Source organism: Haemorhous mexicanus, chromosome 19, assembly GCF_027477595.1.
Source record: "Haemorhous mexicanus isolate bHaeMex1 chromosome 19, bHaeMex1.pri, whole genome shotgun sequence".
Classification (NCBI taxonomy): domain Eukaryota; kingdom Metazoa; phylum Chordata; class Aves; order Passeriformes; family Fringillidae; genus Haemorhous; species Haemorhous mexicanus.
Window position 1 is genome coordinate 12,407,154 of NC_082359.1, and position 138,698 is coordinate 12,545,851.

Genomic DNA, 138,698 nt, shown 5'->3' on the forward strand with positions numbered 1-138,698 from the left:
CACCCCTCTGCAGGAGCAGGCTGCCACCTCTGTGACAGCAATGCAGAAAATCCTCTGTTCCTGGGGACACAGCATCCCGGAACCAGCCCCCTCACACCATCCAGGAGCGTCCTTCATTCACCCCCAAATCCTTTTTCCATAGAGAGGAATAAGGTCTGGGGAAATATTTATTTTCCCCAGCTGCCTGATGAGAGATGCCAACAGCGCAGTCCTGAAAGAGTCCCTAATGCAAAATCTGTGCTCTCACAGCCAGGCAGCCTCAGCCAGGTGTTAATCCAGGCTTTTTGGGGAAGGAGACATCACATCATCACATCAAGGGCAGTTTTTCTCCCCAGCACCAGGGCAGAGCAGCAAACAGACACCAGGAGGTTTCTGCAGGTGAAAGGAAGAGCTCCCAAACATGATCTGGGCAATCATTTCTGGGATGTTTGCAGAAGAAACCCTTCTGGTAATATTAAATGATAAATTACGTGCCAATAAGTGGCTCAGCAGCGATCAGAAGGCATTTCAGAGAGATGGGGCCAGCCCTGACAGTGACAAATCGGAGCACGGGCAGACAGAGCGCCCTTCCCGAGGAAATGCCGAGTGTCAGCATTTACAAATGAAACCTGCACTCCAAACAAAACCTGCCAGGGGGGCAGCAGCACATTCCTCTGAGTCACTCGGAGGGATCACTCTCCGAAATTAGGCTGACTCGGGGCTCATTTGCAGGGGGAAATGCAAAAGGCACATTTGTCATGCACCACTGTCCCCAGCTGGCAGCAGGGCTCTGCTTTTAACCCTCTGATTTCCCCTTCCCAAGGGGGATGCTTTGGGCAGTGCTTTTTGACTGAGACCCTGACACTGAGGATTTTGGATGCTAAATGATATTAATCGATTTAGCAGTAAAAAAAGACATTTCAAGCCCAAAGCTCAGAACACTGCTCCCACTGAAAGCCAGCCAGGGATCAGCCCCAGGTCCCATCCCTGACAAAGAACAGGGCACATCTCACTGTGGGAAATTTCAGGATTGTGATTAGACAGGGAAAGATAAGAAAGGAGACTCCAAGGCTGTGCTGCTGTCAGGGACAAAGGCTGCTCCAGAGGCACCTGCACTTGCCAGCAGAGCAGAAGGAGCCTTGGCAGAGCCCACAGAGTGCTCCAGAGGCAGAGCCACCTCGCCAGAGCACGGATTCCCCAGCAAACAATGGCTCTTTGTAGGGCTAAAACACACCAGATGGCCCGGGCTGGGAGCATCCAAGTTCGAGGATGCACTAAGAGCTGCAGAGGAGGAGCAGGATGAGGAGCAGGGCAGCCCCAGCTCGAGGTGTGGAGCCACAAGGAGCCAGGGCTGCAGAGATAACGGGGGGTGACATCCCCCCTGCCTCACCCTGCAGGGAACTCTGCTCTGCCAGCACCCACAAACACATCCACAGCCCCAAAAGTGCCCTCCAAAGAAGGGAGGAAGCAGAGCCTGGAGGAGAGCTGGCTCACCAGGCTCCACAGGGAAACACACCTCTCACATCCCACAAAAAGGAGATGCAGGAGGAGTAAATAGGAAAAAAACCAGGCAAGGCTGATCCCTGGTGTTCTGTGAAGAAAACCCTCTCCCAGAGAAGTGCCCCTGCAGTGGGTGCAGCAAGGGGGAATTGTGCCCAAGCCAGCAGCCCAGAGGGAGGAGAGCACCGAGCAGTGAGTCAGAGTAAGGGACTTTGCCTATAGATGGTAGAAGAGCTGTGGAGGGGGCAGAGGGGAGTGGAAAAGGCCAGCAGCAGCAGCAGAGGAGGCGATGGAAGGAGCCAGGAAAGCTGAGCTGTACTGCAGGACAGCCTGGAGAGCTCTGCATTGTGCAAGGCAGTAACAGCAGAGAGCCCAGCCAAGGGCTGCATTCTGCAGAGCTGCTGTCACCACCCCAGAAACCACAGAGCAGCAGAGGGGGGCACAGCAGGGTGCTGAGAGCACTGCAAAACCAACAATAAGTTACAACCAGCTGAACTCATGAATCAAGCGAGCCCAAAGCCAAAGCCAGTGGTTCCTGCAAGGGAAAAACTAAAATTTGTGCTCACAGCTGTTAAAACCCAGGGGGATCTGCCCTCAGGTTAGCAGGGCAAGGCTGGAAGGGATGGAAGATCATCTGAGCACAAACTGGGGCTGGAAAATGTGAAACTGCAGCATCAGCTCTGAGGATGTGCAGGTTGGACCCTCTGGGGACACCTGGCACTGAAAGGGAGGGGAGAGGAGCAGGAGGAGGGAGCCTGCCTCTCTGAGCACTGCAGCAGGACACAAACACGCTGTTTTCAACCCAAAACCACCCCCAGAGCTGCAGACAGGCAGATGGCCAGGCCAGGGGAAGGTGCTGGCCAGGGTGGGGGCACAGGAGGGTCCCCAGCAGTGGGGTCTGGGGCTGTGTTTCCATTCCCTCACACCTGGCACCAGCTGAGCTCACCCAAAGCAGCCTCCAAGGAGTTCCACACTTCCCTCAGCTGCCAAAAACCACACACCAGCCTGCACCCTCCCAGCCCCAGCTGTTCCAGACCTCCAAGGACAGCAGCACCCTTTTAAATCCACCCCAACTTGTTCTAAGCAACAAAACCTTGGTTTCCAGTGAATTTGCACAATTTATCCTGGCAGCCCATCCTGCCCACAGCCAAGGGTCCCACACTGCCAGAGCTGCTGGGATGGTCACAGGGCAGCACAATAAATCTGCAAATAAATCTGCAAACCCCTGCTTTCCTCCTGTGCCTCACTTCCCACCCCCCACGTCACACATGCTGTGGCTTTTGCCAAGCTGGACTGTTAGGACAGAAGGGAAAAAACATCTGGGGATTTATTTCTTGACCCAAAGCTATCCCTTTTGGAGGAGACCTTCCATGCCAAGTCCTAAGTAAAATAAATAAAATTTAAAAAAGAAAATAATAAAATCACATTCATTAGTCAGCTCACTTGGCTGGATCTGCAATAAGAATGTAATAAACTTTCCATATGTCTCTGATAAACTAGACAGCTGAAGTTATGAGCAGAAAAAGGCATCAATTTTGAAAATGTCAAAATTTGCCATGAGACTTGGGCCAAGCACTTGTTCCTAACGAGATGGTGGAAAGAGTCAGCTCCAAGTTTAGAGACAAAAGAGCTGGGGGAGGCCAGGCCAGCTCAGCACTCCTGGCTCCTTTTAAAGCCCTTTTTTCCCCAGGAACCAGCTCCTTCCCCTGGAAAAGGCTCTTGGGAAGCTCTGATGCTCCTGCTGTGACCCCAACTCACTCTGCTGGTTTGATACTCATTATTTAACCTGGTCCACTATTACTTATATGAATTATATTTGATTGAATATATACTTTTTTAAATTTGGAACACAGTTTTGATCCAGGATGAGATGAGGGGGTACATCCAGTTTTGCTCTGTGATTCTTATACTCCCCTGGGAGCAATCATGCAGAAAAACATGTCACAGAAATTTTAAAACAGAAAAGCAGAATAGACAAAGCTCCAAAAGAGATGTTAAATAGGAGTTGTAACATATTAAACACAGGCTTGAAAAAGTGTGAGAGCACTGCTTTTCTGTATCTTGTCCCACCCCAGTGGTCCTGAACTTGGAGCAGGCTGTCTCTAAATATTTCAGAATGTTTACATTCCAAATTCCCTGCTTTGTGGTCTCCTAATAAGATTGATGTGTTGATTCACACACAGACATGCCCTGCCACATCACCCTGCGAGGGATGGGGGCAAACCCTCATGTTGTGCCCTGAGGGTCTGACCCCACCGAGGATGGCAGCACAAGGGGGCCAGAGTGGCACTGGGGGGTTTTCCTGGCACAGCAGGACGGCAGCAGGCTGGCACTGAGCTATAAATATTTTCCAAGCTGTCCTGCTCGCAGGTAGGCACCGAGCTGGCCCCACCCGGGGTGAACCTGAGCAAAGCCCGGAGAGTGATGGGCTTTCAGCACTTTAATTACAGAGCAGTAGGTGAGAACAGCCTGCCTGATGTTCCGCAGGAAATGGAACTGCACCAGCACAGCTCCCCTAGCAACTCCGGGAAAGTTTCCAAATTCCTGCACCATTAACATTTAAGGAATCGTCTCTGAACCCTGGCAGTTAAACAGGGAGGAGAAACAAGACACTGTAAATGGATTTGTTCGGTGGAGGTCAGGCACTGAGGGGCTGCTCCACTCTGACAGCAAAGCTCTGCCTCAGAGCACTCCAGCATTTCAGCTTGGCCACCTGCACCCCAGCATTTCAGCTTGGCCACCATTCTCTTGCTCTTTGACCACTCTCAGGCCCTGGCAGCACCTTATGGCCGTGCCCTCCCACTGCAGAGTGCAGGTGAGGGGGACACAGAGCCTCAGGTGGGAGCAGCTGCTGCCTGTGCCCACCCTGAGGGATGGGCAACCCACCAGGGCAAACCGGGGGGCACAGCCCCAAATCCCCCTGGGGGATACAGCCCCCAAACATCCCCCTGGGGGTGGGGGGCGTGGGACACAGCCCCCAAATATCCCCCTGGGGGTGGGGGGGGACACAGCCCCCCAAACATCCCCCTGGGGGTGGGGGACACAGCCCCCAAATATCCCCCTGGGGGTGGGGTGGGGGGGACACAGCCCCCAAACATCCCCCCAGGGGTGGGGTGGGGGGACAGAGCCCCCAAACATCCCCCTGGGGGTGGGACACAGCGCCCAAACATCCCCCCGGGGGTGAGGGGGGACAGAGCCCCCAAACATCCCCCTGGGGGTGGGGTGGGGGGGACACAGCCCCCAAATATCCCCCCGGGGGTGGGGGGACACAGCCCACCAGGGCTGGTGGAAGGGGCTGCAAGCAGCAGTGCCTGGTGTGGGTGGCACCAGCAGTCCCCACCTCAGCACAGATCCAAAATCCCTGCCTGGCTCCCCCTCACGCTGCTCCAGCAGACACCTCGGTGCTGTGGGCAGGAAAATAATGCTGTGATTTATTTCCCCACACACAGCAGCCTGACATCTTTATTGGTGCCTGCAGCAGGCACAGCTCTGCACACCCAGACCTGACAGGCAATTGTGCTCCTGCAGTGCCCAGCACGAGGGGCTGGGGCTGCCCTGAGCATCCCTCCCTGGGCAGGAATCATCTCCTGAGTCACCTCCTGGCCGTGCTGCAAGAGCTCCCGTGCCCCAGGCTGGGTACAGGGCAAGGCTTTCCCCTGGTTTTGTTCTCCAGTGCCCACATTTGAGCTTAGCTTGAGTGCCCCCACCCTGGGGTGAGTGGAAGGAGACAGAAATTGTTCCTTTCCAAACAAAATCCCTGAACTCAGAGCTGAACACCAGCCCAGAAGATGCAGAGTTCTTCCCTCCCCTCTTTTAGTTAACCTGCCCCATGCTACACAAGTGTAATTATAGCTATAAACTCCTGATTCATTGTCCTCAGTCCCAGAGAGAGAACCAGTTCTGCCTCCACTACCCTCTTGCAAACACACGGATTTGGGGTTCTCAATTGAAAAATTAATTTTAAAATGGTTTTTTCCTAAGCCTAAGTCTGTCCTGCACAACGCAGTCATGCTGCAAACCATTCCACCCCTTAAAAGAGAGTTTTCCATGGCCCCTGCCCCTTCCTACAGGCAGCAAATGAGAGAAAACAGGAAAAACTTGACCAAAGAGTGCCCCAGTCCTGGCTGAGCTGCCCAGCAGGATGCCCAGGTCCTGCCCAGCCCCTCTGGGGGGGTCAGACACATCTGGGAGTCATTGGAGGGGAGCAGGACCACCCAGAGCTTCAAAAGGCAGGATCTGCACCCAAAAGTCCACGTGCATCCCAGTCCTCCTCCTGACCCAAGCTCTGGTGGCCTCTCAGGGCAGGATGCTGCACAAAACGCTGCACTGGAGCACTCACAGCAGCAATAAATTGCAAATTGCTGTCCTGGACACAGCCTGCTGCCACAGGGCTCGGAGCCCTGCAGTACTGCAAGGAGCCCATGAGTTCAGAGTATGTCATTTTCAAGTTTACAGTAAGTTTAAGAGCATATAATGAGTCAAAATCACCTCCAATTAACTCTTCTGGGACCACCCTGTGTGTGGAAGAGTTTTGCTCCAGCCTAATGACTCTGCCTCTGCTGCAAAAGGCATGGAATTGTGGAGAGCACACTGGCAGAGGGGACTGTCCCCTCTCAGGTGTCACAGACCTGGCCCTGCTCCTGCCAGCAGCAGCAGGAGGTGCCAGGGCTGCCTCAGAAAAACAGACTTGGCATTTGGAGGCAGCACAAAGCACTTGTGTTCCCCTGCAGCCCAAATGTTTGCTGGATGTGCAATTCTCTCCACTAACAAACCCAGGAGGGAAAAACAAAATAAATCCTGGAAGAGTTTATGTGCACCCTCCTGGGACTTGGTTTCAATTCTGATTGCCACTTACACATATTCAATTCCAAGTGTGGACCTCACAATTCCTCCTGGTGCAAACTGAGCATGGAAGGCAGAGGCTGCTCCTCTCCCCAGTCAGGAATGGCTTTCCCAGCCCTTTTTGGTGCTGGCTCACTCAGGAATGGCTTTCCCAGCCCTTTTTGGTGCTGGCTCACTCAGGAATGGCTTTCCCAGCCTTTTGTGGTGCTGGCTCACTCAGGAATGGCTTTCCCAGCCCTTTTTGGGTGCCAGGGATGGGGCTGAGGCTGCCCCAGCCCCTGCTGAAGGACCTGGACCCACTCCCCACATCTGTGGGGAGGATGTGAGTATTCATACTCAGCACTATTTCAATAAATGCATAAAGCCAGCGAGGTGCTCAGCCCCACTGCTCAGAGGGGACCCCCAAACCCTAAAAGCAGTGTGAAGCAGGGATGGGAGCAGGCTCTGAGGTTAGCCCTGCACAGTAAATGAACAAGCAGCTCTCCCACAGCTGCAGCAGTCAGGCAAGCACAGCCCCAAAACACCCCCAGACCAGGCAGGGCCAGCCCACACAGAGCCCTGCTCACCTCTGGAGGGAAAAAATCCCATTTCTGATGCACATCCAGCACTCCTGGATTTCCTGTGATCTGCTCCAACAAGGCAAACCCCCCAGGGCAGTGCAGCTGGCAGCAGAGCCCCCGGCTCAGCCCCCCTGGCTCCCAGGCACCACGATGCCCTGGTATCAATCACCAGGCACAGGAGAAATAACAGCTCTGGAATATTGTTGTTCCAGGATTGATGCCTCTTGCTGTGAAAACAAACGTCCCAGACTCGCCTCAACGTTCATTTCTGATAAATGATTTGACTTCACCTTGACGTTCCTGCAGCAGCAGGAGACCATTATCCTGAGACAATGTTTTATCCCATTGACATTATCTCTTAATTATAATGGGAGGGATATCAGGGAGAGCAGGAGCCCACCAATCCCTCAGGCTGAGCTTCTGTAGTTTCTCCTGTCAGGATAACTGGGAGAGGTTTGTTACAGCAGTTCAGCGATCTGCTCCAGCCCAGCCTGCAAAGGGGACCCTGCCCCACCTCTGCTAAGAAAATCTGCTTTTATCCAGCAGCAAGAGATTGCCGGTCTGATTCCTTCCTTTTTTCCTAACTTCCAGCAGCAAAGAGCTTTTCAGAAAGACAGAAAGGTCGCTTGCATATTTTAAACTGAGATTTTAAGCAAGATTCAAAAGGGATTTGGCATTTACTGTACGTCACTTAACATTCAGATGCAATTTTTGGAAGGGATCACAAACCTTATGCTTCAGGCATTCTGCCAGTTGCTAACTACTGGCAGGAGGCTGACGAGGTGAGTTCTGTGCTCACCTGTGCTATTTTGGGGTTATTTTCCCCCCCAGAGCCCTGCGGAGCTCAGCCCGTGCCCGGGGGCTGGGCTGTCAGCGAGTCTGATTGGCGTTAATTGTTTGAGAGGCTTTGTTTTGCAAAAAAAAAAAACCAAAAAAACAAAAAAACAAAACAAAAAAAAAAACCCCAAAAAAAAAACCAACCTTTCCCAACGCAGTGAATAAACAAGAAGGAGGGGAACCAAAGCGCTGCCCTGAATCCCTGAAGCACAGCAAGCATCCCTGCTCCTGTCCCAGAACCCCGCAGAGCGCGGCTCTGCAAGGAAATAAAACAACAACAAGAAAGCCAAAAAAAACCAACCCCCCCCCCCAAAAAAAACCAAAAAACAAAACAAAACAAAAAAAGAAACAAACAAAAAACCCCACAAACAAAAAACAAACAAAAAAAACCCCCAACAGAACCCCCCCAAAAAACAAACAAACAACAATAACAAAAAAAAAAAACCCGACCCAGCAAAGGGCGCTTTTAATATTTAAACGCAGCCAAATGAATTAAGTTGCAGGAGAAAATGGCCCGGCCTTTTTTCGGGAGGAGGTTTCTCCCCAGCAGGGAAGGTGCAGGTGCCAGCTCCGGCTGCCACCGCACCTGCAGGGCTGGGAGGTGCCAGGAGGGCTGGGCCACCAAAATCCTCCAAAATCCTCCAAAATCCTCCCAAACCCGCCGTGCCACGTTCAGCCGAGCAGCACCAGAGGATGGAGCTCACCCCAACATCTCCACTGGCACCCACCGCAGGCGCCGGGCAGAGCAATTAGCGGTGCCAATTAGCGGTGCCCTAATGACGGGGCAGGGAGGGGACACACCCGGGCTGGCAGGTGGGGACATCTCAGGTAACCGGGGGGTCTGTCGGGTCCACAGTGACGGGACAGAGCCCTGTCGCAGCCCACAGCAGCTCTCACAATCCAGCTGTGCCCACCAGCAGCTGGAAAGCAGAGCGTGAGGCTCTCCGCAGGGAGCACGCGTTGATTTGTTTCACGATTTCCATTAATTACCAGGTAAATGAGATCCCTGCGCACTCCTTGGGCACCTTGCCTCATCTGTTTGGGCTCTGACAGCTGCTGGAGCAGTGAGTGTGTTTTCCTCACACGATGCCTGGCAGCGCGTCCTCTCCTGGCTCTGACCTCCAGAGCCAGCCCATCTGCTTTATTTCACCATCCTCCCCTGGAATTTGTCCTCAGCAGCTAAAAATCCATCCCGGGGCAGGCAGGGGGGCTCTGAGCCCCCGAGGCTTCAATTAGCAGGGGGAAAAGTCCTTGGAGGCTGGAGGTTGGGTGGAGTTTTTGGGCAAATGACAGCCAGAGGGCTGAATTTGGGAGCTGGCACAGGGCTGAGCTGCTGCATGCAGGGAACCAAGCAGAGCAGTCACTGATGCTTCAACTTTCCCCTGAAACCTCTCCTGGAAAGCCAATTAACAGCACCCAGTGCCCACTCAGCTGCTCTTAATTTGTAATTAAAGTCAGGCCACAGCTGAGCAATAGCAACCTTTGAGGGGAGGTGATGGGAAAAGGGGAATCATCTTGGATTTATTACAAGGGAGAGAGCCCAGCCTGGCTGCAGGAGGGGCTGGTGGAATCACACAGGTTCCATGGCTTACAGCCCGAGTGACCAGCAGGGCTGGGGGGAGGCAGAGCTCCTGCTCTGTCCCAGGAAATTTCAGGGATGGAAAGCAAGCTGAGCAGGGCAGGAGGTGCAGAGGATGCCAGAGGGCAGCCCCAGTTAAAGGGGGGCTCAGGGAGGTTCTGGGGACACAAGCAGGGGTGAGCTGGGAGCTCTCAGACCAAGGCATGCACAGGCACCTGGAAAACACCAAAGCCATGCCCAAACTGCATCAAAGCATCTCTTTCTTTATGTACCTACTCAGCATCAGAGCTTAAGTGAAATTATTGCACACTGTTCTCTAGGACAAGGCACACGTGACACAGGACCCTCATCTCCAGGAGAAAACAAAATGCCTTAGAGACCCAAAAACTGTTTTCACAAGCCCTGCTTCCCTCCTTTTGCAAGATTACAGCTGCTTTTAGTGCCTAGGGTTAGGGTTACCATCCACATGGTTTTTCATGGCTGCAGAATTCTTGCTTTAATTTTTGCAGTTGTGTTTATAGCTCTCCTCCCAGTCTTTCCTCCAAAGAAACTGAGACTTTTCCATGAATAAGAATTCCCCTTCCCCCCTGACCCTGCAGCTCCTGCATGTGAGATGGCAGGAGTGAAGACTCAGATCTCAGCTCCCACTGCCCCTCGAGGAGAGCATCCTGCTCCAGCCCCACATGGGGCCAGGCACACTCCCACCCCACTGCCTGGGGGACCCCCAGGAGCAAGCTGCAGCTCTGGTTCAGCCAGGGTGATTTTCTGGGAGCAGGGGGAGGTTTTGGGTCACCTGGAGGGGTGGGACATGCTCTCACCCCTCTCATTTACAGCCTGTGACATGGCCCAGTGATTTACAGGCACCAAGAGGGCCTGCAGCCCACCGGGCTCTCAAGGATTACTGAGCACAGGATGGAGGAGATCAAATGCAAATGGGTGCATGGTATGTGAGCCACTCCAACAGCCAGGGCTGCTAAACCCTCTGCTTTCTTTCACAAGGCTTTGAAATGGGGAAATGTAGCTTCAGATAATTTATTTGCCAGGGGCACTGAGGAGGGCAGGGGAGTATTTATGAGCTGAAGAAAATCCACAAGGTATGTCTGCGGGGGTGCTGCTCAGGTGGGGAGGGGGAATGTGATCCCTGCCCTCAGCCCTCACTGCCAGGGAGAGGGGTCACCTCCCCCAGAGCCCCCAAAGCATTCCCTATTCCCATCAGGGCATGGAAATTAACCTTTTAAGCACAGCATCACCAGGGGAGGGGGGAAGCACCACCCGGAGCTGTCTGGCAGGCAGGGACTGTCCCTGGTCTCTGCTTGGTCACCCACAGGGGATCCCCCCTGCACCCCTCCAGGATGCTCAGCACATCAGGACCTGGAGCAGCCCTGCCATCAGGGGGGGACTGAGTTACCAACACCAGCAATTGCTGTTTGCTAAAGCAGAGCTCAAAAATCCCCAATCATTCATTATTTTTGTCAGCACTGAAGGTGGTTTCCCTGCTCCTTGTGGCATCCAGAGCTCTGGAAGCAAGGTGCTCCCAAGAGAGACAGCTGAGAGAGAGAGAGAGGCTCAGTGCTGGAGCTGGGGACATTAATGCAGATGAGAGCCATGGGCTGGGACCCTGGGAAACACCAACTCCAGCCCCGGATGTTCCCAGGGCTCTGCCCTGCTCGGGTTACTGCAGCCGTGGCCCCCAGCCAGAGCTTACTTGGAAAAGCAGAGGAAGTCTGCAGCAGGGGGAGAGGGTAATTCCTTGAAATGCTGTCTTTGGGGATGGAGCTGCAGTTGCTGGAAATTCCTTCCCTGGAAGCTCAGCTGCACAGCTCAGCTCTCTCCCCCTGATGGCCCCAGGCTGGCAGTGCCCCGTGCTCAGCTCTGGCATGGGTGGCACACTGTGACACACCCTGTGACCCACCATCCCCAGCTCCGGGGCACCAGGGGAAGCCTCTGCCTGTGGCACTGGCTGCTCAGGAGGGAATTTCCTGCAGGAACTGGTCTGGGAGCCAGAACAGATGGAGGACACAGCAGGCAGCTGGGTCACCTCGGGAGATGGGGATTTTAACAGTGCTGCAAACAGTGTCAGTCAGCCCAGAAATGCAGCTGGACACCCCCAGGAACACTCAGCAGCCACAGGGGCAAACAGGGGGATGGGGGGGATCACCAGGCTGGGAACCAGGCAGGCAGCCCTTGGTGGGGGGCTGGTGAGGATTGTCTCCTCCTGAGGAGAACCCTGTGGGGCAAAGCCCCTGATCTGGTATCAGCTGCTGGGGATGGTCCCTGGCCCTGCAGAACCCATAAAGCAGCTGGAGAAGGGCTGGGCACAGCTCTCAGACCTGGGCACAGCTCTCAGACCCTCCTCATCCTGCAGACACCACCCATACCCACAGCAGCAGCTCAGACCATCAGCACCAAATCTGAAGGCAGTTTATATCTGGGAAAATCAGGAACTTGCAAAAGGAGGAAAATATTAAACTTTATAAAAAGAAATTGCTCTAAAATAGCATTGTGTGCCTCTGTCCCAGCCCCAAGGAACCACAGGCTGAGGGATCAAACCTTGCTCCTCAAGGGACTGAGAGCACCATTTGGTATCAATTTTCCATCTGACTGCTCCTTTTTAGGAATTGTTTCTGGTGCTCCCAGGGAGCCCCCAAGCACAGGGAGCTCAGATCTGAGCTGGCTGCACATCAGCACCCTGAGCCCCACGGGCCTGGGCTCAGTGGGACCCCCCTGCTGCAGCGGGGGCATTTCCCCACCTGGGAGGGGAAGGGAAGCAGGGGCTCCCTGTGGGGCTGCACTCCGGTGTGCCCCAAGAGAGCCGAGGTTTGGGACACGAGCAGCCACGAGGAGGTGGCACTAGGGTGGCTTGGGAAGCCCTGTGCCCACAGCAGCAAGGAGGGGGCACCCCAAAGGGATGGGCTGAGCCCCTGGCTCTCACTGCCAGGGCACTGGGACACCTCAGTAAAAACAACAGCCCAAAGCAACAAGTCCAGGGGGGCTTGTTTCCCTTTTTGAAGGGCAGGAGAATTTCTGGTGGAGGAGCTTGTGCACAGACACAGGCTGATTGCCAGAAATGGTCCAGCCCTGACTCTGGTGACTGGCAAGGCAATCAAAGGAAGCTCCTGTGTCCTCAAGAGCAGGCATGGAAGGACATTTAGTCACAGCACCGTAAAGTTTAACACCCAGCACACCCTGAGAGCCTCTGTTTGCTCTCTGCCACAAAAACACAGCCAGCACAGGACTCCACACATTCCCAGGAGGGGAGGGGATGCCCAGGGCAGAGCTCACCCCGAGGGTGATGCTGGGGTCACCCAGTGCTGTCCCCGGGCTGTGCTGGCAGGGGAGGGACAGGGATCCCTGTCACCTCCTGGGTGACAGCCAAGGCAGCAGAGCTGGGCTGGCCAAGCAGAGAGGGCACTGCCAGCACTGCAGCACCTCCAGCTCTGTGCCACACTGAGAAGGAGCTTTGAGATCAGCACAGGAGCTGATGGGTTTGAGCTGAATCCTGCAGCACAGAGCCCTGCCCAAGGGTCCAACCCAGCCAGCACAGGAGCCCAGGCAAACCCTGCAGCACCCAGGCACAGCCCAGGCTCTCCTTCAAAACCACAGGAGCTGCTTGTCCTCCCTCCAGCAATTCTCTTCCAGACAGAGAGGTTCATGTGGCCAAACACCAGAGAAACCAGGTACCACGAGTCACTCCAACTCCTCCAGGCATCTCCTGCCTGGGTTTTGGGTCCTGCAGTCCCACAGAGCTGGGTACTCCACAGCATCCAGAAGGGAAAACACTTCCCCACCAAACACCACCACCCACATTGCTCTGTTTGGTTATTCCTTGGGGGTTTTTAAGCAAGAAGAGCCTGAGCTCTGCCCCACGAGACACATCTGCCCACAACCCCCCAGTGCCAGCCCCACTCATCACCCTGCAGCGCTGGAGGACTTGGTCACTGCTGGAGGAGCCTGTGTGCAGGAGGGCAGAGCCACAGCTCAGGGACAGACCTGGCTGCCATGAGGAGCAGCAGAGCAACCACACACCAGAGCAGGGACTCACGGAGCCCAAAACTGAGCCCTCTGTGCCCAGCAGGGTTTAACCCAGCCCAGGTAACGATGAACACCTGGCAGTGATGGGCACAGGTGAAGGGGATGGCACAGGTGAAGGGGATAACACACATTGCTTCTGCTGCAGGAGGCTCTGCCCTGTCCCCTCACCCCTGCATCCCAGAGGATGGCCAGGCTGGGGGGCTGCAGGAAAGGGGGGGTAGAGATGGATGCAGGGAATGGGAAATCCTCTGGGCTGCATTTATAAAAGCACCCTACCCCCAGTGTGGATGGAGGGGGCTGTGGTATCTCTGTCCTCTCTTCCAGAGGAGACAGCAGAGCCTTTGTCACACGGGGGGAAGTGACACCAAGCCCTGACAGCTCCCCCTCGGTGATGAAGTGCCTCGAGGATGGAGATGACTCGTTCATTTCCCATGGCTGTGCCAGGCCGGGTGAAAGGCGGCTCCCACAGTAATGGGGGATGATAACTGAGCCTGTGGGGGCCAATTAAAATCCTCGGGAGAGGGCGAATGACTTCAAGCTGGCCTGGCACAGGGGAGGGAGAGTGCTGCACCAGGGGCAGCCCTGAATGCCCTGCACAGAGGGAATTGGCAAGAGACAGTGACTCAGGGCCAGGGATGGACTCGGCGTGTGAGAAGCATTTTAAAACGACTTGGAAAATTCACAAGCAGCCAACAAGGTGTCTGAAGTACAGGGGGAAAACAACCTGAGTGCTGCGTGTCCATGGACAGACACACGGCGGGGTTTGGGACAGGGGATCAGTGCTGAGCATCTCTGACCGTGCCCGGGACCCTCTGACCCCCAGGATCAGAGCCCCTGGTGCCCAGGATCAGGCCCTGAGTCCCTCTGTGCCCCAGGATCAGAGCCCCTGGTGCCCAGGATCAGAGCCCCTGGTCCACAGGATCAGACCCTGAGTCCCTCTGTCCCCCAGGATCAGAGCCCCTGGCCCCCAGGATCAGACCCTGTATCCCCCAGGATCGAACCCTCTGTCCCCCAGGATCAGAATCCCTATCCCCCCCCCCCCCCCCAGGGTCAGACACCCTATCCCCCAGGATCAGACTCCCTGTCTCCCCCTGCCCCCTCTGTCCCCCAGGATCAGACTCTCTGTCCCCCCTGTCCCCTCTGTCCCCAATGATCATACTCCCTGTCTCCCCCTGTCCCTCTCTGTCTCCCCCTGCCCCTCTCTGTCCCCCCCTGTCCCCTCTGTCCCCCAGGATCAGACTCTCTGTCCCCCTGTCCCCTCTGTCCCCCCTGTCCCCTCTGTCCCCCAGGATCAGACTCTCTGTCCCCCTGCCCCTCTCTGTCCCCCCTGTCCCCCAGGATCAGACTCTCTGTCCCCCCCTGTCCCCCAGGATCAAACTCTCTGTCCCCCCCTGTCCCCTCTGTCCCCCATCCCCCGTCCCCCCCGGCCCCGCAGTGTCCGCGGCCCCACAGCGCCCTCGGGCGGTTCCCGGCAGCGCTGCAGCGACCCCCGAGCCGCGGCCGCAGCGCGCTCGGCGCCAGGAGCTCCCGCCCCGCTCCCGCATCGCCTTCCTCTGCAAAACCCCCAAAAACACCCGCCAAGACGGCTGCTCGGAGCGGTGTCCCCGTGCTTTATTCGTGTCCGGCTGCAGTTAGCACCGCAATGCCGTCAAAGCCTCTCAGAGGAGCCCACGCGTGGTTACTGCTGCTGTGCCCCTGCTGTCCCCACTCCCGGCTCCACTGGGAGCAGCTCTTTGCCCATGGATACATCCGGAGTCAAGGCCAGAGCGAGCAGTTTAAGGATCATTCTCAGTGGGGATTTGTGCCATGGAGATAACCCAGCAGCAGTGGCAACCAGAAGGGACTTGGCCAGTGCTGTCACACCTGCAGGACACACTTCAGGCATGGACCAAAGTGCCACCTTTCCCATGCTAGAAAGGGTCAGGGAGAAAGGGTCAGCTGGGCTCCATCACTCCATTTCCATGGTCAGGCAGCCCAGGCCCACTGCAGGGCTGGGACATGGCCCAGGGAATGCACTGGCCCAGAGCTGGGTTTAGGTCCTGTGCTCTTCCTGCCCAGTGAGGAATGGAGGTGTAAGAGAAAAGTATTGCTTGCCCCACTAGAAAGTCACAGGGACAAAGGTTTCCAGACCCCATGAGCATCCACGTCACACACAGAGCAACAAGTCCTCTGCTCCAAGCCAGAGCAGAGATTCCCCAGCTCTGTCTCATCCTTGTCAGATGCTCCAGCACTGGCCCCTTTGGTTTCCCCAAGCTCCTGGCTGGAAGTGGGCAAGGCAGGTGTGGTGGAGAACTACAGGCTAGTCACCTTCCAAAAATATTCCTGGGCTTTGGAGTTCCTTCCCACCAAAGTGTGGCCCAAGACTGCCCACCCCCAGGTAAGATCCAGCCCCAGGTCACCCAACACACCATTTCAGAAATCTGCAATACTTTAATCAAACCCTACTTAAGGCCATTGTTACTTCCATGATTGCAAATATTCCTGCTTCTCAAAAGCACAAATATCTTCATTACCACGCCAAGGACAGGGCCAAGCCTCCCCCTCCCTGTGACCAGTGCCTCCCAGTGCCTCCCAGTGCCTCCCAGTGCCCATGGCCACGGCCAGAGGAGCTGATCCCAGATGGCTGAGCAGGCAGCAGGGACAAGTGCCAGGAGCTGAGTGACAGCTCAGATGTACCCCCGAGCTCCTGCCAAGGCTCATCTCACACAGCCACCCAGAGCCAGGAGAGATGAGCAGGGCTGAGCTGGGATGGCTGTGGAGCACAAGGCCATGGCACAGAACTGGGGCTCTCAAAGGCACCACTGCTCTCCAACACATGCAAAAGCTGCAGCAACCCCAGGCAGGCTCCAGGTACTGTGGGAAGAGCCATCACTGAGGTGACAGCACCCAGAAATGATTTGCAGCACTTCAAGTCACATCAAGGGGCAATAAAACTGTGAGTGGTTCCAGGACAGCGTGCCCCATTTGGTGAGATGAACAGTGGCTTTTAAAAAGATCACTAAATCCCATCAGTGCTACCTATACAAACCTCATTTATTTTAAAGGCTGCCATTAAAGTGCCTTTTATCCCTAGCAATAGGCAGTTTTAAATTGCAAATAACTTCTCAGATCAGTCTGCAACCATCTTCATTCCACCGGAGAGAAGGGCAGTGGCTCAGGCTGGCCCTTGGGGACAAAAGGGTTCTTGAACACTGTGTTGAGGTGTCTGGATGAGCAGCAATGCTGAGCAGCAGGACCATGGCTTTGCTGTGCTGTGCAGGATCTCTGCTGAGCTGTCCAGGACTTCACCTTCCAGAGAGCTCTGGGCATCCCAAGCAGTGTCACCTGCAGCGTGGCTGTGTCCCAGTGGGGAGCTGTCCCAGTGGGATCAGTGTCCCAGTGGGAGGGTGTCCCACAAGGAAGGTGTCCCAGGGGTGGCTGAGTCCTGGGCTCCGTGCTGCCTGGGGCTGTCCTGGCTCAGTCCTGGGCTCCGTGCTGCCTGGGGCTGTCCCTTCCTGCAGGAGCTGTCCCAGGCTGGCTCATGCCTCAGCTCCGAGCTGCCCGGGGCTGTCGCTGTCCTGCAGGAGCGGGGTGGTCTCAGAGGAGGGGTTGGCTCTGCTCGGCCTGGCGGGGGCTCGGGGGCTCTTCTCGGCAGCTCCTCTCTGCAGGGGAGGGACAGAAGTCACAGCCTGGCCACACCCAGCAGTGCCACCACGTCCCCACCCAGGCCATGCACACCCCAAGCCTCTTGCAGTGGCCAAGGACCCACTTCTTCAATTGAACATTTTTGTGCCTCCTTTGTGTACCTCTCACCTTACCAAAACGAGACTATTTCCATCCCTGCCCACCTGTAACACCACCCGAGCACCCAGCCTGAAGAGCTGTGTGGAGGAGCTGTGGGACAGCCATCTGAGATGGAAGGGACAGGGACAGTGTGCTGAGGGACACAAGAGCCTGGAGAGCCCCAGCAGGAGCTGCAGCACACACAGGCAGTCTCCTTCCCAGGACAATGTAGGTGCAGCCTCCGGGGCAGCGTGGAAGGTGATGGTGCTTCTGGCACCAAGATGGCTCCTCCTCACCCAAACACACCTACAGAACAGGTTCACCACCTCAAAGCTGAGCCAGCTACGCCTTCCAACAGACCACGTGGGCCCTGACCCTAAATCACATGGGCCTTGCCCCTAATTAATGCAAGAACCTCAGGAGGAAGCACCAGGTGACAGCAGTGGGTCACTTCCTGCTGCAGGGGACAGGGACACCAACCTGGCCCTCACCCAGAGCCTTTTGCTGGCTGGGGACGTGGACTGGGGTGTTGTGGAGGGACTGTGAGGTTTGTGTAACCCTTTGACTATTGCCCATTGCTGCTCCAGGGCGGGCACCAGTGATACCACCAGAACACCTGCAGACTCTTTGGGCATGGTGGCATTTGGCTGAAGTTTGGATTTGAGGATCTTGGAGGAATTTTCAACCTCAATGAGTCTAAATGTGTCTACAGACCTCTGGTGAGGGGATGCAGTCAGAGCAAAAAGGATGGTTAATGTTCAAGAGTCACCTCCTCCAAGAATACTCCACCCTAACAAGCATCCAGAGCCAGGAAAAAATGCCAGCAGGGCAACATGGATGAACCAGGAGCTCCAAACACAAATGCAGGAAGGAGACATGTGGAAGGTGGGAGCAGGGACAGGTAACCTGGCAGGAACACAGGGAAACTCTCCCAGCATGCAGGGATGAAGAGAGGAAAGCCAAAACCCAACTGGAACTGAATCCAGCCAAGGATGTCAGGGACAAGAAAGGCTTCTCTGAGTACCCAGGGGACAAAGGAAAGAGGAGGGAACCATGAGGGCCTGGGGCTGAATGAGGCAGGGGACCCCAGAAACCAGGGGAAAGTCCAGAGCAAGGAATTTGCACCCTTGGTGGAAGAGGATGAGGTCAGAGAACATTAAGGAACTTAGACATGCACGAATCCATGGGCCAAGATGGGATGAGTGGGCTCACCTCACAGCAAGGCCACTCCCGTTGTCTTTGACCAGTCCTGGCTCAAAGACTGAAGGAAAGCAGATCTTGAAAAGGACCAAGAAGGAAGATCTCAGGAGCTACAGACCAGTCAGCCTCCCCTCATCCTCCAGAAAGTGATGCAGCAGATAATTCTAGGAACCACTCCCAAGCCCATGAAGGACAATTAAATCATCAAGAGGAGTCCCTGGGCTTCACCAAGGGGCACCTGTGCTTGATCACCTGTGATGAAATGAGTGGCTTGGCAGAGCAGGGGAGAACAGTGGGCATTGTCTACCTGCACTCCAGGCTTTGGGCACCATCTGCCATGAAAACCTTCCAGGGAAGCTGGTGAAGTTGGGATTGTTTGAGCAGGCAGTGAGGTGGACTGAGAACTGGCTGAGCAGAGAGCTGAGTGGGAGGCCAGTAACCATCAGTGTACACCAGGGGTCAGTTCTGGCTCCAGGCCTGTTTAACATCTTTATTAATGATCTGTAAAACCTGGGGGAGTGGCTGGTACACCAGAGGGACCTCAGCAGGCTGAGAAAGTGCCTGGAAGGACCCTCATGAGGTCCAACAAGAGGATGTACAAGGTCTTTCACTCGGGATGAACAGCCCCACACAGCAGCACACCCTAAAGGTCACCAGCTCTGCAGCAGTCTGGCAGAAAAGGACCTGAGGGTCTTGGGGACAGCGAGCTGAGGGTGAGCTGGGAAGCAAAGGCAGCCAGCTGATTCCTGGGCTGCACTGGGAGTGTTGCCAGCAGCTCCTGGAGTGATCCCTGCCCTCTGCTCATCACTGCAGAGGCCACACACGGAGCACTGTGTTCAGCTCTGGGCTTCCCAGCACAAGAGAGAGATGGAGCTGCTGGGAGGAGTCCAGCAAAGGAGCATGGAAGTGATTTTGGGACTGGAGCCTCTCATGGGAGCAGAGGCTGAGAGAACTGGGCCTGTTCAGCCTCCAGAAGAGAAGGCTCAGGGGATCTTAGCATAGGAAACAAGGTTTGAAGGCAGGGTGTAAGTACAGAGCCAGGCTCTTCTTGGTGGTGTCCAGGGACAGGACAAGAGCAAAGGGACACTTAAACACCTAAAGGGGATTCCATCTGCACCTTAAGAAATACTTTTTTTTTCTTTTTTCTTTCTTTTTCTTTTCTGTCAAAAGTGTAAAAACGGGACCAGGCTGCCCTGGGGAATCTCCACTCCTGAAGACATTAAGAGACATCTGGAGATGGTGCTGAGCTAGGTGACTCTGCCTGAGCAGAGGGATTGGGGTAGATGACCTCCAGAGGCCCCTTCAACCTCAACGACTCAGTGACTTTGTGTTCCTGTAATACAAACCCAGATATTTTATACATCAGAAATTCCCTCCTGGAAGCCTCTCTGGAGAGGGGAGGGGTGACACCCACCAGTGGACTGACCTCTGTTACCCCATTCAACAAAACTTACCTCTGGAACTCAAACACTCAGAAATTAGGGGAAAAATGGGCAAGAAAAGCATTTCCTCACACCAATCCTACTTTTCCCCTGCTCCCTGCTGACATTATTAGGGCTGCAGATCAGGGACACCAGGAGAAACAACAGGAGCACGTGCTTGCACCCTGGTTAAATGCCATATTAAGACATCTGAATTGCCCCAAATAAAGCCATGAGACAACACTGCTCCACCAAAGCTCGCCAGGAGGGCAGGGCTGGGAGATGTGGAATTCATTGGATTGGTTTGAAGTGAAGTTTAATCAAATGAGGAGGAGAGAAAAGCGTGTTACCTTGACTGGGTACCCACCTACAGTCTGGCTTCCTGCAACACCGTCCCCTTAACTGGAGGCAGCTTTGTGGCAGAGGTGGCCTGGTTTGCCTTATTACTGTCTGAGCTCTTTTTATTGCTACTCCAAAATAAAGAGCATTTTTCCTAGAAGACAATCAGTCTGGTTTATGGTGCACTCAGACACGGGTTTCATGAGGGTTCCAATTTTCAGAGGAGATTTGAGAAATCACTGTTTAACTAGAATCTAGTTATTAATGAAGATTTTGAAATCTGGATTAAGCTGAGTCCTATTTAAGATTTTGTTCAGTGTCAAGCCAGTTTTAAAATGGTCTGTTTGCCTTTTAAAGTGTCAGCACACATTATGCCACAATGGCAGAGAGCTGCAACGTCTGGGGGTATTTTACACCCGTACAGATGATGCATTTTTAGAGCTGTGAGTCCAACAGATGCATTTCAAACTGGCTCCACCATAAACTAGACTAAGATTCAAGTGTTTGACAGCCCCTCATCTGCACTGGCCTCAGAGCACACTGCTCCCTCCAGAAGCCAGAGGGAGACAAGCCAGCCCAGGGAGGAGCTGGGTCCAGGAGCCCTTCATGCTGGCAGACACGTGAAGGTGTGGGGACAATGTCCCTGCTCAGTGTCCCCTCTGACATGGCCCGTGGCTTCGGGAGGCAGGACTGTGCACGATTAAGCAATCAGAGCTAGATCAGCAACACTTCAATCAAATGAGGAACACACCTTGGCTGCAAATCGCTTCCAGTTTACAACCTCTGGTCTACTCCTTTGGTGGGGACCTTCATGTGCTGTTGTGCAGCTTTCTTAGGGATTTGTGAACTCATTGAGGCTTTTTAATCACTTTCCAGGTAGCCAGGCACTTCTTGCTGTTGATTTTTAGTTCTAACACTTCGTGACTCTTTTGGCTGAGCACAGAAATACAGCTGGCTTATGTGCCTGGGATATTTGGGATATTTCACAAGCAGATATTCAGTTGGCTTCCATGAGTAAAAATCCAGCTTTTCTCCCTGACCCCTTCTAGCATGGCTAAACCTCTTTGATACCAGGAATTAAGACTTGCACAAAGCAGGGTGAGGAAATGCCAGCTCAGGGCTGCATAAGGTGCTAGAAAGAGCTGCCCAGCCCTTTTTCAGAGCCCCTGGGCTCATGCAGCAGAGTGCAGCCTGTCTGCCAGCCAGCCACCACTCCCGTGTGCTGAAGGGGAGCACTTCACCCCAGGACCATGCTGGCAGCACAGTAAGGGCTTGGTGGTGGGCTCTGGGCCCTAGCATCACTCCCACCCTGCAGGGAAGTACGTGGAAGAACAAGGGGATTTGGGATCATGTGTTTAAGTCACTTAAGTAATTGCAGACTTGATTAAAATCCAATTAGGTGGCACTCCGAGAACCCTGGCACTGTTTAAGGTGGGTTTGCATCCGTGTTCCAGGAAGGGCAGGGAGCAGCTGAGCAGAGGCAGCCCCTCACACAGGCTGCCCCTCAGCCTGCTCCCATCCCAGGAGCTGCCTCTTCACCTCTGCAGCTCTAGAGCCAGCCTCAGCCACCTGGCTGCAGTACAAAGCTAAATCAGCTTCCTTTGATATAGGGTTAGGGGAGGAAGTTAGATCCCTGCTTCCAGAGCTAAAGCTGGCAGAGAGCTCAGAGTCACCAGATCACTGTGGAGCCAGAGCCACAGACCTGCACTGTTCTGGCTGTTCCAGATTCAGTCCTGACAGCTCAGCCCAGCTCAGCCTCACCCCACAGCCCAGCTGCCAGCAGGCTACAAAGGTCTTCACTTCTCAGCAAGCCCAGATCCACAAAGGCTCTGAGGGTTTCACTTCCAGAGCTCTTTAGAGCAGTTTGCACAGCAAGGGCGTTTCAAGGAAATACAGAACCTGTGCTGGGCTGAGAAACAGCCACAGTGGCTGTGTGCCCTCTGCAAGAACACAGCAACTGCACTTCATTAACAGGCTGTGTTCAGACAGCTCCATCCTCTGGAGGAGGCTCTGTTCTGACTGGAAAAACGCTGGGACCCTGCAGAGATGCAGATCTGTGCAACAGCACAGACCTGCTGCTGCCTTCTAGGGAGGCTGCGTTGATAAACTAGGATTGTTCCTTCATTAGCTGGGTGAGCTGAGAAATACCTCCTCCTCCTCCTCTAGGAAGCCACTTCCATCACTGCTGTGCACCAGAAATGCCAGGAATGCTTCATGTTACCTATGTGCAGCCCAGTTTCCAGATGACTAAGAAGTCCTGCTGCTACCTGCTGGCACCTGGCACCAGCAGGAGATTGCTGGTGGCATCAGCCAGTGTTTCCTCAGCCAGGTTAGATTGTCAGCCCAAACTACATCCTCTGATTGAGTCTGATTTGACTGACAGCACTTCCCAGCAGGCACCTGCAGGGTCTTACCTTCCTCCTTGCCATGAGGAGAGCTGCTGAGACAATGAGTGGGACACTGAGGCCAAGGAGGATGTACTGCAGGTACTCCAGCACCGAGGGCAGCAGCACCAGGTTGGTGTAAAACTGCTTCAGCACTGAGCCTTCAATGGATCCACTCTGCTCAAAAAAGCAACCTGTCAGTGGCATCTCCCTCCAGGGTGAGACAGACCAGCTGAATGATTCCTTTCCCACCACCTCCCAGCATAAATTAGGGAATTTATGCAAGATTCAGTCGGGCTAAAAGCTTTTAGTGAATAGCAGGAGTCAGCTGGACGTGCACCCACAGCTGGAGGCTGCACTGCCAGGCCCACAGGAGGACAGGGACCCTGGCAGCTCTGCCCAGGGCCCCACTTAACCCCACATCTAGGGCAGAGCCAGAGATTTACCAAGTATAGTGCAGGGTTTGTTCAGCTCAGAGGGATTAATGGCATAGCCAAGTATTGAAAAGCCTTCTGTTGGTGCTTAATTAGTCTGGCTGGCTTAAAGCTTTATGCAAAGTGGAGTTTCCCCAGCACTGGGTGAGGGGGAAGCAGGAGAGGCTCTGCAGAATCAGGCTGAGGAAGGCAGCTCACCTCTGCAAACCACAGCAGCGGCAGGACCACTGGCTTAATCTGCCCTGTTTGACTGGGGGGGAAGAAAATTAAAAAAAGAAACACAAGCTCAGGTTTATGGTCGACCAGGTCACAATTAGCAGCACAATTCTTCCTGAGGGGACACGTCTGACAGACTGACAGTGGCCAGGAAACCATAAGGAGGTGGCAATCCCTGCTGCTCCAGTGAGCTGCTCCCACCCTGGGGGACCAGGTGCTTTCCATGCAGGAGCAGAGCTTATCCTTCCACGGGGGTTTAGCTGCCTGAGGACAGCAGGAAGTGCCATCCCAAAGCTGGGCTCCAGGGAGATGAAACTCACTGAAGCAGAATGCTCAGATCCCTGTCTCAGTCACCTGAGGGGCACCATGGGGGCTGTCTGCAGGGCTTTGCCCCTCAGCCCAAGAGCACACTCCCACCCTTGCTGGTATTTAACATCTGGCACCAGAGCTGGGTTACAGAGACCTCCTGTCTGCTTTCACAGAGCTGGCAGTGTTCCACTCTCTACCCCACAGGCAGAGTGGGTTTTGCCTCTCAGGTTGCAGGTAACTCCTGAGAGGCAGCACAGTGGAGGTGAACAGCTCCTGCCCCACCAGGAGGAACAGTCCCTCCCTCAGCTGTCTGTGAGGGACAGGGACACTGCCTGAGCTGAGCAAGCAGGCAGCCACTCTCTGCACTGCTAAAGGATGGAACTTGTGGTCACTGGAATGGCTGACTTTTCAACAGGAGCCAGCTGGCTCCAGCACTGGGACAACAGCTTTGGAGAGAGTAAACTCTGCAGCAAGCTCAGCACCAGCAGAACTCCCTGCTCAGGGAAGGCAGGTGGACATTCCTGGGAGGTGACCACTTACATGATACCAGACACGTGCTTTATGTACAGGTTCAGCTGCAGCTTGATGGAGCAGTTCATGGGGATGCCAGTCATCTGCAGAGGAAGAGAGCAACCAGTTCATCAGTGACTTCTTGGCACCAACAGGCCCTGTCCAACATTCCAAGCCCATGAAAAACATCACACTTCAAAGCAGGTCTGGTTGACACCCATTAAGACATTGGTTTCTCATGACTCTGCAGTTTTGCAACACATTTTTACAAGCAGAGAATTTCTGTTGGACTGTCCCTGTTTGTAGTCAGCAGCCTGCAGCTAGATAAAAATGTAGTTAACTGTACTGTTATCAGGAGATGTTTGATACTGTAATAAACTTAATTAGATTTCCATAACTGAGATAAGAAAAGCAGCCAGAACCCAATGTCTAGATAACACACACAGTTTACCTCACCTCAAGAGGGAAACAGGTTTTTTTTTTTTGCTTGAGCAAATATCCCTGAACATTTAGAAAAACTGACCTCTCACAACACAGGCTGTGGGTGGAAAATCTCCAAGTCCCTTTCCCATCAGCAGCTGGGACAGGGATACCTCAGGACACCCCAGATCACCTCTCTGGAGTGGTGACCACCCTCACACTGTGGGTGCAGGAGGGCTGTAACACAGCAGCCCAGTGCAAAAGCACTCAGCTCCAGATGGGCAGGCTGAGAGAGTGGAAGAAGCCAGCCCAAAAATGGAGGTGCCAGCTTGAGGCACAGCGTGGTCTTCAGGCTTTGCCAGCCAGCTCTCATGGCAATGTGCACTGGCAGATTTGGGGCAGAGCTGGGCTGCTGCCAGATACACCTCCTGGTGTTATAGGCCTGAGTCAGTGGAAAGAGTTTCACTGTGCTTATCGAAACAATTATGCTTATAATTAGTTCTGCAATTCTCTAGAAGCCAGGCTAATTATTCAATTAGTTTATGGCTTTGACATTTTTATCTGCACGCCCTGGCCAGTCTTTGCACTCTGGAACCTGCTCGGATCAGCACCACGAGAGCAGAGTGGTGCCAGCACTGCTGATGGCAGGGTCCCCCCAGGCTGGGCTGGTCCCTGGGGTGAGGGGGGAGCCTGGTGGGCTCACTCACGGGGTGCACATCCAGGAAAAGCCCGTGCTGCTCCTTGCTGGGGTGCAGGCCTTCCACTGCATTCACCAGGGACGGGTCGGCGTTGTAGAAGTGAGGGTGGGAAATGAACATCGGCGCATCTGGGTGAGATTAAAGGCATCTTAAGCTGCTCCACACCCACTTAAAAGCTTTTTTTTTAGGTCTTTAAGCCCTTGCAGTACTTGTTCTGAACAGGCTTTTATATTTTCTCCTCCCCCTCCCTCCCTGCAGGTTGTTCCACTGATCTGGGAGGGTTCAGGACCACCCACTCTGTCCCACCACCATGCCAGTGCACCCCCTGTGCCCAGACACGGGTCAGGGACACCCAGTCTGGCCTGTCACACACACACTCAGTGTCCAAAGCTAACATTTAGTTTGGGGGCTGAGTGCCTTTTCCTTGCTCCCCCCAGCAGCCCAGGGGATGTGATGCTCCCACTGAACCCCTGGGCATTCCCACAAATGCCAGGCTCCAAAGGGCTGGGCACTGAAGATCAGGCACAAGGGATTTCCCTCACTGCTGAGAGGCCTGTGGGAGTGCAGAGAGCCCACCAGTACTTCTCAGCATCCCAGCAGGCACTAGAGCTGTTTTTCCAGGCCATCAAGCTTCTGTTACATCTCAGATTTAACACTGGTCACTAAGGAGAGCCAGGGGAGGAGGAAAGGACTTACTGAACCTGCAGGTGCTGACGTTCTGGATGCCAGACTGCATGCAGGGGCAGAAGCCCTCGTTGGGAGGATAGTCTGTGCCGTTGGCAAAGAGGGTTTTGGGTGCCACGAAGCGATAGGTGGGCACGCCCTGGAAGTGCCCAGCCTGCTCGTACACCAGCGTCATGGATCTGCAGGGGGGTCAGTGGAGAAGGATCAGGATTAGCCAACAGGCTCCCAGCACAGAAGTGGGTTCTTATCTTGGCTGGATAAGATGCAGTTGCAATGTAACTTAGACTTTGAGATCAAGATAAACTCTCAGCAGTGCTTCGGGGAATGAGTATTTAAAGCTTTTGCTTTCCATGATTTAAGCATATCTAAAGGGTTGGTCAGGACTAGTCAGGGAGAGAAACCACAGGCTTAGAAGTCTGTTTGCTATATCCAGGTGAGATTTGTTTAAAGGCATGTAGTAATCCCCAGGGCTGCTCTCCAAGAGATAATACCCACTTTATGCAAGCCCTGGCTCTGAGGTGCTCCGTTACAGGGCAGGGACACTGGATAAATCTCTTCTGCAGGCCAGCTCCAGCAGTAGACTTCCAGGGGAATGGAAAATTTCCCTACGTGACATAGCAAGATTTTTTTTCTTCCTACTAGAGGCTGTTGATACTGTGCTGCAATATTGCTGGCCAGGTGTGATGCAAGTCTCCAGGACAAAAATCTGCTCCCTTCACACCTGAGTGAGGCTTGCAGGGGTCAGAGAATCACAGAATGGGTCACAGGGGGCAGCCAGGACAGCCAGGGCAGGCCAAGGGGATGCTCATTCCCACAGAGGAATGGTCCCTCCTGATGCTGGGAGCAAGGATGGGGGATTCAGGGCATGTTCAGCAGTTCCATGTGGGCCTCTTGGCTCTGCTCACCTCCCAGTGAGGAGGCAGAGCTTGCTGTAGCCCATCAGCTGGACAAAACCTTGGTGGCTGCCTCTCAGCTCCAGCTGCACTTCATGTGCACAGAGCACAGAGATGCCCTGCAGAGGCAGGAGTGCTCTGAGCCCACCAGCTGGTGTGGGTGACTGTGTGAGCAGAGGCTGAGGCAGAGGTCTGGGGAGGAGACACAGCACTGTCTGAGAAGCTGAGCCACTTCCCCACAGTTCTGTGTGACAGGGAACTCCTGTGCCAACAAGAAACCAAGCTGGGTTTCCTCCACTTCACTGGAAGCCTTGCCTGGAGGCATGCTCTGTTCCAGAGGTTCCTGGAGCTTGACAGGAACAGGTATGTGTTTAAAATTCAGTTACAGGTAAACTTCCCTATAAACTCCTGGCTCCAGGTCACTCTGGTGTTTGCTGATGTCCCTGGTGCAGAGGAATCCCTGTGCTATTGCTCAGCTCTGTTTGTTCACTGCTCATTGTTCTCTGGTCAACATGAGCACTTGCTTGTTTTGCAGCACTGCCTACAAAGCTGGAATTAGCCTTATCTTCAGGGGTTTTGTGCCTGCTTCCCCTCCTTCCAGCCTCAGGCACAGGCACACAGGCTGGCTCTGCAGGTACTTTAACCCCTGGGTGATCAGCTAAGGTCAGGGTGTCTTACACAAGCAAAAGGGAAAAAATAAAAAAATAAAAAAAAAGAAGAAAAGAAGACAGAGCCTAGAAATGGTGGTGCAAATTTCCTCCCAGACATAATTTCTCCAAGGGTTTGGTCAGCTGAAAGAGTTCTGCAGTCACAGTTGCATTTCCCTCTGACAACCCTTACTTCTCCTTTTAACTGCCCACATCTTACCTACATCAGATAACCACATCTGGTTCTTTTGTGCTGATTAAACCTGGGCAAGCTGGACATCTCCAGTGCTCTGGAAGGTATTTATGGACAGCACAAGATGCTGACAATGAGACAACTACTCTGTTTGCAAAGCTCAGAGATAAGGCAGACCCAAACTGCAGCTGAACTTTAACTAGAGGAACAATTCCTGAGCCCTGGGCAGGATGGGTGCAGCCTGTCCTGCCACCTGCACGGGGACAGGCTGGCAGCTGTGGCCTCACCTGCAGGCATCAGGGCTGTAGAACTGCAGGGAGGTTGGGGACATGAAGGGTGGCCACATCTCCCCTGCTGTCCCGTTGATCATGTTGCACTGGCTGCTCCTCCAGTAGTTCAGCTGTGGGACAGGTGGAGAGAGAAGAACTCAGAAGCTCCCACCCCTGCATGGAATGTCCACCACCCCACACTGCTTCCACAGCAGCACCAAAGATCTTTCCCATCTTAAGCATGTTTTCCATCCTCCATGATTCTGTGAGATAAAGAATTAATGGACAAGATCCCCCTGCTCCCAGAGGCTGAGCTCTACATTCAGCTGATTTTAGTTAGGAGCAGAATTCCACAAGGGAAGAGTAAAGCATCCTTTAACAGGAGCATTTAACACCTTCAACACAGGCCACAGGAGCCTGAGACTTCAGCCATGAGAGGCAACCAGCCCCAACAGCACTGCAAGGGAGTGCAAGTGGGGAGATGAATTTATTGCTTCCTGAAAAGCCCCTTGCCACCTGGCAACTTACTGGAATGGAAATTGCAGCACTTGAAGTCCTGTGGAAACTTTTCTTCACATCAGAGCTTTCAGCTAACCCTGCTTTAAATCAGGCACTCCCCATTTTCCAAGGCTGGCTGGCTGGCACTCACCTTCTTGAGCCCATTCCATGAATCCACCAAGTGAACCTGGCTGATGTTCTTCATGCCTCTGTGTACAGTGAACAGCCCCGAGTTGGAGTTGTTGAACTGCAGGGAGAAGGAATGATTGTTTCATCTCCTGCACACAGCACATCCCCGACTCCGGGTGCCCCACTCTGCTTCTACTCAGCTCAGTGTCTGAGCTATCCCCAAGACCAATATTGCTGTGATTTTTAGCATTCCCTACCACCACTTTACTTACATCCATGAACAATCCAAACTTCCCCTTGAAAGGGAGCAGGCCAGGAATGATCATATTTATTGCATCTATCAGGGGGTCGTCGTACCCCCACATGATCTCCCCCACCGTGCGGTTCATGAACGCCTCCTGCTTCAGGCTAGCCAGGGCTCCACTCAGCAAAAGCTTGACAAAATTTGGCAGTTTTTCCACCATCACAGCTGCTCCCTGAGAAAGAAAAAGGTCTGGGATGAGAGGCTCGTCTTTAGCAGAGATGAAGCATTTTTGGTGTTAACCAGAATCGTTCTGCTGCTCCCATCTATAGCCCCAGAGGAATCCTTAGGGCAGAGTGAGGTTCTTCCTTTATTCCCACTTGGGGAAGAAAGCAGTTGAGGGCTCACAGGCTTGATTTCCCCACAGGATGCTCAGATGAGGTTGCAGACTCAAGACCAGCTGCTCTGCACACTCTGGTTTTTGGAACAGCAGCAGCCTAACAGAACAATTAACACCCACAAAGCAGAAAATTGCATTATACAAACTTAACCACCTCATTGCTTGATCAGCCTCAAGGCCTACAAGAAAGCAATTCAGTAATTCAATGCTGGGTATCACCACCCTCCCTGCAAGCTCAGAAAGTGGAACCCATCCAGGCAAGAAGCACTTACCATTAACATGATGTTTGGCACAACAATGTACTCGTCCTCAGTGCCGTTGGACAAGTGAGGCTGGAAGAAAAGGTGCCGGTACTCCAGGAAGGAAACAGTGTCGTTGTCATGGAATGTGATGTTTGTTTTAACCCTGTACTCCCTGCAAAGAGATGGCAGATCAAGGGAACCATCCCCAGGCAGAGCCCCTCGAGCCAGAATGGGCTGCACAGGCCTGGGCTTGCTGCTGGGGGAGACCAGAGCCCAGTGAGGAGCCACGGGGCAGCTGGGGAGGCAGTGTGGGAACAGATATAAACCCCCCAGCCCAAGCAGGGTTAGGGTCTGCAGTGTGGGAACAGATATAAACCCCCCACCCCAACCAGGGTTAGGGTCTGCAGTGTGGGAACAGATATAAACCCCCCAGCCCAAGCAGGGTTAGGGTCTGCAGTGTGGGAACAGATATAAACCCCCCACCCCAAGCAGGGTTAGGGTCTGGCAGGAGGAGAGGGCAGCCCAAGAGCCAGGCATCCCTGCCAGGCTGGATTCTTGCAGGCACAAAGTGTTCCTTCCCGACTCATTACCCAATAAATTTAAGACAAAAGAGTGAATCTCCTCTGTTGCTTCACCCAGAGCCACTGTGAAGCCCAGGTACAGCAGAGAGGTGCCCAGACATGCAGAGCCACAGCAACCCACACACCAAAACAAGCTGCACACAGGAGAGGACCAGCCAAGATGCCCCATGTTCCACCAGGGATATGCTCCCAAGCAGATGGGATGGCTCCTGGGTTCAGGGCAGCCTGAGCCTCCACACAGCACCCTGGTGCTTCTGCTCCTCAGGGCTTCAGCCACCCACATCCTGCACCAGGCCTGATGCCTCTCAGCTTTCCTATTTTCCAGATTCTGTACTGTGATGGTATGTAGCTCTGAACTCCATAAAAAGTGTCAGCAAGTTCTCCTCACAGCTCAGTCCCACAGAACAATCCTTTCCCTCTCCCCAGTCCCACAGAACAAACCTTTCCCTCTCCCCAGTCCCACAGAACAATCCTTTCCCTCTCCCCAGTCCCACAGAACAATCCTTTCCCTCTCCTCAGTCCCACAGAACAATCCTTTCCCAGCCCCAGAACCAAGGACACTGCTGCAGCTTCAGCCCAAAAAGTGCAAACAGCAGGGAATGGAGGAGAGCAGCCTGGGAGGGTGGGACTGCAGAGCCTGAGCTGGAATTGGACACTGAACCCAATATGGAAATGGACCAAAAGTTATCAAAATGTGAGAACTCATGACATGCCATCCATCTTGGGTGGAGCCCTGGCTGGGCTCTTGCACTGCCCAAGGTGCCTCCTTTGAAGGCCTTTTCATAAATCCCTGCTTTATTCATTTAATATTGTCTGGCCTCAGTTCTAGGGAGCCTCTCCAGGGACCAGCCCAGTGCTGCTGGACTTCAGCCCACGCCACAGGGGCAGCCCCAGCCTCAGGGGGGCTGCAGGGCTCTGTCCCCAGCATCACAACCCTGCTACTGCTCCTGGAGGAACTGAAGCTCAGCTCACCAGCAAAAGCAAAGTCCTCCACTGTGGAGCCTCTGTTTTACAGCCCACATTAGGGAAGGGCACTAATCTTGCTCAGCAGGAGCACAAGGACACTAATAAGCTTTGCCCCTTTGTTTATTCTTATTTACAGTCAGTGAAGCTTTTCCCCAAGCCAAGAGAGCGATGGCAACGCACAGAACCCACGGGGGGGAGCTGGCAAGGCCAGGGCAAACAAGGGCACATAGATACTGCAGGTGCCCCCTCACACGCTCAAACAGCTTTGGATTAACCTGGAATCTTCCCACATGAGCTTGCTTAAGCTGCTGTTCAACCTCACCCATTACTGTAGGTACTAATATATTGAAGATCACTGCTCATGGGAGAGTTCACACGCTCAACTCAACATCAATCACTGCTTCTTCTTCTTCTAGGAGCTGAGAAGCACCTGGGGCTTCAGCCAGCATCCTCAGCCATGGCAAACAGGCCCAGCCCTGCTGTGTGTGGGTCTGACCCAGTGGCAGTGCTCCAAACTGGCTCTCATGACCAGAGCACTCATGTTGGGCACGTTCTGGGTACCATGCCACATAAGGACTTGGGCTGACCCATCAAGTTTGATATTGAGGCAACTCCAGCTCAAGAGCTGGGCTCTTAAATGCACAGTGAAGATAAAAGAAGAGCACTCTGAAGACAGGGTCACCCACCACCACACCAACACCCCTCATACCCATGTTTGGACTGTATCAGCCCAGGTCTACCTGCCCAACAAGCCCCAGAAAAAGACTGAGCTCCACAACTCAGTGGAGCACCCACCAACCTCCCTGTCTCAGTGACCAGAGGTCCTGCCTGTGTCTTTAGCAAGATCAGAGCAACTAGAGCCCATCTGGGTCCCTTTTTAAAATCCAGAGCACATCTGGGTCCCTTTAAAATCCAGTGCCCCGGGCTCTCCCTGAGCCTGCTGATGCCACATCCTCCTGCCAGAGGAGCCAGCCAGCAGCCTGGCAGGCAGCACAGTGGCCAGGCTCGTGCCAAGCTGGGGCACAGGTGGCACCTGACCTGTACACGTAGGGCCCACGCTGGCTCAGCACTGGCTTCTCTCCCCGCAGGACCTGCTTGGGGTTCAGCACTTCGAAGAAATGCACTGACATGTAGAAAGGAACAGGGATGTCTTTCCACATCTGGAAGGAGATGCTGCTGGGGTCGATCCTGACGTTCTGTAAGGCAAAACAAAATTAAGGGGACACAACACTTGGGCTCTGTGGCTGCAGGTGAACACATCCACCCTCAGCTCAGTGTAAGGCACAGCTGAAGGTGGCAGGTACAGATGCTCTCCAGAGGATCCAGGTGTTTTTGGCAGACTGAAACCCAATTAGATACACAGCGAGAAATCCCGTGTGTGCAGAAGCATCAGGTTTATGTTTAGAAGCCAGGATGTCTGCTGGCTTATTTATTCAGGCTTAACTTTCCTAATCCTACCCACAGGGTTTCCGAGTGTTTTGAAGTGCTGAAGACTTGGCTCTGAATTATTCACTACTCTGCACGTTTTACTTGCCTGTCCCAAAGGCCTTTCTTTGCTTGTGGGTTTGCCAGCTCCACACGGCAAAGAGCAAGCAAGGAGAAGTGGCACAGCTGCTTGGGTACCAGCAGGGAGAGCCCACCAGATTCCCAAAAAGAAGATGGAGAACTGGGATGGCAAGGCAGCTGTGGCCCAGCAGCACAGCCCAGGACACCCCTGCCTCCTCTCAGCTGCCAGGCTGCATTGACTCCCAGCTGATCATGAGGCAGGTCAAAGGCAAGGCACAATCAGGTTCCCATATCACTGTCCTGTGTGCTGGGAAGTGCCTGCAGGAGCTCCAAGACAACTTAAGCCCTCCTCAGCTCAGAGCTGGTACATGGGTACATCTGCCTCCACTCCCTCCCTGCCTCCAGGGTGCTGCAGGAGGGCAAAAGCTTGTTCCTTCTTGAATACCCACTTTGGACATGTTCCACCATAATCTTTTCTCCTGGAAGCACAGATCCTTGCCCCTGCTTAGGTAACCCAGCTTATGGAAGTGGGGCTGATCCATGAACAGGAAGAGGGATGTGGGCTTTGTGCTGGTGCAGCTCAGCAGCCCCAAAGCTCCTGCTCTGGAGCAGCTCCATCTGACTGGGCACATATTTGCTGACACAGGGAGTTGAGGTGCCAGAGGTTTCCCCATAACACCTCCTCTTTCTTGAGGATTTGATGGCAAGGCTGAGCTCCCTGTGAGCAGCAGGTCTCTGCAAGCCCCTCATCCAAGCCCTGTCCCTGGGAACAGATCTCCACAGTGCTGTGTGACCCACCCAACCTAGCAAACCCTGCCCACCACCCCATGCTGCTCTCATTTCACCAGCCTCGAGGACTTCATGGCAGAGAAGCAGCAATAGGAGAGATTTTTGTTTAATCTGCTTTACAGCCCTGATTCCCAAGCGTCAAATGGATTATGATCAAGAGCATCTCCTTTCCTTTAATTGCTTGTTCTGTCTTGCACTCCCTTGACCACTTGTTGCATATACATTTATTTTTATAAGAAGTAGCCAGTCAGATGGAGCTACATCCCAGCTCCCTGCTGCCTTTCCCAGCTCCCTCCCCACCTGGGCTCAAGGTACTCCTCAGGTGCTGCTAAGATCCCCACAACCAGGAAGCCTTAAAATTAAGCTATTTTTAGGTCAAAACAAAGACAGTCATATGTCTGAAATAAAACCAGAGTATTTGTCAACTAGATGGCTTGCAAAGGGTCATTGAGTTGTTTGACCCCTCCTGACCAGGCTGATCTTTGTTCCTGAGGAACTGAAAGGAACTGGCTCCTGCCCACCAGCTCCAGATGGGGCCAGGAGAGCAGCAGCTCCACCACAGCATCCAAATCCTGCTTCCCCAGGAGGGAGGGAGGCACCCTGCTCAGTAAAACTGAGATGAGGTTTCCCCTGCAGACTGGGAGGAGCAGTTAAGCTGGGTATCAGTCAGATCTCACCCTGCACATCCTCTCAGCATCCCCCTAACTCAGCAAGGACCCTGCTGCTCCTGCACCAGGACAGCACCCGAGCTCCCAAGGGGAGCAGAGGGATGAGCTGATGCATCCTGGCTGTGTGCAGGTCTGTGGCATTCCAGATGCTTCCAAAAAAGCAATATCCCCCAGGTTTTACAGGGCCAACCCCACAGGCAGCCCAGTGCAGATGGGGCAGGCTCCAAGCTCCCTGCTCTCCCTGCAGACATCACCCAAAGATATTTTTGTAACAACCACCATCCATAAGTTCTTTTCCATCAGGATACACCATCCTGACAGGGCTCAGGAAGCCAGGATGGGCAAACCAGCCTTCACCTGCCCACCCCCAGCCCTTCCAGCCCCTCTTACCCACACTACTCTGAAGACCAACCCAGGAGTTTCAGCAAGGACCTGAATGTTTCTCATCACCCATCATCACTCAGTTATTAGGCTTAATGTGAAATGGAAAAAAAATGAGCTCAGGGCAATTTTGTGTAATGTTGAAGATGGGGAGACCAAGGGCTTGAGGTGAAGGGAGGAGAAACAAGGGTTGATCTTTTCTTCATCTTCTGGTCTTATTGCAAATTACTAGGACTTAGCTAATTAGGTTGAAAAAATCAGGATTAGCTAAAAAGAGGGCAGAGAGGTTTTTGCACAAAAAAATGTCATTTCTATCCTGCAGGGGCCATTCAGCCTTTTATTCACAGGTACCAGTTCCTGATGTCCTAAAACTGAACAAAGACTTTCTCCTGTTTAATCCACAGGGCTGTGTGGCTCTGCCCAGCCAGCAGCACTTCCAAGGAGTGAGTTTAAGTAGGTCATTTTCGGCAGAGACTTTGCGCCACACGCAGCGCCAGCCATTGGCTATGAGGTGTTTGTTCATCTCTTTCATCAGGAGCAAATTTTCAGGGGCTGACCTGGGTAGGTGGAAGCTTGGAGAAAGGCCAAGGAAGGGAGCACATCTGCCCTGGACAGGGAGAAAAAGGTTTGGCTAAATGTGGGGATGAGCTCTACATTACAGCAGGTGTCCCAGCAGCAGGGACAGGAGTGCTGGTTCATAAAACTGGGCAGAGTTACTGAACGGAGCAACAACCCCATCCACAGCCCCACGTTTTGGGGACAAACCCTCTTCTCTCAGGACCTGTGGATAAACGAGGTCCTGAGAGAAGCAATCCTTCAGGCTTTCAGTCTGAAGGACTTCTTTCTGAAGGAGAGAGGATAGCTTGGAGGCTGCTCCATGCACAAGGCTCCTCAGGAGAGCTCCTGAGCATCATCCTGTTTCCAGCTGGGAAAGCATCTCACGCGTAGCCCGGCAGTGTGCTCATCTACTTATGAAAGGAGTAACTGGCGCTGCAGGTAGAGGCAGGAGGGAAGGGAAGAAGTGTCGGTGCTGAGGGTGATGCTCTGCCAAGCACTGCATCCCCAGCTAATCCCAGTGATGCAAAGAGCCCTCGTTAGTAACCCAGGGATGGTTCACCTGCTCACTCCGGGCACATTCCTTCTCACCAAGAGTGGAACACCCCAAACCCGCATTTGCCCAGAGTAAGAGCCTGAGGCTGCTCGGAGCTGCAGCAGCGACGCTGCCCTCTCCAGCGCTCGGCTCTCGGGACCGCACCGCACAAGGAAAGGCGCACCAGCCCCAGCCCGCAGCGCACCGGCTCCGACCACCGACCGCACCGCACCGAGCCCAGCACCGAGCCCGCACCGAGCCCAGCACCGAGCCCAGCACCGAGCCCAGCACCGAGCCCAGCACCGAGCCCAGCACCGAGCCCCGCAGCGCATCCCGCACCGCACCCGGCACCGAGCGCAGCCCCGCCGCGCCCCCCGCGCCCCGCTGACCTTGATGACCTGCTGCTTGACAATGAGCGGCCCCAGGAGCAGCATGCAGCCCCCCAGGAGCGCGCAGGCCAGCCCGGCCAGCCCCAGCCCCACGGACAGCCTGCGCTGCGCCACGGCCATGGCTGGGCGGAGCCGGGAGCGGAGCGGCACCGGGAGCGGGGCCCGCCGCCGCCGCCGCCGCTTTATGGATGGCCCCGCGGCCCGGCCCGGCCCGGCCCGGCCGAGGGGGCGGGGCCGCGCTGGACGGGGCGGGGCTGGTGGCGGAAGGCCACGCCCACGGCCACGCCCTCCGCGGGAGGCGCGACGGGAAAGGGAAAGGAGCGTGGCGGCGGTGTAAACACGTGTGAGCGCACGAAAAACGGGCAAAACGGTACAAGAGAGAGAGGAAATAAATATATAGATAGATAAAATATCGGCCAGTCATGCAATTGTAGAATAGAACATCTAGATCATCTCGTTCCACCTGCTGCCATGGGCAGGGACACCTTCCACTGTCCCAGGTGCTCCAAGCCCTGTCCAACCTGGCCTTGGGCACTGCCAGGGATCCAGGGGCAGCCACAGCTGCTCTGGGAAATATGTTCCTATGCCTCACCATCGCCCCAGTAAAGATTTTTTTCCTAATATCTAATCTAAACCTATTTTTTCAGTTTGAAGCCATTCATTCTTGTTCTTTCACTAGACCAAAAAAAAAAATACATAAAAGTGTTTGTATTCATGGGTATATGTGTATATATATATGTATGTCTTGCCTAGGAGTAAACATCCATCACCCATTCACCTGCCTCTGTTTTTCCATTTAACCCAACTCTGCTCTTCCAAAAAAACTGTGTCTTTTGTCCATCTCATGTATCTGAACATGGCCCTGAATAAAAGCCTCGCTGAGACTCATCCCCAGAAACATCTAGAAGGCAGCAGAAAATAAAGAGTGTGGTTTGTGACAGCCTGTTTTAAATCAATCATGTGCAACATCCCCTTGTCCCAGCTGAGGAAGCACATCTGGCAGCTGGAGTGTTTCCACCTGCCACACACTGTCCTGCAGGAAGAGAGGGGACAATCTCATGGCTGCCACCAGGCAGGGCCCAGCACAGCACAGCACCTGCCTCTTGCCATGGCCCCCACCTCGGTGGAACATTTGCATTTGTGTCTTTACACTTAACTGTGTCTTTTTTTCCTTTCTAAACCTTTTACCCTGATAGTTGTCTTTAATTACCAGATCAATTAACCAATGTCTCTGTTCAATCTTGGCCAGTCTGCTGTGGGATGGGCCCCCTCTCCCAGCAGCAATGCCTTCAGAACAGCACAAAGTAGGGGCTGTATTTACTTTTACCTTTTTAAGACTTTTTTTTTTACAAAGAAACGGCGTCAAAGGAATTTTTCTTCAAATCCCAAAATTCCCCAGTAAAACCCAGGAGATTCCCTGAGGCGGTGCAGAACAACACAATCGTGAGAAGATCTCTGGGAACAGCGTGTTCAGCCGCGCTTAGAACAAAACAGCCTCAAAGCTGACAACAAGCTTTGCTGTCCTCATCAAATTTTGCTGTTGCGTGGCTCATCCCACCCCAGCTGTGGTCTCTGCTCACGGGTGCTGCCTCTGCAGCGCTGGCACTGCCACACTGAGCCCTGAGGTTCCTCAAACCCTGCAGAGGTCACAGAACTGTAAAATGTCCTGGGCTGGAAGGGACCCACGAGGATTGAATCAAAAGCCTGCACAGACCAGCTCCAAAATCCCACCCTGTGCCCAAGAGTGTTGTCCAAACTCATCTTGGACTGTGGCAGGCTTGGTGCTGTGGCAGCCCCAGGATGTCTGTCCAGCCAGCCCACCCCCTGAGGGAGAACTTTTCCCTAACACCCATTCCAACCCTCCTGGCACAACTTCACACTGTTCCTGCGTGGTCAGCAGAGGCTGACCCAGCTCACGAGGCCACAGCACGGGTTTCCCCTCCAGGCTTCCTGCTCTGCCTGGCTGCAGCTTGCTCCAGGCCATTACAGCATCGTGGTTTTTAAAGAGGACATTGTAAAGGGCTTTTATTGAGACATTGAAAATAAAAGGACTTCTTAAAGCACGGCTATGTAGTCATTTGTGGAGGCTTCTGACATTGATCAAACACCCCGTGTCCTCCTGCAGCTCTCCCCGATGGCAGTCAGGCTGCCTTCAGATCAGAACCACAGTCAGTACAGTTGTGCTCCCTGCATTCCAGTGACAGCCTCCCCTGCACCGGTGTTTAAGATGCTCAGTCTGGGAATTCTGCTGTCCCCGGAGGACAGAAAGCCCACACAATGGCCAGCTGTTCACTGCAGTTGTTGGGGCTCAGCTCAGGAGCCAGGGCAGCGTGGGCAGAACCTGGGGCACTCCTGTGGGGGAGGACAGGATGTCCAGGATGGCACAGCACCAGCTCCCACCCACACAGGATTCAGCTCTTTAGCATTCAAATGCTTCCTCCAACACAGCACAGACCTTGGTGAACTTGCTCTGTACAGGCCACACCAGTGAAAGGAACTGGTGTTACTGGGGCCACGCCCTGCTATCCCACCGAGGCAGTGGAAGATCCCTTCTGGTCCCCTGAACCAGTCACCAGCTCCCACCATATCCCCTTCCACAGGTGAGTCCATGTCACCACTCCTGGAAAGAGCATTTCCGTGTCACTCCCTCTCTTCCTTCTCCACACCCAGCACAGCCATGGTTAACTCCTCATCAGCCCCTCCTGCAACCCCCCCCAAAAATACTTCAAAGGCAACTTCCCTCTTGCCAGGGCTTCTGCAGCACACAGGAACTGCTCCGGGACAGCTCAGCTCAGAAGCATTTCCATTTGGGGCACAGCTGGAATGAAGCACATTCAGATTTCCACTAAGTACATCTGAAATTACTGCTTGCTTAATGCCATTAACCTTGACAAAAAAACAAGTCCACCCCGTAACTGATGAGATCTACACTTCCCACCCCATGGGCTGCAGGACCATCCTGTTCCCCATCCCGGCACAGAGCTGCAGGCTCACCCCTCTTCTGTTTCTCCACTAATCCCAAAATAAGGGCAGTTGCTGGGCAACCAGGCGCTATCTCAAAGCCTTCTGACTGGGGAGCATCCACAGCTCCCCGTTGCACATCCCTGCTTACACAACACCACAGCTGCACAACATCTGCAGGCGGGCACTGAGCCGCAGCCAGGTATCAGAACACTTATACAACCCCAGGAAAAGCACGGCTGAGGGATTAGCTACAATCACCAGGAATGTGGAAGCCTTGCATAAGGCAGTTTTGCAACTCCTTTGTCTGTGGAAAGCCACGTAATTATTGTTTATTAGTGACCTGGAGTTGGGCAATGTCACGAATGACTGTTCGTGTAACACGGGACACAAACTTTTACAGATGCAACAGCTTTATTGGAATGAACAAGTGCAGGGAACCTTTTATTTGAAGCAACAACCTGCTGGTTCAGTTACCACCCCGCAGGCGCAGGACAAGGTGCAGAGTTGACTCCTTCTGGATGTTGTAGTCAGAGAGGGTACGGCCATCTTCCAGCTGCTTCCCTGCGAAGATCAGCCTCTGCTGGTCAGGAGGGATGCCTTCCTTGTCCTGGATCTTGGCTTTGACATTCTCAATGGTGTCACTGGGCTCGACTTCCAGAGTGATGGTCTTGCCAGTCAGGGTCTTGACAAAGATCTGCATGCCACCCCTGAGGCGCAGCACGAGATGCAGGGTGGATTCCTTCTGGATGTTGTAGTCAGAGAGGGTGCGGCCATCTTCCAGCTGCTTGCCAGCAAAGATCAGCCTCTGCTGGTCAGGAGGGATGCCTTCCTTGTCCTGGATCTTGGCCTTGACATTTTCAATGGTGTCACTGGGCTCAACCTCAAGGGTGATGGTCTTGCCAGTCAGGGTCTTGACAAAGATCTGCATTCCACCCCGCAGGCGCAGCACCAAGTGCAGAGTGGATTCCTTCTGGATGTTGTAGTCAGAGAGGGTACGGCCATCCTCCAGCTGCTTGCCAGCAAAGATCAGCCTCTGCTGGTCAGGAGGGATGCCTTCCTTGTCCTGGATCTTGGCCTTGACATTCTCAATGGTGTCACTGGGCTCGACCTCAAGGGTGATGGTCTTGCCAGTCAGGGTCTTGACGAAGATCTGCATTTTTCCCTGGAAGGGGGAAAACCCGCCGTGCATTAGCGCCTGCCCCTGTCCGCGACATCACAGCACAAGCCCCGCCCACACCCACAGAAGGGCGGGGTCTCCACCCGCTTCCCCTTCCCACCCGAGGCGCGCGCCCGCCACCATGTTGAAGCACCGCTGCGCCTGCGCGGCCGCCATTTTGCCAGTGGCCGTTCCGCCCGGCCCTTGCCCGCCACCGCCTCGCGGTGTGGCCGTTAAAGGGGAAGGCAACGTCCCAGCCCTCCCCCCGCCATCACTGTCCGCCATCGCCCCCAGCCGCAGCTCCTCAGCGCACACACTCCTTTCCGCCCGGACGCCAAACCCGTATCTAGGCCCTCCCCCGCCGAGTTCTCACCACGGCGCCGCTCGGCCAAGCCGACACCACAAACCTCACCCAGCGCCAACTGCGCCACGCATCCCTCCGCTAGGTGCTTATATGGCCCCCGGCGCCCCGCCCCCGCGTTCGGATCACTCCGCTGCGCACTATTTTCCTCGCGCCGCGCGCCTCCGCTCTCCTGCGTGGGTGAGGGGGGAGCGCGGCCGGGCGGCGCGGAGGGATCGGCGCCTCGCGGGGCTGCGCTGAGGCCGCCGCGCGCGGGACGGCGAGCTGTGGGAAAACCCGGCCTGGAGCCGCCGGAGCGGGGTCGCGGCTGGGCCATCTCAGTGAGCCCGACTGGGAGATACAGCTGCGCGTTAAAGTAGAAAACATAAAAAGTTTCATTATGTTCAGGGATTTAAACCCTGCAGTTGCGCCCCTGCTTGATAAACACCTCCTTGGCTTCTACCCCTAGGGCAAAGTGAGGGTCGGCTCTGCTTGCGGCCACATCGTGAGGGGGTTCCTGAGGGAAGGAGATCGTGGCTTTATCCTGAGGGACGCCCCGAGTGTTATTTCTCTGTGAGAGAACCCAAACTGCACAGCAACTCCAGGCAACAGCTGGGAACAGAATGGAGCTCTGTCTGCAAGACTCAGGCAGTGCCATTTGCTTCGATTCACCCACAAAATCCTTCATTTGGCAGCTCCCAAGGAAAATGGAAGAGACGCTGATAACACCCAAGGCTGCTCACCAGCAGGAAAGGAGCAGGGGTCCAGCAAAAGCTTTGTGGTTTGAGGAAAAGTGCCTGTGTCTGCCTGACACATGGAGGGGAATGCTCTGGGGAGCTCTTTGGCCTCTGCTGCTTTGTGTTTGTATTAACACTCACCACAGTTGTAGTGATAATAATAGTCTCAAACACTCGGGGAAAAAAAAGCCCACAGAGGTATTTTGGTTACTTCTCAGAGGTCAGTGGCTGATGCTGTGCATTGGGAGTGTATAAACATCAAAAACTGGAGAATCCTTGCAGGTTTAGGTCTTTCCTCAGCAGAAAGTGAATAATAATGTTAAGCCTAATTATGTTAAGCTTTTTCTTCTAGTTACAAGGTGAGCACTTAGGACTGGTCAGAAAATCATTAAAAAGGCACATGGGAAAGCGTTTTGTGACAAAAAGTCTATTACTGCATGCCTGTTACTGCAAACTGTCTCTTACATTCAGATGCAGGGCACATTCCATAATAGCTGCCAGGGAGTGATTTACAACAGGGATCTTCACACTTAGCAGCACTGTAGCCAAACGCTGGCTCAAAATAACAAGTGGAAGTAAGATGAGTAAATAAGCAGCACAAGGAGCTTTCCAGCCACCGTGGCAGGAAATGTCACTTTGCATTTGTCAGTGGGCAGCTCCTGCTGCTGTTGGTAACCAGGCAGTGAGAGGGAGCAGCTGCCACGGAGCTGTGTAGATCAAAGCTGTCTCATGCAGGCTCTCCTCGGGCTCTGGTCTCTCTGGACCAAACCTCTCAGCTGTGCCGTAGTTCCCAGCCTTCTCAGCCCCACAGAGTTTCTCCATGAGCCCGAGGAGATCGAAGCAGGGTGGTTGTTTCCTTGAGAGCTCTTCCCAAGCTGCTCCAACTGGACAGTGGAGGGAGCGGGCCCTGCAGAGCCAGGAGAAGCTCCTGAGCATTCAGGAGTGCAGGCAGCTGTGGTTTCCTGGCTTTTCTGTCCTTCCCCTCTGGCTCTGGGAATGAGGAGCAGAGCCCCTGTGCTCTGTGTGGCTGCAGGGCTGCACCTCTGCCAGGCTCTGGGGTGTGGCAGTGTCAGCCTGGCATGAGTGGCCACTGGCCCCCTGCATTTTGGGGTTTAATGATTTGCCCTTCTTTTTATCCTCCTGTGTCCATTAGTGCACAAAATGGGACACCAGTGGGACACAAAGCCATGTGTGTTCACACAGACCTGAGGAGAACCAAATGGAAAAAAAAAAGCCACCACTTTATGCCATTGGGAAGTGCCACTGTAAGGCCATTTCGGCCGCACTGTCAGTTCGCTGCTGCTCAGCACGACGCGGTGACTTTGACTGGATAAAACATCACCAAAAAGCGGGAAAAAGAGCAGTAACCAGATGGAGATGCCGGGGATTGAACCCGGGGCCTCATACATGCAAAGCATGCGCTCTACCGCTGAGCTACATCCCCCTGCCCGCATCACGGCGTCTGCCCGCCGGCCAGGTCGGTGCTGACCCGGCCCTGGAGTGGGGCTGGGCGGCGAACGGGACCGCACCGAGGCCCCGCCAGCCCCGGCAGCGCGGCGGGCGCTGCAGTGTACAGAGCCCGGTACGATCCTCAGGCAGCTCTCAAAAAGACAGGAACGTGCTGGTTCGCACACAGAAAACGGAATGGTTTTGCTCCGTTGGAAATCAGAGAATTCCGTGCGGAAAGAAAAAAAGAATTGAAGGGAAGAAAAGGACAGCCAACCTCCCCGTCGGGGAATCGAACCCCGGTCTCCCGCGTGACAGGCGGGGATACTCACCACTATACTAACGAGGACGGTGTACAAATTGGTCTTTGCGAGCCAGGTCATGACCGAGAAGCGGCCGCAGGACCAGCTCCATCTCCACCGCTCTTCGGGAAGCGGATCCTGACACAAAATTCCCACACGCGGGAGGACCTGCGATGGCACCGGCTGAGCCGTCCTATGCAGGGACAGCAGCCCCTGTTCCCTCCGCTCGGTAGCAAAAGGAACCGCCTTTACAGTAAGGAGAGAAAAAAAGAAAAAATTTAAAAATAACCCCAAAATCTCTGCCGAAACCCGGGATCGAACCAGGGACCTTTAGATCTTCAGTCTAACGCTCTCCCAACTGAGCTATTTCGGCGGGCGAGTGGGCTATCGCTGGCCATGAATACGACCCCGCCCCGCGCCCCCCGGGCGCCGCTGCCCGGCCGGTGCCCGCCCTCCCGCGCGGGTTCCGCCGCCCGGTCCCGGGGCCGTCCGGGGATTCGCACCTTCCCGCAGGCTTTTCCACGCCGAGGATCTCATTTCCACTCCGATGATCCCGAGGAGCCCCCAGGTACCGGCAGCGGCGGGTGTTCCGCACGCAGCCCGGGGCACTCCGCTCGCCTTCCCTGGCACAAAACGCGGCTCTGCCCCGCCTCTCCGGCGGGTGTTCCACGGCAGCGTGACAGACAAACCCCGCGCGGGGCCACCGGCAAAAAATGGCATTCGGGGACAAAATTACTTATGCCTCCCCGTCGGGGAATCGAACCCCGGTCTCCCGCGTGACAGGCGGGGATACTCACCACTATACTAACGAGGACGGGCACATTTCACTCTCCTTTGCCTCTGTCTATAAGGATACAATCCCCCGCAGACGGAACTGCCGCCGTTCCGTTCCCGCGGTTCGGGCGCAGCGCGGGGCTCGGGAGACGCGGGGTGACAGCGCTGCCACCACGGTGTCACCGCTGGGCCCGGGCTGCAGCACCGACTATCACTGTATATACTGAGAGTGTCACCTTGCCCAGCAAGGGGATGTAGCTCAGTGGTAGAGCGCATGCTTTGCATGTATGAGGCCCCGGGTTCAATCCCCGGCATCTCCACTTTTTGCTTTCACGCTGCAGGCCGGCGAGTTTTGTTTTTTCCTGCCCCGTTTTCGAGAGGAGCCGAAATTTCCCAATACACTCGGTAATTGGCCGTTGATTTTCTTCCCACCCCGCAGCAGAGTGTGCAGACTTGTGCTGCAATTCCTGCTAAAGAAAGGAGCCCTGCCAAGAGCCCCCAGCACTGTCCTGCCTGGGGACATCCCAAACCCAGTGGAGCTGATAAAAACCCCCAAAACCCCAGTGTTTGACTGGAAACACACCAAAGGGCTGCTTTCCTTCTGACTTCAAATCTAAAACTGCTGTTTTTTCACCTTTGGATGTTTTTAATACTTGCTTGTGTTCTGGCCTTGCCCCTGAAGCATGTGGGAATTGTGGACACATCCAGCCAGGTGGGCTGCACCAGTTCCCTTCAGAACACGAGGACAGGAGGGTCCCTGTCCAGACTTTCTCCCACAAGCAGCAGCCCATCAGCACAGTGAGAGCACTGGGTTTATCAAGACCCAAAAGGATCAGGTAGAGGGGAGGGTAAACTCAAGCTTCTTCCTTTCACTAATTAAACCATTCCCATCCCAACCCACAAGTTTGCTCATTTTTGTGCTTCCTGTCCTGAGCTGCTGCCCAGGTTCTGTCTGACACCCATGAGGATGTTCCTGCACAGCTCTGATATTCTGCTCACTGCAGCATCCCTCACAGCAAACATTTCTCCCATCCAGACCAAGAACTTTACAGATTTATTACAGTTCATATGACTAATATAGTCCAAAGAGAAACTTCAGGTTAAAAAATAATATATCTGTAAAATACAATGGACAAAATTATCCAAACATTGATATTATGAAATAGCAGCCAAACAGCTGGCAAGACTTCTGGGAAAGCAGAACAACAAAAGATATTCCTACAGTTGTTGAGTCCATCTGTTTCAGATTTCCAAGGAAAGCCTTGGAAAGCTCTCAAAACACCTTGGAGCAAAGGAGTCCATCAACACCGAGGGTCACAGGGCCACTTCAGGTGGCCACTTGAGGGCGAGCTCCTGGTGCAGGGCCTCGGGCACCCACTGGCAATAGGCTGCCAGCAGATCTGCAGGGGGAGAGGAGCAGGTTCAGAGTTAGGCTGGAAAAATCTCCTGAGGGATCACCCCACTGGGAGCCAGGGCCAGCAGCCACAGGAATCTGTGAGCCATCACTGCAGCACCTTGCTGCTGCTGTGAAGGAATTCTTATCATCTGGCACCCCATGTTGAAGAAAATCCATTTAACCAGGAAAAAACCCTTCAATATATCCATGGACAGTACTACCAGAGTCTGTACATTTTAACTGTGGGTACAACTACAGAAAAAAAAATCTTAGAGTGCAAATAAATGTTGCTTTCTGAAGTGCCTTCTGTCATTTTTACACAAAAACCAAGCACAGGGCACTACTGCTTCTGGTAAGAAAACAGGAAATATTTGGAGATTAATAAATGAAATAGTCAATTTTTTGAAATTATAATTCAGTAGTGCTCGAGGTGCCCACTGACATGACTGATAATTAGGCAAGCAGAACACTCACATTTAGGATTTTTCTTCCATGCAGCCAGCAAAGCATCACGATTATCACAGTTTTCTTGAACTAGAGCCTGCAGGAGGGCTTCTGTCCTGGGCTGAAGTCTGAACCAGAGAAATGGAGCAATAAAACAAGGTTCATTAGCCCAGCAGAGCCCAGCAGGCTGCGGGTCCTGCCCTCCCTCACCACCACCAACTCTCCTGGGACACAACTTTTCCTGGTGGGAAAACTCCTTTTCCCAAGATCACAATCTCCACCACCCTTCTCAGCATTGAATTTTTTAAAATTTAGAAAGGAGTGAAAAGTGTTTGGTGGAGACAAGGACCTGAGGTTTGTTTTTAACCACTTACTTGGACCATGTCTTCAGCATGATGAGGGGACTGGACAGCAGGCACTGGCTGTAAGAACTCAGTTTTTCAATGACCTGGAAGATTTGTTACAACAATTACACAGAGAATAAGGTAAATTAATTGTGATGTGATAACAACCATCAATGAACTTGTGCTACTACAGATTTCCATGTCTCATTCTCCATCACCATGCCCTCCTATCCCTGTGTCCATAATCTTGTCCTGACTTCCTGGACAATTCTTCTGTCTCAGGGTGGACAAAGACATGGGCTACTGGGTTTTTTTACTTTGCAAAAACAGCACTTAAATTTGGGGGTATCTTTCACTGAAATACTGATTTTTCATGCCTTTTTTTGTGTTTTAAAGATCCCTTCCCCACCTCATCAAACACAACAAACTCTTCCATCCACCAGCAAGTGATGAGGAACGGGGAGGCACAAAAAAATTAAGCCAAAAGGTTCATCTCCTCCACAAACTGGGCTAAAAACTCAATGATAACCTGAGGGAAATGGTGCAGGGGAGCACACTCACCTTTCCTTCCAGCAGGAACCTGGCAAAGTGTTTGTAGCGATCGATTCCAGGGGGATAATCAACTTCCACAGCAGGGAGCTGCCAGCCCACCCGGTCTGGAAACAAAACCAAACACCCCAGGTCCCCTCCCTGCTTCCCCAGGAGGGCACCTTGCCAGGCAGGGGGGACAGCACGGGGGCCAGGAGAGGTGGGGAGGGCACTGCCAGCCCCACCCAGCCCTCGGTGGGAAATCCAATATTTGAATGCTACAAACCACATGGAGGTGCCTGTCTCAGTGGGCAATCTAATATTTGAATGCTACAAACCACATGGAGGTGCCTGTCTCGGTGGGAAATCCAACATTTGAATGCTACAAACCACAAGGAGGGCCCATCTCGGTGTGAAATCCAATATTTGAATGCTACAAACCACATGGAGGTGCCTGTCTCAGTGGGAAATCCAATATTTGAATGCTACAAACCCAGTGGAGGTGCCCATCTCGGTGGGAAATCCAATATTTGAATGCTACAAACCCCCTGGAGGTGCTCAAAGCCCCTCTTTGGACCTTCCTGGGAGAGGCAAGAGCTCCAGGGCAGCTCCTGGGGGGCACTTACAGAAGACACTGGGTCTGTGGCAGCGAACCCGGCCTGTCCCCGGGCAGTAGGAGGGAGGGGGGCTCTCCAGAGGCTTCCCAAAGTGGCAGTAGGGTGGCAGCAGGGCAGGGATCCACTCAGGCTCCACTGCAGACACACCTGAGGAGGGAAAACACACCTGCATGAAGGTTTGCTGCCAAGGGTCACAGCTCACTGGCAGCCCCAGGGGTACAGGGCATGGTCAGAGTCTCATCTCCACAGGTTTACTTGTATTTCATTTTTTTTCAAACTTTTTATGTTGTAAAAAATCTGTTCAGAGATCAGCAGAAGGCAGCTGTGGTTGGCAGGGCTAGGGCAAAGCAGATATGTCAGAAGCTGAGCTTTGCTCCAGCCAATTCTGCCAGATAAATAATAATTTTAAAAAAGGCAATTTATCTCCTGATCCAGACCTAGGAAGCCTTAAGGATCCAAATCCCAGGAGTAAGCACAGCACAGGGGGAAACCACTGTGCCAAGGCATTTGTGAGCTGCTCACTAGGGCTGCAGCAACACCCACAGCTCTCACCTTTCATGTAGAGCTTTGTAGTCTCAACAATCTCCTGGTACACCACAAACTCTGGCAGCTCTTTGAAGAGGACAGAGCTGGGGTGGATGAACACTGGGTCCTCCAGGAGTGCAGTCTGAAAGGAGGCACAAAGATTGAAGCAGAGCAAGAGCAGTTGCTGACAATCCAATTTCCTCACTGCACCTCATTTCAACCTCTCTCAGGTGAACATTTCTGTTTTCCTGAAGTGATGGAGGTTTTTAATAACCCCATCATTTTCTGCTTCACCTTCTCTGGGGACACCAAGCACTCCACAAGATGAACTCATGGTACTTCTCAGCCCTTTTATAACATTTCCTAACTGAACACCAGGAAATGGCAACACTGCAAACTTCAGTTCCCCAGAGAGAAGCTGCAGGAAGGCAGCACAGGCATCCTCAGTGCTGCACCCAGCCAGACACCTGGGCTTGCACAGGAGCACCTCTCTGCCCCAGGAGAGGAGGAACTGAGCCCAGGCAAGCTGCTCACCTTGTAGGCATTTTTCCACTTGTCATCCAGCAGCTCCTCTGCCTGAACCCTTCTGGCCAGGTGATCCCCCAGCCCTGCCAGCACGATCTGCCTCAGGTAGGTGACCTGAGCTTCTGTTGGGGGCTTCATCTTCGGGTCAACGTAGAGCCCAGCATCCCTGCAGACCGAGTTCACTGCGGGCAAAACCAGGTGAGAGGAGGTGCAGCAGCACAAGAATCAGCTCTGTGTGGCTGTGCCAGCCCCCAGGAGAGAGCCAGCACAGCAGTTCCCCCCAGCCCCTCACCTGCCGTGGTGAGCTGCCCTCGCAGGCGCCGGATCTCCAGCATGGCTTTGTGCCTCAGCCCGTTCTGCTCACAGAACTCCTGGGTGCACCCAGAGTATTCACAGGCCCCCACTGCTCCTGGAGTGACACAGGGGGTCAGTGCTCCTCTGAAACCCACAGGGGACAGCACTGTCCCAGGCAATGTGGCATTTCAGGGTTCCCATTGTATTGCAGGGTGTCCCAATGAAGGGAGGAATGAGCAATCTGACTCCATGTTCTTAGAAGGCTGATTTATTCTTTTAAGATAATATATCTTAAAGAAATGTTATGGTTATGTTATAGTTATGTGTTATGTTATATATGTTATACTAAAGAATACAGAAAGGATACTTACAGAAGGCTAAAAAGATAATAATAAAAACTTGTGACTCTTTCCAGAGCCTTGACCTTGACTGGCCAATGAGTCAAAACAATTCACAACAAACCAATGAAACAATCTCCAAACACATTCCACATGTGAGCACAGCACAGGAGAAGCAAATGAGATAAAATTGCACATGTGGAATGTGTTATGGAGATTGTTTACCTGAAGTGAGTTGTTAACTGGACACAGGTGAAAGTTGTTTTGAGTGTTTGGCCAATCACTCAAAGCTGTGTCCTGGCTGTCTCACACAGTCATGGGTTTTTCTTTAGTGTTCTTTAGCATAGTAACTTTTTAGTATGTAATATAATAGAGTATTAGTGTAATACAGTACAGCTTAATAAAGCATTTGTTCAACCTTTCTGCATCATGGAGTCAGAGCACCTTATTCCTACAAGGGGTAGGGTGACAGCAGGAGAACAGAACAGGGGGGATGGCACAGGGAATCTGTACCTAACATCAGAGAACAAGGGGAATGGCACAGGGAATCTGTACTTAACATAATAGAACAGGGGGAATGGCACAGGGAATCTCTGTACCAGGGAATGGCACAGGGAATCTGTACCTAACATCAGAGAACAAGGGAATGGCACAGGGAATCTGTACCTAACATCACCATGAGGTCCCCCAGCTTCTGCATGGGCCCCTGCCCAGCCCAGACCTTCTGCATCTGTAAAAACCTGGCTCTCCTCCCCTTCAGCTGGGCTGCCTCCTCCTCACTGCCTGCAGGCCTGCCAGGAACACAGAGCAGCAGCTGTGAGAGCTGTGCCTGTGGGCAGAGGGCACAGGGTGACAGGGCCACAGGCAGGCTCAGCCACTCACCTGTCCAGCTCCTCAAAGAGCTCCCTGACAGTCATGGCAGACACGATGGTGATGGTGTAGGGCAGGCACTGGTGCTGCCTGCTCAGGGCCAGCATCTTGGCATAGCGGGGGGCCACGGGGAAAGTGGCCATCACTCTGCCCAGGGGACTGATGGGGCAGCTCAGCTTTGCTGCCAGCTGCTGGTTCAGCCTGGGCCAGGGAGAAGAGAGCTCATGTCATGAGGTGACTTTGAATCAGAACAAGTTTGTGCTCCCCGTTCTGGCAGCCCAATTAATTTGAGGTGTTCTCTCAGGTTTTGCTGTGTGCTGGTCCCCAAGGTCAGGGGGAAAGGTTCCTCTTCCTCCCACAGCTCCCACCAGCCCTGCTGGGGCTCCCAGCTCAGTGTTTCCCTGCCCACACACACCAGGGCCAAGGAACAAGCAAAGACTGAGCTGGTGGCAGTTTGTGAGCCAAAGGACATCCCTGGGAGGGCAGCAGGAGCACAGCAGAGCCCAGAGAGCAGGACAGCACTGGGGGAGCACAGGCATTACCTTCCTGTCGTGGGGGGCTCCTTTAGGGCACCCAGGGCTATCAGCAGCTCCTCAGCTGCTGCCAGAGCTTCCGTGGGAGGAGGGGTTGGGAATGGGAAGTTGATGACCTAGGGAAACAAGAGCAAAGCCCCTCAGTCCACACTGACACAGCACCCACTGGGAAACACTGTGAGCACAGCACGGAGCTCTGCAAGGGAGTGAAATCCTCCCCTCTGGTTACGTGGGACAAAAAAAAACCCACTCAGGATGTTTGCCAGGAGTGAAAGGAAAGGACACATAATGGCAGGAAATGCCTGGAACAAAAGCAGGAGGAAACAGGAACAGCAGAATCACCCTCAGCTGCCACTGACTGCAGGCACCGCCCAGGGCAGGCTGCTGGGAGGTCTGAATTTAAATGCTGTGCTTCCTGAAAGTGCTCCAGTATCTCCAAAACACAGACCCTGTTTAGACAGGGTTTTTTTTTAACCTCTAAGAATATAAGAAAGCATTTGCAGCTTGAACAAACCAGTCTGTTAAGGCCTAGTGGAATTCAGAGCAGCTTCTGCAATGTGCAGAACCAAAATGGACTCCCAGGATCTGCACTTCTGCCACAAGGCACAGCTTCAAGCAATGACAATAAAATACATTTCTGTTTGTTTCTGCCTCCTAAGGGCAGCCACTTTAATGGGTGCTGTGGTACAAAGCCCTTCCCAACTCACCTTTTCTATATTTAATGCCTTCATTTGCAGAATCAGGTCTTCTACTGGTCTCTTTGTTATTTCTGGAGCAGAAAATTTCTCAAAGTCCATGAAAACTGCTGAAGAGTATAACCTAGTGGACCAGAAGGGTTATTAGATACTTAAAAGAAATTTTAACTCAAAGGATATGCAAGAAAAATTAGCAAGGGAAAAAAAAAGAAAAAGGCAGCTGTGGATAGTATGTACACCATCAGATCATTATTTACAGGTTGGGGCATTGCCTTATTCACAAATTAACTTGGCTCAGAGCTCAATCCACCTGGCCATAGTGCAATCTAACCTGACCATGAAAATAAAGAGTTTTCAGCAAGAGAAATGCAGGAGGACTGCAGCCACATCTGCAACTGGACTGCTACCAACACCCTGACCCACAGGGTGTCAGGCTGTGTTCTGACTCTGCCAGTGTTGTTTTAGTTTACTGCATTGTTTATCTTTTTATTTGCTTCCCTAGTAAAGAACTGTTATTCCCTGCTCCCATATTTTTTGCCTGAGAGTGTCACAGACATATTTTTATGAAAAATCCTTTTGTTAGGATCTTTTCTCCTGAGAAGCTGAGAGGCCTCAGGAACGAAATGTAAACAATAATTATCTGTAGCTGCTGAATGCAACAGGTGAATCTTTGATTGGTCCATGTGGTTGTTTTTAATTAATGGCCAATCACAGTCCAGCTGTCTGGGACTCTCTGGTCAGTCACAAGATTTTATTATCATTCCTTTCTTTTCCTTGCAAGCCTTCTGACGAAACCTTTTCTTCTATTCTTTTAGTATAGTTTTAATATAGCATTTTCTTTTAATATCATATATGAGATTAGTTTTAATATAGCATTTTCTTTTAATATAATATATATCATAAAACAATAAATCAGCCTTCTGAAACATGGAGTCAAGATTCTCCTCTCCTCCCTTGTCCTGGCAGCCCTGTGAACACCCCCACACAAGAGCCCCTTAATTTAAAACTCACAGCAATTTGGAAAGGGGGGGGGGGGGGGTTTAGTGGTTTACATTTTCCATTTCAGGGGAGGCTCCTGCCTTCCTCAGCACTCTCCTGGCTTTGGAAGGAGGGCACTGTGCAGTGAGCAGGGCTGACCTGTAGCAGTGGCCGGGCTCGGTGCGGCCGGCGCGGCCGGCGCGCTGGTCGGCCGAGGCCTGGGACACCCAGGTGACCCTGAAGGACGAGACCCCCGTGATCCTGTCGTAGCAACGCCGCTTCTCCCGGCCACTGTCCACCACGTACTTGATGCCAGGGATGGTCAGGGACGTCTCAGCCACGTTGGTGGCCACCACGCACAGCCTGGTGCCAGGAGGAGGAGGGCGGAACACCTGCGAGAGATAGGTGGGCATGGGAGGGCAGTGCCAGCAGGCAGGGGCTGGAAAGGACAAGAAAAGGACAAGACAAGGGGCAGGGAAAGGGGCAGGGAAGGGACAGGGAAAGGGGCAAGCAGTGGTCTTGGATGGGCTGCAAAGGGATGGCAGCACACATGGCACTGCAAGGGGAACGCAGGAGCCAGAGCAGAGATCTAACCCCCTGTCTCCAGCTCTGAAGCTCTTTGTCCAGCTGGGTTAAGCCTCAGAAGTGACCCCAGGGGCTGCAGGTGGGGCACACAGCAGCACTGAGGTGTGTTCACACATGCTGGTGCCTCCAGAGACAGCAGGGAACACAGCAATCCCTGCTGGCAGCAGCATCTCCACGTGCCCAGGGCCAGGATGGATTCAGAGATCCTGCAGGGCTGATCACCTCTCCCACCCTGCTCAGGTGGCACATCAGGGACACCCCAGCCCAAGCCAGGCCTGCCCCAAGCCCATCCCAACCTGCCCACTGGGCCATTCAAGCTGACAGAATAGTCCAGGAGGGGAATTTTGTTTCACTTGTGACTTCAGCCAATGACCACTGCTATCTGTAGGATCTCCTGCTCACTGGGACAGTAAATCCTTTACCTTTGCCTGCTTCTCTGGTGCCAGCAAGGAATAGAGTGGGAGCACATACAGGGGCAGGGATGAGTCAGATTTCTCATCTGTGGGGAAACAAACCAGCACTGCTCAGTCCAACTTCCAGGCTTAGTCCCAGCAACATCTGCACAAACACCACTTCACTAAAACCAGGAAAGCAACTGGAACAAACTGGTGCCAGTAACTGGGACTGGAAAACCTGAACAGCTTTGCCATGACATGGGGCTGCTCTGGTGCCACAGCTCAGCACAGGACAAACAATTCATGTCCCTCCTTTCACAGGTGACAGGGGACAGGGATTTCTTCTTTCACATGTGCCAAACCTCCTTCTGAGTCTCCATCTCCTAAGTCCAGGTCAAGATCAGAGCCTGCAGCATCATCATCACTGTCAATGTCTCTGTCCTCATCTCCTTCATCCGGTGGTAACACAGAGTAATTGTTCAGATCAATTTTGGGGAGTGTCTGAGAGAGACAGGGAAGATGGAAACAGCACATTAAGAGGGGGACACAAGCAGCACTTTGCATTGCTTTGGAAGCAAAGCTGAGCCAAGGACTCACATTTCTTAGGCCTTCTCAGAGGCAAAATAAAGTATTTCCAAATTAGATGTTTTTAAATTGGAGGCATTGCAAAAGCATGAAATGCCAAATCCCATTCCACCTCTATATATTGTCATTTATTTTAACACTCTTAGAAAGAAGAGAACTGGCCTCATAATCCAGATAAGTCTAACAAATGTTCAAAAGGTTCTGCCAAGATGGGTTAGTCTTAGAATTTCATCTCTCTGTCAAACCCAGTCCAAATTTTGGGTAACAAATGGTGAGATGAGGAGCAGCCCTGGTGCCAGCAAGTCTGGAGCTCCTTCCATTCAAGTTTTAGTGGTCAGAACTAAATCTAAACCAATCTCCTGCCCGTGACATCCAGAGTTTCAGCAGCACTCTGCAGCAGTGAGAGCAGCACTGAGGGGACACCTGTGAGCTTCAGGCAGGTGTGGAAGAGCTGGTGAGAGGCACAGCCACAGAGCAGTGCTGCCTGCTCCCCTGTCTCTTGGAGGAGCTCTACCCCTCACACATTACCAGAACTCTCCTCCGCTTCCTCGAGTTCTTGAATTTCCTCATTTCTTCCACTGAGTCTTCTCTGTCATCCTCTCCTCCTGAAAAACAGCAGGGGAACAGCTGTCAGCTGAGCATGATTTCCTCTTGGGAAAGGCAGAGGAGGCTGGTCCCACTCCCACCCTTCTGGGATGCACAGTGTGGAAGAAGCCAGCTGAAGGCAGAGGGGAACTGGAAGGGATCTTTTCCCAAACTCAAACCAGCACAAAATTTAACATCAGTCCTGGCAATCACCCACAACTTTCCCCAAACCTTGTCTTTGGCGGTTTTAAAATAAAAGTTCATATTTTTAGATGCAAAGCAAGCTCACTTCTCAGTGGGATAATTTAACAGTTTCTACAGCATTACCTGCAGTGTTGTTTTTTTGGTATGGGAATGCTTTCCTTAATCTTCTACACAGAGAGTGAACTTCTGCCTGGCCTGTTAAAAACACCAAAATGCCACCTGCAAGAGGAAAAAAAAAATTTAAAAAAAAAAGGAAAAAACCAAAAACAACAACAACAAACTTTGGACCTGTTCAGTATGAGCAATGTGAGAGGCTCTCAGCAGTGAAGCTCTCTTACCTGCAGGCAGCATCCGATGGATTTTACACACCTTCCTGAAGCACTCCCCACTGTAATCATCCAGGGGGGTTTTCTTGTTAAAATGAACAGTTACAGGGAACTGCCTTGCATCTACCTGGAGAGCAAACACCAAATAAAGGTTTTTATATAAATAAAGGGTTTGTTTGCTGTCATAATCCCACACAATCATTACAGCCAGAAAAGCTCACACTGTATTTCTGTTCACCTCTAGGGTTTGGTACCCTACAAACCACCAAACCCACAGAAATTACTGGTGGTGTCTGCTCCACCATAAAACCATGCTAGAAACCAAATCTTTCCCCCCTTTCACATCATCAACTCAGATTGAGGCTTTCTAGTTCCCCTGAACCATAACTTAGGAGTTTCTCAGGATAATCAGATTCTGCCAGGGTGGTTTTCTGATAAAGGTGGGAAGAAAAACACCAAGTCCCAAAAGAAACAATAGCCTAAACAAAAATGACTGTTTTTAAATCGGTTATCTGAAAGATTTCAGCACCAGCTGGAAAGACTGGAGTGCTCCTGGCTGTGTTTCAGCTGCCAGGGAGGGGACAGTACCTGGATGACAGGAGGCTGAGCAGAGAACAGCCTGGTGTTGGCAGTGAAATCCTCCACCCGCAGAGTCGCAGACATGATGATCAGCTTCAGGGGCAGCCCCTTCTGCAGGGACACAGATCTGTCACCCTGTGCCCAAGCAGCTCCTCCCCAGCACTGCTGCTGGCCAGCACAGCAGTAAACACCCTGCTTTCCCCCAGGCTGCTGGAATTCAATTATCTGCACTGAAATCTCAGGTGAACTGGATTCTGCCTGAGAAGTCACCTCTTGCTACTGAGCTGTACTGTTTCCCCCTTGGTGCAGGCTCTGTGCCTCTTCAACCACACAGAAAGAGAAATGTGTTAACTGAGTGTTATTTCTGACAGATTTCCTTGGAATTCCACATCACAGAGCCTCTGTGTGTGGAACATCCCCTCCCTGGCACATCCATGTCCAGAGCAGGAGCCCTGCCCCTCCTGATGCCCTGTGGAGGCTGCCCTAGAGCAGAGGCTAGAAGGAGTTACAGAATAAAGCAGGGATTTATTCCAAGGATCTCCTCCATGATCCACCTTGGGCAGCACAAGAGCCCAGCCAGGGCTGCACCCAAGATGACCCAAAATGGTCCCAAAATGCCCCACTGGTCACAGGGTCTCTCACTGTGATCAGTTCTGCTCCATTTGCACCTTGCAGTTCATTGTCCCAGCCCAGCTTTAGCCCAGGCAGTCCCACCCTGCTTGTTTTTCTCTCTCCAGCCCACGGGGTTTGTGCTCCTGGGCTGAGATTTGGGTAATTTGTCCTTGGTGCCCAGCTGGAGCAGGAATTGTTTTGTCTCCCTGCTCTGTGCAGAGAGCTCACCATGCCCTGATGTGAAGCCCAGACCCAGACAGTAAAGCAGCACAGAACACAAAACCAGGAAAGCCAAACCTGAGGGATCACATCACCTGGTGACGGAGGGGCACGATGCGAGACAAGAGGCCTATCAGGATGTCTGTGTACATACTCCTCTCGTGGGCTTCATCAATGATGATGACTTTGTACTTGGAAAGCAGAAAGTCCTGAGGGGAGAGATGGATTTCAGCACAGGAGGCCCCAGCAAGGATATCTGGGTCAGGACACCCCACAGGCACACAAGCACTGAGCCCATCCCCAGCTCTATTTCTCACTCAGTTTAATGCACTCACCCTACACAGGGCAGCCTGGTTCCCAAGCCTCTTCTTGCTCCCATTTTCCCCAGGAAGATATTAAATGTAACTTAATGTTTAGGGGCTTGGGCAGGAATATCAAGGGTAGAGATGAAACAAATCTCTGGTGCTGAAAGGGATTCTGATTTGAAAGACTGGCAACAAGTCCACATTGGCCTCTCTTCCCAGCTATACCAAAAAATCCCTTTTTTAACCATGAGGACAGCAAGTTACCTTCTGAATCTCTTTGAGCAGCACACCATCTGTCATGAACTTGATCTGTGTTTCATCCGTAACGTTCCCCTCGTAGCGGATTTGATAGGAAACCACTCTGTGGGGAGACACCCAGGAGCAAGCACAAAGTCCTTGTCACCCACAGAGCACCTCAGTGCCACCCCCCAGCAAGGTGCCAAGGCTTCCTGAGGCTCACCTGTGTGACAGGTTCATCTCCTTGGCCACCCTCTGGGACATGGACACGGCGGCCACGCGCCGAGGCTCCGTGATCCCGATGATGCTGCCAGAACTAAAGGGGTGAGGGGAGGAAAAGGAGGAATTGTTTTAATTACACAGAGGAGCAGCTCCAAAAATGACAAGAGGATTTCTCACTGCTGGCTCTAGATTAATGGCTTCAGTGACACAGCCTCAGTCTCAGTTATAGGTGGAATAAAAACACAGACAGGGAGCTTTGGGATTCCCATCTCTTTTATCTGTACAGGTCTGAAGATGCGTGGATTACAGCCAAGTTTTTCCCAAAATGCTGTCCCTGCAATTCCATTTGCTGCACATAAAATCCAACTCCTACCTGGCATATCCAGCTTCATAGAGGAACTGAGGCACTTGGGTGGTTTTGCCACTTCCTGTCTCTCCACATATGATCACAATGGGATTGTCATTAATGGCTTCCATGACCACTTGTTCTTCAGCAAGGATGGGAAGCTTTAGTCTTGCCTCCTAAACAGTGTAAAACACACATTTTAGTTGCATTGCTTCTCCATCCTTTTTTGTTTTCCTCAGGATTGAAACCTGTCACCTTCCTCAGACCATAAAACCCACAAAAGGAATTCTGCAAGCCTGTGACTCAGAAATCTCTAAACCAGTCCATACCACAGGAGCATGGCTGAGAACCAGAGTCATCAGAGCAGCTTCCCAGCAAGCAGAGGGCAAGGCCTGCACTTTAATTTGTGGAGCTTCAGAGTCCCTCGAGTTTCTTAATACAGCACTTCAAGGGAAAACTCATTTCACAACTGCCTCGTCTGCTGAGGCTCGTGCAGAGCTTCTCCTGTTCCTGCACAATGCCCTGCCTACAACAAATGGGACAAAACCACCCAGCAGAAGGGACAAAAGAGCAGAGAGCTGAAAGGGACTTCAGAAGACTTTCCAGCAAAGGAGAATAAAGGACTGTTAATAGAGTCTGGATGTAAAACTAAAGATAAATGCTAATGCCCTAAAACAAGCTGAGTTTTCCTGCTGCTGGGGCAGAGCTGAGTGCACCCAGCTGCTGGAACACACCACCCTCCCCAGCCCCTCTGACAAGCACTGTGCTGTTCACAGAGCCTCACCTGAATCTCAGGACTCCTGTCCACAGGGATGAACACTGCAGGCTTGCAGGGAGCCTTGCTGGGAGCTGCCAGGAGCACTGGGGCTCTGGGACCAGCTGCAGGCTGCTCAGCCCCTGCCTTCTCCACTCCTCCCTCTGCCTCTTCAGCAGCATTCACAGCACTGGCTGAGGACTCCTCAGTGTCTTCTTTCTGCTCTTCCTCCTCCTCCTCCTCCTCAGAGCTGCTGGGCTCTTCCTCAGGCTCTGGTTCTGAACCTGAGCTGTGCCTTCTCTTGTTGGCACCACTGATGCTCCTGATCCTTCCAGGGACATCAGTCCTTGGCTCCTGTGTCACCCTGGAAACAAAACATCCACCTGTGAACTGTGTTCTGGCACCTCAAACCAGACATGCCTTCCCCAAAAACCAGGATCTCCACTCCTGGAGGTTTTCATAACTCTGCCAGGTAAAGCCCTGGCTTTGATGGATGGATTTGTATGTAAGCATGTCCTGTCCTGTCCATTTATCCACTTCTTCTGAAGGAATCTTTGTAGTTTAATCTACAAATGCAGCTCTTGATAAATCTAGCAGCTATGGTCAACATCAGTAGATGTCTTCCAGCACAAGAAAGTAAGTGTTTATCCACCAATTGTGTGGTTTAGCACAATTGCTAAAAGCCTGCAGATTGTGTCATCCTCCTCATCCTCATCCCATAGGAAAGACCAAGTTCTTTTAACTAACATCCTCTCATACAAGAAAATGTCCCATTATCAGATAAAAATAGCAAATTATTCAACTCCTTCCATTCTGAAGAACCTGTTGGCACCAAGAAGAAGAAGAAAAAAAATCAAGGGAAAGCTCAGGATGTTGCTGTTCAAACACAGTGATCAATTGCAAGGGTTCCACCCCAAAATCCCTTTACCTTTTAGCCTGAAACATGCGCCCCCCAGTCCCCAGTTTGGAAGTTGTGTACAGGAGCTTCATTTCTGCCTCAGAAGCCTGGACCTCGTTCAGCTTGCTCAGCAATTCAGCTCTCTGTTTGGGGAAAACAACCAAAATCAGTGCTTGCTCTGACCAGGAAAGGATTTCATTGCAAGATTTACACTTGAGCATTCCAAGGTGTGCTCTGGCAAATCTTGCTGTGCAGCTGGAACAGCTTCCTGCTGCTCCAGGGCCAGGCCTCCCTGGTGAAGATTTCAGCCCTGTACCAGTGCAAAAATAGAAATGGGGACTTGACATGACAGCAGTGAGCAGCTCAGCTCAGCTAGAAACAGCAGCAAAGAAAAAATTGGAACTGAACCACTGGAATGAGGCCTGGAGCAATGGGAGCCTCAAATCCCTGTCCTGGGACACAGCATGGCAGGAGGTCAGGCAGCCAGTGTGGAACTGCCTCCAAACCAGAGCTCCTCTGGGAGAGCCACTGCTCAGGCACTGACAGGAGCAGCAATTCTGCCTGGAAAGGTTTTACAGAGACAGAAAAGCTCTTACTTCCCACGCTGAAAATACAAAACAAGCATTTCAGAAGCACTGGCAGGCCAGGGTTGGGGTGCAGGGAGGTCTGCAGGTGCTCACAGCACCCGTTCCACAGAGTGCTTTAAAAATGCAAAACCATCACTGCCTGCCAGTGAGGAACTCCACAGCACTGGGACAGGAACCTGGGCCCACAAAGGATGGGTTCCTACACAAAGGATGGGTTCCTGCACAGAGGATGGATGGGTTCCTGCACAAAGGATGGGTTCCTGCACAAAGGATGGATGGGTTCCTGCACAGAGGATGGATGGGTTCCTGCACAAAGGATGGATGGGTTCCTGCACAAAGGATGGATGGGTTCCTGCACAAAGGATGGATGGATGGGTTCCTGCACAAAGGATGGGTTCCTGCACAAAGGATGGATGGGTTCCTGCACAGAGGATGGATGGATGGGTTCCTGCACAAAGGATGGATGGGTTCCTGCAGCCCTGAGCCCCTGAGAGGGCAGGGAGTGCCTTCCCCCTGGAGCTGCCCTCAGCAGCCCCTGGGTGCTGCATCTCTGCCCAAATGCCCAGCAAAGGGGGAGCTGAGGCATCACCCTCAGCATCTGCACACCCCTGAGAGTTCACACCTCAGACACCCCCTGACAGCTCACACCCCTCACCATCCTCATCATCACCCACCCTCCCCACACACCAATACCAAACCCTCTTTTTAAGAGAAGAGCACACAGCTGCTGGTGCCAGAAACAGCAACATACCTGTTTTTTCTTCTCCTTCTGCTCCAAAACCTTCTGCAGGTGTTTCTTCTGTTTCTTGCTCAGGGGTTTCTTCTGCTGCTGCACAACACACGAGACTTTTTTCTTCTTGGCTTTTTTTGCTGGCAGGACCAGGGCATTGCTTTGGTCAATTCCCTTCAGCGTTGCTGCATCTGAAGGAAGGGTTGGATTATTTTCAGCACTCTGCTTAGCAGGCTTATCAAGCACCAGAGCAGATTGAGCTGCTTCAAACAAACACAACCCTCATGCCCAGCCAAAAAAAAAATCCTGCAACATCAGCAAGGGCAAAAGACCTCGAAACTGAGCTTTCTATAGCCCTGAGGGCCATCCTCCAAGATTCATGTAACAATATTATGCAATTTTTGCCTTTTTACTCAATCCCCCAGGGTCAGGACATGGTGTGCCCTGGGGTGACTCCCCAGCATCCTGCTTCACCCGGGCACCGGTGGATTTTAATATTAAAAAACTGCATTACTAGATTCTGAATAATAAAATAGAATAATAAACGTAATTTTTTTAAAGTAATGCCTTCTTTTTTTTAAAGTTTGAGAAAGCAAATGTTTAACATAAGAGATATGTTTAGTAGCTGCTTTAATAAATAATGGAACCACTGAGTGATTCGGAAGGAACCCAAGCCCAACTCCTGAGCTCCCTGGGCAGTCGCTGCTCAAACAGAGCTGATCCGAGATCACGGAACGAGGGAAAGAATTCGGCTGGAAAAGACCTCGGAGATCACCGAGCCCAGCCCGGGACCGGACACCAGGGTCGGGTGAGAGCCACACGCAGGGACGGAGCACCCACCGCCTCCCCGGGGGATTTAAAACCAACAACAATGCTTCCGATAACAATGTAACAAAAACACAGCAGAGGCCGGGCAGCAGCTGCGATCCCAGCAGCGCTGCGGTCCCTTCCAGCCCGGGTATGAACCGCAGCGAGCGCAGCCCGGCCCGGCCGCACCTCCCAGCTCCAGCGGCAGCTCCAGCGGCAGCTCCGGCGGCGCCGCGGGGCCCTGCGCCAGCCGCGCCTTCCAGTTGTGCCGGCGGCGCGCTCGGCCCATGGCGGCGGCGGGGACGGGGATGGGGACAGGGACACGGCACGGCCCAAGCGGGCACGGCACGGCACGGCACGGCACGGCCCCACGTGCGGCCCGCACTGCCGCCACTTCCGGGTCAGCGGGGATCTCGCGAGAATGGACGGGAAAAGGGCGGGAAAGGGGCGGGAGCGGACGGGAGCATGCGCGGGGCGGCCTTACGGGATCGGGACCCCCCATCCCATGAATCCCATCCCATGAATCCCATCAATCCCATCCCACCCCTACCCTCCCCTCCCATTCCATCCCATCCCACGGATTCCACCCCACCCCTACCCTCCCATTCCAACCCATCCCACCCATCCCATGGATCCCATCCCATCCCACCCCTTCCCTCCCCTCCCATTCCATCCCATCCCACGGATTCCACCCCACCCCTTCCCTCCCATTCCAACCCATCCCACCCATCCCATGGATCCCATCCCATCCCACCCCTTCCCTCCCATTCCAACCCATCCCACCCATCCCATGGATCCCATCCCATCCCACCCCTTCCCTCCCATCCCACCCCTTCCCTCCCATTCCAACCCATCCCACCCATCCCATGGATCCCATCCCATCCCACCCCTTCCCTCCCATTCCAACCCATCCCACCCCTTCCCTCCCATTCCAACCCATCCCACCCATCCCATGGATCCCATCCCATCCCACCCCTTCCCTCCCATTCCAACCCATCCCACCCATCCCATGGATCCCATTCCACCCCACCCCATCCCATGGATCCCATCCCATCCCACCCCTTCCCTCCCATTCCACCCCATCCCATGGATCCCACCCCTTCCCTCCCCTTCCCTCCCATTCCATCCATCCCACCCCACCCCTCAGAGCCTCAGCAGGCACTCGCAGCTCAGTGCAAAGTCTCAGTAAACATTTATTCGAAGCTTTGCCACAATACCTTAAGTTGATTTGTGAAACTGGTCTACAAATACTGAACTACGGAGTACATGGTTTGGATGGTCCAATAAAGGAATAAATAAAGGCATGTAAAGCTCTGTAAAAAATAAGTCTGGTACAGTTGTAACTACTTAACAGTGTTACCAGCAGGATCTCGTATGTGTCTAGGATCAGAAGTGAACACACGGCATCTCTTCAGACCAAATCATTTTTACATAAACAATTGTACAAACTTAAACACTGTAATCATGAAACCTGATGTACAAAACAGGATGTGAAATCACTACCATCAGTGCCAACAACAAGTGCTACCACAGCAAATAGAACTTCTGAATAAAAGGAAAAGATCGGTTTTTACATGTGCTGTCATCACAGGTCGATGGAATTATCCAAAAAGTTTAAAATACATGCGGATACAATAAAACCTTTTATTTTCCAACCCAGACAAAGAGAACTCATGGTCACTTAACGCCATTAGCTGCCAAATACGGATCAGTAGGTGAGGCAAACCACACTTAAACACTTCTACACCACCGAAGAGCTAAGGTTGATACTGGTCTATTTCCACACCGACGATGCAACGAGCCTTGAGAAGCAAACCACGAAGTGAAGGAGGCGCTAGAAGCACAGCACTGAGCCACACCAGGTTTGTACACTGCACTCTGACACCCAAAAACCACTGGGAAAGCATCACATTCCACAGGACACATCGGGTATCTACAGCTGTGTGCGTCCAGAGGAGCCGCCCTGCCTGAGAGGGAAGAGCCCTGCAGGATTGCAAAGGCTGGGTCCCAGAGCAGGCAGCTGAAAACCTTCAGGAATGGGAAAAGCACTGCAGGATTGCAAAGGCTGGGTCCCAGAGCAGGCAGGTGAAATTCCTCAAGAACAGGTAGAACCCTGCAGGATTGCAAAGGCTGGGTCCCAGAGCAGGCAGCTGAAAACCTTCAGGAATGGGAAGAGCACTGCAGGATTGCAAAGGCTGGGTCCCAGAGCAGGCAGGTGAAAACCTTCAGGAATGGGAAGAGCACTGCAGGATTGCAAAGGCTGGGTCCCAGAGCAGGCAGCTGAAAACCTTTGGGAATGGCAAGAACCCTGCAGGATTGCAAAGGCTGGGTCCCAGAGCAGGCAGGTGAAAACCTTCAGGGATGGGAAAAGCACTGCAGGATTGCAAAGGCTGGGTCCCAGAGCAGGCAGCTGAAAACCTTCAGGAATGGGAAGAGCACTGCAGGATTGCAAAGGCTGGGTCCCAGAGCAGGCAGGTGAAATTCCTCAAGAACAGGCAGAACCCTGCAGGATGGCAAAGGCTGGGTCCCAGAGCAGGCAGCTGAAAACCTTCAGGAATGGGAAGAGCACTGCAGGATTGCAAAGGCTGGGTCCCAGAGCAGGCAGGTGAAATTCCTCAAGAACAGGCAGAACCCTGCAGGATGGCAAAGGCTGGGTCCCAGAGCAGGCAGGTGAGTTCCCAATCCCAGCAGCCAGAGCCCATCCTCAGCACTTGTGCCAGCTGCTCACACAGGGATGGGTTCTCCAGCAGCCACAGGAAGGTGCAGGAGCAGGATGTGTCCTGCAGGAGCAGCCAGGTGGGGCTGTCCCTGTGTCACCTGAGCCCTGGCAGCAGCTCCCAGCAGGGCACCATGGGCGTGGCTGTGGCAGAGCAAAAAGCTGAAGCCACCAGCGCTGTCCCGTGCCATCCCTGCCCTGGGCAGGTGTCACTGCTGAGGGCTGCCCCAGTGCCACCCCTGCAGGTGTCACCTGCCAGGGTTTGCCCACAGGTGACACAGAGCCCTGGCTGTCTCTGAGATGCTCTGTGGGATACAAAAGCAGCCCAGCCACTGGCACGGGTTTCTAGAAAACAGCAAAAACCTCCATGGATAAACTAGATGGCCCAGTATGGAAAATACTTGTAAAAGGTATTTACAAAAGTTGAAAGAGATTAAATACAATAATACCACATTCATGTCCCCAAAAGCGCTTTCACCACAGTGCATGTTTAAAAATACAGAGCATTTTTAAAGTATATATTTATATATGTATATATATATTTATATTGAAGATTAGATTGTGCTTTAAAAAAATCATTACTTCTGAATTTGACTAACGTGAAAACTGAGTGCTGGGAAAAATACTGATTAAAAATACCCAATTTTATATATACTGCTTTTCACATAACATTTTGCTATACATGGGATGCAAGTAAATATAAAAATACCATTTTTCAAGCAGCAGGGTGATCGAAATAAAGAGTACTAATATAGGAGGGCTGATTTTACAAAAGTAAGATAAATGATTAAAGTGAGACAGGGAGAAACTATAATCCAAATTAACTTTTATATAATACTTTCAAAGAAATCTTTATCATAGACAACTCTTAATATATAAATGTTCAGTATTTTTAACTTTAACGTTAAATATGGATTACACAAAATACAATCTATGCAAACTGACCCATGCACATTGTCCTAAGAAGGCGATGGAGCCGCTGACACGAGCAAGGTTTGCAAACTTTGGTCCTCAGGTCTCACATTTGGCAAAACACATCAAGACCTGACAAGCTTTACTAGTCAATTCCTAATTTCTAGGTTGGTGTTTTAGCCCAGTCCTCTGTGCACAACAGCAGGGAGAACTGAGTCTACAGGGAAGACTCTGTAATACTATGGAAAATGAGCTGAAAAAAGGAATTTACTGTCATTCACATTTTCAGCTTGACAAAATGGACTATTTGCTGCCATAGTCCCTATGTGATCACAGGAACGATTTTAAGTTGTGACAATCAGTTAGTTAGCAACTTTAAACCATCTACTTGTTAATGAATGGGGTGCAGGGGGATTTACAGGTGACATAAAAAATTAAAATGCATTCCAACCGTGCCAAGTGCATATGAACTTCAACCGTGTTGAACCAAAGTGATCACCAGGAGTCAAGGCCTTTAACATGGATTTAAAAATAACCCCCATGGAAATGCCACACACAGACCCAAAGAGGTTTAGGCAAGTAACACACACATTCCAAGAAGAACATTAAACTTCAGCATAAGGAGAAAAATAAATTCGCCCCACAGTTACATTCAGTTAAGCATCACATCCAGAAGCTTTGCCCAGTGGAAGAACAAGCTGTGCTCAGCTGCCCCAGCCTGTCCCACTGGAGCTGGCACTGGCAGGCACACCTGGGGAACCTCCTCCTCCTGGTTCCCCTGCTTTGTAGCCAGGCCCCATCCCAGACCAATTTTTGTTGCGCTTTTTGATGCAGCTGTTCGTTTGGACCCTGTGGAACATGGAATGCTCCAGCTGTGCTCCATCCTACCCCTGGTGGTCTCAGAACTGTGCTCATCACTAGGGGTAGGTGCTTCCCCTCCCTCCTCACATCTGTGTCCTTGGATGCTGCTGTTTCCAGGTGAAACCACCTTCCAGGCTTCCTTCCCTGAGGTTCCCTTTGTTTCAGTAAACCAGCACAGCCAGTGATGCCCTACCAAGTAAGAAACACAGAAATCCTGCAAAATAAAATTGCTCCAAAGCTCCACTGCTTTGAAAGAGAACCGTTTCCTACACCCTCCTCCTAAAGGTGACTGCTTTTCCCAAAACCTAATGAGGACATAGACTTCAAGCAAAAAGCTCCTATAAAACTATTGTAATTTTAGAAAAAAATCCAGATCTTCCTGAAGATAATTTATTGCCGCTGATTGGTCCTGAGAAAGCTTTAAGCAACAAGACATTTGCACGTGTTTTAACTGCTGCCTTTTCTGAGAAGGTACGTGGGTCCTGAGATTAAAAACCATGTTTTACTCTATGCACTTAAGCTTGGAAAACGCTTCACTGTGCTGATCAAATATGAATTACAATTTGTCACGCTACATCTTCCTTCTGTGCCAATTTATTAAAGCAGATTTCTTTCCAGACACTAACAAATTAAAGTTCTCGGGATGAAATGCAATGGTAAAATGCCACACGTGTGCTTCCTCACATTGGACTGGCATTTAAGGACCTCAGATCTTCCTTCTCCCTCATTTCCCACCTCTTGTTAAAAGCTATGGTGTGAATTTTTTGGCCTGGATACCAGAAAATTCCTCATCTGATACTCTATGAAAGGCAACTTCAAGGCAATGAAATAAGCCAACCAAAACACAAAAACATTCACAACTCTGAAGAAAAAATATGGACCCACAGCAGTTACTTCTCAATGGAAGTGCTTGGTAGCTTGAGATTTTTTTTTTTCTTTTTAACTGTTAAAGTGTCAAATTTGCATATGTTTAACTCAATTTCAATATCTGAAAGACTACTCAATTTGCTTTTATAAAAACTTTACAAAAGATGTTTTTAAATGCTTGTAAAAGTAAGCGTTTATCTACTGAGAAAATTCTAGTACTGGATAAAACTCTGAATATACAGCTGAATTTTGTAAATGTTTTTTCTTTCTCCTAGAAGTCTAACAGCTGAGTGTTTAACCTAGATAAATTAGTCTTAGACATGATGAAAAGTTAGAACTTTGCACACTTTTTACCATGTGATGTTTTGTTGCTTTGTAACTTCGGATGAGACAGTGCTTAGGATTTTTCCAGAGCTGGTGTACAGTGGTCAGCGGGGGCCGGCTCATTGCTCACTGCCCCTATCCAGGTTCTCAATCACCCTGGAAAGGCGGATATTCAGCAGTCTGATCTGACTATCCAGGTGGTCCATCTTCTCCTCCAGGCTGCTGTTGCTGTTCCTCCTCCAGTAAAACCCAACTGGCCCCGTCATGAAGTAGACGGCCACGACGAAGCAGAGGGGCAGCACGGCGTGCTCCGGGTCACCCTCATACTTCTGCAGGATGTACACACAGGACAGGGTGAACAGGGCCACCCTGGCGATCCAGAAGAAGCGGCCAAACAGCATGTGCAGGAGATAGAAGAAGAATCCAAGGAAGAGAGATAAAAACCAATAGGCCAGTAAAATGGCACCGATCAGCAGGAGGGCGCGGGTCGGGTTGTTGGCAATGGCTGCTGGGCTGAAATAATGAGTCAGGTTGGAGGCTGAAAAACAAAGGGAAATGTACAGGATGTTAATGAGAGTGGGCTGAAGGTGCACGGGGCAAAAACACAGGCACAGCTTCAAAGGGCCAAACCCCCACAGCAGTGGGGCAAAAACATGAGCCCAGCTCCACCCCCACAGCAATGGGGCAAAAACACAAGCACAGCTTCAAAGGGCCAAACCCCCACAGCACTGGGGCAAAAACATGAGCACAGCTCCACCCCACAGCAATGGGGCAAAAACACAGAGCACAGCTCCAAAGGGTCAAACCCCCACAGCAATGGGGCAAAAACATGAGCACAGCTCCACCCCACAGCAGTGGGGCAAAAGCATGAGCCCAGCTCCACCCCCACAGCAATGGGGCAAAAACATGAGCACAGCTCCAAAGGGTCAAACCCCCACACCAATGGGGCAAAAACATGAGCACAGCTCCACCCCACAGCAGTGGGGCAAAAACATGAGAACAGTTCCACCCCACAGCAGTGGGGCAAAAACATGAGCACAGCTCCACCCCACAGCAGTAGGGCAAAAACATGAGCCCAGCTCCACCCCACAGCAATGGAGTAAAAACATGAGAACAGCTCCACCCCACAGCAATGGGGCAAAAACACAGAGCACAGCTCCAAAGAGCCAAACCCCCACAGCAACAGGGCAAAAACACGAGCACAGCTCCAAAAAGGTCAAATCCCCACAGCACTGGGGTCACAGCACTGCTTTCTAAAGTAAAGGGTAAAACTGGTTCACCTATTTCTGGATGAACCTTCTTCACATCACTGGCTCGGCTCCAAGGATTCAACTGAATTCATTCCAGGAAAGGTACTAAAGGCTCTTTAAAGACAAACCACTCTAGAGCCTGAGGTCAAAACTCATACTGGGGCTACAGATCCTGCTTTGTAGAAGCGACATTCTAAAGGCTCTCAAGTGCATCTTTCCTTTCTGTAGTCCTCATTGATTTCCCTGCACTGTTCCTGGCTGTGTGAAGCCATTTAATGATGACACCAAGGAACCAACCGTGCCTGGTAATTCATTCTACACATCCTGTAGACACACATACAGAAATGGAATGGCGGGGTTCAGTCTTCTTGTTTGAAAATACTAAGAGGGAAATCAGAGCCATGTGAAGCAGAGAAACACACCATTGATGGATGTTTAAGCAGCATGATAAAATGTAACTGTTTTCCCATTTGCTTGTAAACACTGATACAGGCTGAGACAGTTCAAGGGTGAGCAGGCATCACACTTACCATCAATTCCAAGAACATCTAACAAATCAGTCCATATTCTCCAGAATGTGTCCATTAATACATCCACCCCATTCACAAACCTCTCTGTCAACCTCGAGAAAAACTGAGAAATAAAATTGAAAATTAAAAAAATCCTCAATTCCTAAAGTAACACTTTGAGACTTATTCGTCATGAGTAGAATTTTAATTCATTAAGCAAGAATTGCAGATTATTTTGTAGTCCCCATGGGAAAAATTGTAAATCTGAATTTTTTTTTTTTTAACTCTGCGAATCATGAATTTATGCGTTGCAATTATCTTTATTGTAGGTATTTTGGCATGTAAATGTATACATTGGCAGGATTTTAAAATGCACTTTATTGGCTTTACTATCGTTTTGAAGATTAGAGAAAACACTATTACCAACAACTGGCAAAGCAAACCAAAGAATTCCTTTCATCAAGCAACTGAGAGATGTCCCCAGCATCACACGCGAATGTCTCAGGTGTACTGAGAGGTCAATCCAACAGAATTTCTTGCAGCCTGAGGACAGCAGGCACAGAGGAATGCACGCCTGCTTCCCTGCCAGTTCCGCTGGCCCCACGAGCACAGGATGCTCTGCTGCTGCAGCCAGAGCGGATTTCAGCCCAGGGCTCCTCACCCAGCGGCTCGGCCGCCTCCCCACCTTCACACCACCTTTATTTAAGCCTTTAGCTGCTGTTTCCCCCGGTTTCCTGCAAGCCCGGCCTCCGTTCTTCCCCCCACAGCAGCGCTCCGGCCGTTCCGCCGCCTCGCACCGGGACGAGGCCACGGCCGGTCCCGCACCGAGCCGGGCGATGGGGACGCGGGGCTGCGGCCGCAGAGCCGCCCGGTGACCGCCGGAGCAGCGAGGCGAACGGGAGGGAGAAGAAGCGAAGGAGACGGAGGGGAGAGGGGGGGCGGCGAGCAGCACCTCACCTTCTGCAGGGCCCGCACGTTGTCCTCGCCGAAGAGGCCGCTGACGCCCTGGTAGAGGCCGCTGGCGGCGCGGCGCAGGCTGTTCTGGCGGTCGGCCCCGCGGCTCCGCGCAGCCCGAGCGCCGGGCCCCGCCGCGCCGAGCAGCAGCAGCAGCAGCAGCAGCAGCAGCGGCCCCCGGAGCTGCACCCGCCGCGCCGCCGCCATGGCCGCCCCGCCGCGCCGCGCCCGCCGCCGCAGCGCCGCCCGCCGGCCCCGCGCCGCAAGTGCGGCCGCACGGGCGGGGCTCCCGCGGCGGGAGGAGATCACGGGGAAAGCGGCGGGGATGGGCACGGAACGGCCGGGGAGCGGCACGGCGGGGCTGTGGGAAATGCGTGTTTCATGATTGGCTTTTGGCAAATGTTAAAGTGAATGTTATACGTGTTGTGTTAGAAAGCGATGCTGTGTTGATTCTCTTCAGTAGTGTGGTAGATATAGTTTTAGGTTATAACAAAATGTTAAAATAGAAACTGTGCTATGTGGGATACTTTTTTTTTCTAAAGGAAGGACTCGCACTGAGATAGCAGCGAGAGGACACCTAAATCTTTCAGAGAAAGAGAATTTATTGCTCCATTTTCAGGAGAAACGAACTTCTTCCTGCATCCTCAGCCCTGGAGATGCTGCTAGGATTCAGAGGAAGAAGCTGACACTGCCCAGACAGAATCCTGTGTTTGAATGGAATTTATGCATCATGGATGAGATCTGTGAATATGCAACAGGCTGTTGTTGTTAAGGGTTGATCCTCTGTTAACGTGGGTCCTTTTTGGGGTTATTTTGCCCAGAAAAAGGTATCCAGACTGTCTGTAACTCTTTGTTTCTATTGTCTCATATTGTCCTAATTCAAATTGTCCAAATTATTATTTCCTCTAATTATATTACTATTTTTATAACCATTTTATTACTAATAAACTTTTAAAATTTTAAAAACAAGTGATTGGTGTTTTTCACAGGGCCCGACCCCGCTGCTCTGCCACAGACAGGAGTCTGGAGTGCTGTGTCTGGTGCCACAGGGTTGGCTTTTATAGTTTGCAGGTTCTGTGCTGCTTCAGGGTGTAGGTGTGAGCTTCATATTACTAAGATAAAGCAATTCCATCTCTAGCTGAGGACCAAGGACAAATGATCCAAATCTCAGTCCCAAGAGCACAAAGAATGTGAGCTCAAGAGAGAAGAACAAGCAGCATGGGACTTCATCCTCTAGAGCTGTAATTAGGCAACTCCAAGGTGCAAATGGAGCAGAACTTACAAAACTGTGAGACCCCCTGACCAGCTGTCTTTTTTGTGACCATTTTTGGGTGTAGACCTGGCTGGGCTCTTGTGCTGCTCAAGGTGGATCCATGGAGACCTTCTAATAAATCCCTGCTTTATTCTGTAACTCTGTCTGGCCTCTGTTCTAGGTCAGCCTCCACAGGGCATGGTGCCCAGCTCGGGGCTGCTGAGTGCAGGAGAGATAAGGAGCTGCTGGACAGGGTCCAGCAGAGGCCACAAAGATGATTTGGGGTTTGGACCATCTCTTATGAGGAGAGACTGCAGGACCTGATTTTATACTCCATGTTCTTGGTGTTTAAACCATGTGGCTGGAAGCTGAGTAGACATTTAGACATTTAGAATATAGACATCTCTGCCATGGCCTTTTTCCCAGTTTTAGTCTGGCCAAAGCACTTATTTTCACATTTAGCAGAACAGCCTAGACGTTTCAGCATTGTTTTCTGTTTGGCCCTGGAAGGCTTGGGCCCACATCCAGGAAGGTACTTAGGATTCGATTTTAGCAGGTTATAGATGCTTGACATAGTTATAAATTTTGCTTTCATTTAAGATTTGCTGATCTGTTGATACCTGTGTACTGAAGCCTCATGCTCTTCCAGAACAGGCTGGTAACTGATGATATTTTGGAGGTTCTTAGGAGGTTTCTGTCAATTTCCACGTTGTGCTTATCCTCTGAGCCCACAACAAATGTCAGCTTCTGGGGCATTTCTTGCAAGTTACACGATACAAAAAAGCCTTGATGATAACTAGCTGTCATGAGTGTTGCTTTCTGTGCCTGGTATGTTTCTTTGCTTTGCTTCCAGTTGCCATGGCCTTCCCTTGTGCTGTTTATGGTTCAATGGGTCTTGTTTGTGCAAATTTTGGAATGTTCCTATGTCTTTGTGTGAATTTCCATGGAGGAATCCCCTCAAAAATCCCTTCTGTTGTGTCTTCCCATCTGTTCTTCAAGGAGTTCCAGAGGCCTGTGGTAGTGGCTGACCTTTGCACGAGGTCAGGACAATTTGGGAAACTTTCCTGGTATTTCATTGATGTCCTGGCCTGTCTCAACGAGCCTATTTCAGGTGAGTTGATCTCTCCAAATGCCCAGCTCTTATGAAAGTACTTGGTATTCCACCCTGCTCGTTTAAATAAATGAAACTGCTCAAAGAATACATTGCATCATGGCATGAAACAGATCTCAGCCCCTCTCAGCTTCTCAGTGAGGAGAGCTGGGAGCTTTCTGGAAAGGTCCTCTGGTGAGAGTCTCACTGTACACAGAAAGCATGAGTGTGCTTCTCTATTTCCTCATCTGCACCAAAAACTCTGTAAGGTGTCGTACTCACAGACAGGGGTTTATCAACAATTTGAGCGGTGTTTAGAAAAAAATGGGGGCTTCTAGGGGGTCTGAGTTTTAGCAGATTGCAGGGTTCTGCCTTTTAAAATCATCATGATGCTCAAAAAAGTGGCATGGCCTTAAAGAAAGCCAGCTGATGTTACAGTTCTTAACTTCCCTGACCCTTATGTTTCTGTCTTTGCTTCATCTCACAGCCTCAAGCTGTCATAGCTGATCTCTCTGTGACCATTTGTCATTTTAGGCCTTTTTTTCCTTAATGAGGTTCTCCCCATGAGGTTTTTCTTGCAATGTGTCAATATTTTTTTTCTTCTTTTTCCTTTTCCTTTTATTTCTTTTTCCCTTTCTCCAAACACCTTTGATTTTGATTCTGGTTACTTGTACTCCTGACACCATACAGAGGTTCCAGAGATGATGGACATCAAATGAGCCAGGAATTTCTTATTCTTATCCAGACTCATTAACCAGCTGGCTGATGCTCTTAATATAGGATTAAAAAAAAAAAAATCCAAAATCTTTAGATATCATAATCCAGTTGGTTCAAGGGATCATGGTCAGGCCTTGGTGTATTGCAGAGATTGCCCTGAGGTATTATTACAAAACTTTTATCTCATAGATCCTGGCATTTCATCAATTTAGTCTTGTAGGTGACTCCAGGTTACCTCAGAGCCCTCAATGGGGCAGTGCCATCAGCAGCATTATTCTTTAGAATGGCCCCTAATCTAATCTAAGGCAGAAAACACGATTTCATTTCTACCCTATTGTTACTCTTAGCAGGCATAAGGCAAGGCTTAAAAAGATTTGGGAATGGGCAATTCCAGCTAATCTTATTCAGGCTATTTTCCTCCTCCTAATCTAGTCTCCAAACTAATTGCTGTAGTCACTGCAGTCCTGTTAATGCCCATTTTATCATTAAAGGTTTGTTTAATTTTCCTTCTTTTACTTCTGATTTTTCCAAAGTCACTTTTGAAAGAGGGAAAAACTGGTTTGGATAAGGGAAAACTGGAATGAAGGCAGGGAACATGGATGCATAACCCCCTCTTAAGGAAGGATACAATGGTAAAACTTTTGCTAATAAGGGAGGAAGTGCTCTCAGGCTTTCCCAAAATCCCAGTTTTATCAGCAAATCCATCATTGCCCTTCCTCGCTGAGCTGTAACCGGGTCAGTCCTTTCTAAATTACACCTTTTGCAGCTCAGCGAGAGGATTTTTGGGTCCCTTCTCAGGTGATTTAGCTGTTCATTTTCTTTTTAGGAGTTCAGGTGGGAGAAAGCGGCAGTTTTGCTGCTGCTTTTAGGAGGAAACATTTGGCAGAAAGGGTATTTTAGATTAGAGTGGCTGCTCGGGAAGGTGGGGGAATGACCGGCCCTGGAGGAGTTTCAGCAAAGGTTGCATGAGGAGCTCACTGCCGTGGTCTGGTTGACAGGGTGGTGTTGAGTCATAGGCTGGAATCGATGACCTCAGGCGTCTTTGCCAGCCGAATCGATTCTTTTTTATGCTAAAATGGGCAATTTCGGCACCGCCTCGGCGCTGAGGGGACCCGAGGGACCCCCGCCCCTCCCGCCGAGCGGCATGAGAGCGCTCCTCTGATTGGGCACACCTCCCCCTGATCCGGCCGCTCATTGGTCGGCAGGGAGAGGGGCTTGAGAAAGCTCTGCGCTGATTGGTCTCTGCTGGCGTCGGCTCTTCCCCCGTCGGGCCAGCCGCGAGGAGAGCGCGCTCTGGGCTGATGTGGGGCCAGGCGCGCCGCAGCCAATCAGGTGCGGCGGCGTGCGGGCCGCCGTGCGCCGCGCGGGATCCGTCCGCAGCGCGGGCCCGCCCGGCCCTGAGGGGCGCGGCGGCGGCGGCGGCGGGCGGGGCGCGGAGTCACGGCATGGCTGGATGGGAAACGCTGCTGCCAGCATCGGGGCCCGTCTGCCACCCAAACACCGCCTTGTCATCCAAACCGGAGCCCTCAGTGCCGTGTCAGACGTGTCCTTAAGCACCGTGATTCCACCACGTCCCTGGGAAGTACAGTCCAGTATCTAAGTATTCTTGGTGGGAAGAAATTCTTAATGTCCAACTTAAACCACCCTCCTGGCGTAGCTTAAGGCTCTGTGCTATCATTTGTTCCCTGGGAGCAGAGCCCAATCCCCCGGCTGTCCCCTCCTGGCAGGAGCTGTACAGAGCCAAAGGGCTCCCTGAGCCTCCTTTTCTCCAGGCTGAGCCCTTTCCCAGCTCCCTCAGCCCCTCCTGGGGCTCCAGACCCTTCCCCGGCTCTGTTCCCTTCCTTGGACTCCCTCCAGCCCCTCCATGTCCTCCCTGACCGGAGAGGCCCAGCCTGGGCACAGGACTTGTGTGTGGCCTCACCAGAGCACAGGGGTCAGAAGCGACCCCACGCTCCTGAGGTGGGACTCCCTCAGTAAAAATGACAAATTACAGCTCTGCTTCCAGTCCCGGCAAGGAGCACCACAGCCATAGAGGGCATCCAGCAGCTGTTTGCTGAGGTGTCACTCTCCACCTGTCCCACACCCGGCCCTAAGCTCACCCCAGAGCAGGGCAGGCTGTTTGTTCGCTGCTACAACATTCATCACCGGGGTTAATGGTGCAGAGGGACTCCCCGGGGGTCTGAGGCAAAACCCCCCTGCCCCTTTTGGGTTGTGAAGTGTTTATGACACTAACAGAGCGTTAACCTGTGTGGGTGCATCCACTGCTACACGGCATGCAGGTGAAAAGTTAATATAAGTTATCTCTTCCATGGATTGCAGGAAGATGGATTCTCCGGGCAGTTTTCCCTGCCACGGGCTGCAGATCCCCAGGCCATTGAACCCTCTGGGACCTGGACACTGCAGCTCCCGTCCTGCCTTCTCCCTTATCTCTGTGCTTGGCAGGTGTCCGGCCATGGATTTCACACTTCCACTGACCTCCGGGCGCTGCCAAGGCGAGGGAGGCACGTCGGGCAGATAACGTGTTCCCATTCCACCTCCCTGAGCCCCTTAGGCTCTGGGGAGAGTTATTTAAAAATACACCAGATTTAAGGTCTGTCTCGAGGCAAATAAAAATTGTGGATTGTTTAAGTCACATTTCCATGGCCTTCAGATTTAATAAAGGAGTTGTATTCTGGCAGCACAAAATTCTAAATGATACATAGAGGAAGTATACAATCTGTTACACTCATTTTACTCTCATATACAGTATGCCCGCATAATTTCCCATCAAATTCCCATTTTTGTGGTTTCCATGAATGAGAAGCAAAACCATGACCTTGAAAATAAGTTACATAAGCAGCAAGAGTACACCGTGAATCATGGAGCCCTGTAGGTTCTAAAAGACCCTTAAAGATCACGGACTAGCTGTGAATTGCACATTAAGTGCATTATTACCACCAATTCCCGGCTGAAATTGGTTGCTGCAAAATCTCGATGGTCACTCGCAAAGTGCACATTCAGAAAGCAGAGCAGCAACATTAAGTTTTAATCCGAGGCGCAAGCTGTGTAGGCTGGGAGCGTTACACAAGCTCAGCCGGGATGGCGAGGCCACGGAGAAACGCGTTTCTTGTCTCAATTTTGGCTCAAAGACACTTGTTGGTACTTCTTCAGGCCTCCTTGGGGAAAAAATAAATAATTAGAGCGGCGGTGGTTTTGCGGCGATGCGGGGAAGAGCGCGGAGCGATGGCTCCTCCTGGGGCCGACGCGGCGTCTGGTGACCTTTAGAGGTGACAGGGACCGCGCGGCGGCTCCCGGCTGTCCGGGCGGCCGCTCCCCATTCATCCCGCACCGCCTGCGCCTCCCGGCTGACCCCGCGCTGCCCGGACCGTCCCCGCCGCCCCTCCATGCCCATCCCGCTGTCGCCCTGTCCCCGCTGTCCCCACCGCCCCCTCGGCGGGCGGGGCGGAGCGCACCGCCCCGCACTTTTCTCCGCGGCGGAAGGTTACGGAGTGATGCGATCGGAGACGCCTTTAAAGCGTGCGCACGGAGGAGGGGCCGCAGTCAGCGCCGGGGCGCGGTGGGAGCGGTGCGTTTCGGGCCGTGAAGGTGCCTGCGGGACGGACGCTGCTCGCCTCGCTCAGCTGCCGCCGCCGCCATGTCCCGTGAGCCCGAGATCATGGAGTCGCAGGTGATGTGGGAGCCTGACACGAAGCGCAACACCCACATGGACCGGTTCCGCGCCGCCGTGGCTAGCAGCTGTGGGCTCCGCCTGGGTGAGCGCTGGGCGGGGGCAGGCGGGCGCTTCCCGGGGCCGTGCTCGGGCTGTGGGGGCCGGCAGGCGCTGCCTCCCCGGTGTGGCCTCACCGTGAGGCCCATCCGTGTGCCGCTCCGGTCTCGGTCCCCGAGGGTGGCCGGGCACCCCCCAGGCAGGTGGGCGCGGAGCTGCGAGAGGGATGCTCTGCTTGAGCCGCAGCCAGAGGCCTCCGGGCAGCATCCGCTGGAGTGTAGGTATGTACAGACGGGAAAGGCAAACAGTCTTATCTGCGCCTGCTGCTGCGGCTGGATGGCGGCCCGGGCAGCGCTACCTGCCGAGCCTCCCGCTGTGCGGGCAGGTCTGGGGCCAGCAGCGGCACCGGAGTCACTTCGTGTTTTAAAGGGAAGGCGGGATCTCTGTCGCCGTGGCTGAGGTGAGTGTGAGCCTCAGCGTGATCCTTCAGCAGCAGAGGCGTGTGAGAGTGGAGTTATGGTCATTTCAATGTGAAGAGTATGTATCTTAAAGTAGTCAGGTATGCTGGGAGGTGAATGGTGATGCTTAAGCTTGTTCAGTGGTGGAAGTTGCTTTGCATCTTCCATGGCTCTTGAACTGCCATCCCTGCTTTGTGCTTGTTCAGAAATACCTGTGTGGCTGTGAAGCCGTGTGTGGTTCTTCAACTTATAAACAACCTGTTGCCTCTGAAATGAGGCCTGCTTTGAGCAGGGGTTTGATGTCCAGAGGTGTTTCCCATTAAGTGTTTTTTTTTTTCCATAGCTGCTGGCTGTAGGTTTCCATGTCTCTGGGCTCTCAGGAGTCAGTGGTGCTGGCTTTGGGGGCTCAGCTACATCATGGGCTGGGTCCTCCAGTTCTGACTAGTTAGTTTTATATCATTCTCTCTCGCATCAGTTTTTTTTGTAGCTTTCCTATAATCATTTATCTGATGGAGGGTGAAGTAGTTTTGGCAAGTGGCTTGGAAGTTTGTCAGTCTAGTATAGTGTCAGTGGTGTGAGCAGGCACGTTCTGGAGTGGTAGCAGTGTCAATAGTGCTTCAGTTCATGCCTAGGAGACATTTCCTTACCTTCATTGTTGTATGGGTAAGCCAGGTCATTATTTTGATTGCTGGTGCTTTCCCATTGGAATCCAGGTGTGTAGTGTTTTAACCCTCCTGCTGGATGGGAAGCAAGTTAATCCAGGGTTGTAGGCAACTCCTGAGTGGAATGATGTAACTGGTGCATGGACAACCAAGAACAAATGCAGTTTCAGATGGGCTGCTGTGTTTATGGCTGGAATAACCAGAGTTCTTTTCATCCCACTTGGAAGTGGCTTTCTCTATTGGAAGGTGGATTCTTGTGTATATTTAGAAACCTTTGTCAGCTTCCATTAGCTTGCACTGGTGCTCATTGGCATGAGTGCTATTCACAACAAAGAATGGATGCTCTCTAGCATTAAGATGTGGACTCTCTGAGGGGAGCTGAGGGCAATATAGTCCCTTAAACAGTGCCTCTGCCAGGCCCTGGAAATACAGTAACAAAAATCAGTTTGCTGAGTAACAGGCCTGTGCCCTGAAGGACTTGCATGCTGAAGCTTATTTGGAGCAAACTGTATACACAGACCAGAACAAACTGTTTGTTGTGTAAGAAACCAAATTAGTAGTGACCTGTAGCTTCTTGCACATATCATATAATTTGGAACAGGTGGTACAATTGAGTTTTGAAGGAGGAGATGGAAACTCGAATTCTTCTTGTGTCAAGTCTTACCTCTGTGCAGCTCAAGTGTGGAGTAGAGGATAGTGATGAGTAACTTTGGAGTGTAAAAAGGGTGTGGAGAGGCTGGGATTTGGGCAATGTGTGAATAAAATCTGCATTACATAGAAGAGCCTTTGCTTTGCCTATCAAAAATACCATGAGGATAATCTCACTTTGATGGAAAGGATTGATTGGTGTGGGAATAAGATGTGGAAAGGATAGGCTGTGGGGAAACAGCTAAGCAGATAAGTGTGAGGAACAGTGCAGAGATGGTTTTGAATGTTTTTCTTTTAAAAAGCTGGAAGATTACTCCTTCTAGAAGAGGGATTGCAAAGATGACTTTTGCAGCAATTGGCTGGTTAACAGGCTGAAAAAACAGAGATAATTGGTGAAAATGCCTTTGAGTGGTTTAGCTGAGAGCATCAAACAGGGAACAGTTGGCAGAGCAGGAAATGTACTGTCACTGGTGGCAGAATGATTTAATTGGCTGCTGGCATAGCTTCAGATATTGTGGACATGATGAGGAAATGCCACTTCCAAGCTTGCAGGGAGAACTGGATTCAGTTATTCATACCTAGAGCTGCTTTATACTAAATGTCAGCATTTAGTTTGAATTGGGGGGTTTGCTATGTGTGCTTCAGGTGACTTCATGTGCCTCACAATCAGGTAAGACTTCAGCTGCTTATTTGCATGTTTTTAATGACAGGCCATGGTGTTAATATCTAGCTAGTAAACATCTTGTTTGACTTCATTCATGCTGTTTCAGCATGAAAAGGTGAAAGCTGCAGTCTGTCAGACCTCAAATTCACTGAAAATCAGCCGTGCTTCCTGTGACAGTGAGGTTGATGCCACAGTTGGATAAAGAGTGCCTCTAATCTGTGTCCCTGAGCTACCAGAGGCCTTTGGCCCCAGACTGGGACCTTACAGCAAATGTCCCTTGTCAGGAAGCCTTGTTTATCTCTTGCTGTGTGAAAGTGACCTGTTGATAGATAGGAAGTGTCAACAAGCAGGACTTGTTTAATCTTCAGTAGCACTGATGGGAGGGGGGGGGGTGTGTAGGTATTGCAGGGAGTCATTAGAAAAGGTCACTGTCTCTGTGGTGGCAAATGGCTCATAGCAGTCAGGTGAGGTGCTGCCATCTGTTCAGGTGTCCAGGCAGATTCTCTTGGTTCTGTAGTCACTTGCTTTGAGCAGAAGTGATCCACTCTGAGGTCAGATTTATCTTCCTCATTGTTTTAGCCACAAATTTTCTTTATCTGGGGTATCCCTAATTGTAGTTTGTGTAGATCCCTGTGATTCTCTCATAATGCTGACACATATCTATTGCTTCCAGCCAACTATGATGATTTATACCAGTGGTCAGTGGAGTCCTACTCAGACTTCTGGGCAGAATTCTGGAAGTACAGTAACATCGTCTGCTCCCGCCTCTACGACGAGGTGAGTTCAGTGCTTATCTCACAGCAGGTGCAACACAAAGCGGAAATAAACTGATGTTACAATCAACCTTTTGACTTCTTCTTAGAACTCTGGGAAGTGATACAAGGAGTTGGCCTAGTCCTGGATTTCCTGGTGTGCTGGATGGTGCTGTTCTGTTGCTGGCACACTTTAGGACAGTGAAACCCTGGAGTTTTGTTGTCCTAAGCAGTTCTGCTGTGGTGTCCTTGTGCTCTTGCACACCTTGTCATTCCTGGCTGCTCGTGGGGAGTCTGCCAATGCACTGCCTTCTGCCTTAGGGGTGTGCTGATGGAATATCATCCTGGTTTTGTAAATGCTGGCATTCTGTCAAGTCCATGTTTGCCTTCCCTGAGTCAGCTTACCTGATAAGCACAAGTGTTGCACTCTGGCTTTGTAGAACTGGTTGTGGAAGCTCTGCAGTCAGGTGCAGGCTTGAAATATCTCTGAGGGAGTGGTGGTGGTTGCACACAGGCACGGGTGGAACACCAGACAGTGCCACAGAGTTCCTGTGGAAGAAAGGTGACTCTGCAGATCTTGCCAGTGGAGCCCTTGCATAGTCCTGGTGTAGGATATCAGCATCACCCTGTGCTTTTCCATCTGAGGGAGATGTTGGGCTAATTACTTGAACAGCTTGATGCAGTGGAACCTTCCTGGGATTTAGTAGGGAGGCCTGGAGTCCATCTGTTCCAGAACCCTCAGAGTACTGACAGTCCTGCAGAGGGGACTGGTAGGTTTCTTTTGACTTTTCCTGTTTTACTGATTTCTGTACTGAGAGGCTAGATCAAGTGGTTCTTCCTGCCATGGGACTGTGTGCTCAGGTGTCTCATTTCATGTGACCCACCCTTCAGAGGAGTGAATGCAGTGAGAGTGTAAGAGCGACCCTGCTTTGAGGTGTGTGGGCTGAGCCCCATCAACACTGAAACTTTACATTTTCTGTAGATGCTAACTCAAACTCTGGGAACTGGCAGAGTAACTGAGCTGGGCTGTGGTAGCTAGGGAGCTGAAAAGTTTGATTTGAAGTCTTACAGCTTGATCCTGGCTCTCTGCTGGAAGTAAACATTCTGTTTCGAGGTAAATAAAATTTTTAATGAAACAGAGTTGACTCTTTTGTTCCCAAGCAGTGAAACAGCTTCTACTTCCACAGGTCATTCTAAGAAAAGCAATAAAACCTTGTGTACACAGAATAAAAGCAGCCAGGGTTTTATTTAATCCTAGTAAAGGTTGTAAGTGACATCTGTGTCACCTGTGACATGAACAGAGGAATTCAGTGTGCAGAGCTGTGCTGGCAGGGCAGCTTACAGGCAGCTGCTTTTGAATGAAGGATGTGTCTGAATAAGGAGCCCCTGACACGTGTTGGTGCTCTGGAGGGGTCTCTGAGGGAGGGATCAGGTTGTTCATCTAACAAAGCACCACTGCCAAAGACTGAGCATGACTGGGAGTCCCAGGTGTTACCTGGGGAGGAAATACTGGGGTGTGACTCCAGCTCCTTGTGCTAGTGGAGCTCTTAGAAACTCTGTGAAGGATTGTTTCCACTTCAGAAAAAACAGTTATTTTGGATCTTGTCCTGGAAAATGTTGAAAACATTCTGCTCACTTTTCTTCAAGCTGAGGAAGTCAGAAATGAGTCAGTTTTAAGAGCAGCTTCTAATTGCTGCAGTAGTTAGTATAAAAATCATTTGTGCAGCCTGAGTTGATATAGATGTTATAACTCAGTTCTTGCCAATTGTTAGGAGCAAAGAAATCTGAGCTGCCTTTTTTAGAAAATACATTTGAAATAAAATAATGCAGTAGTGCACTTTAACATGAGTTTTAACTTAAAAGTTAATTTTAAGATTGCCTCCAGTAATACATACACTGCTCTCAAAGCAAAAAACCTTTGGGTTTTCTGGAATGGGATGTATTTTGGGGCTTGCTTGGCTTTCAGAAGAGCCTTTCACTTGGGCTGGAGGAATGTTCCTGTAATGTATGTGCAATCCATGACAGAGAACCTGAGGGTATAAACTGAAGCTTTCAAAAACACAGCTGTAAAATAAAGTTTCTATTTAAAGATTTCCAAAGAAATGTGCTGCAGAGCAGCTGAATCACTAAGCAGAGGGACATTTTGGAAAGAATTTAGACCTTGGGCTAATGCTAAGGGGCTCTTTACCTATCAGTGTTATTGAAGTTAGTCTTACCTGTGACTTATGAAGGGGTAGTTTAATACTTTGAGGTTTAATAATTTGAGTTCAGGATGGGGGAAGTTGTTTCAGCTGACTGTATTTTTGATTATTTTTCACTGCATCTTTCAATTACTTGCATGCCTTAGTCCTAAGTGGTGAGTTACTTAATGCAGGTTTATTAGGTTGTTGGATCCTGTTAATCCTCAAAAATTGAGAACTTGAATAAAAAGCTGAAACTCTTCAGTTACATTTGACTATTCAGTTAATTATTTTGAGTTACCATTGTGTGAGCTCCTGCTGTTGGTTGTGGTGGGGAAGGGTGGATGCTCACACCTCCCAAAGAGGGAGCTGGGCTGGCTGGCACAGAGTTCAAATGTGCTGGAGCTCAGTCCCTGTTTGAGCTGTTCCCAGGGGCAAACCTCCAGTGTCCCTGAGGTCTGTGTGCATCTCCTGCTCTGGGTGTAGTCACCATGGTTTGTTTCACTTGTGTGTTAAAGGCTGGTCCAAAGGTAGAACTGTCAGCAGGGAACTTTCCCTGGTTTTGTTGTAATGACGTGTTTGCATGTGACAGTTGACAAATAATTAAACTTTCCAGGCCTCTAATTACAGGATCAGTGTCTGTTTGCCATCTGTGAGCTGGGGGAAGAGATTCTTGCCTAACAGGGTCTGCAAAGAGCTTGGAACTGCTGAGCTGACTTCTGCACAGTGCTGTGAAAAAGCAGTTCTGTTTGAGCTCCCCAGGAACGATGGTGTGCTTCTTTCAGGTGGTGGATACCTCCAAAAGCATCGCAGATATCCCCGAGTGGTTCAAGGGCAGCCGCCTCAACTATGCAGAGAATCTCCTGAAGCACAAGGACAATGACAAGATTGCACTCTATGCAGCAAGTAAGGAACATCAATGCCTTGTGTTTCTTTGCTGCTCACAGGGCTAGGCCCAATTAACAGCTCTGATGAAACATGGAAATAAACTGGTTTGGATGAGGAGAGAAAAAAGGGTGATAAAGTCAGTGACCCTGCACAGTCTGTGATCCAGCTCTGCAAAAAAACCCAGCAAAGCATGCTCTGGGAATATAGATCTGGAAAATCCTTTGCAAGCTAAATGAAGTTTTATTAGAATGTGCTCAGCTGCATTAAGGTAGTGGAGGTCATGCTGTGTTTAACATCACTCAGTATTTGAGGGATTATTTCACATTTGTCATAATTGCTTGGTTTGACATGTGATTATTGTCCTGTAGGTCTTTTTGTTAGGAAGTCATGAGGTACACAGAAACTGCTTTGTCCCATAATCACAGGTGGTGATAGCAAAAGAGCAAAACTATTTCCTAGTTGATCATTATATGAATGCTGGAATGAGCAGTTGGCTCCTCTGTGGTGAGCAGACTTCAACCTGCATCCCTTTTGTGACCTTCTGCTGTGTTTAATCTTCTTAAGACCTCTTAAGTCAGAGTATTTCTTGGTAACTCCCTGCTGCTGGGTCAGAGTGGTGTTTGGGGGGCCTGGCTCAGGGTTGTGTTCACTGGGGATGGTTCTGTGGGAGCTGTGTGGATGCAACAGGGCATAGGAGTGTAAATGTAACTTTGCTAAACAATTTCACTTGTCCCTGGCTCCCATGGTGAGTCTTTTTTGTGATTCCCTTCTCCTGGGGCTTTAATCATGGAGCAAGATCAGTGTCTCATTTCCTGTTGCTCTGTGGGAACCCAGGCTCTGTTGGCAGTCCCTGCTCAGTTTATGAAGCACATGGAACAGGGACTTGGGCTGTTTTGCATCATGACCTGCTCCCTTGCTCTGTGTAAGTCCAGATTTACTGCTGTGAAGGTCTGAGAAGGCAAGAGAGTAAAAAATGCCATTCCCTGCTGAGGGCAGCCCTTCTGAAAGGAGCAAGGTGTGCAGCTCACCTTTCCCATGGCATCCTTGGTGTGTGTGTGTGTCTTCATGGGAAGTGCTGGCTGGTGGAAGTAGGACAGCACTCACACTGAGGAGGTGCAGGAAGGGACTTCAAGGTGACAGATTTTTGCTTTCATAACATTTGGGTTTGTTTGTTTTGTTTCACGAGTGATTTATTAAGGGCTTATGTAACACCTGACATTCAGTACAATAGGGAAAACACCCTGCAGATCCTTTCAGAGGGGAGCTCAGTCCAGTTTAGTTTGTTTGCTTTGTGCTATGCTGGCAAGGGCAGATGTTCCAAAAGCACATCAAGAGCCAGGCCTGGATTTGCATGATTTTCTAATCACTGACTTGCTGTAATAAAACCAGAACTTGGGCTTGTGCTGCTTCTTAGACCTGATGAGAAAACTGAGCAAAAAGGGAAAATGAGGTTCTTACCATGTTGGAAAGTAGCCTTGGTGGGTGCAATCTATTTACCATGAATCCTCCTTGAGAGCACAAGAGCACACCTTTCTCCATGAGCAGTTTGTGTTTCTGCAGAGGTGTTTATCTTTAGCAATGCCCTCATTCCTACTGAACAAATACCACTGATTAATACTTGCTTCCCATTAAAAAGAAGAGGTTTTGGTGCAGCATAAGAGCAACTTCATAAGCAAAAATATAAATATTAGTGGAAGCTGTTATCTTAGAATTGCTTTCTACTGGGATTAGTTGTTTGTACTAGACTCATGTTGCAATGCTTGATTTCTGACTGATTGCTTTAATTTTCTTTCCTCAGGGGAAGGCAAAGAAGAAATCCTCAAAGTTACTTTTGAAGAACTGAGACAAGCTGTAGCTTTGTATGCTGCAGCCATGAGGAAGATGGGAGTAAAAGTAGGAGACAGAGTTGTGGGTGAGTAATTTTTTTTAAGGGACAGGAGGTGGAATTTTTTTTTTGAAATGTGCAAGTGAGTAGTAAGAGTTACAGAAACATGCCTGTGAAATAGTGTTTCACAGAAAATTTCAGTAAACATTGTAAAGAAAGGGCTCTTGTGCTGCTGTGTTTACATTTGTAGGAAATGCATTTCTAGAGGGAAGGAACCTGGATTAGCCTGTGGGTTCTCTAGCACTGAAGGGGGAAGGGAAGTGCTTCATTCACCAAGGTCTGCCTCAGAAACACTCTGTGGAGGCAGAGGAGGTGGAAGCTGTGCCTCTAGCTGAGCCTTGAATCACAAGGTCTGGCAGATTCATGTGGGGGCAGTCAGGGAAATGCTGGTCCAAGGTTGGTTGTCCTGATGCCACTGGCAGTTCCTGACCCTGTGGCCCCAGGTGACCCAGTGCTCTGGGAGCTGCAGGTCTGGTGACCTTGTCCTGCCACCAGAGTGGTGACAGGGAGCCCCTGCTGGGCAATAACTCCCCAAGTCACCAGTGCAGGGATGAGTTAAACCCAGTGATCCTTTCAGCAGCTCTCCACATCTTCTGCAGCAATGTTTCCTGTCAAGAGATTGTCATGTGTGTTTTTCTGTATAAACAGGCTTTTGTCCTGAGAACAGCTTGTCCAGTGTGCAGTCCAGGCTTGGAAAGGAGTTAGATTGATTTCTAAATTGCTGGGTTTGATCTCCCAGCTGAGCTGCTTCACCTCTATTTTGTGTGCTTGTTAATTTGTCAGCGTAGTGCAAGTCACAACTGCCATATCCTTGAAGCTCCTTGGCTCCTACCTGGCAGTTCTGGTGTTTGTGTCACTGTACTGCTGGAATCTCACGTTCTTTCAGCAACACTTGGCCATTATCCTAAAGAAGTGTGTGTAAATTCTTACATGATGCAAACCCACAGTGATGAAACTCTTGATTTGTTTTCTGCGTGCTGCAAACTTGAACATATGTCTTGAAAACTAGATTTTAAACCCACAATTATGACCTGGAAATGTAAATCTACTCAGTAGAGCTCATTTCTTAGATATGGTATGAGTATGCTCTGGAACTGGAAACATGAAATTATCACAGCTGGTGGCTCGGTTTTTAACATGGAATTAAAATTAAATCCTTAATTAGGTATGAACCATACAGTGAAGTTGAGAAGGTTTGTCTGAATGGAAATGGAGATGCTTGAATTTTATGTCAATTTTCAATTTTAATGCTGTCATATCTGTTCATTTCTGGCCATTTCTTCAGCAGGGAAAGTGTACTCTGCAGCTGGAGAAAACATGGTCTTGAAATGTAGCTGTATCTTGTGCTGCTAATAATGCTATTGTAATTTTACTAACAGCTCCTTTTAGTTACTGACTTTTTGTTTAGCACTGCAGACTGGCTGATTTTTGAATTTTTGTTTTTGTAGCTGGCTTACCTCTCATTTAATTGAAAAAGCATAGTTGATACTTTTTTAAAGTATAAATAAAGTCCCTTTAGATACTTCTGTGGGGGTTTTAATTTTTTTGCTATGCCAGAGGATACTGGCAGTCACTGGAAGAGCTCATGTGTAACATTTCAGTCAGAGGCTGAACCTTCCCAAACTGAGTTGGGCAAGAGACATTAGGTGTTGGGTGGGGAAGCTGGAGTCCTGCACCCACTCGTGCTATCAAAAATCAGGCTCTCCAGAACTTGCTAGAATCCATGGGGATGTAATTGGTCCCAAAATTTAGAGCAGATGGCAGAGGGAAAGGCAGCTCTTGCTGTTTCATCGTAGTAACACAGGGCATGCTTCTGAAAAATCAGGTTTTAAATGGAAAGGAGATACTCTATGAACTTCATTACAGCTGCCTAACATGTCGTCAGCCTGTCAGGTTCTGACACCCTTTGTTGACACTTTCTCTTAAAATCTGAGCTGTTAGCATTACACATGACTCTTACTGTTGTTTTCCTGTGAGTTTCATCTCCACGCTTTGCTGCCTCTGAGACAAGGCTGCTTTAACTTCTCATTACACTTAACATCCCCCTGGTTTGTTCAGTTCAATTTATGGTTGCATCATGACAGTAATAGTGTGTTGGAGCTGGAGGTGGGTGAGTGTGGGTGGACAGGCACTGGTGTCAGCACTTTTTTCAGCTTGATTTCATTCCAGTCTTCCCTTTCCTTCACTGGGAGCACTTAACAGTGAACATAATTGAAGCAGATGTGTTGTGAAACATATTTCTTCCTCTGAAGATGTCTTGCAGTGCTGTCAGTGATGCTTGAACAGTTGGAAGAGGCATGCAATACCTACTGCAAGCTGCCTGGATCCACACAGTGAGGTTCTCCTGGTCTCCCAGTGGCCATCTGGCAAATAACAATGACTAAAATAAGAACAAAACACAACTGGGAGGGTGTTTCTCTCTCTGGATTGCTTCTACTCTATCCCTGTAGCCAGCTTTGCACTGTTACAAGTCAGCAGTTAGAAACAATCTGATCTTCCCCATGCCTTCACCCAAAAACATCCTCAACAAATATCAATGAATTGCATTGTCTAAAGCTGCTATTTTATCTATAGCAACTGCATTAGCCCTGCTGCTTACGTGGGTTTTAAAGCTAGCTTTGTAAGGAGATTAGAGGGGTGCTGATAGTTTCAGGCCACAGTCATGTTGGGCAGGGTGGCCACTTGCAAGTCCTGCAGGAGCAGGGAATGCTGAAAAGGGAAAATAGCAGTCTGTCTCTGAATTCTGCTCAGTTTGAGAGCTGGTGTAGTTCAGTAGTAGAAGACATTGAGAAAATATTGTAGTTGTTGCTTCCTATTTTCCTTCTTCCTGATGTATTTTTTCAAGGCTCAGACGAAACCTTTGATGCAGGGTCCCAGTTCAATTGTTGATTTTTTTTTCCTGAATATTTGGGTGCCTCTTTTTTCCAAGAGGAAACCTTTATTAAACTTCATGAAGGCTTTAGGTGCTTGCATGGAATGTGTTCTCAGCACTATGAGAAATCAAACTTTTGCCATAGTTTTCAGCATAATTATATCCAATTTTTGGACTACAGTTTTTACCTATTCTGTTGGTAAGGTGCTGCAGTGTAAATGACCACAGGTAAGTGTAATCTTGGTGTGTGCTAGATTAAGCAAATAGCAACTGACAGAAAATGCTGAGGCACTTAGTCCTGAGCAGATCAGGCTGTAAGTGCCTCTTAAAAAAATCCAGACAGTGTTTTTAAAATGCTGCTTGTCCTGCTTAGAGATTTCACTGGTTTTATGTCAGGCCAAGCTTTCATTTCTGTTTTTCTGGAGACTGTGTACTTTTTTCTAAGTCAGGAGGAGTGCTGCTGGGACCCTTGTGAGTGATACTCTGATATTCCTGCTAGATGAGTTCCCAGCTCCTGAGTTTTGAGCCCTTTATTCAGTTGCTTTCTAGTTCACCCAAAGGAGGAAGATAATTTTCTTTCTGGTAACAGAAGGTAGTTTCCACCTTTCTTACCACCTTCAAGAATGGGGAAAGGGAAGATTCAGAGACAAATACCTTCTGTAGCCTTCTCCATGCTGACAAATCCTAGTTTTGATCCTTAGCTGAAATATGAGCAAACATGATAAATATTTAAATCAGCAGCACCATTATTCCTCTGTAATGCAGAGCTTTTGCACAGTGGTCACTGCTCTGATGCTAATCCAGCTGAGGAAGTTGCCTTTTTCATCCTCTTTGTCTGCAGCATTCCTGTTTCTTCAGTTTTAGACCCTGGGGAGCTGTGTCAGCCCACTGAGTGCCCTGAGGGGTGTGCTGGTATCTCCAGGGGCACAGTGAAATGCTGGGAGCTTTCCATGCATGGAGTTGTTGTGATCAGCTGGAGAATCTCAGATGTGGCAGGAAGAAAAATTAACTTTACTTCTAAATGAGAATCCAGTATTAATCTGAAGGACTGGCAGGAGGAGTAGTTTGTGTCATTTAGCTGTTAAAAGAAAATGAGTTCTCCTCTGCTGTGTTTGGAGCATCTCCAGCCAGAACAGACCCGTATTTTTATCTGAGGTGAAGTTGGGACAAATCTGAGAGCCCAGAGAGCAGCAAAGCTCCTGGGATCAGGTGAAGGCACAGAAATGCAGAGTCAGTTGCTGAGCATGGTTTGTGCCTTTGGGCACTTCTGGCTGGTATCCTCCAAAACTCAACCACCACCTGAAAGATGAAAGCAATGATTTAATTGTCTGGCTCACAATAATCAGCAGAGACCTGTGATCTGGCCTTGAGGGCTTCTGTGTGGAGAGGTGAAAAGAATTGCTTAGAACAGAACTGAAGCTTGTGGCAAAATAACTTTTCCAAAGCACAGGGAGAGATCTGTTTTCCTTGCACTCTGGCCCTCTGATGATACCATCCAGGAAATGCTCAGTGGAAATATTTGGCATCAATTAAAGAACTGCTTTCATCACACAAAATGACATTTTGGTCTGTTCTGGTTCATATATTGCAAATTATTTAGGGAGGAATATTTGTCTTACAAGAAAAATCACTGAGATTTTGGGATACTGTGCCTTGTACAAACCTTGACTCCAAGGGGAAAATAGCAAAATAAATAATGCTTTTATGGGCTTGAGCTTTTGCTGCACTTGATGTGCTTAAGAACTTCACTGAACAAACCACTATAAGCTGTAGGCAGTTCTAGGGAGCAATTTATATCTTGGCATGGTGTGAAGCTTTTGTTCACACTTGTGTGTTTTCCAGAAATTGTTGTGCTTAAGTCATAATGCTGTTTTAAGAGTTACTACTCCCAAAAGCACAGCAGCTTTCAGTAACTGCAGTGGCACTGCTGGTTTAAGAAACTGATTTCACTGATTTTTCAGTGAGGAAGAATCTCAGTTTAAGACTTCAGGTTCACTTTTTACAAAGTTGAAAAAGGATAGATTTTTCTTCAAGCAATGTAGAAAAACCTCACAAAAATCCAGCTTGGTACCCTCCTAACTGTAATATTGACATAGCAGAAATTGCTGCTAAGATCTGAGTTCCTGTCCTGAAATGTGCATCCATAAATAATCATTCTTTGAGAAGCTTGCACTGCTGAGTGTTTGCTGTCTGTAGATCCTTGTGGTGCACCTGCAGTCCAAGATCTCAGTGCCCACCCCTGCTGTTGAACAGGTTGGAAAAGCATTTTTATTGCCATTTAACTTTTGCTTTCAAATGTGAAATTCTAATTAGATGTCAGAGTACTGCAGTTAGGCCCATCCTCTGCTTTTTTAAAGTACTTGGATATCTTTTTGGTTGCTTAAGAAAGGTGATCTGAAACTCCAGGTCTTTTGATCCATCTCAGTGTAGTTTGTGAATTCCACTTGCACTTTTCCATTTGTGAGTTGGATTCTGAGCAGTGCAGAGTCAGACTCAGGCACCCAGTCCCTTCTGGAGAGTGCTCAAATTGAGCTCACTGAAACTAAAATCTGACTTTCTTGACATTAATTTATTCTGTATGCCATGATAAATTGAATTTAAATCTTGAAGTCTTGCTGCAAGCTAATGAGAGAAACCTGAAGAGCCACATTTGTGAGGGAATGTTCCAGGGCTTGTCCCACTCTGTTACTCCCTTATCAGCTGAGACACTGGTTTTGCTTGTTGGTGTTTAAGATTCTGGCAGTGTCTACCAGCCAGCATGTAGCTTTGTGAAGCTAAATCTCTGCTTTTGAGCTATTTGTAATCTTTCCTTAAAGGTACTGGTTCTTTCTCTGATGGCTGTTCCTGCAGTCTGGTTCTATGCCCTGCATGCTGCTGTACTTAGTCTCTGTGTACCCTAATCAATGCACTAATTTTCTCTCCCAGTTACTCTTTTCCCTGTGCTGCCCTCTTATCCTGAAAGGCTTATTAATTAAGCAGGATCACTTGTAAATTGGGAGTGATATTGAGCTAAAAACCCAGACATAGATATTTTTATAAATTAATTTATTACTAATTCCTTGTGTAACTGATTTGGCTTCAAGGTACGACATTGATTGTGTGGGAAACTTCAAAGGGTGCTTCAATCTAGGATATTGCATTTTTAAAACCTGTTCACTGTATATATGATATCTTTTTTTAGTCTTGTTCCATCTCTAACCATTCCACTCTGCCCTAGGTTACTTGCCCAACAGCCTCCACGCAGTGGAAGCAATGCTGGCAGCTGCAAGCATTGGTGCCATCTGGAGTTCCACCTCCCCAGACTTTGGCATTAACGTGAGTAGCCCAGTGCCTGTGCAGAGCAGCCCTCCCTGAGTGCCAGACCAAGTGAGGGTGGTGAGTTCAGGTGGCAGATGGCTTCTGTCCCTTCAGCCTTGCTGCCACCTCCTGGCACAGCCCAGCACTCCGGAGCTTTTCCTGCTCGCTGTCAGTGTCTCTGCTGATCTGCTGGGTGATTTGAGTGGCTTTAGCTGCTCCCTGTTGGGATGTCTTCACATGCACCCCGTGGTCTTGGTGAGCTTTTAACATATTAAATGTGCAAATAAGCAGCAGTGCAGTCTGAGCTTGGCTCTTCTCAAATGCTGCCCCAGGCTTAGCCACACTCCAATTTCCACACTCCAGTTTCTTTGCCCAGGTTGTCCCATCCTTTGCCTCCTGTTGGGGTGAACTCAGCACCACCCTGGTTGGTCTGTTCCACAAGACTTTATTTGCCAACAGTGAGGACTTTCCTACTAATGTCACTAACCTGATTAACTCTTTTTAGTGTAGAAATAAATGCTGTGTGTGAAATTATGACATCCAAATGGATGTGCCCTGGAAACTTTGGGGATGTATTCTGCTTGGTTTGGGAAGTTTTTAGCACACATCAACAGAGGATCTAAACTTCTAAGGGGGGGTATTAAACTTGTCTTCTATCTAAAAATTTCCATATGAAAAATGTAGTTGTTTTGAATTGCACAGTTCAGAGAACAATGTTTTTAGATAAACCCCTTAATTTCAGTGTTCAACCCCAGTGTCTGGGAAATGTCTGGATTAATCATTCCTGGATTAGCACTAGAGGGCAGCAGCATTCCATGCTCTTACACTTGGGAGTGTATCATTGGGGAAAAAAATGATTAAAAAAATCATTACCGCATGTAATGATCAATCTGTTCTACAAATATTTTCTGCTTGCTCAGAAAATGATGGTATGGAGTATTCTGTGCAATGTGATTCGATCTCTTATCTGGGGGAAGATTGCTCACTTTACTTGCATTACAAAGGACTGGTATGTTTTCTGTCCATGTGGGTGTGCTGTTGTTTTCAGTGCCCAGCTTTTAGTTTTTTGTGATAGCTTTTTAATGGAACTTGGCCTTGGAGCTGCAGTGCCATCAATATAATTTGTTTTCCTTTGGCAGCGTGTGTTGGCATGAATTCAAATCCTAAAATCGTGGGGGGGGATCAGCAGAGGCCCTCAGAGACATTGGCTTCCACCCTGAGCAAAAGCTGTTCCTCCTTTTGTGAAGCTGCATTAGTCCTGTTAATATGCACAAAGATTTTTTGTGCTTGGAGGTAGTGTAGCATTTTCAACATCTGAAGTCCAATTGTGTGTATGTGTTTTGTGAAGCTCAGAAATGTCACTCCTCAGAGCTGCCTACACACTGCAGGCTCTGAATGCCATCCCTCCAAAGGCTTCAAGGCTTGAGGAAGTCTGCTGTCAGAGCACCACTGAGCTGCCTCCCACGCACCACGCCACTCTTGGCAGCTTCTGCTTCATCTCTACTCCCTGTTACCCATTCCCATAAATTATTGGCCAAGTGCTGGACTGGGCATGAGAAATGGTTGGATTTGTAAGTTCATGAAGAAGCTCTGCTCCCAGAACTGGCTGAGGAGCCTTTGGTGAGCTCAGTGCAGCTCCATCTGGAGGCCCTGCACAATTTTTTGGACTGAACTGGAATAGAGTGAGCCATATCTGCTACACCTGAGCTTTTTGTGGAAGGAATTCCTTGCTGAGCCATCTGGCTGGATTGAAGTTGCAGTGTAGCAATTACGTGTTCCATCTGTTTGTATTGCCTTTGTGTCATTGCAGGCTGCCCTGTGGGATTTGGTGCTGCCAGTGCTAATGAATCTGACTGGGTGTGTTAGCAGGTCTGGTAGGACCCTGAGAGCTGGAGCCATCTCTGCTTCTGATTCACACTTCTCTTCAGATTTGATTCTTCTCTTTAGAGGCCCCTTAGTGCTCATTGGTGTTAATTTTTAAACATCAGGCATGATGGAAATGGGATGTGTGTGCCCTGCACTCAGCATGAGGGTATGCACACAACTGCACACAGCACAAGTGGGGCTGCTTGCTCTGTTCCTGGGAATGGAGCAAAGGAGGAGGTAGAGAATTTACCAAAGAAGCAAGAAATCTGCCTTCAAACTCCCTTAGAGAGTAACTGTAATGTATTAATTATAAATCTCCATTTCTGAGTTTGTTAGGTAACACACCAGGGGCTTCTTGAAAACTTCTTCCATCACCAGAACAGATTCTGGGGATTTGTTTTAAAGTAATTGGGGAATTTGCATGTCAGTGCATTGTCACTGTATCTTCTTACAATGTAAACAAGAAAAAGGAAATACATGTTTGATAGGAGGGCAGGCTGTGAAGTGACATTCTCAGCTAATGCATTTATTTTTAGCCATATCCCTTACCTGTAGCATGGAGGAATTGTCAGGATAGAACTCCTGTCCTTTTGCAGCAGATTTTTTTGCAATGCTGAGCAGCCCAGCTTGGAAAGGAGTTTAACAGAGATGAGTTGATCGTGATGTTTTTGCTTTCATCTTCAGATTTGGTAATAATTTGTTTCTCATTTTGGCTGCAATGTAGAGGGCAAAATAGAAAACAGAAAAATAAAGAATGCTGGGAAGAATAAGCAGATGACTCAAGTCTGATTTCTGCAACATGATTTAGGAGATTGTTCTTGAACACTTGGCTGACAATTTTACAGTATTGTGTAATCTTGTACTTCTTAATGCTTCAAGTAATGGAGCTAGAGAGGTTTGAACATCAGTGTGCTGAGAGCTTTTATTGAAAGGATTTGCTTCTTGCTGTTGAATACAAAAAGATCCATTTCTGGTAGGCTGCTGCGTGCAGTGTACATGGAAAACAGTAAATGCCAGAAGGGTTTTAATCTCAAATAGGATGATAGCTGTGGTAAATTACTGAACACTGTGTAAGCTGGAGGAGACACCTGAAAATTTAGCATTTGAATGTGTTGTGCTGCAGAGATACTAAAAGAGCTGTGGTATCTTTTGCTGGTAGTCTGTGTGTTCAACATCAATTTATTTTGCTAAAAAACCAGTGGTGAGGTTTCTTTTGTTAAAGGTGGCAGAACAAAGCTGCTCCCCATCAGTGCATCTCCCCCAGGATGGTGTTTGGCCCCCAGCCCTGGTGCTCTGTCAGAGCAGCTGGGCCACGTGGAGCTCCTCCTGCAGGTGCAGCAGGAGTCCTGTGCACCTTCATGGGCATCAGGTGCCCAATTCTGCTCACATCACAGCTCCTTCTGCTCTTTACAGGAGTCTAATCTGACCTTCAGGGTGATTTTTTTAACTGTTTAGGGCTTTGTGAACTTGGCCCTTCCCTAAGTGATCCGTTTTTATCTTTGGGGGTTTTATCTTTGGTTGGTCTGGTTGGGGTCATGAAATAGATTGTTCCAAACCTGTTGTGCTTCAGAGATCTTGTGTGAGTGAAAGACTAGCAGGCAGTCTTTTAACAGCTCTCCTGTTAATTCTTGTCCTTGTTCCTTGCTTGTTTTGAAATCTGCATTTAGGTCCCACTGAAGTTTCCCACTGCAGCAGTTAATTTCATTTTTTTAACACGTTTTTCTCTTTATCCCTAGGGTGTACTGGACAGATTTTCCCAAATTCAGCCTAAGCTCATCTTCTCTGTTGAAGCTGTTATATACAATGGCAAAGAGCACAACCACTTGGAAAAGCTGCTGAGGGTGGTAAAAGGTATTTCACTGCATCCCACCTGCTCTGTGGTCCTGTGAGCACTCAGAGCCTGCCTTGCCACTGCTTGTTGCTGTCCTTCCTTCTTTGCAGTGTCACAGTGGCCACTGAGGCTTTCAGAACAGATTTGGGTAAAAGCTGGATGGTCTCTTCTGTAATTCTGACAGTCTTCTGCTTGCTTGACTTTAATAGATCATCAGAAATTAGCCACCAGTGGGAGCAGGGGCTGATGATGGTGTTTTTAAGCTCAAGCAAAGTGCTGCTGAAGACAAATGGGGAGGTATTACAGCACTAAGGCTTGCAGAGTTTCACATAAAAGGCTGGCAGCCTTGAAGAAATTACATCTTGGGGAACAACTCAGTCCTCTGGGGTTTCAATACTCAGTGCATCAGAATTATTTCTGTTACTTGGTGCATTACACTGTTTGATTCAATCAGGCAGAACAGACCCTTGCTTATGTAACTGAATGTGGGAAATCATTTTCTTCCTTCTTCCAGGGCTTCCAGACCTAAAGAAAGTGGTGGTGATTCCATATGTGTCCTCAAGAGAAACCATAGATATTTCCAAGATTCCAAACAGGTAACAGGAACACTGCTGGCTACAGAGGTGATCTTACACATGGGCTGGGGTAATGCTTTCAGAAAGTTTTGAAATATTCCTTTTTTTTTTTTTTTTCCCTCCTTCTTATGCAGTGTCTTTTTAGAAGACTTCCTTGCCACTGGAAAAGGAGACCAGGCTCCCCAGCTGGAGTTTGAGCAGCTGCCTTTCAGCCATCCTCTCTTTATCATGTATTCCTCAGGCACCACAGGGGCACCAAAATGCATGGTTCACTCAGCAGGGGTATGTCCTCCCTCCTGGGGCTGCACTGGCTGTGCTTTGCTGCTTGGCTTACATTTTTTCTTTAACAGCATCACTCTGTGATGTATTTTAAGGAAGGATTGATTGCTGATGGTTTTCCAGTAACTCGACAGTGAACCTTTTTATTTGTTAGTGGTTATTTGAAAGCAAGTGTGGGTTGGTAAGGATAGTAAATGCTTTGGTTTAGAAATCAGTGTGGAGACCTTTCAGATTCCAGGTGTTTCCTGGGAGCCAGTGTCATTCACAGAAGCACAAGTAGAAGTGGCCTGACTGATATTTGAAGAAGAAAAGTCAAAGAACTTGGGTGTTTGCAACTGATTTTTGGACATGGTTAGCTTGAGGCCATAGGGAGCTTGCTGTTTTTATTATCTAATTTTTTACCTTGAACATTACTTCATGTTTATCAGTTTAGGGTATGTCATGTTTATCAGTTTAGAGTATGTCATGTTTATCAGTTTAGAGTATGTCATCCTCATCAGCCCTTTAAGGAGGGAAGGCAGAGAGTTGGAATCTCCTTGAGTGGAGGTTTTGCATTGCATGGAAACTGCTTGAGGCGGTGTCTTGTTGTGGTTAAAGATAATATCTGATATTGGTGCCAGAATGACCCTTGCTCACGTGCTTTCCACTTGCTGGTGATGTTCCAAAGCTCTTAAAATAGAGGAAGTGACTGCAGCAGTGCTGAGACTTTAATTCTGCTATAATCCTTAATAAAGGCAGGTTTTTTCTCTATTTCAGGCAGGCAGGATGTGTTGTTTAGAGCATTTGTAGCAATGTGTGTAAGTGGAACTGCACAGCTTTTAGCCAGCCCCCCATTTCTGCTGTTTGCTCTGCAAGTCAGAGTGAGCATCCTGCAGGGCTGGGTGGCCTGAGGGCAGGATCCTTTGATGCTGTGCCCCCAGTGTGTGTGTTCTTGCCTCTCTTTGATGGCAGGAAATGGAGGATTTGCCCCAGACAAATCCCCTGCTGCCTGTAAACACTCTGCTTTGTGTTATCAGTCAGTAGGAGATCATAGCAGGCAGTACCACATGGTCCCTTTGGGACACAAATCCAGTGGTTGGGAAGAAGAAAGGAGGTGGGTTTTGAAGTTTGACAGCTGGTTTGAAGCTGTGCTGGCTTTAGACTGGGTAAATACTTGCAGAGGTGGATTAGCAAAAACAGGACAGGTGTTTTGTTCAGTGATGGGTGATAAACAGAGATGAAAAATAGCTGTAGATCAGAAAATAGGAGTTTTCTCTTGCAAAGTTCTTCTCTTTTCCCATGTTGCCTGTTAGCTTGCCCTGAATCATGACTCTGCTCTCCAGCTGAATCCTGTGCAGAGCTACCTTAGAGTTTAGGTCCAGACTACTCATCCTTGCTGGGTGGATGGATGAGTAAGATCTATTGTTTGTGATGATTCTGTTTCCACTGAGCAGCTCTGTAGTTGTGGTCCAGAATGATTTTTTTTTTTTTCTTCTGGAGCTAGCACCTCTGGCTGAAAAGCAAATTGTTGAATTAGGGACCTCAGTGTTTGAATAGGGCCTACACAAAGTCCATGCAAATAAATTCTCTAGATATCTTTTACACACTTGATTGGGTTTGTCTGTTTGTTCTAGGCTTAATCTTGTTTCCACTGGAATTAATAGGATGATTTGCATTGATTTGATTTAAAAAAAAAATGGAGAATTAGCCTACTGTCTTTGTTTTATTTTCCAGCTTTAGTTTAAACCAAATGTGTTTCTGGTAGGGAAAACAGCAAGAAGAGATGACATTTTGGTGAAGACATTTCAATTATTGCTTATTTATAGTGTGCTCCTATGCTGGTTTGTTACTGTACTGATTTTAGATGCCAACAGGCAGCTTACTTTAAATTCACAAGCCAGTTTATCTAATTCTGCAGTAAGTTTCTGGTCTGGTTTTTTTTGCTACACAGTGAAATGAAAAATGACATTTTTTATATCATCTCCCATGCCCTGGCTTCATTTTCTTCTTTACACAAGAAAATGAAGCCAGGGCATGGGAGATGATATAAAAAATGGTGGCTCAGAGGAGCAGGCTTTCTTTTTGATCCTGGAAGAAAAGCTGTGTGGTTTTGACCAGTTGGTTGTGCTGCAGATCAACATTAATAATTGTTATTCTTCAGTCCTAAAAACATTGGTGGTTCTTCTTGCCTCATTCATACCAGGCCCCCTTGCAGTTATTCTCTGCTCCCAGCTACCTAAGGAGAGAATTTTGAGCTAAAATCCTCTTCAGTTCCCATCTATCCATCTCAAGGACTTGGGTTTAAGCCTCTGCAGTGCTGCAGATCCCTGGTGCAGCTGCAGGCAGCTCCCCCAGGGGCTGTTTGCTGCTCAGAGCCCAGCCCCTGGCCCTGCCCTGGCCCTTGGAGTGTGGCAGTGCCCAGCCCTGCTCCTCCTGCCCTGCTGGGGCTGTGCCCAGCTGTGCTCACACTCCAGATGTTCAGCACTTCACCAGCCTGGCCTGGTCCCCAGGAGGAGCAGCAGACCAGGGGGTTTTATCAGCTGCCAGATCTGGTGTGAAGTGATAAATGCTTGGGTTGTAAAAGTCCTGTAAATAAATGAATCCTATAAATTAACTCAAGAGCGTTTTGGGCTGTGAGTTTAGGGCAGCTCTGCCTTCTCCCAGGTCCTTTTGTTTCCAGCCTGAGAGGTACCAGGTTTTGCAGGGAAATTGTTCATAGCCTATACCTAAAACCATTCTCAAAAATCTCATTTTGGTTCCAAAACTGAAGTAGCAAAAATGAAACGAAGGAAGAAGAAAAGAAAACCAGTATTTATCTGAATTGAATCTAACTTTTAGTTTTGCTATTTTGTGTGGCTCTTTCAGAATCTCCTGCAGGAACAATGGGCTTTCCTTTATAAATGCAGTAATTATGTAAACACCTGCAATTCTTTTGGCAGCCTTAGCAGTTCAGTTTGCCACAGTGTTTCTAATTCCCGATTTTTGGGTGGTTTTCAGCTGTAGGAGATGGCAGCTGTAGCTAGATGGCAGCGTTGTGACAGCTGAGCCTGTTCCAACAGCAGTAGGTGAATTCAGACCTGGTTCCTTTGAGCAGTGAAGTGAAAATAAGATTTACTCCTTTATTTTTATTTAATGTTTTCTGCTTTTTCTCCCGAAGCATGTGCCAGTTTTATGACTCTCCTTTTTCATTTTGAATGTTTATCTGTAATCTGTTTTCTTTCAGTGTAAATCTTGTTTCATGCTTATGAGGCTCTTAATAGTTTCACTGTGACTCCTTGCATAAATGCAAAATCCATTTTTTATTTTAACATTGGCTACATTAATTTGTCACTGCAGTGAAGTGACTTAATGAAGTAGTCTGTAAATTTATTTGTCCTAGCAAGTGGTGCTTTAATGATGATCAGGACGGTGGTTTAGCAGCATTTCCAACAAAAGGAAATAATACATTTCAGGAGATTATTAATATTGATGCTCTGAGCAGTGAGACATTTCACATTTCTAGTCACTCCAGTGTTTACAAGAGATCTGTGCTGTCAGGTCTTTTGTCTCCTAGATGTTAATAGATAAGATAATTTGGACACATGGTACTAATGTTCAGCAGCTGCTGCAGTTTATGGCAGCTCTCAGTCCTTCACTCCTCCCATTGCCCAAATTCACTGAAAATGAAACTGTCACAGGGCTTCTCTTGGAAAGCCTGGCTGCTGAAAGCCTGCTGTTAAAATTAGGGTCTGCATGGAGCACTCTGCAACTGATGGCTGCGTGGAGTTGGAAGGGAAGGGAGTTGTTTATTCCATGGATTAAAAGTGATGTGCAGTGGGAATTGCTGAGGTCTAATGAGAGAGGCTGAAAAGTTATGTGAGAAAATGGAGAATGCAATTGCTGCTGCTGTTAGATAGGCCCTGGGATTTGCTTCAGTTGGAGTTGAAGGAAATACTTGCTTTAATCCTGCAGTACATCCTGCAAGCTGTTGACTGTTAGTGTTTTTTAAGTCTTAATGTGCTGTCAGAGTTTTGCTTTTTCATTGATTCTTGTGTTTTCCTTTCTTTTTGCAGGGTACCCTCATCCAGCACCTGAAGGAGCACATTCTTCATGGCAACATGAGCAGCAGTGATGTGATTATGTACTACACAACGGCAAGTGGGGCTTAAGGCATTTTTAGAAACACTGTAACATCTTTTTCCTGTAAAGATGGGACAACTTGTCATACAAATCCCCAAGTACACTTCTTTGTGGGTTAAATTCTTTTACTGCAAGGGATTGTCCTGTCTGAGTTTATAAAAAAATAAAAATCAGGTGAAATAATAAAATGCAGCAGGGACCTTTCTGATGAAAGGTCAAACCCATGTTAAATGTTTCTGACCTAACTGCTGAGGAAAATGGATTGATTTTTAGTCTCTTAGGTTTATTGATCAAGCTGGCTCATCAATATCACCTACAAATCAGATTCCACCTTCCTGCAGGGCTAGGTCATACTCAAGATGAGAATTTATGTCTGTGTTTTGTTTGTGAGGAAAGAAGCTGCCCAGCTCCAAGCTTGATAAAGCAAAGGGGGTGAACCTCATCTGTGTGGAGTTCAGTTATGTGGTGGGAGGTGTTTTCTCTAATGCTGTGATCAAGAAAAATGATTGCTGAGCCTTCTGTGACTGTAGCACTTTGAGAAGGCTGCTGTCTTTCCTCATGAGTTCCCTTGTGAACTTTAACATGACTAGTCAGCTTGCAGTGTCTCCATGGAGGGATCATGGTAATTGCCTTGTCTCTGCCTTGTCCTGGCTCCTGCTGTAAAGCTGTGTGTGCAGGGAGCCATGGGATCCCCAGCTCATTAGGTGTTGGGAGGCATCACTTAGACCAACATCCATCAGGAACAGGCAGCTGAGCAGCCTGGGACAGGTGAGAGGATGAGCAGAGCTGCAGCCTGAGTGTTGATGTGATTTAAAATCACTGCTGTGGGTTTAACAGCAGGAGAAATTCAGGCAGGGGGAGTGGAGGGGAAGGTGGCACCTCTTGCATGAGGGCAGGGATGGAGCTTGGGTCCAGCTTGTGCCAAGATCTGCATCCTTGTAGGGCTGGCTGCAGCTCCTGGGCCAGCTGACAGCACTGCTGGGGCTGCAGGCAGGGACCAACTCATGGAGGTTTCTTCTCTCCCCCAGACTGGCTGGATGATGTGGAATTGGCTGGTGTCTGCACTTGCTACAGGAGCTTCAGTGGTCCTGTATGATGGATCTCCTCTAATTCCTTCCCCAAATGTGCTCTGGGACCTGACTGACAGACTAGGGTAGGTATCCAGGGCTAAATGCAGGCTGGTGGCATTGTCACACTGTCACCCTGCCCCGAGCAGCCTCACTGGAGGTGCTGTTCCCTTGGGCAGGAGCTCGTGCACAGCATGACACAGTTTATCTTCTGCCTCAGCCCTGGGTGGAACTGCTTTTAAAAATTTGTACTAAAACATTTTCTGAGTGAGGAGGAGAGACAAAGAGCTGATTGTTTCAAATTGGAGTCAGGTATTAGAATTCCAGGCAAACAAAGACTTTTGGTTCAGTAGTTTTCAAGAGCAGCCTTTTCAAAAGGCAGTAATTGGGAGCAATCTGAAGAGTAATTTCTCAGCACACTCAGAACTTAGTAAATAAGAACTCTTTTTTTCAAGCAGCTCAACCTAAGATTTTAATAGAGAACTTTGACTTAAAGACATAAATTGACTGGAAGGGCTCAGCAGGACTGCTTATATTTTCATATTTTGCTTTTTGACCTATAATGCCTAATTCATACTGATAAGCTGTTCAGTAATTGTTTTATGCCATTTTTTTTGTGCCTGAAAATGCTCACAGCACCCTTTCTTGAAGCTTAGAGAAATGGCAGGTAGCAGATAAACACTTCTAAAACCCTGTGATTGCATTTAGCTTTGTATACTTTGTTAAACTTTAATTTTTTAAAATTTATTTTGTTACTTTCCTATTTTGCCAGCTGCATGTTAGGAGTAAATTTGAATTTTATAACCAGTAAAATGAGTGTCATTTTAAATTGATAATTAAAATTGTTTGTGGTGGAAAGTGGATGACAAAAGATTCACTTTCTGACTCTGCATCATTAATAATTTAAACTTCACTGTCTTTTGTGACATGTAATATTTAAAGACTGACATTTTGTCTCTGGCTATTATAACTGAAGTTTAACGCCAAGTCAAAATGCTTCCAGTAAAAAGTACAAAAGAAACCCATGCTTCACCCCCAAGAAACCCTGGTGGAACAACAGGCAAAAAAATGAGAATTGAGAAACAACCCAGCTTATTTTTAAGCATTGTCTCCACATGCCAAAAGCAAGTGAAGATAAATGTGTCTGCATGTCTCACTTTTGTAATCTGGCGCTAAAAGCGGTGGCCATCTGGGTGCTACTTCATCATGCAGTCTGTTCCCAGCTCACTCATATGTTAAATATGTTAAAAAAAAAGGCTCCAACATGTGAAGATTACCTTCTTCTCTGAAGATGCACCACACTTTCCTTCAGAGAGCATATTCTCAGGGGATCATCAGGATATCTCATCCTGCGTGGCAGGCATGACTCAAGTGGACAGCCATTAGTGATCTGTGAGCTGGGGGATGGTGGCTAAATGCAGTTATGGAGCATTTGGAAGGAAATAAAGGGAGATTTGGCTCTACATGTGCTGTAGAGGAAGTGTCAAAGAGCTTAAAATAGAGAAGCATTTTGTATTCTAATGTAAAATAAGCACTGGTTTGAGGCATGGAGGGAAAGTGAGATGTTACACAAGAGTAAAAATAGTTCATAGGATTGGCACAGAGGGTAGCTGAGGAGCACTGGGCTGGGGGTCTCATGCTGGAAGGTTCCCTGCCCTTGGCAGGGATTGGAACTAGATGATCTCTAAGGTTCCTTCCTGTCTAAATCACTCTCTGTGCCTGGTAAATTGCTCTGTGCACTGATGTTTGTGCAAGGAGCCTATTCCTACCTGAGGGGAGTCTTCCACCAGCATGGCAAGGGAGGAGATCCCCTTTTGGCAGTGCTGAAATATCCCCTTCTCCTTGCCTGGAACAGTGTCCTACCTCCCATCCTGCCTTTGGAGGAGAACCCAACCTAGCAGGATTTTATTTAAGCTCTGCTGGTGTTGGTATGGCCCATGCTCTGTGCTGTGTCCCTTATCTTCATCTAGCTCTGCATTCTCTTGAGTGAGTTTATTGCTGTCATGTAAAAGGAATCAGCAGAAACCAGGTTTTAATTCTATTGCATTGAGGAGCTCTAAATACCCTTGGCAAGGGCAGGATGGAATTGTTCAGCTGGGCTGAGTTTCCTGTTCATTTAGGCACGGGCAGCTCAGGCTTTCACCCCTGGAAACTGAACAGGTATCACCAGAAAATCCCTGATTGCTGTCCCAGAGGAATTTTTTGTCAGTCTGTGCCCTGAAATGGCAAAGTTTCCCTGTACCTAGGCACTCTTGGATAATTATGGCCCATCATTAAAGTAAACATGATAACATTTTGTGATGTCTTTGGAGTGTTCTGCAGTTACAAATTCCTGTAAATGTAAGTAAATGTCTCTGGGAGATGGGAAAGCTTTGCTTAATATTTAAAGATAGAGTTAAAAGTTTCAGAGCTGCAGAGATGACATTTGATCTGACTGATTTTGATAGTTCAAAAGGATGTGCCTTGCACTTGGAAAGCTCTGAGAGGCTGCATTGTTTGTCTAATCCACATACAGAGTGTGTAACAGCCTCTCCTCACTACAGTGGGAATTGCAGGTCTTTAGAATCTTAGCATATTTAAATATGCAAAACATGTAAACTTCTTTTCCCTCTAGGATCACCATCCTTGGAACGGGTGCAAAGTGGCTGGCTGTGCTAGAACAGAAAAATTTAAAACCATGTAAGCTTCAAAAAGCTGGTGAATCCCTTCTGTCCTCCCTCCTACCTTTCCTCTCCTGGTTCTGGCTCTTTGTCTTGTCACAGCCCTTTGTGTAATTATTCTGGAGTGTAGTGACAAACAGTTTCAAACACTTGGAGAAATTCTGCCTTAACCTGTGTTTTGCTTTTCTCCTTTTTAAGGTGAAACACACAATCTCCAAACACTCCACACTATCCTGTCTACAGGATCACCTCTCAAATCTCAAAGCTATGAGTATGTCTACAAACACATAAAAAGCAGTGTCCTCCTGGGATCCATTTCAGGTGAGGCTTTTATGCTGCAGCATCTCAGGAATTCTCTGATTGCCTGTGCAGATCCCTCCTGCTTGTTTGGGAAGCTTTGGATCATTTGGGATTGCTTATAGTTAAAGTGGAATGAGCTGTCTCTTTAGTGCTGAGGTTTTCTGCATAATTCACTGTGCCATAATGAACCTCAGGCACTCCAAAGTGGTTTTGGTGGATGTTTTGGATTTTAAGTATGATCATTTATTTTGACTGGCTGTCCTTAGGGGTGGCAGGGTGAGATCAAGCAAAGAGTCTATTAACCTACAGAACATACTGTTCTGCATTTAGCTGACTTTAGCAGAAAATACCTCTTGGAGAGTTCCCATTTCAGTTCCTTTGTGCCAAGTAATTGGCACTGCAGATGGATTTTTTTGTGGATTACATAATTAGAGAAATATCAAGCCCCCATGCTGTGCAGTTTGTTGTGAGCAGTGCTGGCTGAGGCAACTTCTGCTCACGTAAGGTCCAGCAGAGCACTCCTTATTCTGCTTTGTAACAAGGCCTGACTTTTTCAAAGAGCTTTTTAACTCAGTTTGATTTTTAAAATGTGACTATTCTGCTACTGAAGCTATCTCAGACTCTGGGCTCAGTAAGAGTAGTGCTGAATCTAGAACTTGCTACTACAGACATTAATAGACTGAAATGCAGAAGCCTGTTTTTGAGGAAAGATAACATGATTGATTTGTGTCTTAATTCTCTTCCACAAAGTCCTAGAAAGACTATAAATATTCCAGTTAAGTAAGCACTTTGACAGTATCTATTTTTCTTAAGATAACTGTTCATCCTGAAGGCCTGGCTCCCCTCCTCCCATGCTGATAAGGTATAAAAGCTAAGTCAATGTAGCTTGACTGGTTACTTGAAACTAATGAAGACAAACAAGAAAACATTTCTAAGTAATTCTGTAAATATCTGAAGTCCATAAAGCAGGCCCTGTTTGTTTTCTCTCTCCTATGAATGGAAATTTCCTTGAATGAGATTAAAGAGACTGTTGGAAGGAGGAGAGTTATGCCTTAAGGGATAGCTCTGCATGAAAGGCATGCACATATAACAAGATATATAAAGTAAGGAAGAAAACGTTTTAATAAAAGTCACAACATGCTAGATAATGCTGTTTGTTCTGTGCTGCTTAGTGTGGATCAGAAGCCTTTGGCAAAGGTTGGCAGTTCCAGTGTTCCTGTGTGATTTTTCAGGTTGGCTTTTCCCAAAAAAATATTGTATATTCCAAGTGGATTTCTTTTATTGTAGGTGGAACAGATATAATTTCATGTTTCATGGGTCACAACGTTACAGTTCCTGTTTACAAAGGAGAAATTCAGGCCAGAAATCTTGGAATGGCTGTGGAAGCATGGAATGATGAAGGTAACTGTGATCCCAGAATACTGTGCACACTTTGAAAACACAGTAGCAAGGTGATCTTAACTTTAACAACAAGTAGTAAGTGTAGATGCTCTTTGCTTTGTTAATCTGTCATTTACAGAAAGGAAATGTGGAAAACAGCTTTTTTTTGTCAACAGGAAAGCCAGTTTGGGGTGAAAGTGGAGAGCTGGTTTGCACCAAGCCCATTCCCTGCCAGCCCACACACTTCTGGAACGATGAGAATGGCAGCAAATACAGAAAAGCTTATTTTTCCAAATTCCCAGGTATGTCATCACAAGGCCTTTGGAGGGTGCAGACTGTAAGGGAAGGCACAGGTTTATTTGCTGCTGCCCAGTGACAGCCACAGGTGCAGCTTTGAGGCCCAATTTCCAGGGTGAGCTGTCACATTTCACAACACCTCACTCCGTTTTCGTGCTTTGTTGTGACTAGAGATCCCAATAAAAGCAGCAAGGATCTCTGCAAAGCTCCAGTCCAGTTTGGCTGCTGCTCTCCTTAGGCAGCTCTGCCTGTCCCAGGCACACACTGCTTGGCACAGGTGAGAGCTGGAAGGGTTGGACAGGGCAGGGAGCAATCAGGATTAGTCAGTGCTGCTGCACCTCTGCCAGGCTGCTCCTGCCTGCCTGGAGGAGTCAATCCCAAGGGAAAAGTGCTGACCTGCTGCCTCATTAGCATGAGGATTAAATATATATTTAATATCTGCTGCCTCAGACATGCAGCCTGCTACAGGATAAAGTGGATCAGAGGCTTTTCTTAGTAATTGTGGAGAACTCTGCTCATCCAGGGCTCTTGCTGCTGTGGCACAGCAATGCCAAAACCCCTGGTGCCTCTGGGGCAGGGATTTTTTTAGGAGCAGGATCTCCAGCTGCTGTTTTTTTGGATGTGGAAACTTTTTCTTTAATAAATAGCAACGGTCCAGTGTGGGACTTTTCACAAGCAAAGTCAGGCTGTGCAGCAGGAGATAATCACCTAGAAAAACTGAGGAATGTGGAAGTAGCAGTCTGCATGTAAGCCTGACAGCAGTAAACAGAAAAGAAAATCATCTGTGTGACAGTTTTAAGACTGAAATCACTGAGGTTCTGTCTGGACCCCTTTTCTGTTTTTTCTTGTAAATGGGCTTGAGATGATAACAATTAAGTTGGAAAATGCTCTTATGTGCAAATAATTGAGGTTGGTGTTTTTCCTCAGAAAAACTTGAATTGGGTTTTACTTCTGCTTTTGGCAGGCTGCTGTGGCAGTATCAATCTTAAATAATACTGAGAAGTCAAACCTGGTTTTGCATTAAGACAAAGAACAATAAGCACAAAAGCTCTCTAGGGAGTTGTTGATACCTATTACACAAGCCCAGAAAGCTTCTTACAGAATTATTAAAGAATTGTGCATAATAAAAAATGGATCAAGAAAGACAATGAATGGAGGTGGGAATGTTGTTACTTCTGTGGAAGATGCTTCCAGTAATTCAAACTGAGGTATTGAGAGCAGCTGGTTTTGTCAGGAATGCTGTGTAGTCCTGCACACAAGCCATCAGATGATAACCTGGGGTCTGATCCTGATTTCTGAGCTGCCCCTGGGTGGTTCTTACATAACTCTGGTGTGGATTGTTGGTGCAGCTCAGTGCTGTTACCCTGGCTGGGGGGAGAATATCAGCTGTATTTCTGTGTATTTCACTCTGTTCATGCCAGCTGAGTGACTGGATGAGGAAATCCTGCTTCACCTTTGCCATTCCCCACCAGGTGTCTGGGCCCATGGTGATTACTGCAAAATTAACCCCAAGACTGGAGGAATTGTCATGCTGGGTCGCAGGTACAGTGTTCTGGTGGGAGTGCTGGGAGGAAACAGGTGTTGCAATTTGCACTTTTCTCCTAGGAGTAAAATGCACATGATTCTGCCACCCTTGTTACCTTTATATTAATTTTACTGAATCTCATATTGTGGGTTTCAACCCTTAAATTAATCAGAGCAGCTGGGTTTGAGGGAAGGGAGCTCATCTCGAGGTTCACCTTTGTATTTATGAACACAAGACTGGAGTTGGTTTTGTGTTCCATGGTTCATAATGGTCGTCCCAGGAGTTTGGATTGAGAGTGCAGCACATTCAGGGTGGTGGACTGGGGAACTGTTGTGGTCTTGGCTTTGCCACCACCTTGTTCTACAGCAAAACTTCCTTACAGAAGGTCAGGTGTGAAGTTGTGCCTGTGTCAGTGATCACAGACATTCAGGATCACACCTGAGGCTGAATTTACTGTTTGTATTTCAACAAAGTGTTTCATGTTTGAAACAAAGTTGAGTGAATTAATGTTGCTGTTCTCTGTACAGATTCATTCTAATGAGTAAAATGCCTTTTTGACTCAAATTCTCTTAAAATTCTATTTCTGATGTGGTTTTGCTTTCACTAGAGAGACTTGCTTAATTGCATCAGTTTTTCCTCTTGATCAAGCTGTAATCACACTTTAATGTTTCTTTGTTTTCTTTGTGATTTTTCAGTGATGGTACATTAAATCCAAATGGAGTAAGATTTGGAAGTTCTGAGATCTATAACATAGGTATGAAATCAACTTTCCACCTCTTCCAGCTATGACATTGTCTTAAATCTGAAGTATAAGCATTACAAAGCTGTTTAGAAGGATTAAGTAAGAAAAACCTTGCTGTTTTTCAAATGAGACAGTACAGAGTATGTTAGTATCAGCAAAATTTGATTTTTGTAAACTTGAAACTGGTTGCTTTCCTGAAGTATCTGTAGGGTGGGAGGTGACTCATTGGGATATACAAAATCAACATTTTATGGAGCAGGTTTTTTCTTTTTTTCCCCTAACCTGTCAGGCTTTTCTTTCCCTTGAGGCAAGCTCTTGACACTGTTTTTATTGTACCTTTCCCAATAATTAGAACTAGTTCTTGAGCTTGTGTTTTGTATTTCAAAGGCTGTGTTGTGATGGGGGAACTGTCCCTGCAAAAGTGCTAGTCTGAGCCTCGAGGAGCTGCTGCCTCCTTGTTCTTGTGCCACCAGGACTTTGTCTCCTGTGTGTGCTGCAGTGGGGAGAGCCAGAGCAAACAGCTTTGTGCAAAACCTTATCTACCCCAAAAGTAACAGTGAACTGTTATGGACCTCAGTGGTCCTTGAACCTGGGTTTTCACATAAGAGCTAAAACTCCAGAGCAGGCAGAGGTGCAGCTTAACCCAGGCAGAGGGTGCCAGTTTCCCTTTGCCCACGCAGGGGAGGTGATGATTTTGAGTGTCCAGAACGCTCCTCAAAGCCCAGCTGGGGCAGTCACATTTTCTGGAAAAATCCCTTCCCTCAGGATTTTCTCCTGGGAAGCTGAGGAGGCTCAGAGAATAAGGAAAACAAATTCTTTTCTCATTTGTTTCTCCTGTGTTGTGCTCACATGTGGAATGTGATTGGAGATTGTTTCATTGGTTTGTTGTGAATTGTTTTGACTCATTGGCCGATCAAGGTCAAAGGCTCTAGAAAGAGTCACAAGTTTTCATTATTATCTTTTTAGCCTTCTGTAAGTATCCTTTCTGTATTCTTTAGTTTAGTATTCTTTAATATGATATAGTATCTTAAAATAATAAATCAGCCTTCTGAGAACGTGGAGTCAGATCCATCATTCCTCCCTTCATCGGGGCACCCCGCAAATACAACCCCCAGCTCTAACAAAGACTCCTTTTGCAGTGGAAGCCTTCGAGGAGGTGTCTGACAGCCTGTGTGTCCCCCAGTACAACAAGGATGGTGAGGAGAGGGTGATCCTGTTCCTGAAGATGGCCTCCAGCCACGCCTTCAGCCGCAGCCTGGTGAAGCGCATCCAGGACGCCATCCGCGTGGCGCTCTCCGCCAGGCACGTCCCCAGCCTCGTCCTGGAAACCAAAGGCATCCCGGTATGTCAGGGAAAAGGCTGCCTGCTGTTTTCTTTGTCACCTTGAATAGTAATTAAGGAGCAGTTGTCACTGCTCTTCAAACCCACATACGTGGAAATTTTAGCATCTCAAAAGTGTATTCGAGCTTTATAAATAGTTTGTCTATGTTGCCTAGCAACATCTTTTCATCTCCTCTTCAGCTAAGCGTGGTTTTTGTTTTTTAAATGGGTTGCTTTTTCTCAGTAGTGTGTTCTTAAACCTCTTAGGAGAAAATATTAAAAAGGTCATTTAACTTTCTTTTCTGGCTATCCATAAGCATATTTTGTTTTTGCTTTCCTGTTACGAGTGACTTTCTTAGGAGAGCTGAGAGCACTCAGCAAATTCAGAAGATCACCTTGTAAACCATTTCCCTTTTACATCTGTTTAGCCACTTAAATGGAGCTCTATCACTCTCTTAACTGTAACAGTAATTAAAATGAAATTGTTGTGCTTGTTCAGGAGGAGAAATTTGTGCAGCTGAAGATTGTTCTTGCTCAGTCTGCTGGAGCTCTTTGTGTGAACTCCTGAGTTGGAATATCTGTTTTACTGCCCTCTCTGATGCTCCTGTGTCTCTGAGCAACATTATGGGGGTGCAGAGTGTGGTTTTCCCCACTCCATTTGCACATAGACTTGAGTGTGTCCAGACAAAAGACTTGAGACTTCAGAGCCATCATTTGAACCTGGTACCCCTTTCCAATGTAGGTTTCCATGTGGAAGTGCTGTAGGGCTCAGCAACACTGTGTGGTCCACAGAGGAATCTGGTCCTGATCTCTTGAGTTAATTTTGTTTCAAGATGCTGTTGGCAGATTTTGAGTCCTTGGCTCAAAATGTCTTTGCATGAGTGTAGAATTCCCTGAAGTTCCCATTTTTCTGGGCTGCAGCTCAGCTTCTGTGTGGAGTGTTGAACTTGTGAACTGTGTGGATCACCTGAGTGTACAGCAGGGAGGTGCTTGGGATGGGCTGCCCCTCAGGAGAGCCTGCCTAGACCATTAATTAGCTGAGACATTGACTGAATTGAGTGAATTTTAATTACCTTTCAGGTAAATCTGCCAGTAGTGAAGTGATCAAAGCTGTCTCTCATCTTTCTTTAAAAGTTTTGCTTGGAAGGAAGGGAAACTGCCTATTTTCTGCTACTTTTGGAACTGGGCTTGACTCCTCATCTGAAAACAGTCTGATCCTGACACTGTGCTCTGGTAGAAACAGTACAGCTGTGCTGAGGAGATGTAGCAGCACAAAACCTGCTTTTAGTAGGATATTTAGTATTTAAAACATAGTGTGAGCCTGTCTAGTTCTGTCCTGCCCAGATAAACATTCTGGTCATCATGCACAGGATTTACTGATTGAAGTAAATTAATTTACTTGGAACAGCCTTATCTTTTTTTAAAGGAGGCAGTTCCCTTGCAGGCCATGGAGCTCTTGTGGTTTCTGGGCATGTGTGAGAGTTAGGTTGCTGCTTTTTGAGGAGAGAGGTGAAGGTGGCTCAGGAGGGGGCAGGGTTACACACGACTTCAGCAGATCTAATAAGGAAAAGCTGGATTTTTTGTATCCAGACAGTATTGTCAGGGTGTGCTGAGTATAATAATCATTCCACCTGTTCTGGAAGATCTCAGTGATAAATGGGGGTGCCTGGAGCTCACTCAGGAGCCTCAGAGGCTTTGGAGCCAGGACCAGCCTGGGTTCCTCCCCCAGCTGACTGAGCAGGTGGGGTCCTGTTCTCACAGCAAGCAGGAACGTTGAGGAGGGATTTGTGCAGCTTTTCCAAGCTGCCACCCCCAAATCTCAGTGGCACCAGCACCAGGAAGGGGCTCTGCAAGCTTTGGTGCCTCTAAAACCAGAGATCCCCCAAGCCAGGCCTGGGCTGCTCTGCTCACCCTGGAGAGAGATCCTCATCCTCCTCCTGGGTCAGAAATGACAGGGCTCTGATCCTAAGAGAATTTGGGTTTTATTCTGCAGAGTCCTTCCTTTGAGTCACACAATGTAATAGAATTCATGTGATTCACAAGTGGAGGTGAAGCCTCTGTTGGTTCCAGTTTATTTTATTTGTTATGGTTTCTTTGGAAATGTTTAACTGTAGAGGACCATTTAAGTTCAGTTTCACTTCACTCTTTTAGAAAATCTGTCCAGTTCAGATGAGAAAATCCTGGTTTTCCTCTTCCAGTGCAGTTGGGCTTTGTTTTTTGAGTCCACCCTTAAAAAATTGAAAACTGTTTGAACTTTGGATGTGTCAGAACATAAAACCCAAATATTTTTAGTGTTTATACCGTGGTTTTGTTGTCTTATATTGGAGCTTGATCATGTTCTCACAGAATTGCCAGTAGGAGTAATAAACTGACACAAACTCTTTGAATTCTACCTACTCTTCAAGTGATTTTTCAGAAGAAAGTGCTTCATGTGGAACAAAGGAGAAGGCATTCTGCTAAGTTTTGATAGAGTTCTGGAATTGGTGGGGGGTTTCATGAATATTTTCATAAAACCACTACATGAAAAAAAAAGTAATTTTATCTTTGCTGGTTTTGTTTTTCAGTATACAGTAAATGGGAAGAAAGTGGAAGTAGCTGTGAAGCAAATAATTGCAGGGAAAGAAGTTGAGCAGCGGGGAGCTTTCTCAAACCCAGAGGCTTTGGACCTCTACCAAAATATTCCTGAGCTTCAAGACTATTAAAGTCACTTTTTTGGGTTTGGTTTTTTTTTTTTTTCTGTGTCTGTCTGTTCTGTATTTGTTTTGTATATACCAATACTGTATGTAAAGAAAAAGCTCTATTTAATACCAGTGGTTCTTTTAAAAGGAAAAAAAAATATTTCATGAAGTGCATTATGAAAGGCTTGGGTAAAGCTTAGCTCCCTTTTATTGGTTAAATATGCCATATATTTTGGAGTTTTTTCCAGCCTGGAAGGAGAAACCTGCCTGTTTTGTTTTTTATATATATATGAATGCATCTTTTCTGGTTAGATTTACATCAGCAGCCCATCAAATGGGAGCACCAATAGTTGCAGATGGAATATTTCTTTCATAAAATGTTTGGTTTTTTTTTAACTGGATTTTTAGCAACACTTTTCAATGCCTGTGTTTGTCCCCTGTAAGGGAGTGCACAGTGATTTTAACCCTTGTCCCTGAACCATGCAAGTGTTCTCAGTGTAGTGTGCATTAAGATGTTTTTATAAAGCCAAATCATAATGCACTGACCCCATTTGACTCAGAATCATTTCTTGAGATACCTGATGGTACCTTTGAGGGGAATTGCTGCTTCATTTTGTGCTGTAGCCTTCTCATTGCTTGAAGCTGCTGGCTGAGAGACTTCTGGGGGCTCAGAAGGTGAAGGGAGCATTCCCTCCTCCTCATTCCTGGGGTGTTCCAGGTTATTTCCATGGAATTTGCTGGCATTACTGTGGATTAACAGAATGGTGACATTTGAAGAAGACATTTTGCTTCCTTGGTTGAAGTCCTTTATTGGCTCGAAGCTTGGCTGAGGAATTCCAGGGTGTTTCTTTATTAAAAGCTGATGGGTTTTGTAACTTTTTTTACTAAATGTCATGTTGAAAGCAAGAGACCCCTTTTCTAGGTCTGTAACCCTCCAGTTTACAAAGGGAAAAACACTGTAATTTAAAACTGAGCTTACTGAAACAGTGACATGGAAGCACTAAAGTGTTTTGTTTTCATAAAATACAGTTGCAGTAGCTGTTCCAACCCTCTGGCATTCAGTGTCTCCTGCACTATTTGAATTTTGTGGGTGAAATATTATTGTACTTCCAATTGTGTTGAATGCATTCAGCATTGATAGAGTTAATTAAAAGGAATCAATTCTTTATATATAATAATTATATATTACATCTCTCATCTCTTGCTGTCTTTATTTTCCTTTTGACTGGTTGTCATGAAAGAATTCTTAGCTTAGTTTGTTTCTGATTTTAATGGGTTTAATCCAAGTCCAAAACTTTCTGTGCTGGTGCTTTCCCTACTGTACCAAGTCAGGCCATGCTGGAGTGATAATAAAAATACCAAGCACCCATTAGTAAAGTATAAAAAGGAGCTATCCAAGCTGCCAATAACCTATGATTAAAATACTTTTAAATTCCTTCCCCTTCTGGCTTGCTATATATAAATTTTACATTAACTGTGACTTTGTATTCATTAAAACTTCATTATATTGTTCTTTAATTCATGCAAAATGTCTGAGGTTTACAAAGCCCACAGAACCTTATTAATAAGTAATTTTGGGTTCTTTCATTAATTAAAGATAGTTTAGAAGCACAGATACATTAAGAACATATACAATGCCTAGAGGCTGCTTTTTTTCATCCTTTAAAATGCTGGAAACACTGGAGAAAGTTTAATTAATGGATATAATTTGATCTCTGGCAATTGTCAGATGTTGCAAAGCTTTTCCCAGACAGGAGTTACAAACAAAAATATAGATTTCCTTCTGTATTGCCCTGAAAATTACAGTTTTACCCAGAAGCACTGGATGGCTACTATACCTTGAGTGCATAGCCCTCTTCTTTTTTTAAATTTTATTTTTTCTCCTGTTGCCTGTTTATAATTGGAGGTTCACAGTGTTTTGCCTGGAAAGCTCCATGTGCAGATTTCAGGGGGATGTGTGGCATGCAGATAGAGCTGGCTCTGGAAATGGCTTCAAGCTCTGTTTAAATGTTCAACAGCAGAGGAACTCCAGGCTGGGTGCAGATCTGAGAGTGACTCCTGAATTCTGTGATGGAATCAGCCCATTTGCCCTTGGGGGATGTTGTTTTATCACTCCCCTCTCAGAAATGTGCTTTTGTCAGCTCCTGTTAGAGCAGGTACTTCCCCCTCCCTCTGCCTTGTGATTTCAATTAATTTCCCTGGTTAGTGGTGGTTCTCTGGGAAATAAAATGAGCTGGAGCACAGCAGCCCAAGCAGGGCACAGCTGATAAAATTGTTTATTATGTGCAAGAGCAATGGGTTGTGTGGATTACTGACACAGTGGTTTTAAAAACACAGGTAATTGCCTGATGGAATGCAACTTCCCCAGGGCCATTATTGTCTTCCAGTTTAGTGCATGCATATTTAAAAGTATTTCATTTATGAGCTGAGCAGTCACTCACACAGGTAAAGGGGCACTAAAATTAGGTTTAAAATGCAGGAGGAAGGAGTGCCAGGGTCTGAGACTTGAGGCAGAGCTGAAGGGTTCTGGGCTGGGGGAAACTGGGGTGTGGGGAATGCTCTGGGTCACCTTTGAGACCCTGAGCAGAGGTTTCAGTAGAAAAAGGCTTTGGGATTCCTACAGGTGCCCTCTGGAGCAATTCCTCCACTGACATTGTTCTCCTTGCCTGCTGCCTGGATCTTGCAAACCTGAGGATAAATGTGAGAGTTCTTGGTTCATCCTTCTCCCTTTCCAGAGGAAGGGAATTTTTAGCTCCTTTATAACCAGGTCTTGGAGACCAACAAGATGTGACTTCATTTTCTTCTACACTTTCTGTAGAAAGAGGAATGCTGTGTTCTCCCAGGATAGAAGCAGGGTGGGAGTTCTGTGAGGTGGGTCCAGGGGAGCACACACATTCCCCTTGCTGGCAATCTGGGGCCTCTTCAGCTTCCCATAATGAAATAATCCACATCAGCCTGAGCACTCTGCTCTGCACGCTCTGTGTCACCCCCAGGAGAGGGAAGCAGCTCTGGAATGTTCTCAGGGAGCCCAGGACAGCTCCAGCTGCAGAGCACTGAGATGTCCCAAAGTGTTAATGCAGCTCCTGCTGCCCACACGATTTCTCACAGAGAAACTCTCCCAAACCAGCAGCTGGAGATGAACTCAAGTGAGGAGCCAGCCCTGGTGGGGGTGGGAAAATCCTCAGCACTTGAACTGGGCTGGGCAGCACATTAGTGAGAGCTTAATTGGGCCTTGTACTTCTTAATTAGAAGACCTTAACGAATTCTCGTCCCGCCACTTTTGACAAGTGGTTTTGCAAAGTTCAAGAGGCTTATCAGCATCTAGCCTGAGATTCCAGCTGAAAGGATAATGTCCCTTGGAAAAAAACCATCTCCAGGACTGCTAATTAGTTTACAATAGCATATTAAGGTATACATCACTAATGAGAGGAGGTTCATGTTGCTAATGAGGAATCTACTAAAAAAAAAAAAATCCTTTTTCCAGTTTTGTTCCCTCTTCTGTAGACTCAAAGGGAGTCAAGTTTTGGCTGCTGCAGGATAACAGTGCCAGTGGTGAGAATAGTTGTAAAATCAGGGAATGGTTTGGGTAGGAAGGGACCTTTCAAGATCACCCAGTTCCATCCCCTATTCTGGTTTTGTTTTACAAAGGCACTGATTGCTTCCAGCATTCCCAGTCTATTGATCTGTGTTTTGACAAGGATCAGCAGAGTATTTATCTTCACCCTCTATTAGCTACAAAGAGGTGAAAGCTAAATGGAAATAAATTGTGAAGCGAGTGGAAGAAAACGTGGAGAATTTGTTTGGTTTAACTGCCTTGGTTTGAAGGTGAGCTGAGTTTAAAGCAGTGTCACTTCAACCCTCAGCAGAGCTGAAGGAGGCAGCCTTGAGTGTACAAATGTGATACTCAGCTGAGAATTTTAATTTGTCTGGTTCTCATGTATAATAAAATATGCCAGGAACATGACACTTCATGAATTAATGCAGGAGTAGAAAGCATAGGAGGATTTGTTCTTACCATGCAAATGCCAAGCAAGGCTTTAAATGGCCCTGGCTATCTGGAGCCATGGAGCCTCTTTCATGCTTCACTTCAGGGTTTGTTCCCATTTCCTCAACCCTTTTGTAATTACAGGGTTGTGCATGCAAGAGGGGAGGGAAATGAGGCAGGAAATGCCCAAACCAGCACGAGCCCATGGGAAGCCCTGGATGGGAGGGAGCAGGGGGAGAGCTCAGCCTGGCACCTCCTGCCCTCCTTCCTCAGCAATTTTTCCCCATGAAAAATTGTCCCTTTTCATGGGGAAAGGCATTTTTAACCCCTGCAAGGGCTGGCCATGGGCTCTGCACCCTCCTGCCCCTGCTGAAGGGGCAGCAGCCCCAGCAGCTCCAGGCTGGCAGGTGAACAAACACCTGCAAAAAAACCCCAGAGCAAGGCTGATGGAAAGGTGATGGAACATGGAGAGCCTCAGACAGCCTCAGCCTCCCACTGCTACCAGGATCTGATCACTCCCCTGGTGAAACCTGTAATTACATTAAGAGGACAGCTGGTTCTAATGGCATAAAAATATTGAGACATGACTGCAGAAACAGAGGTTTTCTCCTAGTGCAGCTCAAATTAAAACAGGGGAGGGGAGTAGAGATTTTGATAGCTCATAAAAATGATTTTTTTTTTCCCTGAGTCAGTGTATTATCCTAATCTTTGTGAAAGTAAAGCAGCTCTGTGAATGGGAAGAAGAACATTACTCTCCCTGGGATTACAGTGGTTACAGGCAGAGAGTGGGATCAGTGCTGAGCTGTTTCATCTCCAGGGCTCCATCTCCTCCTCTCCCACCCTGTGCTCCTCCAGGACCATGTGTGCTTCATCCCTGCCCTGTGCATGTGGCCCGTGGCACCACGGGCTCCTGCTGAAATCCAGAATTTGTTTTCAGAGTGCCAGAACCACTGGGAACCTCCAGACATCCAGGAGAAAAGGCTGAACACATTTCCTCCCTAGCTGAAGACTTTCTGCCTTTATTCCCTGATGCAAAAGCTCAGTTTTCACTGAGTTCTCAATGAACTAATTACTTTCATGTACAAACAGGAGGAAGGGAAGTTTTTAAGCTATGCAGAGCCTGGTGTGACAATTCTATTAGGTTTTGGTGGGTACCTGCTTGACCTGTAAATTGAAACTCCAGAAAGTCTCATCATGGTATTTAATTTTCTGTGCTTCAGCAGCAGGGGGTGAAAGGGGGCTGGAATGGGTTTATTCAGATATGAGACAAAAATAACTATTTTTTTAAAAATGGCTCTAATCAGGCAGAGAGCATTTTTCTTTCTGTTCTTCCCCCTTCAGCCTCCCTGGCTCCTGTACCAGTTTCTGTGCTGGGCTTTGTGAACTCCTCTGCCTGCTCCACAGGCTTGATTTTCACTTTTAGGATTACAAACCCATCCTTCAAGGAGACCTGGAATTGTCAAGGTGGAGCTGGGGGTTGTCACAGAATGGCCACTCTGAGCTGCCTCACTAACGGGCTGATTCCTGCATTTAGGATCCCTGGAAATGCCATCCATGGACATTAAAGGCATTCAGGTAATTAATAATGAAGAAAATGCCACGCTGACATGGTTTGGGAATAGGTAATGCACCAAGAACCTGGGAAGAAGGATTTTGGTGGGAGAGAGTGACATAATTGACTGTCCCCCTCCCAAACCTCCCACACATTCATTATGCCTTAAATATTCTCACGCTGAGTTTTTTCCAATGGTCTAATTATAAACTTCATTATAATTGTTCATTAGTTTTATTTTGTTCAATTAGCTTAACAAGTTGCCAAATGAAATACAAGGCTGGCAATTAGCTTGATCTAATCGTAATGAGCCACTCAAACTGGGGCACCAAACATGTTCCTTTATAGCACTTCTCTTTTTTTTTTTTTCCAATTGGTGAACAATAACATAAATATTCAGAGCATCTCCTGATCCAAGGAGTGGAAATTTCCCACTCATTTATTAGAATAGAAAATAAAAATCAATTGTTCTGCTCCTGGTAGCTCAGCAAGGTGCAGGGAGGTTGCCCTGGTGCCAGCTGAGTGTGGCCACCAGTCCCTGCCAGCAGAGAGGCCAGCTCTGACCTCAGCTCTGTTTGTCTCCTCAGAATTCACAGAATTCCACCTTGCGGTGGCTGGTGGCAGAAGGGACCTTGAGGGATCACCTGGATCCCACCTGGGCGGTGCCCGAGGCAGAGCCACGCCCTGCAGGGAGGGAGCTGAGGGGTGAAGCTGTGCTGCCTGAAGAGGGGCAGTTCAGGTGAGCTGAGCTGTCCTCCCCCGGTCAGGGGTCATGGGAGGCTTTGGGAAGCCCAGGAACTCAGTCTGAGCCGCTCTGATGGCAGATCCTCTTGGCCAGGTTCGGCCCTGCCCAGCAGCTGCTTTTGCTGTGACTTTTGGATAACCCCGAGCTGCCTTTTTTGCCAGATTTCCCTTTTGCCACTCAGGGCTCGGATCTGCTCCTGTTAAGCAGCTGCTTAGCAGCAGCTCCTGGCTCACGCGGTCCAGTGGATTTACAGCCACCTTTTTCAGAAGCTAATTTGGGCAGGAGTGATTATTTGCTATGAATAATTCCACCTGCACGTCATGTGCATCGCATCCAAATCTCAGGGACGAGCAGCACCGGGACAGCTCCTTAGCAAATTCAGTGGTGGCATTTACAGGCTCAGCCCCGATCTGGATTTCTCTGGGATCTTGTCCTGCATCTGGACGGAAACACAATAAAATATTAAACCAGCCCAGAGACTACAAGTACCTGTAAGTAATTCATAAAACCCCGCTGTGAGGGCAAGCTGGTGAAGCCCGTGCCGCTGCCAGCCCGAATTTCCCTGCAGCAGGACACCCACCAAACCCATCCCTGACCCGAGCCTGGCGACCTGTCAGCACAACCTCCTGAAATTCCAGCCAGGCGCTCTGCTGCGTGCAGGAAGAGGGGAGGAAGGGCTGGCAAGTCCCGCAGCTCCTGGCTCGGCACAGCCCCTGGTGCTGGCTCCGGGCTCTGTCGCTCCCCAGCCTGGTCGCCAGCTGGGACGCGGCGGTGGCAGCAGCGCTCCGCTCGCTCGGATTAAAGCCGCCGCCGGCGCAGAACGGGAGAAAATTCACACCTCTGCTTTTCACGCCACAGACAGCTCCATCAGCTCCTCAAACACCATCCGAAGGCATTGTTGGGCTTAATGAAGGCGCCCGGCGGCAGCTGGAGATGCTGCGCCAAGGTGTTTGCGCTTCCAGCGCGCAGAATTCCGTGTTACAGTGGAATAATTCCCTGATGGCTTTTCCACTCCAGTCTCCGTGCCCTGACCTGACCCTGCGCTGCCCGAGGGGCCCGCTGGGCCATGGGATGTCCCCTGCCCGCGTGTGACAGTGACACCAGGCACAAAGGAGCGATTCCAGGGGCTGGGATGTGCCTGGGTACCCTGTGGGCCAGCAGGACCCGCCTGCCCGGTGCCAGCACTTGAACGGGTCCTGCTGAGAGCATCGCTGCTCCTCATTCACCCTGCCCACTCGATATTAGCTTTATTCCTGCTGGGCTTAAATCAGGCAGGGGCAGATGTAAACAGGCTTGTAATAAGCTGCGGAACTCGCGAAAGGGCTGCGTGACACATGGCTTTGCATTTGATTCAAGTAGTTACAGTCATAATAGCCATTAATTTTTGTAGCGCTCCTGGGAGCAAAAGTCCCTCCTTTTCATTAGAGAGACCCGGGTTTTTAAAGATCCCGGCGCTCGACACAGCCTGCTTGGCACTCATGCTGTGAAAAAGAAAATCCCCTTGTTTACAGGGCTGATGGCCTGGGTGGGGACAGTCCGGACACCGAGGCCACCTCTCCTTGCGTTTTATTTACGGTTCTGTAACGCTCCCGCTCCGACACCCCAGGGCTGAGAGGAGAAGGGTGGGCGGAACGGCTTAAAAAAAAAAAAAAAAAAAGGAAAAAGAAAAAGCCAGAAACCCACATATATTCCAGGCAAAAAGCTCTCAGTATAAACGCTGAAGCGGAGCGGCGACACGGATGACAGGGCTTCAAAGCCGAAGCAGGAGCTGCGCTCGGGGAGGGAGGGAGGGAGCCGGGCAGATCCTTGATTAGCGAGGCTCCCAGCGCTCTCCTTCTGTCTCCGGGCTGCCTTTGAAACAACCCCTTTGACGGCTTCAGGCATTTCTTAGCTTAGCTGAGAGTGAGCGAACATGAGAGGAGGAATCCGTGAGAGTGACAGGGCCCGTGTGCGTCTTTCATGCGCCTTTCTGGAGCACAAAGGCTGTTTTAATGAGCAGGCAGGCACGGAGCTCGGTGTGACTCCTGCTCTCAGCAGCTCTTCGCTGATGGAGCTACCTGGGAAGTCTCCCGGCTGTGACCTGCATGGAAAACGCTCCATGTTTTGGGTTGATTTCCGTGGAAAACCAGTTTGAGGAGTGCGGGCACGGGAGCATCCGCTGGTCCCAAAAGCGGGAGGGGCTGAGCTTTCCTCACCCTCCTCCCGAGCCTGTGTCCCTTCCATCCCCGTGCCCACATTTTAGCTCTGGGCAGCCGGGTGCAGCGCTGGGGGCTGGGTTTTGGCACTTTGGGAAGGATGGGATGTGTGGTTTTTGGCACTTTGGGAAGGATGGGATGTGTGGTTTTTGGCACTCCTGGAAGGATGGGATGTGTGGTTTTTGGCACTCCTGGAAGGATGGGATGTGTGGTTTTTGGCACTCCTGGAAGGATGGGATGTGTGGTTTTTTGGCACTCCTGGAAGGATGGGATATGTGGTTTTTGGCACTCCTGGAAGGATGGGATATGTGGTTTTTGGCACTCCTGGAAGGATGGGATATGTGGTTTTTGGCACTTTGGGAAGGATGGGATGTGTGGTTTTTGGCACTCCTGGAAGGATGGGATATGTGGTTTTTTGGCACTTTGGGAAGGATGGGATGTGAGCGGGCTGGTGCAGCCTGGCCAAGGGCGGAACCCTCGGCTGAGAGCCCCGGGCCGCTGGGGGAAGCACCTGCCCGTTCTTCTCCTGCTCGGTTTTTAGGGGTTTTGTTCTGTTTCTCCCCAGGGCTGAGTGGCTCCCGTGAGCTCTCCGTGGCTTGGTGGAAGCGGGGTTTTCATGAGCCATCCTTAGAGCCTCTCCGGGAGGATGAGGATGGACACACTTCCCGCAGCACTTCTGTGCGTCCCGCTGCCTGGCTGTGTGTCCTGCCCCCCCAGTGCCCTCCTTCTCTCCCTCCTGCGCTCCCTCAGAGCCACAGGAGCAAAGTCCCCTCCTTGCCACAAGCACAGAACCCATTTCTCTGGCTCTGAGCCCCTCTTCTCCCTCTCCGGTGCTTCCCAGCCGGAGGACGAGAGGAGAAATCGCCAGCGGGGCAGGGACCAAGGGCACCAGCCCCTGTCTGTCCCTTGCAGGTGGCTCACGGTGATGGCCGGGGTCGTGGCCAGGGCAGAGGCTCGGCTGGTTGCCCTCAGCTGTGGGCAGTTGCCAGCTGGCCCCAGCACAGGGATCCTGCCGAGCATCCCCCACCTACCCCATACAGGTGTTTCAAATTACTCAGGGAGAAACCAGCCAGCCTCCTCTCAGACCTGTCTTAAACCAATTTAATTAAATACAGGTGAAGAAGAAGGAAGCAGAAATTACGGCAATTCATCACCTTTTAGTCTCAGCAGGTGCTCATTGCGCCACAATTCCCCCTGCTCTGCGCTTTTCCTCCTGGGGGTGATTAACCCGCTCCCTTCTGGCGAGCGAAGCCCTCTCATCCATCCTCTGGGAAGAGGCTTTGAGGATAATGAGCGAGAAGATGATTAAAAAGAAGAAAGCCCTCAGCAAAGCAGCGCTGTGATTCAGCTCCTGCCCGGCTCGCAGGCTCCTGGGCTGGGTGAATCACTGAATCGCTCACCTGTGATTCACCCGGCCGAGCAGCGGCTCCTCCCCGCTGCTCCCTCCCGTTCCTCCCTCTGGAGATGCCGCCGGGCAGGGACAGAGCCCCGGAGGATCCCGATTTTTGTATCGGGGCACAACGTGCCAAGGCCGTCTGGAACTTCCATCTCAGCAGCCACCAGCCTCCATCCAACAGCCCAAGGATTCATCACCCCGGTGTTTTTCCACGTTTTGAAGTGGGTGCCGTGAATTTTTGGTGAAATCCGAGCTTTCTCTCACACTTTGTTGCAGCCTGCAAGCAAGCAGTGGGCAGAGGTGGTCAGTGGGACGGCACGGCTCACTAAGTGGGGCAGGGTTTCCTCAGATGGCCCCACTGGCAGAGTTTCTGCCTCTCTGCACACACAAGGCTTAAATCTCAAGCTCCACATCCGTTATAGGACAAGGAAATGTCATTTGTGCCAAGCTCTGATCAATATCTCCTGCTGTGCAGAGCTCCAGGGCTACTCGAGCTCCTTATTCCCCCCAGGAAATCAGGATCTAAACACAGCTTTGGGAGCCAGCCCCCATCCTTACCTCCCCTTAACTCCCAGCTGGGGTTTTGCCTCCTAATACCTCAAGCCATCTTTAAAATTCCCATTCTTTCTGTTCTCCTAGGGGCATTCCCAAAGCCTCCCATCTTTTGACATATGAGTGATGTGAAAATCAACAGCTTTCTGTGATGCTGCAAAGTCTTTCAAGTCTCTCAGAACACAGGTTGCCTCTGTGTGCAAAGTCACGCCAGCACAAAGGAAGTGTGGCAACATCCCACCAGAATAACTTGAAAGAAAATCTCCTTTGGGAAAAGAATTGTTGTGAGGATCATCACATATGGGAGAGCCAGATTATGGCACCATGGGTGGCTCTGCTGGCTCCTCAGAACCTTTTGATGCTCTCACACCAGAAGAAGACAGGGAGTGACAAACCATGCTGTAAGCCAGCTCAGGAGCTTGGGAACGGCTCAGCAGTGATCTGGAAAGCAGAAACTCCCACCATGAACTCTGCAAATTCACTCAAGGAGCACCCATTGTCCTGCTGCTCCCATGAGGAAGCTGTGCTCCAGCAGCTGCCTGTGATTTTGATGATTTCCCTGCAATTCTTCCTCACGCTTTTTCTATCTCCCAATAATCCCCTTCTGCTTTTTCAGGCCTCCTCTTTTAACCTCAAATCAGTGCTGGTTGGCCCTGTGGTTGGTGACCAGCTGGGTCTCCAAGGGGTTTGCCCCCCCTGCTCCCCAAAACACCCCAGCACCCCCAGTAGCCCTGTCATGGGAGCAGCTGCTGTGCCACGGGCTCACCCCACAAGGGGCTTTCTGACCTGGAAAATCCCCAATTCTGATGCATTTTTCCTGTGAGATCTTCCCTTTTACCTGTTAGTTTGCACACAGTCCCTCGAGTTCAGCCTGAAGCTCTCAAAGGAGTTTATTGCTGTTTGTATTTGGTTTTGTTTTGGTTTGTTTCTTGCAACACAAACGAAGGAAAGCCGTGGGAAGGAGAGAGGGCACTGCCAAGCAACCTTCCTACAGTCTGCAGACACCACTTAATTCATGTTTCCACTTCATTCTTACCAGAATATTACCTTTCATTAAAAGGCAGTAAAAGCATTAAAGCATTTTGTAGTGGTTGGAGAAGACCTTACAGCTCTATTAGGCTGAGGGCACATAATGGATCACTACAGCTTTACTGCTCACCTCAAGCACCAGTTTGGGAGGTAAATTTTGGGAGAACCAGACTGGGTGGGGGATGAGCACCTCTCAGCCAATGCACCTGGATCTCTGCAAGTGGGATCGCTTCCCTGTCAGCACTTTGTCAGCCTGCAAGATTTCTCACTTTGGCTTTCCTTTCACATGTTGGGTATAAAATCCTACTAAAAAATGTGCAGCAGGGATGGAGTAAAGTCTAAATGCTTCCCAGTGCTGCCCTAAAGGTGAGGTGAGGCCCTTGGCTGTGTGCAGGGCTGGGCTGGTGAGGGGACAGGGTCCTGTGTACCCCAGCTGAGGGTCAGCTCTGGGTTTGAGCTGCACAAGGGAATTGTTTCCTCCTTCCCTGTGTCCCCATAACTCCCCTGAGCCCTGCTGCTGTCCCCAGGGCATGCAGCTGAGCCTCAAGGCAGAGCTCACACACAGCTTTGGATGCCCCTTGCACACACCTTGGCACATTTCTTTCACACAGTGACCCCCCTGTACCTCCAGCTGGAAAACCCAACATCCCCCACACTCCCAAGGAAGAAATGGGATGTCTAAAGCAGCTGATTCCCTTATTTTGGATCACCAGATCTCCAGGAGCAGCTGAACATTCCAGCTGTATTTTATTAAATCAGGTACTGAGGGCAGACAGCAAGATAGTCTTCATTATTGCCTTTTACTCATTTTATATTCCTATTTATTAGTTTGATCTTCTTTGAGGAGCCCAAATCTTCGGGTTTTGTTTTCTCCCCACCTCTGTGGGTTCCTCCAGCCTGAGGTTGATTCCCACCTGCTCTCAGGCTGCTGCACGTTTCCCTACGTGGGAGATAAGCATTTATTCACGTCCATGTTTCTGTGGAGAGGTAAAATATTAGAGCTAAATTTTTTATGACATTCCTAAGAGTGGTTATGGAGCAAACAAGATTACAGCAAGTACTACAGAAAAGCTTGTTTATGCAGGGAGGGAAAAAATCAAACTCGGAGACGCGTTTGCAAAGCTGCGGGAGAGCCCAGGGGCGGGGTTTAGAGTTCCCTCTCCTTTTCCTTCCCTGTCTCCATCACAGCAACAACTCCCAGCAATTAGGGCTGGGCGGGTTTGGAGCGGAATTCCAGCTCCAGCAGCGGGGTATGTTGGCATTCCAAGCGAGAGGGCACAGACAATGCCAGGCTGCACTGGCACAGTGCCACCCAGGGCCATGCCGCGGGGATGGGGGCGCGGGGGCTCCCCTGGGCACTGCCCTGGGCACGCTCCTCTCCCGCTGCACTGCCCTTGGGATGCCCTTTGCACATCCTCGAACTCCCCAGGCTCCCTTTCCTCACCTCTGGGGAGGCTTCTGCACACCCCCTTGCTCCTGGGGATACCCCCGCGCTCCTTGGGGTGCCCTCTGCACACCCCTCTGGACACCCCCGCACTCTTGGAAGAGCAGTGCCCTTTGCACGGCCTTTAGAACGCTCTGGCACCGCTCGGGATGCTCTGACATGGCTCGGGATGCCCCCACATCCCGAGGGATGCCCTTTGCACAGCCTTTAGAACTCTCTGATGCTGTTCGGGATGCTCTCACACCATTCGGCATGCTCTGACATGGTTCGGGATGCTCTCACACCATTCGGGATGCTCTGACATGGTTCGGGATGCTCTCACACCATTCGGGATGCTCTGACATGGTTCGGGATGCTCTCACGCCGTTCGGGATGCCCCCGCATCCCTAGGGATGCTCTTTGCCCACCCCCGGGATGCTCCCATACCCTTCAGGATACTCTGCATACTGTCTGGGATGCCCTCACAAGTTTTGGGATGCTCCCACACATTTTAGGATGCTCCCACACATTTTGAGGTGCCCTCGCAGATTTCGGGGTGCCCTCTCAGTTTTTGGTGTGCCCTCGCAGATTTTGGGGAGCCCTCGCACATCTTGGGGCTCTCTCACACATTTTGGTGTGCCCTCGCAGATTTCGGGTCTCTCTCGCACATTTCGGGGCTCTCTCGCACATTTCGGGGTGCCCTCGCACATTTCGGGTCTCTCTCGCAGATTTCGGGTCTCTCTCACACATTTCGGGGCTCTTTCACACATTTCGGGGCTCTCTCACACATTTTGGGGTGCCCTCGCAGATTTCGGGTCTCTCTCGCACATTTCGGGGCTCTCTCACACATTTCGGGTCTCTCTTGCAGATTTCGGGTCTCTCTCACACATTTCGGGGTGCCCTCGCAGATTTCGGGTCTCTCTCACATTTCGGGGCTCTCTCACACATTTCGGGTCTCTCTCACATTTCGGGGCTCTCTCACATTTCGGGGCTCTCTCGCAGATTTCGGGGCTCTCTCACATTTCGGGGCTCTCTCACATTTCGGGTCTCTCTCACACATTTCGGGGTGCCCTCGCAGATTTCGGGTCTCTCTCACACATTTCGGGTCCCTCTCACATTTCGGGGTTCCCTTTCTCCCGTCCCGTCCCCCCGCCGTTGCCGCCGGCGGCCGCCAGGGCGCGCGCGCGCTCTTTCCGCGGCTCGCGGCCGGCGCGCGCCCCCCCCTCAGGGCCCCCCCAGGCCGAGGGAGCGGGACCGGCCCCGGGGCGCTGCGGGCCCGGCACCGGCACCGGCACCGCGGGCAGCCGGGCCGAGCGAGGCCACGCGGGGCTGCCCTGCTCGCCGGCCCCGCTGGCATCGCCCAGCCCCGGGGCGCTGAGAGGCACCTGCGGGCCCGCCCCCGCCCGGCCGCCCCGATCGCGCTCAGGTGAGCCCGGCCCGGCCCGGCCGCGCCGCCGCAGCCCCGGCTCAGCCCCGGCACCGCTCCCGCTGCCCCGGGGGAGCCGCCGCTGCTGCTGCCGCTGCTGCTGCCGCGGGCGGGGGCGGCGGCGATGCGGCGGGGGCTGCCGTGATTGCGGGGCCGGCGGGGACCCCCCTTCCCCTCCCCTGCCCTCCTCCGCGGGCGCCGGCCCCGCCGCCGGACGGAGCGGAGCGGAGCGGGCGGGGAGCGGGGGGAGTGGTTACGGGCTCCGGCGCGACACCCCCGGCCCCCCCGCCCCGCTCAGCCGCCCCTCTCCAAATAAATCAGCACCATGACTACTTCTGGGCATGGAACAAAGAGGATGCTCTCCCGGGGCCCCGCGCTGCTCCTGGCGCCGCTGCTGCTCCTGTGCCGAGGTAACCCCGGTCCCGCCGCCGCGACCCCGCCACTGTGCTCCTGTTTGTCTGGTTTGGTTGTTGTGGTCGTTTTTGTGTTTGTTTTTAACTATTTGTGTTTATTTCATATCTGCCCCCTCCGCCGGGTTTTATTTGCGGCCGTTTCCCCCATCGCAGCCCTCCCTCCCCCGGCTCCCCACGGCGCTCTGCGCTGCGGGTGCAGCGCGCTCCGAGCTCCGTCTCTGGCGCGCACCAAGAAGTCCCCATCCAGCTCCGCTGCCTTCCCGGCTGTCCCCTGTCCCCACGCGTGTCGCGGGCTCCCGGCCCCTGCGCGAAGGCTGCCCGCCTGCTTCGGCCGCTGCCAAGCGCGTTGGTGCCGATTTGGGGGGAAAAATGGGAAAAGTTTGGGCTTGCCGGAGCTCTGGGGGATGGAGAAGGGTCGTGGGGTTTCCCAGGGGGCGGCCGACCCCCGCTCCTCCCTGATGCTCCTCGCTCTTTCTGGCTACCTATGGGGTGGGTGGAAAGATGTACAGGAGTCAAACCCCATCGCTAACAAAATACTTGTGCAACCTTTTTGCGCTGAATTCCGAGAAGGACGGGTTTCGGTGGGCTGGCGGGGAGCGGGGTCTGGCCCTTGATTGGGCTCAGGTGGGATTCCCTCATCACGGCCAGCTGCGAGGCAGCGCGCCCGGGCAGGGAGTGAGGCTGGGAGATGCTCTTCCTCTGTTATTTTATTTTTCTTTCTTTTATTCCCCCCCTAGATGGACTTGGGAGCAGCGTTTCGGGTCCCAGGTGCGGGTGTTTGCTGGGGAAGGGCTCAGCAGAGCGCTGCCCCTGGGAAAGTCTTTAGCAGGACTTCGCTCTGGGGACGTTCTCCTCTGCGTGCCCCCGTGAGCTCCCTCGCAGATGCTGCTCCTAATAAACAGGGGTTGTTAAAAGCAAATTAATTAAGGTGAATCGGTGCTGAAGTTGCTCGGGGATTCCTTTGCGCTTACTGCTTCTCGGGACGGTGCTCGCGTTTGGCCGTAGCGTGAAGCTTGGGCTGCTGGGGAAACTTCGCAGGGGGTTTAGGAATACCCCTAAATGCAAGGATTTTAGGTGAAAAAAGAGCGATCCATGGGAGGGGTAATAGCAGTAGCTGTCGCTCTTGGGGAGGGCACAGGGAAGGCTTTGTGGTGAGGAAGTGTTTTAGGAAAGGTTCCTACAGGAAGAGCAGGAAGGAGGCATCAACCTTGGGGTCACACAGAAGATGGACAGCAGGGCGTCCTTGCTCTGCTCACCCCAAAAAGCACTGCTTGCCCCTGCCCTCCATCCCCCTCCTGTGCCACGGCGGCACCTGGAAATCCTCCTGAGCAGGACACGGGGAGCGGGGTGCAGAGTTTGGGGTGCAGCCTGTGGGGACTGGGGCACCGAGCACAGGACGCAGGGCATGGGCTGTCTGTGGGTCAGCACTGCCCCGCGGAACGGTGGCTTTCTGTGGTCCCTGCCATGCCCTGTGCGCCGTGCAGCTCTTCTTTTTATCGAGGAGAGAGTTAGGCGCGGCAAAGGAGCAGGTTTCTGTTTTTTCGGTTTTTTAAAATCTTTTTTTATTTATTGCTTTGACATATTAATGCTAATCTTTTCCCTGCTATTCCCCCCCCACTCCGGTCTCCTCCTGTGTGGGTAGCTACCATGGTGAGATTGGGCTGTGGGTGTAATTCTTCCAGCGCTCTGAGTGCTTAAACATATGGAAACCCACTTTGAAACAGTTTGTGGCTGCAAACCTACCGACGTATCCATCCATCCATCCATCCCTCTCCGCCGCTCTGAGCCCTCCCTGCTCGGTGTGCGCGTCAGGAGCTCGCAGTGCGCTCCGCTCGAGCTGTGAATAACGAGCGCGTTCCCCGCCTGCGCCTCTCTCCTTTCTCGGCCGTAGCATCCTTCCGCTTCCCTAGCGGAGCGCTGTCCCACCCCTGCGCGGGCCGCAGCGCTGTCTGTGCCTGCAGAGGGGCTTTGGGATCAGGGGACAGCTCAGAGCAGAGCCCAGCAACGCCTCCCTCCGGGGCTGTGCCGATCTTCCCGCAGCTCGCTGTAATCCAAGTCGGTTTTCTCCTCTGGATTACAGGGGTTAACGAACCGCATCTCGGTTTGGGTTGTTGCAGACGGGAGAGACACCTGCATGAGTCATGCCGCGGTGCTGCCATCTCCGCAAAGCTCTCCGCTCGTACAGACGCTGGCCTTGGGCTCTTGCCATTTTTCTCTATTTATTTGCCTTTGCTCCCTCCCTTCCCCCTTGCCGGAGCCGGCTCTGGGCAGGCTGCGTTGCGATGCACCAGGCTGAGTTTCTGCAGCTTCTTCAAAGCGGGTGGCATTTGTTCGCCTGTCAGGCAGGTCCCCTAAATAGCTTTGTGAAGGTCCAATTAAGAGATCACTGCGCTGCCCCGGCTCTCCGGCGGCCCGGCTGCTGGCGCGCACGGCTGCGAGCAGAGGGTGTGCGTGTGTGTTTGGCAGCCGAGGGCCGCTCACGCTGAGCTCGAGGATGTCTCTGGCTGGCAGCAGGCCCCCGTTTGTTGCTGGCATCTAGGCAGGGTTTTGGCCGCCTTCCGCGCTGGCGGCGGCGGAGCTGTCTCCGAGGCTATAGGAATAGGTATCCTGCGAGCGAGCTGGATGAGTTACCTGAATATTTTGTTTTCCTGCCCGGTGCTGTGTCACCGGCTCGCTCCGCTGCCTCGCACCCCGGAGCGGGCGCGGGAACGCGGGGCAGGGCAGCGCAGGAACGGGGCGTGCAGAGCTCATTGAACACGCTCCTTCAGCCCCTGTGGGATGCGCTTGGGCTGCTGTCAGCTGTGCGTGAGGAAGGACCCGCGATTGCTTTTAGACTCTGGCTCCAGGGGGGCGTGGGTGGAGAGACATTATGCTTATTTTATTATGTGTCCCTGTATCACTCTACCTAATATGGAGACACTTTTTATTCAGAGGCTCTTTAGGAACAGAAATGAAAGACCTGCATTATCTACTGTACAATAGATTTGCAGATCACGATCGTACAAACTGTTGAAATGTAGGTTATTTTCCCCAGATTAGTGCAGATCTCAACATTTTATGCAATGACTGTTCAAACTGATGTGAAGTGGGGGATAGTGGGCTGGGGGGAGAAGTCTGAAATTATTATAGTGCCTTTGCTCCAGCATCCATTAGAGCAGAATATTTTAGATACCCTGATTTTACTTCCCATCAGCATAAATCTAGACCAGCTGCTCTGAAGCCAGTGGAGCTGCTCTGGATTTATTCATTGCTGCTGCCATCGGCATTGGGCTCTCTGGGAATGCAGGAGGCAACTGTGTGACTTACCCTGCACAGCATTTTTCAATTCAGAATCTCCTGTCACTGCTGCTGCAGCCTCCTTTGTGTATTTGAAACGGGGAAATCTCACTGGTTTTGGGTTTTTTTTTTTCTTCAATACATGCGGCTTGGCCACAGAGCTCTGTTCACTGACTCTGGCTGATCCATAGAGGCTTTTGTGGTTTGAATACCAAAATAGTTACATTAAAATATAAAAATCAATTAAATGCAATTAATTTGCTGTATTTCATTGCTGGGAATGATGGTCACTCCCAGCCCTATTATCTCTGTGTTTAAAGCAGCGAGTGTGGCGAGGAAGGTGTGAGCCCAGGAGCAGCTGCAGGAGGTCAGAGCAGAGGGCTGCCAAGGCTGGGACAGGGTTTGTGTCTCAGGAAGGATTTTTTGGATGAAGGATGCATTCCTGAGCCAGAGATGGCTCCATTTATTTAATTGCTCTGTTGGGTTTGCCATCATGGGTTTGGTTGCTCTTTGAGCCCAGGCAGCAGTTTGGAAGGCACAGTCCCTGGGCAAGGACTGCCTTGTTTCAAAGTGCCTGCAGAGAAGAGTCTGTGCCCCACGGAGGTGCACAGGGATTTGGGCTGTGCAGGGTTTCCCATTGGTGCCAGTGGGATGGAGATTCCACCCTGCTGACCCCACTGAGTCGGGGTCCTCCTGCCCTTCTCCATAGCTCCTCAGAAATGTGTTTTGCTGCCAGGCTGCTCAGGGGGCCCGTGCTGGCTGTGTCCCTTTGCTGAAAGGAGGAGGAAGGGGTGCCATTACTGGTGATGTTGGGTTACAGCAGCTCGTGCTGCTTGTCCTGACCTTGGTGGTTGATGCTGCTACAAAGCAGAGGTTTTGCTGTGATGGAGAAGTGGCTTCATGAAGCTCTGTGTCTCATGGAGGTGGCTGCAGACCTGTCCTGTCTCAGAGGAGCCAAGGGGAGCTGGCAGCCCCCTAAGTCCTGTGTGAAGCCAGCAAAACCAAGGTCTCCTGTCCTTAATAAACCTCCTGGTGAAAGAAAATCCATTCCACCAAAAAAATAATACTGTCAGCTCAACACATTCAATTCACTGGTCTTGATTCCCCATTCCCTCCTTGCCTAGATATAACTGATGTTAGTGAATGACAAGGGTGACTTGGTTTGTTGGCACAGCTTTGGCTCTCAGCCCTGTTGGTGGCTCACTGATGTGCTGGCACGTGCTGCTTGCCCAACTGTCAGATCCTCTCGCATGAAGTGCCACGGAGGCTGTGGAGTGTGAGTTACCATGTGGTGCTCTAGATGTCGTGGAAGATGCTTTGATTTCGTGCTCTCAGGAGTTCCCAGCTGGCATTTCAGGGGAAGCAGTTCCCACGTGAGGATGGGCAGGCAGAAATTACAAAGCAAAGAGGTCCCTGGAGACAGCTTACGAGGGGATGGGGATTGCTTGGTGTCTGCCTTTCCCTGGGCATTCCCACTGCCCTCTGTGATGGGAAGTAAAGCCAGGGCTGCTGGAGCATGTGTGTGGGTGAGCTCCTTGTGGAAGGACTTTGTGTTTGGGCAGCAACTCACATGATTGGCTTTAGTCTCAGGTGCAAGGTAAATATTCATGTTTTTTCCACGCTTCCCAAAAATTCTCTTGCAGCGCATTTTGAGCTGTTCTTTGTTTACATAAATGTTTGTCTCTGACAGCATTCAGAAGGCTTCATGAATTTATGATGTGCTCCAGATTCAGGCACACTTTTTCCCTTTTCTCTTTTTCCTTCTTTTTTCCCCTCAAAACCACTCTTTTCTCCCAAATTTTGGTGATGAAATGGCAGGAGGAATGCATATTTCAGCAGGCTACTGAGAGGCAATGTAAACACCATCTTTCATGGAAAATCAGTTTGTTCAAGTTCAAAAGCAGCCCAGCCTCTCCACTTGATCAATTTGCCTGTCATAGGAGATGATTTTAAAAGTGGTGATTATGTCCTATCTTGTCTCTTGCAACTTCAGGCAAGGAGAGAAAATGAAGTGTAGCATTTGATTTTAACTCTGTTTTTTTCCTGATATTTTTTTGGTGATGGTGGTAGTCAGAGAGCAAGCACAGGGGTGCCCTGAGGGGTGAGGGATACCAGGAACAGAGGAGTTTCCACGAGGCTGCTGTCTGCTGAGTAAACTAATTGGAAACTGCATGTAAACCAGCTCTGCTCATCTCACCGTGCCTGCACCAGCTGGCCCTCAGGAGCTGCTCTGCCCCATCCCTTCCCCTGCAGTGGCAGGAAATGGGCTTTTAGGGACAAAGCTGCTAAATCCTGGGGAGAGGGTGCTCTGTGGTTGCATGGCCACGTCCTCCTGCCTTGGGACGGTGCTGCCATCTGCTTAAAGGCTGTGCAAAATCCACAGCTCTGGTTATGGGGAGGGGATGCTGTGAAACCACCAACACAGCTGGTTTCACACCATCCCCTCCCCATAACCAGAGCTGTGCCCTAGCTGATGGAAAGAGATGATGGAAAAACTCCACTGATGCAATTCAAACTGGGGCTAAATGGAGGAGCAGGGATGAAATCCTCATTCTGGGCAAGCCAAGGCTCCAGAAATGGTGTTTGCACTGGTAGCAGCCCATGGGATGTGTGGGAGGTGATGCCTCTGGCCAAGCAGCTGCCCCTGTGCTGAGCCCATTTATCCACACTTACAATGTTGGGAGAGTTTAGTTTTGGGCTGAGGGAGCCCTGAGGGGAATCAGCCTGAGGAGGAAAAGCATTTCTGCTAGAGAGGGGAGAAATGTCACCCTCATTACCCCAGAAATAAAGTCCTTTAGAAGGATTGAGAGGTGCACGTATCTTTGGTTTTTTTGTTTAGCTTCTATGGAAACATTTCAAAAACAGATGGCAGAGCAGAGATTTATTTCCCGGTAAGTGCAGAGGGCTGGTGCACAGGACCTTATCTGCTTGTGGGCCCTGTAATAAACCTGCCAGCAGGTGATTTAAATCCAGTTTTTCTGATTGGGAGAGTACTGAAAGGAGAAGGGTTTATGTTACTTAGGAATTTTATGGCCAATGTTAGACTTTTAAGATGCAGGAATGATCAGGGCATGGCTCTGTAGCACCAGAGACGTTCATTTCTTTAATAAAGGATCTTCCCTGAGTCAGAAAAATGAACCATTTTCCATTATTTAGCACCTGAGCTGCCGTTGCTGTTTGCATGAGTGACAGACACAGCTACTTTAGATCTCAGTTTAGGAGTTGTTGTCAATTAGCCACAGCTTTTGCTTAGCAGCAAGACTCTTGCCACAATGGGGAAGGAGGGCTGTCTAATGGATGCTGCAGCTCTTGAAACAAACATCCATGCTGCAGCTTCAAAAAGGATGAAACTCACACCAAAAATAAGATAGAGCCCCTGTGCCCTAAAAGGGAGCCCTTGAGCAGATGGAGCAGGTTTCTCTGCAATAAGCAGTAATTAGAAACTCAGCAAAGAGTCAGTAGCTGCTGACTGGTCTTGGTACCCAGATTTCTGGTTGAAAAAGGAAAAATCCAAGATGAGTTTTGCAAGGAGCTGGTCTGGATGTCTGTGTGGGGCAAGACCCTGGCCAGTGTGAGCACCTGGTGTGGTGAAAGGCAACAGCCATGGGTCCCCAGTGCCTCTGTCCCTGCCTCTGTGGGGCTACAGCAGTCTGAAATGTCCCTGGGGCACTCAGAGGGCTGGGGGTAGCAGGGACTAATAAATAGCACAAGGTCTGGTTGTCTTTCACTGAGCACAGAGAGGACACAACACGCACACAGTGACACAGGCTTTTAAAAGGTTGCAGCAGAGGCACCCGAGAGGATGGTGAGAGCTTTCTAGAAGCACCAGAGCCCTTTCAGGGCAAGCTCAAAGGCCAATGTGCCTCGGCCTCTCCAAATCATGGGAATTAGAGCTGGAAAAGTTGGCAAATAAACTGCCTTTCCCATCTCTGGAGGTTGGGTACAGCCTGTTCCTGAGCATGGCTGGTGTTCAGCCATGCAGGACTTCTGCTGCTTCCCTTGGCAGAGAGCTTTGCAGCCCAGCAGACCTCTCCTGTGTTCCGCCCACAGCTCTCCTTCTCTGCTTCATTCCATCATTTATGGGCTGACCTGAGTTCCCACCCTCCATCCTACCACCCATCCAAAGCCAAACCCAGGCAAATCTATTAAATGGGGACAAATGGTTAAAACAGTGAGTGGGGAATGCTCAAGAAAAGGAGCTGGGTCTGGCATGTAAATACCCAGCATGTAAATGCATTTACAGCTGGGGGTTATTTGGAGAAGAGAGGGCAAGGACTTGAAACACACGTGGTGATGAGCCATAGATGATGCTCTGAAAACACTCAGAAGGCAGTTCCAGTCACACTACCTAATTCATCTCCCACTAAGACATTCTCCTCCAAGGTGTTTGGAAATAATGGAGTAGCTTAGATACTAACATTATTAAATCCTCATCTCTGACAGCTATGAGAATTAATATACAAAGGTTTCTTCCACTTTTTTTTTTTTTTTAATGCAGCACAGTTACTCATTTCAGGTCTTTTGTTTAGGAGTAGCCCACTGAAAGTTATTAGCAAGAATATTGGTGCAAAAAGGCTCAGCTCCATTAAAGAGGAGAAACAAGAGATAAACAGAAGATAGGGTGAATTTTATTGCAGTTGAGACATTTTTTTCTTTTCAAATATTAATAATCTGTCATTCTTTCACCTGTGGATCTCAAAGGGCTTGAGAGAAAAAAGTGGGCACCATTGAAGCCATTGTCTGTCCCCTGCATCATGCCCATGAGGTGCCCTGGGGCAGTAGCCCAAAGCCAGTGCTGAGGCTCTCTCTCAGGGCTCTCTGTCTGCCCCAGTGTTGGCATTGCTTGGTTCTTCTGCTGTGTTTGTTTTGTACCAGCCCATTACAATTTTTATGGGAAGTCATAAGCAGAAATGAAGAGATGGAATTGCTGTTCTTTATTGCTGAAATCAAAGAGAGCTCTACAGAGGAGAGCCCAGATGGTGGTGCCCATCTCATCACCTCCTCGGTGTGATGAAGCTGGACAGGCCATGAGGATTGGGGTATTTCCAGGGACTGCACTGAGGAGCAGTTCTTCAGACATGCCCTTTTAAACCCCAAATGTCCATGTTGTGCACCTTATTTCTCTTATTCTGGTGTCATAATGAGATTACTGGAGTCTGCTGTAAGCCCTGGGGGACAGGTATCATCTCCTTGGTACAGCTTCAGCCGTGTCCTCTTGAAGTGTCCTGCTCATCCAGAGTTAAAGCATCACCATCCCTTTCTAGGGAGCCCAACACATTAAATGTGTAAGGAGGCTTTATTGCATTGAACCTCATGGGGAAAGCCAAAGGGCAGGCACTTTTTTGGCTCCTGCACCAACCAGCAGGCTCTCAGATGGTTTCCCAAGCTGCCCTGGGCCCTCTGTCCCCTCCTCCAAGGGCTGAGAGCCAGAGCAGCCCCAGCTCTAACACATATCTGTCAAAATGCTCATCCCTTAGGTGTGTGGAATCTGGGAATTGTTGTAGCAGACTCCAGTCTGTGGGACTTGATCATCTGAGTTATTATCTCCAAAATGCAGTCCCCTCCCTCAGTGGCAGTCTCCTATTGAAAAGGCTCTCTTTCAGCAGGGCACTTGCATTTATTTACTGCGCAGCTTCTCCCATTAGTATAATCATTACTCCTTGGACTGGGTTTGAATTCAGAGCATCCCACTGTGGTACTTAAAGAATTAATTACAGTGATGAAAGAATTCCTCTAAAGACTTCTATGAATTGGTCTGGTTGAAGTGTTTTAGCATTGCTTCAATTGGTGCAGCTCTTGTCAAAGGATGGTGAGAAAATGCATGGGTCAGTGATTTAGATGAGGCAAATTACGTTAGAAACATTGATTTGATTTAGAAAGTGAGCTTTCAGATCACAGGGAATTGCCTGCTTCTTTCTCTGCCGTGCTGATTCTCCCTGAAGATGAGCAGAGGCAGATAATTCAGGGTTAAAGTAAGTGGCTCTTGTAAAAGGTTTGTCAGGGAGTGAGGAGAGATGGGCTGACACACATCTTTAGATAAACCATTATTGACCCATATATTGCTATCTGTGCATCAGCTGGAGTTACAGACGGATGGGAATGCTTATAAACACACTCAGGCAGTTCATGTGGCTTGCTAAAGAATTGAGTCCTTGTTTTTAGGTTTGGCTTTTCTTTTTTCCTCCCCAGGGATGGTTTTCCCATGGAGCATTCCTTCAGAACTGGCACCGATCTGGGACTGTGTGCTGTGTGGCTGCCTCAGCCAGCTCTGCGTTGCCTGGTTTTGTGCTTAGTCATTCCTGGGGCTGGCAGTTTGCTTTTCCCGAGCTTTTTCACTTCCTCGGATCAAACTGAGTGTTTCCTCCTTCTGTCCCTTGTCCCCATCTTAAAGGGGCTGCGGTCCCTGGGCTGCAGTGGGGCGATGCCCAGTAGGTCGGACAGTGTCCCCTCGGGGCATTGCTCCTGAAAAGCACCTTCTGAACGAGCACTTCCCTTCCCTGCCTGCTCAGGGGTTTCTTCTGAGCTCTCCTCCCGGCCAGCTGGGTGCTGCCCGTGGGAGCGGTGGGCTGTGAGTGCAAAGGCTGCTGGCCAGGGACCCACATTGCTCCTGCCGTTCTGAGCCGGCTCTCCGTGCTTGTCAGGGGAGCAGGGATGGAGCTGGCAGCGTTCCAGTTTGCACTTTGTAAAATTTGTCTTTTAAAAGAAAAAGGAGATGACTTAAGGAGATGACTTTTGCCTAGCAGTGCTTTTTGTTTCTTTCTCACCTTGCAGAACCCTCTACATTGCAGATTGTTTGCTGGAATGCTGAGAGACCTCATTTTTGGTCTGTCTAGCACTGGTGGTATTTGTCTCAGTAGCTTCAGCACCAGCAGCTTCCTTGGCATGGAAATGCAGGAGTGGGGCTCTGCTGTGCCTGTGCCATTCCCTCTCCCCAGGGTGGGCACGAGAGAGGTGCAGAGCCCCAGTGGTACCACACAGTGGGTCCAGCCTTTGGCTGGCAAAGGGTTGTGTGCACGTTCCTGGGCTTGCAGAGAGCCTTTTCCATGGCCCAGCCTCAGGCTGGGAAGTGAGATGACAAGTGCAAGGAGAGAAATGATGCTGGGGAGAGCTGGAACGGAGCCTCCCGCCAGCAACTGAATTCAAGGCTGCAAAAAGAAGTTGCAAAAGTAGCAATCCATCTGTCCACTTAGTGGGAGAAGCCTAAGATCATTTCACAGTAATCAGCCCCCTGGTGTTCAAAAAAAACCCAACCAAAAATACTGCAGGTTTTTGCTTTGCTGTGGCAAAATCTAAAGCAAATTAATGTTCTCAGAGGCTGTGAGGCTTTTCTCCCCTCTTTTTGACAAGTAGGGGCTGTATCAAGTTAAAAATAATATAAGAGACAATAGACTGTCTTTGTTTTTTTTAGATAACCATGTTTTTGCCATACATTTCAGAGATTTTCTGTCCTCACTGAAACTCTCTGGTTTATTACCATCAGAGTTATTGGCAAGTGGGAGTTTTTCTGCAGGGTCAGTTGGATGGTGAGCAGGGTCATCACCACTGACCTCACAGTGGCACGTTCCCAGGATGATGCACTGTGCAGGTGCACTGCCATGCTACAGCTCCTTGGCTCTATCAGTGTCTCCCATAAAAGCCACACTATTCAGGGATTTTAATTTGGTCGTAAAAACTTGCTCCAGGCACTACAAACTTCGGGAGTGCTTGTTTATTTATTTATTTATTGTAATCTCATTTTATTCTTCCTTTCCCCTTAACTGTGAGGGCATAGAGGAAACAGGCTCCAAAGGTGCCTCTTGATCCTTGCTTATGTGAATTGAGGAGCATTGAGTTGGAGGAAGATCACTGATTTCTGCCTCTGTGTGTGGAGACGTTCATTCAGATTAAAGGAGAGGTGGCAAACGGGGAGGTTTGAAGGTGACCATAAGGAACCCTTCTTGCAAAACACTCCTGAAGAAAGATGTTCAGGGTGGGTGTTTCCTCATGCCAGGTGTGGGTGGCACGGCCCTGGAAGGATGTCCCTGCTGTCCCCAGCCAAGGCTGCAGCCACCTTTGGCTCTGGGGGTGCCTGGGGCTGTGGGGAGCAGAACTGGACCTGAGCACACGAGTGAGGCACAGCAGGACTTTGCTGTGGAACCAGAGCTGCAGAAATGCAGCAGCTGCTTTGCTGCTGCACAACAATTTGTAATTAAAACACAACTTGCCATCCTGATTAGGTTAAGCATTTAAATTCATTTGCAATTTTTTTCCCCCCTGTATTGTGTAATTAGCAACATATGACGCTTATATTAGCTGAGTTAAAAGTTATAATGATTAATTTGCACATCAAAGCCTCCCCATGAATCAACTGGTGCAGTGCACCAGAGAGAGCTCCAGTGCCCTCCTGAACACATCCCTGCCTGCTCCAGGGGCACCATGGAGGCTCCAGGAGCTGGTTCCTGATGTCTCAGTCCTTCTGCAAGGCAAGAGTGTCCCTGTGCCCCGAGTCACTCCATAAATGACAGTGTGACCAGGATGTGGCCCTGCCTCTCTTGCCTCCTAGCTGGGGTGATGCATCCTGAAGCACCTGACTGACCATGCACCTGGGAGCACTTCAAAGTCAGGGTGTGAAATTACTGCTGGCTCTGGCTCTGTGGATACAAGCACTGCTCTGAAATGTTTTGGCCAAATTCTGATTGTTTTTACCCAGGTTAATCTTTGATTCTGAGTTTTGCCCGAAGGCTTTGTAAGTCAGATTGGAGCTCTGACTAGTAAAGAACCTTGTTCAAGCAAGCCAAAACCAACAAGAAAACTACTATCAGCTAATTATAAAGAATGTCTTCTTTCTTTCTTATCTAGTCATAATATTGTCTTTCTTTCCACCTTCTGCTGAGCTGTGAAAATATTCTGCAAAATGATATTTTTGAGTAGATGGAAAAGTACACCCCTGTCAACAATATTTTTCTATTGTTCATCAGAGACAGGCTTCATAACAGAAGAGATCCGTGCTGGAAAAGTACATCAGCTGCAAACAGTTTATTCAAAGTCAGCTCAAATAGCAGGGAGGGTTTTGGAGTTCCTGCTCCAGCTGAAGTTGAAATGCAGAATGCAGCTTCTAATATTTCAGAGACATGAATGGTGCAGGTCATAATAATGTGTATTGCTATTTTCACAAAAGATGGGTTTTCTGTTAAAGCTTCCAGGGGAAAAAGGTCTGGAGGAGTTAAAATATTTACCTACTGTTTGAGTTCCTGTATGAGGGTGCCATCTCCTTCCCTAGGGCACTGTGGGTGAGTGGAAAATGAGTTCCCACCTTTTTTGGTCCGTGTACCTGTGTGTGTGTCCATGCACAAGGGTGCACTGACATTAAGGTGGTGGGGTGTTAAATGTTTCACTTTTCCAACCATCAATTTCAATTGAATTTCATAAGCCATTAAAGTTCTCTGCTGCTTTCTTTGCTCTTCCAGTCATGTGAGCTCCAGCCATTTAGCTGAGGGTCCTGAGGCATGATTGCTCTGTGGAGCAGCAAAAGTAAATTGGTTCCTGATGTAAAATCTTTTTTTTTATATATATATATATATATATATATATATATATATATATGTAATCTTTTTTCTTTTTTGATTTCTCTAACTTACTGTGAGTGGAGTTACAGTTTTGGGCTGATGATGGGAATCTTGGCTTTTTCTGGTCCAATTCTGGTTCCCCCCACAGCATCTTTTAAAAAGCTTTTGTTCCTGGCTTGAATGGCAAAAACTTATAGAAGAGGAGTTGTGGTTTTTTTTTTTTTTTTTTTTTTTGTGTTGCTGTTTATATATTTATCTTTAGAATCACGGTGCAAAGATTGGACTGGGGTTTTGGGTTTTCTCCCTGTAGAAATGTTTATGAAGATGATAGTTATTTGGATCAAAAGAGATCTTTTGGCAGTCCTCTGACTTTGATTCAGTACTGGCAGTGCGACAAATAATGAAAAAGCAATCATTTCCCCTTCTCCCACTTTCATTCTCAGGATAAATGAATGGTTAAGATCTCTGTGCTCAAAAATAATTGCTCATGGCTCTTACAGAAAAAATGAAAATCCATAACACTCACCCTTTAAACAGATGATTTGATCTTTCCTGTTGGTTTGTGTTTTGCACTGCTGAGTGTCTTTGCTGCCAGTCTGAGCCTAAACTGGGCAAAGTTGATGTGCAGGCTTTGCAGATTGAGTCTGGGGGAAGGAAAACTGGATAAGGAATTTCACTGCTTTGGAAAGCAGTTCAGTGGTGGGAGTTG

General features: G+C 49.7%; 5 protein-coding genes and 5 non-coding genes across 13 annotated transcripts; 2 read left to right on the forward strand and 8 right to left on the reverse strand.

The window, feature by feature from the left end:
• Positions 1-15,739: 15,739 nt before the first annotated feature.
• Positions 15,740-35,785, reverse strand: SCARB1 (scavenger receptor class B member 1). 3 transcript variants are annotated; one of them, XM_059863955.1, is made up of 13 exons: positions 35,589-35,785; positions 31,804-31,961; positions 29,249-29,390; positions 28,608-28,811; positions 28,358-28,453; positions 27,727-27,839; positions 25,719-25,885; positions 25,032-25,150; positions 23,935-24,008; positions 23,068-23,119; positions 22,466-22,612; positions 20,080-20,205; positions 15,740-16,970 (listed from the first exon to the last, which is right to left on the reverse strand). In XM_059863955.1, the coding sequence occupies exons 1-12, from the start codon at positions 35,706-35,708 to the stop codon at positions 20,080-20,082; spliced, it is 1,518 nt and encodes a 505-aa protein (XP_059719938.1). In that variant the 5' UTR covers positions 35,709-35,785; the 3' UTR covers positions 15,740-16,970. The 3 variants fall into 3 exon arrangements, with proteins under 3 accessions (XP_059719938.1, XP_059719939.1, XP_059719940.1); XM_059863956.1 differs by lacking the exon at positions 20,080-20,205 and having other exon boundaries at positions 35,589-35,781; XM_059863957.1 differs by lacking the exons at positions 15,740-16,970; positions 20,080-20,205 and adding an exon at positions 18,751-19,624 and having other exon boundaries at positions 35,589-35,784.
• Positions 35,786-38,944: 3,159 nt separating this feature from the next.
• UBB (ubiquitin B) lies at positions 38,945-40,324 on the reverse strand. Of its 2 annotated transcripts, none has more exons than XM_059863959.1 (2): positions 40,116-40,324; positions 38,945-39,714 (listed from the first exon to the last, which is right to left on the reverse strand). In XM_059863959.1, the coding sequence occupies exon 2, from the start codon at positions 39,706-39,708 to the stop codon at positions 39,019-39,021; it is 690 nt and encodes a 229-aa protein (XP_059719942.1). In that variant the 5' UTR covers positions 39,709-39,714; positions 40,116-40,324; the 3' UTR covers positions 38,945-39,018. The 2 variants fall into 2 exon arrangements, with proteins under 2 accessions (XP_059719942.1, XP_059719941.1); XM_059863958.1 differs by having other exon boundaries at positions 40,082-40,235.
• A 1,833-nt stretch (positions 40,325-42,157) lies between these two features.
• TRNAA-UGC (transfer RNA alanine (anticodon UGC)) lies at positions 42,158-42,229 on the reverse strand. The gene has a single exon. It is a non-coding gene; the product is annotated as a tRNA-Ala (tRNA).
• A 279-nt stretch (positions 42,230-42,508) lies between these two features.
• On the reverse strand, positions 42,509-42,580 carry TRNAD-GUC (transfer RNA aspartic acid (anticodon GUC)). Its single transcript has one exon. It is a non-coding gene; the product is annotated as a tRNA-Asp (tRNA).
• Positions 42,581-42,833: 253 nt separating this feature from the next.
• Positions 42,834-42,906, reverse strand: TRNAF-GAA (transfer RNA phenylalanine (anticodon GAA)). The gene has a single exon. It is a non-coding gene; the product is annotated as a tRNA-Phe (tRNA).
• A 369-nt stretch (positions 42,907-43,275) lies between these two features.
• On the reverse strand, positions 43,276-43,347 carry TRNAD-GUC (transfer RNA aspartic acid (anticodon GUC)). The gene has a single exon. It is a non-coding gene; the product is annotated as a tRNA-Asp (tRNA).
• A 208-nt stretch (positions 43,348-43,555) lies between these two features.
• On the forward strand, positions 43,556-43,627 carry TRNAA-UGC (transfer RNA alanine (anticodon UGC)). The gene has a single exon. It is a non-coding gene; the product is annotated as a tRNA-Ala (tRNA).
• A 711-nt stretch (positions 43,628-44,338) lies between these two features.
• Positions 44,339-60,719, reverse strand: DHX37 (DEAH-box helicase 37). Its single transcript, XM_059863420.1, has 27 exons — positions 60,560-60,719; positions 59,585-59,754; positions 58,277-58,389; positions 57,379-57,712; positions 56,622-56,770; positions 56,250-56,342; positions 56,054-56,150; positions 55,580-55,693; positions 54,663-54,764; positions 54,087-54,201; positions 53,872-53,967; positions 53,488-53,564; positions 52,737-52,875; positions 52,402-52,478; positions 51,554-51,786; positions 50,429-50,540; positions 49,731-49,837; positions 49,201-49,389; positions 48,985-49,109; positions 47,979-48,095; positions 47,696-47,868; positions 47,189-47,303; positions 46,646-46,783; positions 46,053-46,147; positions 45,522-45,595; positions 45,178-45,275; positions 44,339-44,707 (listed from the first exon to the last, which is right to left on the reverse strand). Exons 1-27 carry the CDS (start codon positions 60,657-60,659, stop codon positions 44,622-44,624), a joined length of 3,438 nt encoding a protein of 1,145 aa, XP_059719403.1. The 5' UTR covers positions 60,660-60,719; the 3' UTR covers positions 44,339-44,621.
• Positions 60,720-61,539: 820 nt separating this feature from the next.
• BRI3BP (BRI3 binding protein) lies at positions 61,540-68,984 on the reverse strand. Its single transcript, XM_059863093.1, has 3 exons — positions 68,767-68,984; positions 67,831-67,933; positions 61,540-66,588 (listed from the first exon to the last, which is right to left on the reverse strand). The coding sequence occupies exons 1-3, from the start codon at positions 68,968-68,970 to the stop codon at positions 66,170-66,172; spliced, it is 726 nt and encodes a 241-aa protein (XP_059719076.1). The 5' UTR covers positions 68,971-68,984; the 3' UTR covers positions 61,540-66,169.
• A 6,359-nt stretch (positions 68,985-75,343) lies between these two features.
• Positions 75,344-111,649, forward strand: AACS (acetoacetyl-CoA synthetase). The gene is made up of 18 exons (XM_059863907.1): positions 75,344-75,574; positions 78,634-78,737; positions 81,678-81,798; positions 83,579-83,692; positions 89,755-89,852; positions 93,437-93,551; positions 94,046-94,127; positions 94,241-94,388; positions 98,417-98,497; positions 99,512-99,636; positions 102,165-102,229; positions 102,409-102,531; positions 103,798-103,911; positions 104,067-104,192; positions 105,660-105,729; positions 106,408-106,466; positions 107,594-107,796; positions 110,339-111,649. The coding sequence occupies exons 1-18, from the start codon at positions 75,457-75,459 to the stop codon at positions 110,474-110,476; spliced, it is 2,004 nt and encodes a 667-aa protein (XP_059719890.1). The 5' UTR covers positions 75,344-75,456; the 3' UTR covers positions 110,477-111,649.
• Positions 111,650-138,698: the final 27,049 nt, after the last annotated feature.

Excerpts from the sequence above, each read along its gene's own strand:
- SCARB1 (XM_059863955.1), bottom strand. The coding sequence starts at position 35,708 with ATGGCCGTGGCGCAGCGCAGGCTGTCCGTGGGGCTGGGGCTGGCCGGG. Across the intron at positions 24,009-25,031 it reads TTTTCCTGGATGTGCACCCC|ATGACTGGCATCCCCATGAA; the intron begins GTGAGTGAGCCC and ends CTTCCTCTGCAG. Across the intron at positions 23,120-23,934 it reads AAGCACGTGTCTGGTATCAT|TCAAACAGGGCAGATTAAGC; the intron begins GTAAGTGGTCAC and ends CTTCCCCCCCAG.
- UBB (XM_059863959.1), bottom strand. The coding sequence starts at position 39,708 with ATGCAGATCTTCGTCAAGACCCTGACTGGCAAGACCATCACCCTTGAG.
- DHX37 (XM_059863420.1), bottom strand. The coding sequence starts at position 60,659 with ATGGGCCGAGCGCGCCGCCGGCACAACTGGAAGGCGCGGCTGGCGCAG. Across the intron at positions 52,479-52,736 it reads AGATGGAGACTCAGAAGGAG|ATGAGAAATCTGACTCATCC; the intron begins GTTTGGCACATG and ends GTTTCCCCACAG. Across the intron at positions 47,304-47,695 it reads AGTGGAAAAATGCCTACAAG|ACTGCACTCCTGGAGGACCC; the intron begins GTGAGCAGCTTG and ends GCCTCCTTTCAG.
- BRI3BP (XM_059863093.1), bottom strand. The coding sequence starts at position 68,970 with ATGGCGGCGGCGCGGCGGGTGCAGCTCCGGGGGCCGCTGCTGCTGCTG. Across the intron at positions 67,934-68,766 it reads ACGTGCGGGCCCTGCAGAAG|TTTTTCTCGAGGTTGACAGA; the intron begins GTGAGGTGCTGC and ends TTTATTTCTCAG. Across the intron at positions 66,589-67,830 it reads AGATGTTCTTGGAATTGATG|CCTCCAACCTGACTCATTAT; the intron begins GTAAGTGTGATG and ends TTTGTTTTTCAG.
- AACS (XM_059863907.1), top strand. The coding sequence starts at position 75,457 with ATGTCCCGTGAGCCCGAGATCATGGAGTCGCAGGTGATGTGGGAGCCT. Across the intron at positions 75,575-78,633 it reads CAGCTGTGGGCTCCGCCTGG|CCAACTATGATGATTTATAC; the intron begins GTGAGCGCTGGG and ends TATTGCTTCCAG. Across the intron at positions 102,230-102,408 it reads ACAGAAAAATTTAAAACCAT|GTGAAACACACAATCTCCAA; the intron begins GTAAGCTTCAAA and ends CTCCTTTTTAAG.